The 144179-nt window shown below is 49.7% G+C and overlaps 1 protein-coding gene and 1 non-coding gene across 3 annotated transcripts; both read left to right on the top strand.

Annotated features, from left to right (window-relative positions):
• The first annotated feature begins 4104 nt into the window (after positions 1–4104).
• trnag-ucc (transfer RNA glycine (anticodon UCC)) lies at positions 4105–4176 on the top strand. Its single transcript has one exon. It is a non-coding gene; the product is annotated as a tRNA-Gly (tRNA).
• Positions 4177–27285: 23109 nt separating this feature from the next.
• il34 (interleukin 34) lies at positions 27286–106084 on the top strand. 2 transcript variants are annotated; one of them, XM_072466802.1, is made up of 7 exons: positions 27286–27358; positions 48253–48370; positions 87814–87914; positions 89045–89122; positions 95472–95639; positions 98884–99022; positions 104867–106084. In XM_072466802.1, the coding sequence occupies exons 2-7, from the start codon at positions 48331–48333 to the stop codon at positions 104881–104883; spliced, it is 543 nt and encodes a 180-aa protein (XP_072322903.1). In that variant the 5' UTR covers positions 27286–27358; positions 48253–48330; the 3' UTR covers positions 104884–106084. The 2 variants fall into 2 exon arrangements, with proteins under 2 accessions (XP_072322903.1, XP_072322904.1); XM_072466803.1 differs by lacking the exon at positions 95472–95639.
• Positions 106085–144179: the final 38095 nt, after the last annotated feature.

Here is a 144179-nt window from a genome sequence, read left to right as displayed (position 1 = left end):
GAAGATCCACTACCATGTGTCAAGTCACCCTCCACCCATGCAGGTACGTGCACTTTGCTGAGGCCTCACCCAGTGTTAGAACAGTTGGCACAAGGTAAGCATCATGGGACTTGTGAGCAGAAGCAGGTGATGGAGGCCTTAGAAGCCACAGAAGGCCAGTGCACCTCTGAGAATATTGCCATCCTATCTGTTATCCTGCCTGAAGGCACCTATTAATTATCTAATTAATTACCCTAAATGTCTGTGTGGTGAGTCACGTATGGCTACGTAAGGCTGTTGTATATATGTTCTACTGTTCTAGTACTATCATTATCTCCACTGTTGTATATACTTACTATTATTGCTGTTCTGTTATTGGTTGTTGCTGTTATACTGTTGGAATGTTGTTATTGGTGCTGCTGTTGGCTCTGCCTATGGCTCCGCCCCTCTGAGGAGGTATAAAGCCCGTCGATCTGGGGCAGTCTTGCAGTGCGGGAGGAGCTACAGGTTGGCACACTTTTAGTCTATTAAAGCATCGGTTCACTACTACTCAGCGTCTCGACAGAATTGATGTCCATCAATTTAATAGACTAAAAGTTTTTTTTGATGATGGATGCTGCCCTCAAACCTGAACGTCTCGAACTGGACCCGCAGGTCGTTGAAGCGCCGGCTATCTTTGAGCATTGGCTCAGTTGCTTCGAGGCCTACCTCTATTCCTCGACTGCCGTGGTTTCCCCGGCACTCAAACAGCGTCCAGTTAATCAGGGACGCGGCCTCGTATACGGAGGCTGTAGACGTGCTCAAGGGACAGTTTGTGAGGCTGGTCAACGAGGTCCTCGCTCGACACCTCCTGACCACGTGGCGTCAGCGCCAGGGTCAGTCGCTCGCAGAATATCTTCGTGAGTTGAGGGTGCTTGTAACTGCCGGGCGGTCTCTGCATTGGAGCATTCGGAGCTAATGATTCGGGACACGTATGTGGCTGGAGTCCGGTCCAGCTATGTCCGGCAGCGCCTCCTCGAAAAAGGGGCTCTCGACCTCGAGGCGACAGTGAAGCTGGCTACCTCATTAGAAGTGGCTTTCCAGAGCCTCGAGGCCTTCCCGTCCGACCACGCGGCATCCTCGGGGACGTCAGAGGCGAAGCCATCACCCGACCCAGGCGTACCTCACTCCTGCGACCCGCGGCTGCCGGCCAGCTCCGGAGGACCTTGCTGTTATTTCTGCGGGCAGGGCCAGCATCCCTGGCAGCGCTGTCCAGCACACAGCGCTGTGTGTAATGAGTGCGGCAAGAAAGGTCATTTTGCGAAGGTATGTCTGAGCCGCTCTAAAGCCCCAAAATCAAAAGCCTGTCAGGGCCGGCCTGAGGCTCACAGACCTCGCAACGTGTCATCCACCGCGTGCGACCCGTGGGGGCCACCATCTTGGCCGCCGTCGTCGACGCGGGCCGCCATCTTGGCTGACGTTGTTGACGCCGCCATGTTGTAATCACGCTGCTGCCACAGATAGTCCTCCGCATTACCTCAGCTCGGTCCAGCTTGACCAGTCCCGGCCTTACCATCTGCAAAATTCTATGATGGCCATCAAACTCAACGGGCAGGAGGCGTCCTGTCTCTTCGACTCCGGGAGCACAGATAGTTTTGGCCACCTGGATATGGTAAGGCGCTGCTCCCTCCCCGTCTCGCAGACTATATCCCTCGCCTCCGGTTCGCACTCCGCGCAGATCCGGGGGTATTTTGTTGCAAACCTGTCAATACAAGGCGTGCAGTACACTAACTTTAAGCTCTACGTCCTTCCTCATCTCTGCAGTCCCCCCTGCTCGGTTTATCATAGATTATCATAGAATTTACAGTGCAGAAGGAGGCCACCCGGCCCATCGAGTTTGCACCGGCTCCTGGAAAGAGCACCCTACCCAAGGTCAACACCTCCACTCTATCCCCACAACCCAGCAACCCCACCCAACACTAAGGGCAATTTTGGACACTAAGGGCAATTTATCACGGCCAATCCACCTAACCTGCACATCTTTGGATTTCCAGTGCCACCATAGAACATAGAACATACAGTGCAGAAGGAGGCCATTTGGCCCATCGAGTCTGCACCAACGGACTTAAGCCCTCAATTCCACCCTATCTCCGTAACCCAATAAGCCCTCCTAACCTTTTTGGTCACTAAGGGCAATTTATCATGGCCAATCCACCTAACCTGCACGTCTTTGGACTGTGAGAGGAAACCGGAGCACCCGGAGGAAACCCACGCAGACACGGGGAGAATGTGCAAACTCCGCACAGACAGTGACCCAGTGGGGAATCGAACCTGGGACCCTGGCGCTGTGAAGCCACAGTGCTATCCACTTGTGCTACCGTGCTGCCCTAACTCGAAAATTCGGGGGACCCCTGCCCCCTCTCACGATCTGCAGCCTCGCGACCCTGAAGGTCGCCCCTCCCTCGCCCTTCGCGAACCTCACCCCAGACTGTAAGCCCGTCGCCACACGGAGCAGACGGTACAGTGCTCAGGACAGGACCTTCATCAGGTCAGAAGTTCAGCGGCTCCTGGAGGAAGGGATCATCGAGGCTAGTAACAGCCCCTGGAGAGCGCAAGTGGTGGTCGTCAGGACCGTGGAGAAGAACCGGATGGTAGTCGACTACAGTCAGACGATCAACCGGTACACGCAGCTCGATGCGTACCCCTTCCCACGCATATCTGATATAGTCAATCAGATTGCGCAGTATCGAGTCTTCTCTACGGTAGACTTGAAGTCCGCGTACCACCAGCTCCCTGTCCGGCCGGAAGACCGCCAGTACACTGCCTTCGAGGCAGATGGCCGCCTCTTCCATTTCCTCCGGGTCCCCTTTGGCGTCACCAACGGGGTTTTGGTCTTCCAATGAATAATGGACCGAATGGTGGACCAGTACAGGCTGCGGGCCACGTTCCCGTACTTGGATAATGTCCCCATCTGCGGCCATGACCTGCAGGACCATGACGCGAACCAAGACAAATTCCTCCGCACCGCCCGACTCCTTAATTTAACCTACAATAAGGAGAAATGCGTTTTCCGCACAACCCGGCTAGCCATCCTCGGCTATGTCGTGGAAAACGGTGTCCGAGGGCCTGACCCCGACCGCATGCGCCCCCTTCTCCAGCTCCCCTTTCCCCACTGCCTCAAGGACCTGAAACGATGCCTGGGGTTTTTACTCGTATTATGCCCAGTGGGTTCCCAACTACGCGGACAAGGCCCGCCCACTCATTAAGTCCACCATTTTTCCCTGATGGCTGAGGCCCGCTTGGCTTTCAATTGCATTGGAGCCGACATTGCCAAGACCACGATGCACACTGTGGATGAATCCCTTCCATTCCATGTGGAGAGGACGTGTCTGACTTTGCCCTGGCCGCTACCCTCAACCAGGCAGGAAGGCCTGTCGCCTTTTTTTCCCGTACCCTCCATGCCTCCGAGATTCGACACTCCTCCGTCGAGAAGGAGGCACAAGCCATTGTGGAAGCTGTGCGACACTGGAGGCATTACCTGGCCGGCAGGAGATTCACTCTCCTCACAGACCAACGGTCAGTTGCCTTCATGTTTAATAACGCGCAGCGGGGCAAGATTAAGAACGACAAGATTTTGCGGCGGAGAATCGAACTCTCCACCTATACCTACGACATCTTGTATCGCCCTGGGAAGCTCAACGAGCCCCCAGATGCCCTGTCCCACGGTATATGCGCCAGCGCGCAAACAGACCGGTTACGGGCCATCCACAACGATCTCTGTCACCCGGGGGACAGCTGGCTTCATCACTTCATCAAGGCCCGCAACCTGCCCCACTCCACTGAGGATGTCAGGTCTGTGACCAGGGATTGCCAAATCTGTGCAGAGTGCAAGCCGCACTTCTATCGGCCGGACAAGGCTCACCTGGTGAAGGCCTCCCGCCCTTTTGAACGCCTCAACATGGACTTCAAAGGGCCACACCCCTCCACTAACCGTAATGTGTACTTTCTCAATGTTGTTGATGAGTACTCCCGCTTCCCGTTTGCAATCCCTTGTCCTGATATGTCCTCTGCCACTGTCATCAAGGCCCTGCGCAGCATATTCTCCTTGTTTGGTTTCCCCGCCTATATACATAGCGATCAAAGTGAGCGATGGTGGTATAGTGGTGAGCATAGCTGCCTTCCAAGCAGTTGACCCGGGTTCGATTCCCGTCCATCACAATAACAAATTGGAAATACATAGCGATCGGGGCTCCTCTTTTCTGAGTGATGAGCTGCGTCAGTACCTGCTCAGTAAGGGCGTTGCCTCGAGCAGGACTACCAGCTACAACCCCCGGGGGAACGGGCAGGTGGAGAGGGAGAATGCTACGGTCTGGAAGGCTCCCAGTCTCCCGCTGGCAGGAGGTCCTCCCTGACGCGCTCCACTCCATCCGGTCGCTTCTGTGTACTGCCACAAACAAGACCTCTCACAACCGTTTATTTGTCTTTCCCAGGACGTCGATCTCCGGGGTCTCGCTCCCGGCCTGGTTAACGAAACCTGGGCCGGTCCTCCTACGGAAACACGTGAGGAGCCACAAGCCGGATCCCCTGGTCGAGCGGGTTCAACTTCTCCATGCGAACCCTCAGTACACGTATGTGGCACACCGCGATGGACGACAGGACGCAGTCTCCCTCCGGGACCTGGCTCCCGCGGGTACCCCCGTGCCCATTATCACCGCACCCCTCCCAGCCACCTCCCCACTCACCTCCCCACCCACACCTTCACCAACATCTCCCACAGGGTCCTTTAGCCCTGCCTCTGCGTCGTCACCCTATCCGGGACCCTGTTGTGTGGACGATGTGCTCCCTGAGCCGAAGGTTTCGACGTCAGTGTCCACGCCGCAGCCGGAGCTGAGGCGTTCGCAGCGAACAATTCATCCTCCTATCAGACTGAACTTGTGAGTCCGCTTCACACCCACCGGACTTTTTTCTTACTGGGGGGTGAATGTGGTGAGCCACGTATGGCTTCGTAAGGCTGTTGTTATATGTTCACTATTGTTCTACTGTTCTAGTACTATCATTATCTCCACTGTTGTATATATTTACTGTTATTGCTGTTCTGTTATTGGTTGTTGCTGTTATACTGTTGGAATGTTGTTATTGGTGCTGCTGTTGGCTCCGCCTGTGGCTCCACCCCTCTGAACAGGTATAAAGCCCGTCGATCTGGGGCAGTCTTGCAGTGCGGGTTCACTACTTGTGATGAACGGTTACTGCCTTATCATCATGTAAGGTGATGTCCCCTTTAAGACCAGGCTTGGAACCCTGGGGACTCCGCCTCTGGCTCCGCCCATCTGGGAGCCATACATAAAGGCCTGCCTCATGGTCTGTATAGCAGTCAGCTCTCGTCCAAATCTGTAGCATAGTTATTAGCCTAATAAAGCCTTCTTTACAGTTTAATCTCTAAGCATCATTATTGAGGGTACCTCAATTTATTAGGCTAAACTAGATTCAGGATGGACGCAGGCCTAAAACCAGAGAAGCTCAATCTGGAAGCACGAACGCCGGAGGCAAAGGAAAATTTTAAATACTGGCTGTGTTGCTTCGAGGCCTACCTGGACTCCGCAGAGACTTCCATCCTGGGGCCACGCAAGCTGCGTCTACTCCACGCCCGGGTGAGTCACAGAATCTCCGCCACGCTCAAAAAGGCGACGAGTTATGAGGAAGCGATTGAGTTGCTCCGCAAGTGGTTTGTCAAACCCGTCAATGAGGTGCACGCCCGGCATCTGCTCTCTACCTGCCGGCAGCGCTCGGGGGAATCGCTCGACGAGTTTGTTGAGAAACTCACCGCGCTGGCCAGGGACTGTGACCATCAGGATGTGACAGGGGAAGTCCATATGAACCTGCACATCAGAGACGCTTTCGTGTCCGGCATCCGCTCAACCTACATCCGGCAGCGACTGCTCGAAAACGGGGCAAAAGACCTCCAGGAGACGCTAACGCTCGCCTCCTCGCTGGAGGTGGCCCGACACAACTTGGGTACGTACCCCACGGACTCTGCCAGCCCCCCCCGGACTTCCTCAGACTCGCCCATATTACAGGCCTGCGCCACGTGGCGACCCGCTCACCATGAGGGCATACCTTGCTACTTCTGCGGGCAGGGCCAGCACCCACGCCCACGCTGCCCAGCCCGCTCCGCGATCTGCAGCGACTGCGGGAAGAAAGGGCACTTTGTGAGGGTCTGCCTGGCCAGACCCAGGGGCCAGAAAAACAAAGAACAGCCGGCCCGAAAATCGGGCTCCCAGGCCCGCAGGCCTCGCAATGCTGCTGTGCACCAACCCGACACGTCCTCTTCTGACACGTCATCAGCCTCGTGCGAATCATGGGAGCGGCCATCTTCTCGACCCGAAACGTGCGACCAACGGCAGCGGCCATTTTACGACTCCGACTACCCGCGACTGGGTGCGATCACCCTCGATCAAACTCGGCCAAAACACCTGTAGGACTCCATGATGCAGGTCCAGGTCAACGGTCACGACACTGCATGCCTCTTCGACTCCGGGAGCACGGAGAGCTTTATCCACCCTGAAACGGTAAGGCGCTGCTCCCTACGCACCCCACATCCCAAACCATAGCCCTCGCATCTGGGTCCCACTCGGTACAAATCACGGGGTACTGTATTGTGGATCTCTCGATCCAGGATGCCAAATACACCCGTTTCAAATTTTATATCCTCCCTCACCTCTGTGCCCCCCTGCTGCTCAGACTGGATTTCCAGTGCAGCCACCGAAGCCTGACACTGAAGTTCGGCGGACCCTTGCCCCCCCTTACGGTGTGCTGCCTTGCGACACTGAAAGTCGCACCCCCCTCGCTATTCGCTAACCTCACTCCTGACTGTAAGCCCGTCGCCACCAGGAGCCGGCGCTACAGTGCCCAAGATATGGCTTTTATCAAGTCAGAGGTCCAGCGTTTACTGGGAGAGGGGGTCATCGAGGCTAGCAACAGCCCTTGGAGAGCGCAAGTGGTGGAAGTCCGGTCCGGGGAGAAGAAACGGATGGTCGTGGATTATAGCCAGACCATAAACCGATTCACGCAGCTTGATGCGTACCCCCTTCCTCGCATCGCAGAAATGGTAAATCGGATCGCCCAATACCGAGTCTTTTCCACGGTCGACCTCAAATCTGCCTACCACCAGCTCCCCATCCGACCAAAAGACCGCCCCTATACTGCCTTCGAAGCAGCCGGCCGGCTCTTCCACTTCCTCAGGGTCCCCTTTGGTGTCACAAATGGGGTCTCCGTCTTTCAAAGGGCGATGGACCAAATGGTGGACCAGTACGGTTTGCGGGCTACATACCCGTACTTGGACAATGTCACCATCTGCGGCCAAGATCAGCAGGACCATGACGCTAACCTCAAAAAGTTCCTCCAGACCGCCCGAGCCCTTAACCTGACCTATAACGAGGGCAAATGTGTTTTCCACACCACCTGGCTGGCCATCCTCGGCTATGTCGTGGAAGACGGGGTCCTAGGTCCCGACCCCGACCGCATGCGCCCCCTTAAGGCACTCCCTCTCGCCCGCAGCCTCAAGGCCCTCAAACGGTGCTTGGGGCTTTTCTCCTATTATGCCCAGTGGGTCCCCAAGTATGCGGACAAAGCCCGCCCACTCCTAAAGACCACCACTTTTCCCCTCTCGGCTGAGGCCCAATTGGCCTTCAACTGCATCAAGGCCGACATCATCAAGGCCGCCATGCACGCGGTGAACGAAAGCATCCCTTTCCAGGTAGAGAGCGATGCATCAGACATCGCCCTGGCTGCTACCCTCAATCAAGGAGGCAGACCAGTAGCGTTCTTCTCCCGAACCCTCACCGCCTCCGAGATTCGACACTTTGCAGTCGAAAAGGAGGCACAAGCCATTGTGGAGGCTGTGCGGCGCTGGAGACACTACCTCGCCGGTAGGAGGTTTACCCTCGTCACCGACCAACGGTCGGTCGCCTATATGTTCGATAACACGCAACGGGGCAAAATAAAGAACGATAAAATTTTGAGGTGGAGGATCGAACTCTCCACCTACTCGTACGATATCAAGTATCGTCCAGGGGAGCTCATCGAGCCCCCAGATGCCCTGTCCCGCGGCACATGCGCCAACGCGCAGGAGGACCGCCTGCAAGCCATCCACAATGACCTCTGCCACCCGGGGGTTACCCGGCTCGTCCATTTCATCAAGTCCCGCAACCTACCTTACTCAACCAAGGAGGTCAAGGCCATGGTCAGGGCCTGCCAGGTCTGTGCGGAGTGCAAACCGCACTTCTATCGGCCAGACAAGGTTCGGCTCGTGAAGGCCTCGGGCCCCTTTGAGCGACTGAGCATGGACTTCAAGGGGCCCCTCCCGTCCACCAACCGTTATGCCTATTTCCTCACCGTGATCGATGAGTTCTCCCGTTTCCCATTCGCCATTCCCTGCACCGACATGACCTCAGCCACGGTGATTAAGGCACTGCACAGCATCTTCACCCTGTTCGGTTTCCCTGCTTATATCCACAGCGACCGGGGTACATCGTTCATGAGCGATGAACTGCGTCAGTATCTGCTCAGCAAAGGCATCGCCTCGAGCAGAACAACCAGCTATAACCCACGGGGAAACGGGTAGGTGGAGAGGGAGAACGCAACCGTGTGGAAGGCTGTCCTTCTGGCCCTGCGGTCGAGAAATCTCCCAACCACCTGCTGGCAGGAGGTCCTACCCGATGCCCTACACTCCATTAGGTCACTCCTCTGCACGGCCACAAATGAGACCCCTCATGAGCGATTGTTTCGATTCCCCAGGAAGTCTACCTCCGGGGTCTCGCTTCCACCTTGGCTGACGGCTCCGGGACCTGTTTTTCTCCGGAGGCACGCGAGGAGCCATAAAACGGACCCCCTAGTTGAAAAGTTCCGACTGCTCCACGCCAACCCCAGTTACGCCTACGTGGAGTACTCCGACGGCAGGCAAGATACGGTTTCCCTCCGGGATCTGGCGCCTGCTGGACCCTCCACCACAGACACCCCTTCCCGCGCCGCTCCCCTGCAGGACCCGTCGCCCCCTACAACACACCCCCTTCCGGCCCTACCACCCGTTGGTGAGCTCCTACCCTTGCGCCCCCCCTTTACACACCCCGCCGGCGCCGGTTCCGCTACCCCCGGCCCTGCCTAGTTCCTCTGCCCCGGCTCCACTACCCCCGGCCCTGCCTAGTTCCTCTGCCCCGACCCGGACCGAAGCTCCGACCGCTGTGCTCCCGGATGTGCCCTCAACCGGGACGTCCGTGCCCGCCGCACCACCGCCCGAACTGAGGAGATCGAGGAGGACGATCCGGCCGCCGAGACGGATGGACCTATGATGGCACTTCACCCCCGCCAGACTCCTTTTTAAACAGGGGATGAATGTGATGAACGGTTACTGCCTTATCATCATGTAAGGTGATGTCCCCTTTAAGACCAGGCTTGGAACCCTGGGGACTCCGCCTCTGGCTCCACCCATCTGGGAGCCATACATAAAGGCCTGCCTCATGGTCTGTATAGCAGTCAGCTCTCGTCAAATCTGTAGCATAGTTATTAGCCTAATAAAGCCTTCTTTACAGTTTAATCTCTAAGCATCATTATTGAGGGTACCTCACTACTACTCAGCGTCTCGACAGAATTGATGTCCATCAGTCTGCTCGACACCACTGTGACTGTCCTCCCTAGGAAGCTGCCTCTGGAAACATCGCAGAGGCAGCTACATACTGGGCAAGAGTGCCACCATGCTGCTGCATCAAATTGGCAGCTTGCCCATTCTCTAGCCCAACTCTGCCTCTGTGGTAAAATTCAACTCATAAATACACACAAATAAACACACCCGCACATGTGCATACACACAGACACAAATACACGCATATACACAAACACCTGCAATATTTTGTCCTCTTAGACAGCCCCTCAGGATCGAGGGTGACTTGCTTCCACTCTGGTTCAGGGAGAAATGCACGATCTGCAGACTCTGCCACTTTTGTGGCAGGTTGTGCTTGAAAGGTTGGGTAAATGGGTTGCTTGGAGGCTTGTGCACTCCCTGCGATGGCTCGATTTCACCTTTGCACTTTTACAACAAAGTCTCTCGATGTGTTTGGTGCCTTCCCAAATGAGCCTTCTCCATTTTGATTATTCACAAACCAGGGTCTCCATGGATTAGCAGGTATGTTTTACCTCTTCGGGGATGCTTTGGGGACATACTTAAAGCATTTCTGATGTCCTCCTGGGAGTCTCCTACCACGACTGAGTTCCAAGCAGGTCAGTTGCTTCAGCTATCAGCCATACGGTCTCCATGTTCAGCCCAGCAGAGTTGGTTTTAAGTATAATATACATAAATAATAATATAATGATAGTCGCTTATTGTCACAAGTAGGCTTCTGTGAAGTTACTGTGAAAAGCCCCTAGTCACCACATTCTGGTGCTTTTTCGGGGAGGCCCGTACAGGAAATATACACATAGAACATACAGTGCAGGAGGCCATTCGTCCCATCGAGTCTGTACTGACCCACTTAAGCCCTCACGTCCACCCTATCCCCGTAACCCAATAACCCCTCCTAACCTTTTTGGTCACTAAGGGCGATTTATCATAGCTAATCCACCTAACCCGCATGTCTTTGGACTGTGGGAGGAAACCGGAGCACCCGGAGGAAACCCACGCAAACACGGGGAGAACGTGCAGTCACTGCACAGACAGTGACTCAGTGGGGAATCGAACCTGGGACCCTGGCGCTGTGAAGCCACAGTGCTACCGTGCAGCCCACTTATGTTTTCTTTTTTCTAAATAAGGTCCCGGTCTTCGTGGCCCCCGAAGCAATCCCCAACTTGCCCCCCAGCCCAAATGCACAATGAGAGGGTCCCCAGGCCCCCCTGAGAGCGTTCCCAGTGCCCCCCCCCCAACACCCACTCAGGGCACCCTGACAGATCATGCAAGAGCAAAAAATGGCAACATGGCAGTGCCAATATGGCAGCACCAATGCCAGCTGGCAATGCCACCTGCGGACCTTGCCTGGTTAGCATCTAGGTGGCATTGCCAGGGCACCATCTTACCCAAAGGGCGTGCAGCTAGGGGCCTCCAAACCGATGAGAGACTCCCACGAGTGCCATTCCATCTAGTGCTGAACAGTGCTTGTCCAAGGTCTCTGATGCCGAAACACACACACATATAGATAAACACACTAATGTGTATACATATAGACATTTAACCACAAACACACACATAAGGTTGTGTTTTACGCTGGGACCATTAACTGACTTGAAGTGAACTTTCCATCTCTCTGGGGGGGATGTCTTGCCTCACATAGCAGTTGGCCAATTAAATGGACAGCAGCTTTCTGGTTTCAGCAGTGCCCCTGAAGAAGAGGATCCTAAAGCCTGGATGAAGGTAAGTCCAAGGTCTTGTTGAGCCAAGCTGGTAGCCAAGGGCAGCACGGTAGCATTGTGGATAGCATAATTGCTTTACAGCTCCAGGGTCCCAGATTTGATTCCGACTTGGGTCACTGTCTGTGCAGAGTCTGCACATCCTCCCCGTGTGTGCATGGGTTTCTTCCGGGTGCTCCGGTTTCCTCCCACAGTCCAAAGATGTGCAGGTTAGGTGGATTGGCCATGATAAATTGCCCTTAGTGTCCAACATTGCCCTTAGTGTTGGGTGGGGTTATGGGGATAGGGTGGAGGTGTTGACCTTGGGTGGGGTGCTCTTTCCAAGAGCCGGTGCAGGCTCGATGGGCCGAATGGCCTCCTTCTGCATTGTAAATTCTAAGTCTAAGACCCAATGAGGGGTTTGCGATCTGTGATGGATAATGTGGGGTGGAAAGGGATGCCGGGGGAATAGCATGGACAGGTCCTCCAATGGGCAGATGAAAAGGAGCACTCTGCTCATTTACAAGCCACCTGTAGCATGCTTAGCACGACAAGGAATATCTCAGGAGGAAGCCCTTAAATGGTCATCAATCAGTAAAATTGCAGTGTGGGGACGATAGGTTGGCATCAAGAATGGCGCTGCTGCCATGATGTCCAATTTTTGAACACCCACCCCTTGTCTGCCATTCCATCCCTTGGGGTGGGGAGCTGTAAAGTTCCAGCCGTAAACATTAACATACGTAAAAATAAACACACATAATTACAGGGATCTTTTAACTTCCAATCAGATTGGGCCAAGCAGACGAGCACATGTAAGAATGGTAGTGAATTTCCTCAGTGAGCTCAGATTCTTCTGCAAAAAGAATGTCCTAGAGCCAACATAAGGAAGGCAATATTATATATTATAATTGGTAATTATCTAGCCTAATGATACATGGACATTTATCTAATAATGACCATGATATGAATGAGTTCAACATAGTGTTTGAAAGGGAGAAACATGATGCAGTTGAGATTCTAGATTCAGTTAAAGATAGCTACAATGGGGTGAGAGTGGTTCTCTCCACAGTAAACTGGGAAAATCTAAGGAGTAAAATGAGAGATGATCAGTGGGAGGTGTTCAAGAAAGGGTTTGACGTGATACATGTCATAATATGCGCCCATGCACATCATGGGGTAAAAACAGGCAGTGACAGACACCCAGGTTAGCCAATCAACATACAGGACAGAACACAACCAATCACCAGACAGAACACCAGAGGGGGGCTTCCAACTATAAAACAGGCGAGGCACCAGCACTCCGCCTCTTTCCACTGGTGACAACTGTAGTGACAGTCAGGGTGTATATATCAGTCAGCACCTTCTACACCTGGATCAGAGCTAGCCTGGTCTAGTTAGTTAGAGTTAGTACACTTAGAGTAGTAGAGTGTCAACCCACAGCCAGCTGTGTGCATAGTTACAGAAGTTCAATAAATCATATTGAACCAACGCCTATGTTTGGTGTATACATTACAGTTCATCTGCATCTTGTTGCAGTCCATCTGCATCTTGTTGCAGTCCGTGTTACCCCAGGGTGAATACACAACATGATACCAGGGGTGGCTACTTCATCTAAGTAATTTACCTTGAAGAATTCAGTGACGACCAGTAAGTGCCTTCCAGCGGCATGGAGAAGATCCAGGCCCCTCCACAGCTCCGGATCTCCGGAAATCTTGGCGCCAACTGACGGGTCTTCAAGCAGAAATTCAGTCCATACATTGAGGCCTCGGGCCTCGAGAGTACGTCCGATGCCAGAAATTTCGCGCTGCTCCTATCGACTGCGGGGGACCAGGCCATCCAAATTTTCAATTTGCTCACTTTTGCCGACAGCGAGGACAGGACCAAGTTCCAGACCGTGTTAGCCAAATTCGACAGTCGCTGTGAAGTCGAAACGAACGAGAGCTTTGAGCGCTATATCTTCCAGCAACGCCTTCAGGGTAACGATGAGCCTTTCCAATCCTTTCTCACTCATCTCCGCATTTTAGCACAACCCTGCAGCTACGGTGACACCGTTGATTCCCTCATCAGGGATCAGATCGTGTTCGGGGTCCATTCGACGCCCTGCGAGAGCAGCTCCTAAAAATAAAAAATATGACCCTGCAGTAGCCATCGAGACGTGTAAAGTGCATGAACAGGCGAAAAGTCGCTACTCCCGTCTTAAATCGGCAGAACAGGACCAACTTGCCTCCCACAAGGCAGAGAGTGTACAGGCCATTGCCCGTATGTGGTGCCTTAGCAGCAATGAAGGCGGCCATTTTGCACGCTTTTCCTGGGGTCCCACGCATGCGCACCACGGATAGGAGAACAAAGCAGACGAAGACCACACTGCGCAGGTGCGATCGGTGGCTGACCGCACTGTGCATGTTACGACGTCAACGTCATGACGTGCCCGAACTGCGGCACTGTAGCCACCTGGGTTGGCCACTTCCTGACTTAAAATGGAGATCTGCAAAGACTACAGGGAAATTCAGCCAACACAGGCAAAAACTAGCAAGTGCAAAATCTCCTGTGTATTAGAACTTGCAAAAGCCCAGACAGCACTGAAACTCACAGCCATCTGCATACTAATGAGCGATCCCCGGGTACAATTGAAACATGTAAGGTGAATAAGGCCAAGTTAGACTCCTCGGCGCCAGCAGGAGCCAAGACAAAGGAAGGCCAACGGACACTCAGGGACCGCCCAGCGATCAGGGAACGGCTCCAGTATTGGAGAAATCGATCCAAGTGATCGGAACGTAGTCCAATCACTTGGAACCAGATACGGGGTCCACCCCGAATGCCTCAAAGCCCCTGGGGACTATAAAGTAGAGTCCCCAAGTTCAAATCGGTCTTCTTGGCAGGATCACTCAGCAACGCGAATCAACCCTTGACAGTGAACTGCCCAAGCTGCCGCAACAACCAAGTAAGTCTCCAGTCAACGCTCGCTACGAGATAGGCGCTCCTAGCTACCAGTCCATACCAGCTTTTGAATCCTGCAGACTCAGAATCGAACGAAAGGTAATTTGTTCCCCTGACCTGGTGGGCCAGTTCCTAAGCTACGTTTAGGCCTTTTAGCGATAGAAATAGTCGAGAAACTAGAAAGTAGAGTTATATGCATAAGTAGTGATTTACTGTGTATAATAAATGTGTTTTAATTTGAATCTTACTAATTGGTGTGTTGAGTTATTGATCAGTACTTGAACTTGAACCTCATGGCGGTATCATAAAGATACCTGGCGACTCTAGAGCAAAGGTTATAGAAACAGAGCAAATTAAGTAAAGACACAACGGGCAACAAATTAAGAGCCAACCAAAGTTAGCAACAGCACCGCCCACTTAAAGCGGCAATGCCCTGCAAGAGGCAGGCGATGTTTAAATTGTAGGAAGCCTGGCCATTAAGCAGCCTTGTGCAGGTCTGCACCTCCGATCATGGGCCAGCGATCCCAGTTCCAACGCAAACGCATTTGAAGTGTGCAGCAAGGCTGCTGGATTCGGAACCTGGTACCACCACGGATCTAGAGGACGACTGCCTGGAGTCCCCATATCGTGTGGGCATCATTACCATGTACGATAAGGCCTCCTCAAATTCAGCAACACGCGTACCCATCCTCAACGTGGATTCTGCGGACGAATGGCGTGCTGTCGTACAAGTTAACCAATGCAGCATCCGGTTCAAGCTGGACACTGGTGCTTCAGCCAATCTCATATCTCAAGCAGATCTTGCTCGCATCCAAAGGCAGCCACGAATTATTCCGACGGCCTGCCAGCTGCTTGATTATAATGGCAATGCCATAACTGCATTAGGGTCCTGTCACCTGCATGTCTCCAACAGGGCCATCAAAGCCACATTGCGGTTTGACATCGTCAAGCCTGACAAGGCTTCCCTGCTTAGTGCCCATGCATGCAAACTACTCAATCTCGTCCAGCTCGTACATGCCATGTCCTCTGCCAACATGAATCTGCAGGCTGACATTGACGAAATCCTATCACAATACCCGGACGTATTCAGTGGGATGGGTACGCTGCCGTACCGCGACAGAATCTTACTCAGGCCTGATGCCACGCCTGTGATCTGTGCACCACGCCGAGTACTGGCTCCCCTGAAGGACCGTTTAAAGGCGCAGCTGCAGGAGCTCCAAGATCAGGGAATAATCTCTAAAGTGACGGAACCGACTGACTGGGTCAGCTCGATGGTCTGTGTGAAGAAGCCCTCTGGAGAACTACGCATATGTATAGATCCCAAGGATCTTAACCAAAACATAATGCGGGAACACTACCCAATCCCGAAGCGGGAGGAGTTGACAAGTGAGATGGCACATGCAAAATTCTTCACAAAGCTAGATGCATCGCGTGGCTTCTGGCAGATACAACTGGACGAGTCCAGCAGGAAGATCTGCACGTCTAATACACCTTTCGGAAGGTACTGTTATAACCACATGCCATTTGGTATTGTTTCAGCCTCTGAAATCTTTCACAGGATCATGGAACAGATGCTGTAGGGCATTGAGGGTGTGCAGGTTTATGTTGATGACGTCATTATATGGTCCACGACTCCAGAGGAACACATATCTTGTCTCCAACAAGTCTTTAGACGCATACATGCCAATGGCCTCAAGTTGAACAAGGCCAAATGCTCCTTTGGCATTTCATCAATCAAGTTTTTGGGTGATCAAATATCCCAGCAGGGTGTGCAACCGGACTCAAACAAAGTCAAGGCCATCAACACCATGAAGACCCCGGAAGACAAAAAGGCCGTATTCGCTTCCTGGGTATGGTTAACTTCTAGGGAAAGTTCATTCCCAACCTCGCATCACACACTGCTGAAGAAGACCACCACCTTCCGGTGGCTACCCACGCTCCGGTACTAGTGTTTTTGACCCAGAGCGGGAGACTAAAATCTCCACGGACGCCAGCCAGGACAGCATTGGTGCGGTGCTCCTCCAGAAGGATGACTTCTCATCCTGGGCTCCAGTGGCCTATGCATCAAGGGCCATGACTCCCACTGAGCAAAGGTCTGCTCAGATAGAGAAAGAGTGCCTGGGCCACCTCACCGGTATTCTAAAGTTCCATGATTACGTCTATGGTCTACCAACCTTCACAGTAGAGACTGACCACAGACCCCTAGTCCATATCATTCACAAGGACTTGAATGACATGACGCCCAGGCTTCAGCGCATTCTCCTTCGACTCCGCAGGTATGATTTCGAACTGGTTTACACACCTGGAAAGGAGCTAATCATTGCAGATGCCCTGTCTCGTGCCATCACCTCGCCCTGTGAACAGGTCGACTTCATCCGCCAAATTGAGGCACAGGTGCGACTGTGTGCCAGCAAACTCCCGGCCTCAGACGAACGAGTCCTCAACATTCGAGAAGAGACTGTCAAGGACCCTCTTCTGCAGCGGGTCATACATCACCTTACAAATGGCTGGCAGAAAGGGCAATGCCCCCAGTTCTTCAATATCAAGGATGACCTAACAGTTGTCGAGGGGATCCTCCTCAAGTTAGAGCGCATCGTTATTCCTCGCAGCCTCCAGAGCTTAGTGCTCAAACAGATCCACGAGGGACACCTCGGTATCGAGAAATGCAGGCGCAGAGCCCGACAGGCTGAATATTGGCCTGGCATCAACGAGGACATATCCAACATGGTCCTCATTTGTGCGACTTGGCAGCGTTTCCAGCCTGCTCAGCCCAAAGAAACACTCCAGCAACACGAGATTGTGACCTCTCCGTGGTCTAAGGTGGGAATCGACCTTTCTCACGCCAATGGGCGTGACTACGTGCTTATAATTGACTGCTAAGTGGTGAAACTGTCCGACCTCACATCAAGGACTGTCATCAAGGCCTGCAAGGAGACATTTGCCAACATGGTATTCCGCTCATGGTCATTGGTCTACAGCCAAGAGTGGTCCAACTTCGCGAAGCTATACCAGTTCAAGCACATCACCTCGAGCCCGCATTACCCGTAATCTAACGGAAAGGTCAAAAAAGGGGTCCATATCGTGAAGCAAATGCTCTGCAAGGCTGCGGACTCAGCTTCTGACTTTAACCTTGCGCTCCCGACGTACAGGGCAATCCCTCTATCCACCGGTATGTCTCCGGCACAACTCCTTATGAATCGTGACTTGCGGACGACTGTTCCGGCCATTCAATTACCTGACCTGGATCACCTCCCAGTGGTGCAAAAGGTGCAGCAACTCAGAAACCGGCAAAAGCTGACATACGATGCTCATGCTACTGATTTGCCTGTGCTCTCTCCGGAAGATGCTGTTCGCATCAAGTTGCCTGGTGGCGGCTGGTCAGCTCCAGCTGTTGTTGTTCGACAGGCTGCTCCCAGGTCGTTCGTGGTTCACGTGGCTGATGGATCCATAGTCAGGCGCAACAGAAGGGCACTACGCAAACTTGCCTGCCCACCACTGGATCTCATGTTCCAAGATGTCGTTATGCCTTTTCCAGACACCTTGCTCCACGAGGCCACCAATCTGGCTGCAATCCCGCCTGTCAAGGCGCCATCGTCCCCACCTCCACCTCCCAGATAATCAACAAGGATCCAACGCCAGCCCCAGAGATTGGACTTATAAACATTTCCTTTGTATATATTGATGTGGAGATGCCAGCGTTGGACTGGGGTGAGCACAGTAAGAAGTCTTACAACACCAGGTTAAAGTCCAACAGGTTTGTTTCAAACATTAGCTTTCGACGCTGCTCCTTCCTCAGGTGAATGAAGAGGTATGTTCCAGAAACATAAATATAGACAAATTCAAAGATGCAAGACAATGCATAGAATGCGAGCATACTATGCGAACATACCTCTTCATTCACCTGAGGAAGGAGCAGCGCTCCGAAAGCTAGTGTTTGAAACAAACCTGTTGGACTTTAACCTGGTGTTGTAAGGCTTCATTGTATATATTGTTCTGTATCTGCACTCTAGACACCTAACATGTACATATGCATTCACTCGCCATTTGCTGTAAATAGTTATCTCTGTAAATATGTCGTATATGCTCTAAGCAACCGACCAATTTTTTTTTTAAAAAGGGGGATGTCATAATATGCACCCATGCATATCATGAGGTAAAAACAGGCAGTGACAGACACCCAGGTTAGCCAATCAACATACAGGACAGAACACAACCAATCACCAGGCAGAACACCAGAGAGGGGCTTCCAACTATAAAACACACGAGGCATCAGCACTCCGCCTCTTTCCACTGGTGACAACTGTAGTGACAGTCAGAGTGTATATATCAGTCAACACCTTCTACACCTGGATCAGAGCTAGCCTGGTCTAGTAAGTTAGAGTTAGTACACTTAGAGTAGTGGAGTGTCAACCCACAGCCAGCTGTGTGCATAGTTACAGAAGTTCAATAAATCATATTGAACCAATGCCTATGTTTAGTGTATGCTTTACAGTTCATCTGCATCTTGTTGCAGTCCGTGTTACCCCAGGGTGAATAACACAACAATACAGAACCAGTTTATATCCCTAAAGGGCAAGAGTTCCACTTGCCAAAAAAGACATCAGCATCACTCAGTCAAAATACTGTAACCCCCTTCCTACACAACATGAATTGTGGTGGTTCAAGAAGGTGGTTCAGCACCACTTTCTTAATGGCAGTTAATGATGGGCAATAAATGCTGCCCTTGCCAGCTGCCCTCATATCCCATGAATGAGCAAACACACGTTGTGGAATAGGCTGAGAGCTCTTTGTTATCCTTTCCTTGGTGGCGAACAGGATCCATGTAAAGGAAATTTGGGCCTCCCCTTCCCAGCACTTCCCAGCCTGCGCAATTTTCAACCTCTTCCTGATTTTCTTTCTGGGTAGCAAGTTAGCTGCTCAGATTTACCTGACATGAAAACAAGCTGGGATTTATTCTTCTGGGCACAGGAGAAAAATTAAGTCAGTTGTTGTGTTTCCTGCCAGGAACACAGTCCCCCGGCCTTGTGCTTCTTGTAGGTACTACATTGACAAATTGGATGTGTGAGTTGGGTGGGCTGCAGGTTCAACACATAACCCTCTCTGTCCTGAGACAGAACTGCTACCAGTAGTGTCACTACTGTGAATTTGGGAAGAGCAGCATATTCCAGGACTTTGGTAAGAAAACGTTAAATAAAACTTGCTGGTTGGAAAGAATGGAAGTGTTGACAAAATCATCAAAGATGTGTTTACTGAGGAAGAATATGCCAGCACCTTTCAAGCCCTTGACCTCTATCAGCTGGAAGAACAAGGGCAGCAGATGCATGCGAACACCATCAACTCCAATTTTCACTGACTTGGAACTATATTACCATTCCTTCACTGTTGCTGGGCCAAAATCATGGTACTCCTTCCTTAACAGCACTGTGGGTGTACCTGCATCACATTATTTCCAGCGATTCAAGTTGTCTGCTCACCACCACCTTATCAAGAGCAACGAAGGAGTACCAATAAATATTAGCATTTCTAGCAACACTCATCCCCAGACTGAATAATAGAAAAAGATAACAGTGAAGTGGAAATAGCAGTGAGGAAAAGAGACAGATTGATGATGTAAGCAAGCCTGAGGAAGTGTTGCTGGAAACTGAAGGTGATGTGCTTCATGGCCAACATGGTAAGAAATGGATAACGAATGATGTGGGTCATGGGTTAGATGGAAGGCAGGAGGAGGAACTGGATGTTAGGGTGGGGAGACCTGACAGGTAGTCAAAGGGTGACACGGTAGCACAGTGGGTAGCACTGTTGCTTCACAGTTCCAGGGTCCCAGGTTCGATTCCCGGCTTGGGTCACTGTCTGTGTGGAATTTGCACATTCTCCCTGTGTCTGCGTGGGTTTCCTCCAGGTGCTCCGGTTTGCTCCCACAAGCCCTGAAAGACGTTCTGTTAGGTGAATTGGATATTCTGAATTCTTCCTCTGTGTACCCGAACAGGCACTGGAATGTGGCGACTTAGGGGCTTTTCACAGTAACTTCATTGCAGTGTTAATGTAAGCGTACTTGTGACAATAAAATTATTATTATAAGAGCTCATCAGATAGTCACCATGCCATCATACAGGGTCCCTCACCTGATAAAGCAGGGCTTCCCCTGAATTACAGTAAGCACAGCAACAGGAGCAGTAGTGATGGTGGGTGGTAGAGAACATAAGAGAATAACACATAGGTGAAGGAGAGGCCATCGAGCCATCGAACCTGTTCCGCTATTCAATACAATCCTGACTGATCTTCTACCTCAACTCCAATTCCCTGCCCTCTCCCCATGTCCCTTGCATCCAAGATTAAATATCTATCAATCTCAGCCTTGAATATATAGAGTTGAATGTTTGGTTCTGTTCTCTAATGTCATCAATTAGAGGGGGAAGACTACATCCCAATAAATAAAAAGGTTGTTGGTCCTACTCTGTGAATTTCAACACAGAACCACTAGGATGGTGAGGATGTAAAGGACAAGAAGGTAGAAGAGTTTCATAATGTGTTAAGGAGATTTTTCTTTCTCAATATGTTCCTGGCAAAATGGGGAAGAAAGCATTGCTGGATCTGATTCTAGGGAAGGTGGGTCCAGTAGATAAAATGTCAATCGGGAAATATTTGAGTGACAGTGATCACATGTCATAAGTACGAAGTCTTACAACACCAGGTTAAAGTCCAACAGGTTTGTTTCGATGTCACTAGCTTTCAGAGCGCTGCTCCTTCCTCAGGTGCTCCACAACATGTCATAAGGTTTAGGTTAGCTATGGAAAAGGACAAAGAGAAATCCAGATTAAGAATAATTAATCGGGGTCGGGTCAATTTCAATGGGGATTAGAACAGATCTGTTCCAGGTAAATTGAAATCCAAGATTGGCAGGCCAAACTATAATGGAACAATGGCTGCCTTTAAAAAAGAGATATTTCAGGTGCAGCTGAGATATAATCTCATAAGGAGGGAAGCTAGGGTGACCAAAGCCAGAACTTTCTGGGCGGTGAAAGGGATGGAAAGATTAAGCAGAAAAAGAGGGCGTATGACAGGTGTCAGGTTCATAACACAAAATGAGATCAGGCTGAATATAAAATGTTCAGGGGGGTAGTGATAAAAGAAATAAGACACAAAAAGAATCTGTAAGAATAGACTGGCAACCAGCATAAAAATAAATCCAAACATTTTCGATAGGTATATAAAAGAATACTAAAAGGAAGAATGGGGTGATTATGGCTTGAAAGGTATTCTATACATGGAGGTTGAGGACTCACTGAGATATTAAATGAACACTTTGTATCTGTCTTTAACAAGGAAGAAAACACTGCCAAAATCAAAGCAAAAGAGGAGTTAGTTGAGACACTGGGTGGATTAAAAATTGATCAACGGGAGGTGTTGGGAAGATTTTCCATGCTTCAAATTGATAAATCACCAGGATTAGTTGAATGTATCCAAAGATACTGAAGGAGGTAACGGTAGAAATTGTAGAGGTGCTGACCATAATCCTCCGATCCTGAGACTCAGAGTGGTGCCACAGGATTAGAGATTTGCAAATATTACAACCTCCATTCTAAAGGAGATAGCTGAAGAAATAGTGGAGGCGTTAGTTATGATCTTTCAAAAGTCACTGGAGTCAGGGAAAGTTCCAGAGGATGGGAAAATCACTGTTGTAACAAGTTCAAGAAGGGAACAAGAAAAAAGATGGAAAATTATAGGCCAATTAGCCTAACCTCGGTTGTTGGCAAGATTCTAGAATCCATTGTTAAGGGTGAGATTTCTAAATTCTTGGAAGTGCAGGGTCGGAGTAGGACAAGTCAGCATGGATTTAGTAAGGGGAGGTCATGCCTGACAAACCTGTTAGAATTCTTTGAAGAGATAAAAAATAGGTTAGACCAAGGAGAGCCAATGGATGTTATCTATCTTGACTTCCAAAAGGCCTTTAATAAGGTGCCTCACGGGAGACTGCTGAGTAAAATAAGGGTCCATGGTATTCGAGGCAAGGTACTAACATGGATTGACGATTGGCAGTCAGGCAGAAGGCAGAGAGTTGGGATAAAAGGTTCTTTTTCGGAATGGCAACCGGTGACGAGTGGTGTCCCGCAGGGTTCAGTGTTGGGGCCAGCTGTTCTCTTTATATATTAACGATCTAAATGACGGGACTGGGGGCATTCTGGCTATGTTTGCCGATGATACAAAGATAGGTGGAGGGGCAGGTAGTATTGAAGAGGTGGGGAGGCTGCAGAAAGATTTAGACAGTTTAGGAGAGTGGTCCAAGAAATGGCTGATGAAATTCAACGTGGGCAAGTGCGAGGTCTTGCACTTTGGAAAAAAGAATAGAGGCATGGACTATTTTCTAAACGGTGACAAAATTCATAATGCTGAAGTGCAAAGGGACTTGGGAGTCCTAGTCCAGGATTCTCTAAAGGTAAACTTGCAGGTTGAGTCCGTAATTAAGAAAGCAAATGCAATGTTGTCATTTATCTCAAGAGGCTTAGAATATAAAAGCAGGGATGTACTTCTGAAGCTTTATAAAGCACTAGTTAGGCCCCATTTAGAATACTGTGAGCAATTTTGGGCCGCACACCTCAGGAAGGACATACTGGCACTTTAGCGGGTCCAGCGGAGATTCACACGGATGATCCCAGGAATGGTAGGCCTAACATACGATGAACGTCTGAGGATCCTGGGATTATATTCATTGGAGTTTAGGAGGTTGAGGATAGATCTAATAGAAACTTATAAGACAATGAATGGCTTAGACAGGGTGGACGTAGGGAAGTTGTTTCCATTAGCAGGGGAGACTAGGACCCGGGGGCACAGCCTTAGAATAAAAGGGAGTCACTTTAGAACAGAGATGAGGAGAAATTTCTTCAGCCAGAGAGTGGTGGGTCTGTGGAATTCATTGCCACAGAGGGCGGTGGAGGCTGGGACGTTGAGTGTCTGTAAAACAGAAGTTGATAAATTCTTGATTTCTCGAGGAATTAAGGGCTATGGAGAGAGAGCGGGTAAATGGAGTTGAAATCAGCCATGATTGAATGGTGGAGTGGACTCGATGGGCCGAATGTCCTTACTTCCACTCCTATGTCTTATGGTCTTATGGTCTTATTCAAAAAAAGTGTTTCAGAATAAACCATCAACTATACGTCAGTCAGCGAAATCTCCGTGGTGGGAAGCTTTTTTTTTTAAAGAATAAAAATTTGAAACAGATTTATTCAAAAAACCTTCTGTACTTCCTTCCTAGGTCAAGCATTTGTAGCATTATTAACCGATATAATAATAAAGAAAATGCTGGAAACACTCTACAGGACTGGTAGCTTCTCCATCCTCAAGACACAAAGAAGTGGCTGCAGAGATTGTGGATGCACTAGTTGTGATCTTTCAAAATCCCTTAGTTTCTGGCAGTAGCTCAGAAAACCACAAATGTAATACCTCTGCACTTCCACCATAGAGTAATATTTTACATTGACATTTTTAAATTTTTTCAGAATCTTTAACAATTCGGAAGCTTTTAGATACAATAATTGGGGCAAAATTAACAGTCATTAACAAGTGCGGATAAATTATAGAAAGCCAGCACTGATTCATTAAAGACAAATCTTGTTTAACTAACTTGATTGTGTCTTTTGATGAAGTCGATAAGGTGAATGTGTTTGATGTGCAAAATGCACTTCCAAAAATCATTTGATAACGTGCCACATAATAGACATATATATCTTTGCAGCCACCTCTCTCAAACGGCCACCATTGATGAGGAGATCCAATGCTGGATCAACTGATGTGATCAACTGATGCCCAAAGATGGACAAGTTAGGTGGATTGGCCATGCTAAATTGCCTCTTAGAGGGATTACAGGGAGAGGACGGGGAAGTTGGCCTGGTTGGGGGCTCTTTCAGAGGATCGGTGCAGACTTGATGGGCCAAATGGCCTCCTCCTGCACTGTGGGAATTTTATGACACTCTAACTGTACCTATTCAGCCTTCTACAAACTACAGCAGTGAGTGTTTGATAACAAAGATCACGACAAGTCAACAAAGGTCCTAGTATACCGAGTAGTTGTCACCACCTGTTTTGCACTGAGACTTACACTATATATCAGTGACAGGGCAATCTGTCCCTTAATTTTCTCCATGAGAGTAGGTATTCCTGTTGGTGAGGTACAGAATATATTCATGAGAATGGCTCCAGGAATTGTTCTTCTTCGAGAAGGGGAGATGGACAAAAGTTGTGATTGAGGTATTCAAAATCCTGCAGGGTCTAGACAGGGCAGACAGAGAGAAACTGTACCCAGTAAAGGTAGAGTTAAGAACCAGACAACTGATTTGAAGAACAGACTGATTTAAGGCGATTGGTAAAAGAACCAAAGGAAATCATTATTACATTGTGCAGGATTTTCAAACTCAGAGTTGTGACCCGTGAGTGGATCATTGGGGGGGTCGGTGAAATCGGTCGCGGCGTTCCTGATCACGGGAAGAAGTACCCAACGGCCATGATTGGCTTTTAAGAATGCTGGCTGCGGGTCCCCAGTTGTATGCGGCGTTCGAGGGGGCAGGGTGGTTTGAGGCTGGGTTGTGTGCTGGTCACTGCGTAAGTGTGAGGGGTGGGGAAAAGGGGCTGACGAGCGACAACGTAGGCGCGCGATGCTAGCGGTGGTGGCCCCAGCCTCTGCGCACTGCTCAGGTCGTCCCCGCCACTGATCGGCAGCATGTGACCACAGTTCCATTGTCAAGCTGCTCAACGGCCGGCACAACGTCCACTTGCACTCCCATGATGTGAAGGACGGGTCGGGAAGTGGTCAGCAGTTTGTGATTGGGGTGGATGCAGCTACTGGACAGTGAGAGGGAAGCCAAGCCAGGTTTGTCAGCAAGGAATATCAATCAAATGAGGCCAGTTAATACGGCTGACACATGCCAACACTGGAAGAATCCTATAGTCATCATTTTTGTGTCACCATTCTCTGGAAACCAGGAAGTAAGTGCTTTTAGTGAGAATGGAGATGACTTGGATGTTTGGATAGTGCAATGCAGTGGAACCAGTAACAAATATTGTGTCATTATATCTGTTTGACAAGTTACTTCATCTCGTTTAAAGTCATAGTTTGTAAAGTAGATACACAATTGTACTTTTTTCTACACTTGTTTAAATTTCTAAACAAATGGGATTTTATTTAAAACAATGTTTGTGTGTAAATGTAACGGTGCGAATGTTCAACTGAAATTTCCATAATTTTCAGTAGTAAAAAGTCATAAACTTGGGATAATCAGCTATCGGAAATAAAATTTCAAAGTTTAAAAAAAAGAATGCCGGCTGTGAATGGCCTATAAATACAAATGATGGATCCTTTCCGTCAGAAGCGGCGGCAGAGAAGTCTCGCACCCGCCAAGTCACTAACTTCACATGCCTTGTACATCCAATCTTTGGGCACAAAATCACGGAGGAGAGATTCCTCTATTTTGTAGGTGCCAGCAACAGGATCTATGTGAAGAACTTAAGATGAATTATTTTGTAATAAGCAAGAGAGCACCAGAGGCACAGACAGGCCAGGATCTCACAGCTGAATCTGCTGGAGAGAGCTTCGCAGGAGAGTCCATGGCAGGACAAAGTAGTGCTTGTGCGAGGTGTATACAGAGTTCCAGGAACTCTGTGAACAACCCTGGAAGAATAAATCGTGAACAAAGCAGTCTAAAAATGATTCTTGAGGTATGACTTTAATTGTGCCAATACAAATCAGGATACAAAGCCCATGTGTGTTATATGCAGTAAGAAGTTTACAACACCATGGTTAAAGTCCAACAGAGGGCAGCACGGTGGCGCAGTGGGTTAGCACTGCGGCCTCACGACGATGAGGTCCCAGGTTCGATCCCAGCTCTGGGTCACTGTCCGTGTGGAGTTTGCACATTCTCCCCGTGTTTGCGTGGGTTTCGCCCCCACAACCCAAAAATGTGAAAGCTAGGTGGATTGGCCACGCTAAATTGCCCCTTAATTGGAAAAAATGAATTGGGTACTCAAATTTTTTTTTTAAAAAGTCCAACAGGTTTGTTTCGAATCGCTAGCTTTCGGAGCGCAGCTCTTTCCTCAGGCCAATTCACGATCTGTTTTTCCCTCACCATTGTCCCCCTCTCCCCAACCCACTTGAGACATCAGTTCCCTGTTCCAGTTTGTTCTTTGACACACTGCTTACCTCTGTTCTGCCATTAACACATTCTGGTCTCTTAATGTGCCACTATCAGCACCCTTCTTAGTCATTGTCACCCCCATTTGCATTCCCTTTGTCTCTTTGTCAATCTCCAACTATCGCTGGCCCTGTATCCAGCCCCACTGCTCCACGCCTCCCCCCACAGCAGTATAAATCGGACCCTATTTCCAGTTCTCTCTCGCTTTGACAGAGTCGTCCAGACTCGAAACGATGCTGTCAGACCTGCTGAGATTTTGACCAGCATTTTCTTTTTTTTGTTTCCGATTCCAGCATCCGCAGTAATTTGCTTTAATCTTTGTGTAAAATCGAGGCTCCTGAGGGCGAAGTTAAAACGTCCTCTGGCTCAATTTGAAGGGAAGGGGACTTTTCCTTGATGTCCATATTTATCCCTTGGATATCAAAAGCAGATTATCTGGTCATCATCTCATCACTGTGGGTTCTTGCTGCATGAAAGTTGATTTGTCTATTATATTGGAGGCTGCAACCCAAAAGTACTTCATTGGGATGCAAGGCTTTCTGGAACGTTTCTTTATAACTGAACCCCTACTTATTTTTAGGACAGGAAGAGAGAATAAATGTGAATTAAACAGATCTGACAGCCTGGCATCCAAAATGGCGGCGTCTTTCTCCCTCATGGAGCAAGTTGAAGCTGGAGGGATGGAAGGGAGGGAGGGAAGACTTCGGCGCAGGCGCAGAGCTCCGTCTTGGCCTCTGGACTACAATTCCCGGCGTGCCGGAGATGGCGCATGCCCAATGGTCGGAGGAGGTTTCCCCGGAATGCATGTGACCAGGTGTGCAGCGAGCCAGCAGTTCCAGCAGAGCCGGCAGTGACAGGAGTAGCAGCAGCAGAAGAGAGCTGTCCAGCAACATCTGCAGCTTAAAGCAACAGGCAAAGTAAGTGGACCAATCACTATGCACTGAAGCTGCAAAATTGCAACCTAATTAACAATTTTTCTTTTTCAAAAACCAAGTTGTTTTTTTGAGCAATGATAGCATCTTTGGATGGAGCACTTCTTGAATTGGGTTTGCAGTCTCATTAAGGTAAAAGCGCGATTTTACGATTTAAACAGTCGGGAGGTTTAAGTTGCCTGCCAGAGCAGTATGAAATATTAAACCAGATTGCCGACTGAGAAAGTTTTCGTTCGGGCTGCGCAGGATTTCTTACAAACGTGCATTTCCTTCTGTCTCCAGTCTGCTTGCGTGTGGGTCTGGGGTCTGTTGTGTGTGTGAGGGGCTAGGGTGCGCACCGTGAGGGGCTAGGGTCTGTAATGTATGTGGGTCTGGGGTCTGTTGTGTGGGGCCAGGGTGCGCGTGGGGCTGGGGTCGTGGATGTGTGTGGGGCTGGAGTATGTTGTGTGTGGGGCTGGGGTGTGTGAGGGGCTGGGGCTGGGTGTGTGTGGGGCTGGGGTGTACTGGGATGTGTGTGGGGCTGGGGGGGGGGGGGCTGGGGTGTGTTCGTGTGTGTGTGTGTGTGGGGGGGGTCTGTTCTGTGTGGGGCTGGGTTGTGTTGGTGTGTGGGGGGTCTGTTCTGTCTGGGGCTTTGGGGGGGGGGCGGTCTGGGGTCTATTCTGTCTGGGGCTGGGTCTGTTGATGTGTGTGTGGGGGGGGTCTGTGGGGGTCTGTTCTGTGTGGGGCTGGGTTGTGTTGGTATGTGGGGGGGGGTCTGTGGGGGTCTGTTCTGTGTGGGGCTGGGTTGTGTTGGTATGTGGGGGGGGGGTCTGTGGGGGTCTGTTCTGTGTGGGGCTGGGTTGTGTTGGTATGTGGGGGGGGGGTCTGTTCTGTGTGGGGCTGGGTTGTGTTGGTATGTGGGGGGGAGTCTGGGGTCTGTTCTGTGTGTGGCTGGGGCTGTTGGTGTGTGGGGGTCTGGGGTCTTCTGTGTGGGGCTGGGTCTGTTGGTGTGTGGGGGGTCTGGGGTCTGTTCTGTGTGGGGCTGGGGGCTGTTTTGTGGGGGGGGGTCTGGGGTCTGTTCTGTGTGTGGCTGGGGCTGTTGGTGTGGGTGGGGGGTCTGGGGTCTTCTGTGTGGGGCTGGGGGCTGTTGGTGTGTGGGGATCTGGGGTCTTCTGTGTGGGGCTGGGTCTGTTGGTGTGTGGGGGCTGTTTTGTGGGGGGGGGGGGTCTGGGGTCTGTTCTGTGTGGGGCTGGGTCTGTTGGTGTGTGGGGGGGGGGGCAGGGGTCTGTTCTGTGTGGGGCTGGGGGCTGTTTTGTGTGGGGGTCTGGGGTCTGTTGGTGTGTGTGTCGGGGGGCTGGGGTCTATGTGTCTGGGGCTGGGGTAATTGTGTTGGGGGCTCTTTACAATGACACAGTCTTGGAAAATATTGCAGCGGTGTGGAATTTCTATTTCGTGTCTGCTGTTCGAGTTCAACCTTCTGATTTTAACAATCCAACTGTCACTGTGATCTGCCAGCATGTTTTTCCAATTCAGAAAGTTCGCCTTAAAGTTGGATAAGAATTACATGCGTGGTTAATGTTTTTTCATCAAGCCGGTTCCAGCAAAATAATTAAAATTGCAACATTAGTCTGGAAGGAAAGCGTGTTGGAATGCTGAATGTACCCTTATAGTGTCACTTTTCCCAGATCTGAGAGGCGAGTACAATTTGCACGATATGTTTTTGATAACTTGATTTAGATTTAGAAAGTAAGGAGGAAGTTTACCTGTATTAAAACTGCCGCAGCGTGGCAGCATCGTACCTTCAGGCAAATACTGTCGGAAGTTCCTGGTCCACGCAGTTGCGTTACTCTTGTGCGAGAGAGCCAGTAAACCCACATTGTAAAAATGACCGTCAAAATGTGTTTATTTGGAGAGCCCTTCCCCAGTTGGTGTTAAGCTGGACCAACCACTGGCCTTTCACAATGCTCTTGTTGGATGCTCCAAGCTGAGACATGTGGCGTGATTGATGCCTTCCTTTGAACCTGACTAGCTAACCTATATATTTCGGAACAATATAATAAATTAACTGAAATAAAACCAGGTAGTTCTGGAAAAAGTCTAGCAACATCTGTGGAAAGAGAAAGAGAAGGAAAGAGAATTAAAATTTCAAGCCCAATATGGCTCTTCAGAACTTTGCTGAACTGTTTACTGGACAGAATAGATGGATTTCCATTGGCAGAAGGATAATAATAATCTCTATTGTCACAAGTAGGCTTACATTAACACTGCAATGAAGTTACTGTGAAAAGCCGCTAGTCGCCACACTCCGGCGCCTGGTCAGGTACACCGAGGGAGAATTCAGAATGACCAATTCACCTAACAAGCATGTCCCCATAACCCAGTAACCCCACCCAACACTAAGGGCAATTTTGGACACTAAGGGCAATTTAACATGGCCAATCCACCTAACCTGCACGTCTTTGGACTGTGGGAGGAAACCGGAGCACCCGGAGGAAACCCACGCAGACACAGGGAGAATGTGCAGACTTCGCACAGTGACCCAAGCCGGGAATCAAACCCAGGTCTCTGGCGCTGTGAAGCAACAGTGCTAACCACTGTGCGGCCGTGCCGTGAGAACCAGAGGACACAGATTTAAGATAAAAGAGACAGGAGCTATGTGAAGAGAAGCTTTTTTTTCAAACGAGAGTGGTGAGGGTCGGGAATGCACTGCCTGAGAGTGTGTTTGAGGCAGGTTCAATCAAGGCATTCAAGACGGAATTAGATGTTTGTTTTCTTTTTAAATAACGCGCAGGGTTCTGGGGAGAAGGCAAGGAAATGCTTATTCGGAGAGCCCACACAAATAAGATGGGCTGAATGGTCTCCTCCTGCACTGTAACAATTCTATGATAGTCGTGAGTCTGCAACTAAGGTCAGACCACAATATTGAAAGTAGAAAGTGTAAACTTGAGCGTGTTCTAGATTTCTGAAAAATAACACTTTTTGGATTTTTTTTCCTCGTAACCATATCCCTGGAAAAGTTAATGTTGTCTTAAGTAGCTTTTTCTCCCTAACATGGTTTGGTCAGTGATAACACTTGTTCGCTGAGTTGTGGGTTCTAACCCCATTTCCAGAGACAGGGACTATGTCCTGGTCATTATCTATCCTTCAACCAATGTATGGAAGGTGTAAGACAAGTGCTTTCTAAGGTAATATCTTTATTTGTTCAGGGAGAATTGTGTTTAACCAAATTGTTTTGATGAGGTGGCAGAGCGGAATGTGTTATGTATGGACTTTCAAAAGGCATTTGATAAAATACTGCATAAGAGGCTTATCATAAAGTTCATGAACTAAAAGGCTTGGTGGCATGGATATGAAATTAGATGAGTGATAGGAAGTAGATAATAATACCGAACAGTTGCTGTTTTGGATGGGGGAATGTTTATAGCGGAGCTTCCTGGGGTCAGTACTAGGACTTCTCCTACTTTTCTTGATCTATATTAATTTCAAAATTTGCAGATGAGATAAAACTTGGAAGCATTGTGAACAGGATAGTGATATTTCTATTATTCATCGCTATTGCCCTTCAACTGAATGGCATTTTTTAAAGAATCAACCACATTGCTGTGGAGTTGCATGTAGGCCAGACCAGTTAAGGATGGCAGATTTCCTTCCCTTACCTCAAGGGCATGAATTAACCAGATGTGTCTTTACAACAATTGTTTCATGGTCACATTATTAACCCCAGAATTTTCTTGAATTCTAATTTCACCATCGGGTGGGATTCAAACCCAGGTCCCTATTACCCTGGATCACTAGTCCAGTGACAATGCCACAATGCCACTGCCTCTCCTCAAGTTAAAACTTAAGAGAGGACATGGGCAGGCTGGTGGAATGGGTGGAGAGGCGGTCGATGAAATTTAATGAAGAGATGTGTGATGTGACATATTTTGGTAGGAAGAATGCAGAAAGACAATTTAAAATAAAGGGTACAATTCTAAAGGGATTGCAGGAGCAGAGGGACCTGGATGCATATTTGCATAAATCATTGAAGGTGGCAGGGCCGATTGCGAGTGTGGCTATTAATGCATACGGGGACCTGGGCTTTATAAATCGCGGCGTAGAACGCACAAAGCAAAAGTGTTATGATGGACCCATGTACAACATTGATTTGGCCTCACCTCAGGCCTTGTGTCCAGTTCTGGGCACTAACTTTAAGAAGGGTGTGAGGGCTTCAGAGAAGGTGCAGAAAAGATTTATGAGAATGATTCCAGGAATGAGGAAATTCAGTTGTGTGGCTAGCTTGGAGAAGCTGGAGTTGTTCTCCTTAGAGATGGTTGAGAGAAGATTTGATAGAGGTCTTCCTATCCACTGGGGGTCTAGACACAGATATTCCAGATTTACTAATTGAATTGAAATTTTACCAGCTGGCTTAATGGGACCCACATCCCAAGAGCATTAGCCTGGGCCTCTGGATGACCAGCCCTGTGGCACTACCACTACGTCATCCCCATTTCGGGAAGGATTTGGCCTTGGAGGGAGTGCAGCTTAAATTAAGTAGATGTACACTAGGAATGATTGGGAGGACAATTAGCTAAGGCCAGGCTTTCCCTTGAGTACAGAAGCTTAAGTGGCGATCTGATTGAGGCTTTTAAAATGATCGGATTAGTAGCTAGGGCAAACCATTTCCTTTGCCGGGAGGAGTGGCATAACCTTAAAATTAAAGTTAGGCTGTTCAGGGGTGATGTGATGATGTGAGGAAGCACTTCTTCATACAAATGGTGGTGGAAATCTGAAGCCCCCTCCCCCCCCCCTACCCAAATCTGAGGCTGCAGGGAGGTAAAGAGACAATTTCAAAACTTGAGATCGATAAATGTTCAAGTTATAAAAGTGTTGTAGGACGAAGGAGGGTAGATGGGGTTCCACTGCAGATCAGCAGTCACTGGATGAACAGGCTTGACTGGGTGAATAACTATGGTAAACCACTGTGTTCCTGTATTGAGGCTTGTACGGTAGAACCTGGACTACAGGTTCACCTGGACCCCTGCATGCTAGCTCCGCCCAGGAGCCGGGTTATAAATATGCGTGGCCTTCAGCTCGCAGCCATTTCGTCAGCTGCTGTAGGAGGCGACACTTCAGATACTAATAAAGCCTCAGTTTGAATTCAACTTCGTCTCCAGCCAAATTGATCGTGCCTCAATAACTTACCGCTGTTCCTATAATACCTGAGACTTTTATAACCGGATGATGTACCCTGGGCAATGATTTATCTCCTCGAGACATTTTTCTGTCTGGCAGGAGTGCAGCATGTTGTAATGTTGGCGTAAAGAGCGACGGGTTAACAGCTGCTGGTTTATGGTTGGGGAGGGGGGGGGGGGGGTGGAATCAAGAATGAGGGCACAGATTTCAGGTGATTTGCAAAAGAAGCAAATGTGTTGTGAGAAAAAGCATTTTCACACAGCGAGTGGCTCAGGCCTGGAATGCACTATCTGGAAATGTGGTGGAGGCAGTTTCAATCAACGCATGCAGGAGGACACTAGATGATTATTTGAATAGGGATATGGGAAAATCACAGGGGAATGGCACCAAGTCATGATGCTCGTTTGGAGAGCTGGTGCGGAGACAATGGGCCAAATGGCCTCCTGTGCCGTAATAGTTCTGTGAAGACAAATGCCTTTTTAATAAAGGATTGCTGGTACAGGTGATTTTCATTGTGTTCCACCCAAGGGCACGCCAAGGTTAGACAATGAGCTGTCGAGCCAGGCTAACCATGAAGAGCCCGCATTTAACCCCTGCTCTGTGCTGACCTCAGCCATGAAGGCAGAAGGGCCACAGCAATCGGTCTCAATGTCCCGGAGGGAGCAGCAGGCAAGCAAGCATACCTGGTGGGGGCAGGATCAGGCTCAGTTGCTATGCCTCCCATGGCTGAATAGTCTGCAGAGCTTGCTTGGCTGCTTGTCAGTCCATGGTGGTAAATGTAATGGGGAGTGCGGTAAAAATAAATGAATGGATGTAGAAAATACAGCGTGCATGAACTAGTCTCCAGAAGGTTTCATGTAATATGTAAAGAATCCACTGAAATAAGCAAGCAATTGACAATTGTCTTCCACAAATAACAGTTACCATCGTGATCCAAATCATTGCTGCATTTACTGTTGGCTGTGCATTTGATTGTAATTGGGAAGCAGATACTCTATTGCTGACCTTCAATCCATTACATTTGTACGGGAGCCCCAAACCTATGATTATAAATATAAGATAATCATTAATTTATGTCTTTAATTTACCTGTCTGAAGGCAGATCTTTGCCCCATTGTCTGTTGATGCTTCATCCAGAGTTGTTGTCTTAGCAGTTTTGTTGTCAGTAATGTTTTCCACCATCTTCCACTCACAGGCCAGGAGGCAGGTCCGCAGTCTAGCTCATTCAGAACAGGAATCGAACTTTTGCTGTTGCCATAACTTTGCAGCACATGCTAGCCAACTTCCAATTTCCCAATTCACTGTTACAATTAGCTCCTGCCTGTGTGTCTAAGGGACCACAGTTACTTTTTCTGACCCCCTTCCTTTTTACATCCTCATGAAGGCTCTTGCATTCCCTTTCTATTTCCTGCTAGTTTACCTTTAGTTCATTTCTTCTCTTTCAGCTTCTCTTTTTTATTGGGGTCGCCACATTGCTATGGGTCTTCTCCTTTTTCTGCCTCACCACATTCCTCTCACGGCAACAGATGACCGTACCATTTCAAACTCAACTTGGCTTTGACGCACACGACGCAGTGGTTAACACCGTTGCCTCACAATTCCAGGGACCTGGATTCGACTGGGTGACTGTGTGGAGTTTGCATGTTCTCCCCGTGTCTGCGTTGGTTTCCTCCAGATGCTCCGGTTTCCTCCCACAGACCAAAGATGTGCAGGTTAGGTAGATTGGCCATGCTAAATTGCCCCTTGGTGTACAACAGGTTAATTTGGCGTTGCAGGGTTACGGGGCTGGGGTGGGGGAGTGGGCTTCCTTCTGCACTGTAGGGATTCTAATCTTCATTGTCCCCCTGATGTGCTGTGAATGTTCCTCGCATTGTTTTCTCTTGTCCCTCTACACATCCATCTCAGCATTCACATCTCATCAGTATTCTGTCATTGTTTCTCATAGTAGCACAGTGGTTAGCACTGTTGCTTCACAGCACCAGGGACCCGGGTTCGATTCCCGTGTGGGTCACTGTCTGTGTGGAGTCTGCACATTCTCGCCGTGACTGCGTGGGTTTCCTCCGGGTGCTCCGGTTTCCTCCCACATGTCCCCAAAAGACGCGCTTGTTAGGTAAGTTGGACATTCTGAATTCTCCCTCTGTGTACTCAAACAGGCGCTGGACTGTGGCGACCAGGGAATTTTCACAGTGGGTTCACTGCAGTGTTAGTGTAAGCCTACATGTGACAATAATAAAATTATTATATTTCCCAGGTTTCTGCTGTGTAGAGCAAGGTCTCTCTCTCATCTGTCATGTAGATTCGTCCTTTCAGTTTCACTGATACTTTTCTATCACACAACAATCTGCTGCCCTTCTTCCAATAACTCTGACCTGAGCGTTCTCATTCTGCTGGCTGACTAGCCCAGCCTTGCTGTCTGCAACAGAGCATCCTCTCTGTTCTCCGGCTATCCCTAAGGCTCCAAAGGCCTGATCACTCTCCACCCGACATGCCCTCCTCCTGTATTGGCCTACTCCCTTGCATTGCATGTCTTTGTAAGATTCTTTCACTGGATGTGGCCGTCACTAACTAGGCCAGCATTTTAATTACCTGTTGAGTTGTTCCAGCATTTTCTGTTTTTATTTATTATAAGTAGGCCTGTACCGCCACTTAACCTCTCAACAACTCTGACTGAGGTTCTTGAGATGGAGCTATTTAGTACAGATGTGGTTGTCCAGGATTGTGATGACCCCCACAGACTTCCACGTGCTGCAATTGCTGCATGACCTACACTGTGATCACGACAGGTGGCGGCACCTTTATTCACTGTCCCAAAGTCCGCAATGACCCCAAAAACAGATCCTGCCCTGGAATGCCCATCAGGCACTGCTGTCCGTCACATTCAGGTTACGGAGCAGTGACTCGTTGCTCTTTGGGTCTGGGATTAATGCCAGAACATATTGTTAAACACCACTTTAGCTGGCCGGAACCTGGGAAACTGCAACATTTCTTGACAACATGACAGGATATTCAATTTCCTTTCACTCCCTACCCAGGACCCAAAATACGGAAAACCCTCAAATCTGAAACACGCTCAGTCCCAGGTGTCCTGGACACAGTCTGGTATCCGTCATTTATTTAATTAATTTGTCCATCTATTTAATCAATACCACTGATGGTTTTTAGCTTTTCAACTAATTACTTTACCTGGCTTCGGTTTGTGGGTAGCATGAATCAAAAATTGACCTTCAGCACATACCACTGTGAATATTGAAGATAAGTATAGCACGTGAACATTGAATTCTCACTTGCAATAAATTGCCAACCTTTCTACTTTTGGAGGACTCGTACTGCCAAATACTTGGTCCCTGTTCTGGGAATGTTTGATGGGACAGTGCAGAGGGAGCTTTCTTCAGTATCTAACTTCGTGCTGTACCTGCCCTGGGAGTGTTTGATGGGGACAGTGTAGAGGGAGCTTTACTCTGTATCTAACCCCGTGCTGTACCTTTTCTGGGAATGTTTGATGGGGACAGTGTAGAGGGAGCTTTACTCTGTATCTAACCGCAGGCTGCACCTTTTCTGGGACTGTTTGATGGGGACAGTGTAGAGGGAGCTTTACTCTGAATATAACCCCAGGCTGCACCTTTTCTGGGAATGTTTGATGGGGACAGTGTAGAGGGAGCTTTACTCTGTATCTAACTCTAGGCTACACCTTTTCTGGGAATGTTTGATGGGGACAGCGTAGAGGGAGCTTTACTCTGTGTCTAACCCCGTGCTGTACCTGTCCTGGGAGTGTTTGATGGGTGATGCACTATCAATTACCACAAAGACGAGAGTAGTGGAATAATCAAGGCTTTTTTGATGTTGTGCCTCCTGTAGCTGCCACCAGAATGGCTGCAGCACCGACCAGCACACACATTTATACGCCGCCTACTGGGCGGAGCCATCAGGCAGGGATTTACCCATGTACCTCTATTATATGTGTCTTACCGTAATACATATAATACTGCTAGTGGTGATTACCACATTCACCCCCTGTTTAAAAAAAAGAGTCCGGCGGGGTTGGTGGAAAAAAGAATTACAAGGTTGTCTGTCAGGATGTGGTAAACCACTGTTGCACCTGTATTAGGTGATGTACGGTAGGAACTGTACTACAGGTTCGCCGGTAGTCCCTGCCTGCTGGCTCCGCCCAGGAGGCGGGGTATAAATATGCGTGTCCTCCAGCCAGCAGCCATTTCGCCAGCTGCTGCGGGAGGCCACACATCTTGATAGCAATAAAGCCTCAGTTGGATTCAACTATCGTCTTTTGTCCAATGGATCGTGCCTCAATTTATTGCTATCAGTTCTAAGGATGGACCTCCGTATCAAACCGGATCGCCTGCAGCTGGATCCGCACTCAAGCGACGCCAGAAAGGACTTCCAGCACTGGCTAGCTTGCTTCGAAGTGTATATCAACGCGGCACCAACCCCTGTTCTGGAGCTCAGAAGATTCAGATTTTATATTCCAGGTTGAGCTCCAAAGTCTTTCCGTTAATCCAGGACGCGCCGCACTACGCCGAAGCCAAGGACAACTACGCACAGAAAACAAACACGCTCTTCGCCAGGCATGCACTCGCCACTCGCTCTCAACTCCCTGGTGAGTCCATAGAAGAATTCTGGCGGGCCCTAATCCCAGTAGTCCTTTGATACGGAGGTCCATCCTGTCAGGCCGTTACAGCCACAGAACACTCAGACCTCCTTATGCGGGACGCTTTTTTGACTGGAATTGGGTCAGATCTCATACGCCAGCGTCTCCTAGAAGGGGCCACGCGCGACCTCGCAGAGACTAAAATGCTAGCGCTCTCCATGACGGTCACCCTGCGCAACGTCCAGTCCTACACCCCCAGCCACGCGGCCCACCCCTCCTACGCTTCGTGGACCCCACAGACAGCCGCCCCAGTGGGGGCGCTGCCCACCCAATACGCCTGCGCTGCACGCCAGCCAGTGAACCCGGGGGCCCCTGATGCTATTTTTGCGGCCAACAGAAGCACCCCCGCCAACGCTGCCCGGCCCGCGCTGCCGTTTGTAAAGCCTGCGGGAAGAAGGGCCACTTCGCCGTGGTGTGCCAGGCCTGCTCAGTAGCCGCTATTGCCCCCTCCCCTCTCGGTCATGGACAGTGGGCGCCGCCATCTTCCCCTCCACGCAACACGTGCATTTCATGGGCGCTGCCATCTTGTTCCACCCCGGCAACGTGCATTCCATGGGCGCCGCCATTTTGTAACCCTGAAGATCCTCGGGCGCTGCCATCTTGTCCAGCCCTCAGCACATGGGCACCACCAGCGTTCCAGGACCGGGGCTCACCAGCCGCCCCATTACCCGATGACCAACCAAGACTCGCCTCCATGTCAATCGACCAGTCTCGTCCGCATAACCTGACCAACGCATCCACCAGCGTGAAAGTCGACGGACATGTAACCTCCTGCCTGCTGGACTCCGGGAGCACCGAAAGCTTCATACACCCGGATAAGGTAAGGCGCTGCTCCCTCACGATACACCCCGCCAACCAAAAAATCTCCCTGGCCTCCGGATCCCATTGTGTAGCGATCCGGGGGTACTGTACGGTCACACTCACAGTCCAGGGCGTAGAATTCAGCGGCTTCTGCCTCTACGTCCTCCCTAACCTCTGCGCTGCACTAATCCTCGGCCTGGACGTCCAGTGCAACCTCCAGAGCCTAACTCTGAAATTCGGCGGGCCCTTACCACCCCTTACTTTGTGCGGCCTCGCGACCCTAAAGGTCGACCCACCGTCCCTCTTTGCCAATCTAATTCCAGATTGCAAACCCATTGCCACCAGGAGCAGATGGTACAGCACCCAGGACAAGACCTTCATCAGGTCCGAAGTCCAGCGGCTGCTTCGGGAAGGCATCATCAAGGCCAGCAACAGCCCCTGGAGAGCTCAAGTGGTAGTAGTTAAAACATGGGAGAAACACCGAATGGTTGTGGACTACAGCCAGATCATCAACCGGTACACGCAGCTCGACGCGTACCCCCTCCCACACATATCTGACATGGTTAACTAGCTTGGGCAGTACCGGGTCTTTTCAACAGTAGACCTGAAATCCTACCACCTACCACCTACCGCCTACCACCAGCTCCCCATCCGTAAATCGGACTGTCCATACACCGCCGTCACACATATATTTCTCAGTGTGATCAACGAAGACTCCAGATTCCCCTTTGCCATCCCATGCCCTGACATGATGTCTGCCACCGCCATTAAAGCCCTCAAAACAATCTTCACTCTGTTCGGTTTCCCCACCTACATCCACAGTGACGGGATCCTCATCCATGAGTGATGAGCTGCGTCAGTTCCTGCTCAGCAGGGGTATCGCCTCCAGCAGAACGACAAGCTATAACCCCCGGGGAAACGGACAGGTAGAAAGGGAGAATGGGACGGTATGGAGGGCCGTCCAGCTGGCCCTACGGTCCAGAAATCTCCCGGCCTCCGCTGGCAGGAGGTCCTTCCTGATGCACTCCACTCCATTCGCTCATTATTCTGCACTGCCACTAACAATACGCCCCGTGAACGTCTTTTTGCCTTCCCCAGGAAGTCCACATCCGGGGTGTCGCTCCCGATTTGTCTCACAGCTCCGGAAACCGTGCTTCTCCGTAAGCACGTCCGACTCCACAAGGCGGACCCGTTGGTGGAGAGGGTGCACTTGCTCCATGCAAACCCCCAGGATACTGTCTCCCTCAGGGACCTGGCACCTGCAGTTTCCACCCCCACACCCCCTCAGCCCCCGGCGCCACCCTCCCCTCCCCCGTCCTCCCAACAGCACCCCCCCACAGGACCATCGACCAGATCAGCACCAACATCGCCGACACCACTGCGTCGCTCCCAGAGGAACATCAAGATCCCGGACCGGCTAAACCACTGACCGGTCCACTGGACATCAAAGGACATTTGTTTGCTCAAATGTTGTAAATATTAACTCATTGTTGTATATAGTTATCCACCACCCCCGCCGGACTCAATTTTTAACAGGGGGTGAATGTGGTAAACCACTATTGCACCTGTATTAGGTGATGTACGGTAGGTCGCTGGTAGTCCCTGCCTGCTGGCTCCGCCCAGGAGGCGGGGTATAAATATGCGTAACCTCCAGCCAGCAGCCATTTTGCCAGCTGCTGTGGGAGGCCACACATCTGATAGCAATAAAGCCTCAGTTGGATTCAACTATCGTCTTTTGTCCAATTGATCGTGCCTCACAGGGGTCTTGACCCTCCTCTGCGATCGCCTCAGTCCTGGTGGTGATGTGGGTGCCGACTTGGTCACCTGTGACTCTGGGAGCGTGTTGTCCTCATCTTCGTCACCCCTGAGTGGAACCAATGGGAGGATGGATCCTCCTGGGGTGGGGGCTTCGGTGAAGTTCGCTGGGGTGAGGGTGAGTGGCGCAGGGGTGAATGAGGCAGCCGGGGGGGGGGGCAATGTCAGGTCGGGGGCCGTGGGTGGGGATCCAGCGGGTGCCAGGCCCCGGAGGGAGACTGTGTCCTGGCGCCCGTCGTGGTGTGCCACGGACGTACTGCGGTTTCACGTGTAGGAGGTAGACCCTTTCGACCAAAGGGTCCGACTTATGGTCCGCACATGCTTGCGAAGGAGGACGGGTCCAGGAACTGTCAGCCATGTTGGGAGCGAGACCCAGGAGGTGGACTTCCTGGGGAAGGTCAAGAGACGTTCATGAGGGGTCTCGTTAGTCGCGGTGCAGAGGAGCGATCGGATGAAGTGGAGCGCGTCGGGGAGGACCTCCTGCCAGAGGGAGACTGGGAGATTTTTAGACAGCAGGGCCAGTAGGTCGGCCTTCCAGACCGTCCCGTTCTCCCTCTCCACCTGTCCGTTTCCCCAGAGGTTGTAGCTGGTGGTCCGGCTCGAGGCGATGCCCTTACTGAGCAGGAACTGACGCAGCTCATCACTCATAAAAGAGGATCCCCGATCGATGTGGACGTAGGTGGGCAAACCGAACAGTGTGAAGATGCTGTGGAGGGCATTAATGACCGTGGCAGAAGTCATATTGGGGCATGGGATGGCGAAAGGGAACCGGGAGTACTCATCGACCACGTTCAGGAAGTACGTGTTGCGGTCGGTGGAGGGGAGGGGCCCTTTGAAGTCCTGCTGAGGCGCTCAAAGGGGCGGGAGGCCTTCCCAGGTGCCCGCGATCTGGCCGGTAGAAGTGCGACTTGCACTCCGCGCAGACCTGGCAGTCTCTGGTGACAGTCCTGACCTCCTCAATGGAGTCGGGCAGGTTGCGGGCCTTGATGAAATGGAAGAACCGGGTGACCCCCGGGTGGCAGAGGTCATAGTGGAGAGCCCGGAGTCGGTCCACTTGTGCGCTGGCACATGTATCACGGGGGCTCTTTGAGCTTCCCCGGGCGATACAAAATCTTGTAATTATAGCTGGAGAGCTCGATCCACCACCTCAAGATCTTGTCGTTTTTGATCTTGCCCCGCTGTGTATTATTGAACATGAAGGCAACCGACCGTTGGTCAGTGAGGAGAGTGAATCTCCTGTCAGCCAGGAAATGCCTCCAATATCGCACAGCTTCCACAATGGCTTGGGCCTTCTTTTCGACAGAGGAGTGTCGAATTTCGGAGGCATGGCGGGTGTGGGAAAAGAAGGCCACGGGTCTGCCCGCCTGGTTGAGGGTGGCGGTCAAAGCTACGTCCGATGCATCGCTCTCGACCTGAAAGGGGGGACTCATCGACCGCATGCATCGTGGCCTTGGCGATGTCTGCCTTGATGCGGTTGAAGGCCTGGTGGGCCTCAGCCGTCAGGGGAAAAACTGTGGACTGAATGAGTGGGCATAGTAGGAGAAAAACCCCAGGCATCGTTTCAGGGCCTTGGGGCGGTGGGGGAGGGGGAGTTCCATGAGGGGGCGCATGCAGTCGGGGTCGGGCCCTAGAACTCCATTTTCCACGACATGAACAAGAACAAAGAAGAAAGAAATGTACAGCACAGGAACAGGCCCTTCGGCCCTCCAAGCCCGTGCCGACCATGCTGCCCGACTAAACTACAATCTTCTACACTTCCTGGGTCCGTATCCCTCTATTCCCATCCTATTCATGTATTTGTCAAGATGCCCCTTAAATGTCACTATCGTCCCTGCTTCCACCACCTCCTCCGGTAGCGAGTTCCAGGCACCCACTACCCTCTGCGTAAAAGACTTGCCTCGTACATCTACTCTAAACCTTGCCCCTCTCACCTTAAACCTATGCCCCCTAGTAATTGACCCCTCTACCCTGGGGAAAAGCCTCTGACTATCCACTCTGTCTATGCCCCTCATAATTTTGTATACCTCTATCAGGTCTCCCCTCAACCCCCTTTGTTCCAGTGAGAACAAACCAAGTTTATTCAACCGCTCCTCATAGCTAATGCCCCCCATACCAGGCAACATTCTGGTAAATCTCTTCTGCACCCTCTCTAAAGCCTCCACATCCTTCTGGTAGTGTGGTGACCAGAATTGAACACTATACTCCAAGTGTGGCCTAACTAAGATTCTATACAGCTGCAACATGACTTGCCAATTCTTATACTCAATGCCCCGGCCAATGAAGGGAAGCATGCCGTATGCCTTCTTGACTACCTTCTCCACCTGTGTTGCCCCTTTCAATGACCTGTGGACCTGTACTCCTAGATCTCTTTGACTTTCAATACTCTTGAGGGTTCTACCATTCACTGTATATTCCCTACCTGCATTAGACCTTCCAAAATGCATTACCTCACATTTGTCCGGATTAAACTCCATCTGCCATCTCTCCGCCCAAGTCTCCAAACAATCTAAATCCTGCTGTATCCTCTGACAGTCCTCATCGCTATCCGCAATTCCACCAACCTTTGTGTCGTCTGCAAACTTACTAATCAGACCAGTTACATTTTCCTCCAAATCATTTATATATACTACAAAGAGCAAAGGTCTCAGCACTGATCCCTGTGGAACACCACTGGTCACAGCCCTCCAATTAGAAAAGCATCCTTCCATTGCTACTCTCTGCCTTCTATGACCTAGCCAGTTCTGTATCCACCTTGCCAGCTCACCCCTGATCCCGTGTGACTTCACCTTTTGTACTAGTCTACCATGAGGGACCTTGTCAAAGGCCTTACTGAAGTCCATATAGACAACATCCACTGCCCTACCTGCATCAATCATCTTAGTGACCTCCTCGAAAAACTCTATCAAGTTAGTGAGACACGACCTTCCCTTCACAAAACCGTGCTGCCTCTCACTAATACGTCCATTTGCTTCCAAATGGGAGTAGATCCTGTCTCGAAGAATTCTCTCCAGTAATTTCTCTACCACTGAAGTAAGGCTCACCAGCCTGTAGTTCCCTGGATTATCCTTGCTACCCTTCTTAAACAGAGGAACAACATTGGCTATTCTCCAGTCCTCCGGGACATCCCCTGAAGACAGCGAGGATCCAAAGATTTCTGTCAAGGCCTCAGCAATTTCCTCTCCAGCCTCCTTCAGTATTCTGGGGTAGATCCCATCAGGCCCTGGGGACTTATCTACCTTAATATTTTTTAAGACACCCAACACCTCGTCTTTTTGGATCTCAATGTGACCCAGGCTATCTACACACCCTTCTCCAGACTCAACATCTACCAATTTCCTCTCTTTGGTGAATACTGATGCAAAGTATTCATTTAGTACCTCGCCCATTTCCTCTGGCTGCACACATAGATTCCCTTGCCTATCCTTCAGTGGGCCAACCCTTTCCCTGGCTACCCTCTTGCTTTTGGCCAAGGATGGCTAAGCGGTTGGTGCGGAACACGCGTTTCTCCTTATTGTAGGTGAGATTAAGGAGTTTGGCGGTCTGGAGAAATTTTTGGAGGTTAGCGTTGTGGTCCTGCTGATCGTGGCCACAGATGGTGACGTTATCTAGGTACGGGAAGGTGGCCCGCAGTCTGTACCGGTGAACTATTCGGCCCATCTGACATTGGAAGACTGAGACCCCATTAGTGACGCCGAAGGGAACCCTAAGGAAGTGGTAGAGGTGGCCATCTGCTTCGAACGCAGTGTATTGCCTGTCCTCCGGGCGGATGGGGAGCTGGTGGTACGCGGACTTCAGGTCCACTGTGGAGAAGACTCGATACTGCACAGTCTGATTGACCATGTCAGATATGCGTGGGAGGGGGTACGCGTCCAGCTGCGTGTACCGATTGATGGTCTGACTGTAGTCAATGACCATCCTGTGCTTCTCCCCAGTCTTTACTACTACCACAATGAATGCGGCCCCGCAGGTCAGCTGCCTTTGTACTTCCTGTAAGGGGTGGAGCCATGGGCAAGTCCGTACATGCCCCGACATATCCCCCTGTGGGTGAAGCCGTACAATGGCCCATAGGTGGAGCCCACAGGGTTAAACACATAACGTAACACGATACAGCAGTAACATGATATCACAGTGCACTGGTGAATTAACAGTAGTTCCATTCACCACACAGAGTAAAGCTCCCTCTACGCTGTCCCCATCAAACACTCCCAAAGAAGGTGCAGCATGGGGTTAGATACATAGTACGGATGTGGAAAGAAGGGACACTTTGTTTCTGTTTGCCAGGCCCGGTCGGTCGCTGTTGTTTCCAGGCCCGGCGTTCCTGCACCCTCCACTTGTGACCCAGGGGCGCCGCCATTTTCCTCCTCGCAAGCCACGTGTGGCCCGTGGGCACTGCCATCTTCTTCTCCACAGGCCACACTGTTGAAGGGGCAGTATGTTAAGGAAGTCAACGAGGTGTACGCTAGGCATCTCCTTGCCACGAGGCAACAGCGCCCCGGAGAATTGCAAGCTGAATTTCTGCGCGTCTTGCTGGTACTCAACCGGAACTGCAGCTGTAAGGCGGTATCGGCTGTCAAGCGCACCGAATTGCTGATCCAGGACGCCTGTGTCGCAAGCATAAAATCTAATTACATCCGCCAGCGCCTACTAGAAGGGGGTACACTCGACCTCCAAGATACAGTACAACTCTCAGACTCGTTGGAAGTGGCCTTCCATAACATGGATGCCTACACCTCCGACCATGCGGCACCCTCGTGGATGTCGTGGGCTCCGCCATCACCCGACCCAGGGGCGCCGCAAGCCAACTCTGGAGGCCCGAAATGTTACTTCTGTGGCCAGGGTAAGCACCCAGACAACGCTGCCCAGCGAGGAGCGCGATCTGCAACGGGTGCGGAAAGAAGGGCCACTTCTCTAAAGTCTGCCAGGCCCGACCTGTTTCTAAACCCAGCAGCGCTGCGTGTGGCCTGCGGGGACCGCCCCCATCTTCCACGTCATCCGCCCCGTGGGTGCCGCCATCTTCGAGGCCATCCGCCACGTGCGACCCGTGGGGGCCGCCATCTTAGAATCACCCCGCCGCCTCCCGGAACCCCTAATCACCAGATCGCACGCTGGCCTCCGCTACCCTCGATCAGCCCACCCACCTTCCGAAGCTCGCCTCCATCACCCTCGACCAATCTCGACCTCATCACCTCACTAAATCCATGATGGCCGCCCGGATCGATGGCCACGAGACGACCTGCCTCTTCGACTCCCGGAGCACGGAGAGTTTCATTCACCCAGATACGGTACGGCGCTGCTCCCTCCCAATTTTACCCGCGATCCAGAAAATCTCCCTGGCTTCCGAATCACATTCCGTGGAAGTCCGTGGGTACAGTGTCGCAACCCTTACAGTACGGGGCATCGAGTACATAAATTTCAAGCTCTACGTCCTCCCCCAACTCTGCACTGCCCTACTACTAGATCTAGATTTCCAATGCCACCTCAAAAGTCTTACCTTGGAGTTCGATGGGCCCCTGCCCTCTCTCACCGTCTGTAGCCTCTCGACCATTAAGGTCGCTCCATCCCCGCTCTTTGCTAACCTCACCCCAGACTGTAAGCCCGTTGCCACTAGGAACAGACGATACAGTGCTCGGGACAAGGCCTTTATCAGGTCGGAGTTCCAGTGACTCCTGCGGGAAGGGATCATAGAGGGCAGTACTAGCCCCTGGAGAGCCCAAATAGTGGTCGTCAAAACTGGGGAGAAGCACCGGATGGTCATTGACTACAGTCAGACCATCAACCGGTACACGCAGCTCGATGCATACCCTCTTCCCCGCATATCTGACATGGTCAATCAGATTGCGCAGTACCGAGTCTTCTCCACTATTGACTTGAAGTCCGCGTACCACCAGCTCCCTATCCGCCCGGAGGACCGCCAATACACTGCCTTCGATGCAGATGGCCGCCTCTACCACTTCCTCAGGGTCCCCTTCGGCGTCACCAATGGGGTCTCGGTCTTCCAACGGGAGATGGACCGAATGGTTGACCAGTACGGTCTGCGGGCCACGTTCCTGTATCTGGATAATGTCACCATCTGCGGCCATGACCAGTAGGACCATGACGCTAATCTCCAACATTTCCTCCACACCGCCAAGCTCCTTAACCTCACATACAACAAGGAGAAATGCTTTTTCCGCACAACCCGCCTAGCCATTCTTGGCTAAGTTGTGGAAAATGGAGTCCTAGGGCCCGATCCCGACCGCATGCGCCCCCTCCTGGAACTTCCACTCCCCCACTGCCCCAAAACCCTCAAGAGATGCCTGGGATTCTTTTCCTATTATGCCCAGTGGGTCTCCAATTATGTGGACAAGGCCCACCCACTCATTAAATCCACCATTTTTCCCTTGACGGCTGAGGCCCGCCTGGCCTTCAACCGCATCAAAACAGATATTGCCAAAGCCGCAATGCACGCAGTAGACGAGTCCATCCCGTTCCAGGTGGAGGGCGATGCGTCTGACTTTGCTCTGGCCGCTACCCTCAACCAGGCGGGCAGGCCCATGGCTTTCTTCTCCCGTACCCTCCAGGGCTCCCGAATTCGACACTCCTCCGTCGAAAAGGAAGCACAAGTCATTGTGGAAGCTGTGTGGCATTGGAGGCATTACCTCGCTGGCAGGCGATTCACTCTCCTCACTGACCAACAGTCGGTTGCCTTCATGTTCAGTAACACACAGCGGGGCAAGATCAAGAATGACAAGATCCTAAGGTGGAGGATCGAACTCTCCACCTATAATTATGATATCTTGTATCGACCTAGGAAGCTCAATGAGCCCCCAGATGCCCTATCCCGCGACATGTGCCAGTGCACAAGTAGACTGACTTCAGGCCCTCCACAATGTCCTCTGTCACCCGGGGGTCACCCGTTTTTTTCATTTTATCAAGACCCCCAACCTGCCTTACTCCATCGAGGAGGTCAGGACCATGACCAGGGACTGCCAGGTCTGCGCAGAGTGCAAACCGCACTTCTATCAGCCAGACAAAGCACACCTGGTAAAGGCCTCCCGCGCCTTTGAGCACCTTAGCATCGATTTCAAAGGGCCCCTCCCCTCCACTGACCGTAATGTGTACTTTCTCAACATCATTGATGAGTACTCACGTTTCCCTTTCGCCATCCCGCGCCTTCACATGACCTCTGCCACAGTCATCAAGGCCCTGCACGGCCTCTTCGCCTTGTTCGGTTTCCCCGCTTACGTCCACAGCGATCGGGGTTCCTCCTTCATGAGTGATGAGCTGCGTCAGTTCCTGCTTAGCAAGGGTATCGCCTCAAGCAAGACTACCAGCTACAACCCTCGGGGGAACGGACAGGTGGAGAGGGAGAACGCGATGGGCTCCCTTCTTGCCCTACGGTCTAGAATTCACCCTGCCTCCCGCTGGCATGAGGTCCTTCCCGATGCGCTCCACTCCATCCGGTCGCACCTTTGTACCGCCACCAATGCGACACCTCACGAGAGAATGTTTGTCTTCCCCAGGAAGTCCATCTCAGGGGTCTTGCTCCCATCCTGGCTGACGGTTCCAGGGCCCATCCTCCTCCGGAAGCATGCGAGGAGTCACAAGTCAGATCCCCTGGTCAAACGGGTCCTTCTCCTCCATGCTAACCCCCAATATGCCTACATGGCACACCATGACGGGTGGGAGGACACAGTCTCCCTTCGGGACTTGGCACGCGCAGGTTCCCCAGCGACCATCACCACTACCCCCAACTCTACAATGTCTCCCTCTGTTGCTACTTATCCGGAAGTCGACACGCTCCTGGATACGCAGGTCTCAACACTTCATCCGACACCAGTGTCCGCACCACAGCCGGGACTGAGGCGATCACAGCGGAAGGTCAAAGCCCCCGACAGACTCGATCTCTAATTCAACCCATCCACTTCACCCCCACCGGACTCTTTTTTAACAGGGGGTGAATGTGGTAAACCACTGTATTATATTGTACTTACTGTTCTTACTTATTGTACTTACTGTTTGTTACATGTCTGGGTTTGTCCCTGCTGGCCCGCCCCTCAGGCTCAAGTATAAAGGTGGCTAACCTCCAGCCCTGCCCTCATTCTGGGACCGGCTGCCAGCAGGTGTCTTTTAGCTGATTAAAGCCACAGTTTACTCTTCCGACTCTCGTCTGTCGTCATTGATGGTACATCAAGTGTTTGATGGGGACAGTGTAGAGGGAGATTGACTCTGTATCTAACCCGAGGCTGTACCTGTCCTGGGAGTGTTTGATGGGGACAGTGTGGAGGGAGCTTTACTCCGTATCTAACTCCATGCTGTACCTGTCCTGGGAATGGTTGATGGGGACAGTGTAGAGGGAGTTTTACTCTCTATCTAACCCTGTACTGTACCTATCCTGGGAGTGTTTGATATCCCACAGTATTATAAATGAGCCTGAACTCACTGTTACATTTTTTTCTTCTTGCAGATGGAGGGAAGTTGGCATGAGTGATTGAATGCTGTGTTGACAATGTTGTAACCAAACCTGCCACTGGGAGCTGCACTTATGACACCAAAAATGCTGAGGCACTTCACCGGAGCCATCTGTGAGTGGATTTGGTTTAATTCCCATTGGCTAGTGGTTGTGGTTTGAAGCCTGAATCAGCTTTGGTAATAGTTGGGAACCAGCATCAGTGTTTCAGCCTCGTTTCAAATCCCTCCCTATCACTGCAGTCTCCATTAGCCCTGCAATCCTCCAAGATTTCTGGCTCTGCTAATTCTGCCCTCCTGAGCATACACAAATTTAATTTCTCTGCTATTGACATCCCTGCCATCTAGGGCCTGGGCCTGGTCTGAATTCGATCACTGAACCCTTGGTCTCTCTTTCAGAGGCGCCTTAAAATCAACCCGTCTGACCAAACCGATGGTCATCTGACCATATATCTCCTCATTTTGGCATACGTCCAGATTTGGACTGGTTACTGTCCTGTGAGGTGCTTTGATATATCTTACTCTGGGCTGGATTTTCCTGCCCTGCCCACCGCAAGAACACCACGGCGTGCCGCGTAGAATGGAAAAACCGATTGATCTCAGGCGGGATTCTCCGGTCGCCGGGCGAACGCGGCCGGAGAAACCCGCCCCTCTTTTAAAAGGCACCATACCATTCCAAGTTGTAGGTATTGTTTGATTCTATTCTGCCATGTACACATATCAAGTTAGCAGCACGGTAGCATAGTGGTTAGCACTGTGGCTTCACAGCACCAGGGCGCCAAGTTTCCAGGTTCGATTACCTGCTGGGTCACTGTCTGTGCGGAGTCTACACCTTCTTCCCGTGTGTGCGTGGGTTTCCTCCGGGTGCTCCGGTTTCCTCCCACAGTCCAAAGACGTGCAGGTTAGGTGGATTGGCCACACTAAAATTGCCCTTCGTGTCCAAAAAGGTTAGGAGGTGTTATTGGGTTCGGGCGATAGGATGGAAGAGAGGGCAGACTCGATGGGCCGAATAGCCTCCTTCTGCACTGTATGTTCTATGTTCTATACCAAGTGAAGAAGAGGGCAAAATGATGTTGAATGTGTTTCTAGTACATTTAACACAGTTCTCTCAGTACCCAAAGACAGGCCTGACTCACAGCACCGTGATCACAGACATGTTTCACAGCGCCTCAATGACAGGCCTGTTTCAGTGCTTCGATGACAGGTTGACTGACAGCGCCTCAATGACAGGCCTGACTCAAAGCACCTCGATGACAGGCCTGACTCACAGCGCCTCGATGACAGGCCTGACTCTCAGCACAGCGATAACAGACCTGACTCACAGCACCACGATGACAGGCCTAGCTCACAGCACCTCAATGACAGGCCTAGCTCACAGCACCGCGATAACAGACCTGACTCACAGCACCACGATGACAGGCCTGACTCACAGCACCTCGATGACAGGCCTAGCTCACAGCACCACGATAACAGACCTGACTCACAGCACCACGATGACAGGCCTGACTCACAGCACCTCGATGACAGGCCTAGCTCACAGCACCACGATAACAGACCTGACTCACAGCACCACGATGACAGGCCTGACTCACAGCACCTCGAATACAGGCCTGACTCACAGCACCACGATGACAGGCCTGACTCACAGCACCGCGATAACAGACCTGACTCACAGCACCGCGATAACAGACCTGACTCACAGCACCACGATGACAGGCCTGACTCACAGCACCTCGATGACAGGCCTGACTCACAGCGCCTCGATGACAGGCCTGACTCTCAGCACAGCGATAACAGACCTGACTCACAGCACCACGATGACAGGCCTAGCTCACAGCACCTCAATGACAGGCCTAGCTCACAGCACCGCGATAACAGACCTGACTCACAGCACCACGATGACAGGCCTGACTCACAGCACCACGATGACAGGCCTGACTCACAGCACCTCGATGACAGGCCTAGCTCACAGCACCACGATAACAGGCCTGACTCACAGCACCTCGATGACAGGCCTAGCTCACAGCACCACGATAACAGACCTGACTCACAGCACCACGATGACAGGCCTGACTCACAGCACCTCGAATACAGGCCTGACTCACAGCACCACGATGACAGGCCTGACTCACAGCACCGCGATAACAGACCTGACTCACAGCACCGCAATAACAGACCTGACTCACAGCACCACGATGACAGGCCTGACTCACAGCACCTCGATGACATTCCTGACTCACAGCACCACAATGACAGGCCTGACTCACAGCACCACGATGACAGGCCTGACTCACAGCACCTCGATGACATTCCTGACTCACAGCACCACAATGACAGGCCTGACTCACAGCACCACGACGACAGGCCTGACTCACAGGTCCGTGATGACAGACCTGACTCACAGCGCTTCGATGACAGGCCTGACTCACAGGTCCGTGATGACAAACCTGACTCACAGCACCTTGATGACTGGCCTGACTCACAGGGCCGTGATGACAAACCTGACTCACAGCACCTTGATGACAGGCCTAGCTCACAGCACCGCGATAACAGACCTGACTCACAGCACCACGATGACAGGCCTGACTCACAGCACCTCGATGACAGGCCTGACTCACAGGTCCGTGATGACAAACCTGACTCACAGCACCTTGATGACTGGCCTGACTCACAGGGCCGTGATGACAAACCTGACTCACAGCACCTTGATGACAGGCCTAGCTCACAGCACCGCGATAACAGACCTGACTCACAGCACCACGATGACAGGCCTGACTCACAGCACCACGATAACAGACCTGACTCACAGCACCACGATGACAGGCCTGACTCACAGCACCGCAATAACAGACCTGACTCACAGCACCACGATGATAGGCCTGACTCAGAGCACCTCGATGACAGGCCGAGCTCACAGCACCACAATAACAGACCTGACTCACAGCACCACGATGATAGGCCTGACTCAGAGCACCTCGATGACAGGCCGAGCTCACAGCATCACGATAACAGACCTGACTCACAGCACCACGATGACTGGCCTGACTCACAGGGCCGTGATGACAAACCTGACTCACAGCACCTTGATGACTGGCCTGACTCACAGGGCCGTGATGACAAACCTGACTCACAGCACCTTGATGACTGGCCTGACTCACAGGGCCGTGATGACAAACCTGACTCACAGCACCTTGATGACTGGCCTGACTCACAGGGCCGTGATGACAAACCTGACTCACAGCACCTTGATGACTGGCCTGACTCACAGGGCCGTGATGACAGGCCTGACTCACAGCAACCCAATGACGGGTCTGACCACAGCACCTCAATGACGGGCCTGACTTACAGTACCACGATGACAGGCCTGACTCACAGAACCTTGATGACAGGCCCAACTCTACGCCATGTTGCGTCGGGGCCGGCGCGCTGACGAAGTCTCCCGCTCATGCGCGGGTTGGTGCGGCGCCCATTTACGCCGGGAAGGGAGGTTGGAGCGGCGTGAACTGCTCCAGCGCCATGCTGGCCCCCTGTGGGGGACAGAATCGGTCATCCCCGTGCCCATTTCGTGCCATCGTGAAACGCGACGGCGTTCACGATGGCACAAACACATTGTCTCCATTTTGGAGAATTGCCCCCTAAGTACCTTCTCCAGCAAAGTGTTTACTGTCTGAAGATTGGTGGTTAATTCAGTTTGTCATACAAAATACAAGAGGATCAGCTCCACCGCACATCCCACCCAGCCCCCCAACCCACCCAATGCTTCCCCCACAGACTGTAACTAGAAAGCAGTCATGCCCAGGGTCTGAGGCATATTGAGCGGCGGTTGAACGCTTTTAAGAATATTATAGTTTTAAAGAGCGATAGCCGATTTGAGATTTGGCCTTCTTGTTCCATTAGGGGAATCCATCAGGGAACAAGCTTGGGTCCATCGTCTGGTCAGGTTCAGGTGCTCTGTCCTGGTCGCATTCCCAGTTTGAACGCATGGGGAACAGTGCCACATCTCTGCTCAGGTACAAAGTCCTGAGCCCTGTTTCATAGCTGCCAGCGCTAGCAGTTGCCTGGCAGTAGGTGTCACTGCTGATCGGGCCTGGCACTGCTTCCTTGGCAGGGGGACAAGTGGAGCCTGGCAACATGCAAGCAACAAAAGACTTGCATTTATATAGAGCCTTTCACAACCTCAGCCTGTCCCAAAGCAGCCAATGAAGAACTTTTTTGAAGAACAATCTCTCATGTTATACAGGAAATACCGGTTTTATATCGATGCACTATCAATTATGACAAGACGAGAGTAGAGTGTAATCGAGGCTTTATTACGCAGAGATGTGTAGCCTCCCGCAGCTGCTGCCGAAATGGCTGCAGCTCGGAGAGCCCACACATTTATACTCCGCCTACTGGGTGGAGCCAGCAGGCAAGGATCTACCCCCATTCCTGTCGTACTGGGGCCTTACAGTAATACCCCTCGTATGCGGTATATACAATACAACAGTGGTGACTACCACGTTCACCCCCTGTTAAAAAAGAGTCCAGCGGGGGGGTGGAAAACTATTTACATTCAGGTGTTTAACATTTTACGGAAAAGGTTACAAATTCAGACGAACGGGAGCCTTGATCCGTCGTTGGGTGCGCCGCATTTCTGGTAGCGATTTCGGGGTCGGCTCGGTCGTCGGTCGTCGGTGACTCCGGGAGCGTGTTGACCTCATCTTCATCCCTGTGTGGGACCAAGGGAAGGACAGATCGTCCTGGAGCGGGGGCTGTAGTGGGGTGCGCTGGGGGGAGGGAGGGTGGTGCCAGGGCAGAGGTAGGGGGCCGGGGGAGGGGGACCCAGCTGGTGCCAGGTCCCTGAGGGAGACTGTGTCTTGGCGAGCATCGGGGTACGCTATGTAGGCGTACTGCGGGTTCGCGTGAAGTAGCTGTACCCTCTCAACCAGCGGGTCCGCCTTGTGTAGCCGCACGTGCTTGCGGAGGCGAACGGGTCCTGGAGGTGCCAGCCACATTGGGAGCGAAACCCCGGAGGTGGACTTCCTGGGGAAGGCAAAGAGGTCGCTGTGGACGTAGGCGGGGAAACCGAACAGAGCGAAGATGGTGTTGAGGGCTTTGATGATGGTGGCAGACGTCATATCGGGGCATGGGATGGCGAAGGGGAATCTGGAATATTCGTCGACCACATTAAGAAAGTACGTGTTTCGGTCGGTGGAGGGGAGGGGCTGTTTGAAGTCCACGCTGAGGCGTTCAAAGGGGCGGGAGGCCTTCACCAGGTGCGCTCGATCTGGCCGGTAGAAGTGCGGTTTACACACCGCGCAGACCTGGCAGTCTCTGGTGATAGCCCTGACTTCCTCGATGGAGTAAGGCAGATTGCGGGCCTTTATGAAGTGATAACAGCGGGTGACCCCTGGGTGACAGAGATCGTTGTGCAGGGTCCGGAGTCGGTCCACTTGTGCGCTGGCACAAGTACCTCGGGATAAGGCATCGGGGGGCTCGTTGAGCTTACCGGGGCGATACAAAATCTCGTAATTGCAGGTGGAGAGCTCGATTCTCCACCTCAAGATCTTATCATTTTTGATCTTACCCGGCTGTGTGCTGTTAAACATGAAGGCAACCGGCTGTTGGTCAGTGAGGAGAGTGAATCTCCTGCCGGCCAAGTAATGCCTCCAATGTCGCACAGCTTCAACGATAGCTTGGCCCTCCTTTTCGACGGATGAGTGCCGAATTTCGGAGGCATGGATGGTGTGGGAAAAGAATGCCACGGGCCTGCCTGCCTGGTTGAGGGTGGCGGCTAGAGCGATGTCTGATGCATCGCTCTCGACTTGGAAGGTGTTATAACCTGCCTACTGACGATTGGCTGGGGACTAATGACTATCCCACAATCCTATGGGAGTATGAACATCCCCAATGAGGGGGGCGGAGAAACTCCTACTATAAATAAGCTGGCCAGTCCAGGAACCAGGAGGAAGGAGAAGGTAGCAAGGGAAGTTACTGCTACTGTTGTGTATGTATTGTTATAGTAAATAAACGTTATTATTTTGTATCCTTAAAACTCGTGCTGGATTCTTCGGGGCCCTTACAAAACTGGCGACGAAGGTAAAAATGAATAGCTGTCTACACTGCTGAAGCCACCTCCCTGGATTTTTGTTGGATACAGGTTGGAAGTTGTTTTCTATTATACCATGCCTCTGTACGGATGTTTGGATATTTTTGATGCTGCGCTGGAAAGCTGGAACCAGTACACACAACGGATGCGTTACTATTTCCGGGCAAACTATGTCACTGAAAACGAGCGCCAGGTGGTCATATTGCTCATCGCCTGCGGGCCGCATACGTTTGGGGTGATTAGGAGCCTTACGTACCCAGCTGCGCCGGACACCAAAACGTTTGACGAACTTGTGAATATAGTGGGGCAACACATTAACCCAACCCCGTCCACGATAGTCCAGCGTTACCGGTTTAATACCGCTGAGAGGACCCCTGGAGAATCCCTTGCCGATTTTTTATCCAGGCTACGCGGGATTGCGGAATACTGTGACTATGGTGAGACCTTGTCAGAAATGTTACGCGACCGTTTGGTTTGCGGTATTAACAATGCGGCCACCCAGAGAAAGTTGTTAGCGGAGCCAACATTGACTTTTCAACAGGCAATACAAATAGTCTTGTCCCGAGAGAGCGCAGAGCGAGGAGTACAGGAGCTACAGGGAATGCAAGTGCATGCCTTGGGGCGCAACCCTTTCCGCCCAAAAACGTCCCCCCGCACTCCTGCGGTACCTTGGGCGAGGCAACGACCAGACCGACGCCAGTGGCCATCGGACATTCCTCCCCGAAGGGAGTCTTCTCCAGAGCCAATGGATGAGGAGCCATGTCCGTGTCAGACTTGTAAGCGGCGACCCCTTCGCGGACGGCGGTCCTGGGGACGCCAGAGGCGCCGTCGTTCCGACCGAAACTGGGACCAGCCCAGGGGCCGTAACAGGGACCAGCCCAGAGGCCGTACCTTCCATGTGGATGAACCTGCGGCGACCACTCCTGAGGACGTGGAGACGAAGGACGACTGCCTGCAGCTGCATTGTGTGGCAGCTCCCCGTGTGGCCCCCATTAAGGTGACAGTACGGGTCAATGGCCACCCGCTGGAGATGGAGTTGGATACTGGCGCAGCGGTCTCCGTGATCGCCCAGAGGACATTCGACCGCATCAAGCAGGGTATACAGACCCTTACATTAACTGACTCACAGGCCAGGTTGGCCACCTACACGGGGGAACCACTGGACATTGCAGGAACTACAATGACCCCTGTTGTCTATGGACGCCAGGAGGGGCGTTTCCCACTTATCGTAGTGCGTGGCCATGGGCCCAGCCTGTTGGGGCGGGACTGGTTGCGCCATTTGCGGTTGCAATGGCAGCACATCCTCCAAACAGTTTCTGGAGGGTTGACTGAGGTGCTAGGACGATACCCAGAGGTATTCCAGCCTGGTTTGGGGAAAATAAAAGGGGCCGTAGCCCGTATCCAAGTTGAACCAGGAGCCACGCCGCGCTATTTCCGGGTGCGCCCAGTGCCTTACGCTTTGCTCGAGAAGGTAGAAGGGGAGCTCACTCGTTTGGAGAATTTGGGTATTATCAGGCCCGTCCGTTTTGCTGACTGGGCAGCACCAATTGTACCAGTAATGAAGCCAGATGCCACAGTTCGCTTGTGTGGCGACTATAAACTTACAGTGAATACAGTTTCCCGACTCGACCGATACCCAATGCCTCGCATAGAGGATCTCTACGCGAAACTTGCAGGTGGACTCTCATTCACAAAATTAGATATGAGTCACGCCTACCTGCAGTTGGAGCTGGACCCTGCCTCCCGACCATATGTAACAATTAACACACACCGGGGCCTGTATGAATATACACGGTTGCCCTTTGGAGTATCCTCTGCCTGCGCAATTTTTCAACGTGTTATGGAGGGCATTTCGAGAGGTTTACCACGTGTGGCTGTCTACCTAGATGACGTGTTGATTACAGGGACGTCGGAGCAAGAGCATTTGGAAAATCTGGAGGCTGTCTTTAGACGCCATTCGGAGGCTGGAGTCCGTTTACGTCACACAAAGTGCATATTTCAGGCAAAAGAAGTAGTCTACTTAGGTTATCGGGTGGACCGCGAGGGTCTGCACCCCGTCGCAGAGAAGGTGCGTGCAATTCAACATGCCCCCACCCCGACTGATACTTCGCATCTTCGTTCTTTTCTCGGTCTCGTAAACTATTACGGGAAGTTCCTCCCCAATCTGGCAACTACGCTGGCCCCCTTGCACCTGCTGCTAAAGAAAAATCACACCTGGGTTTGGGGTCAGCCGCAAGAAACCGCTTTCCGGCGGGTAAAGCAACAATTGTCGTCGTCTGGGTTACTAACCCTCTATGATCCGGGAAAGCCTTTGCTCGTCACATGTGATGCATCCCCGTATGGTATTGGGCTGTCCTGTCCCACAAGATGGAGAACGGAGCCGAGCGACCGATAGCTTTCGCCACCCGCACATTGACTGCAGCGGAGAAAAAGTACGCGCAGATCGAGAAGGAGGGCCTGGCAGTGGTTTTCGCGGTGAAACACTTCTACCAGTATGTGTACGGCCGCCATTTCACTATCGTGACTGATCATAAGCCCCTGCTGGGACTCTTCAGAGAGGATAAGCCAATACCGCCCATTGCTTCTGCACGGATCCAGCGCTGGGCTTTGTTGCTTGCGGCATATGAGTATTCTCTGGAGCACAAACCAGGTACGCAGATAGCAAATGCCGACGCACTGAGCCGATTGCCTTTATCGACCGGCCCCATGTCGACCCCCACGACCGGTGAGGTGGTCGCAACCCTAAATTTTATGGACACCTTGCCTGTCACGGCATCACAGATCCGTGAGTGGACCCAGACGGAGCCAGTCTTGTCAAAGGTTCGGCACATAGTCCTGTATGGTGGGCAGCATAGACAGCTCCCAGGCGAGTTGCGGGCATTTTCCTCCAAGCTGTCAGAGTTCAGCGTGGAAGACGGCATCCTCTTGTGGGGGACGCGTGTGATTGTCCCGGAAAAAGGCCAGGAGCTGATATTATCAGACTTGCACAATGGGCATCCAGGTGTGACCAAGATGAAAATGTTGGCCCGGAGTTATGTCTGGTGGCCAGGCCTCGACACCGACATTGAGAAGGTGGCCCAAAACTGCTCCATTTGCCAGGAGCATCAGAAGCTTCCGCCGGCCGCGCCCCTACATCACTGGGAATGGCCAGGGCGGCCTTGGGCACGCTTACATGCAGATTTCGCAGGCCCTTTTCAGGGATCCATGTTCCTTCTGCTAATTGACGCCCAGTCCAAATGGCTGGAGGTGCATAAGATGCAGGGGACAACGTCCTGCGCAACAATTGAAAAAATGCGTTTATCATTTAGTACGCATGGCCTCCCCGAGGTGCTGGTCACGGATAATGGCACTCCATTCACGAGTGAGGAGTTTGCTAGGTTTACAAAGATGAACGGCATCCGCCATATCCGCACTGCCCCTTACCACCCGGCTTCAAATGGGTTGGCAGAGCGTGCAGTGCAAACATTCAAAAGAGGCCTAAAGAAGCAGTCTTCCGGATCAATGGACACGAGACTGGCTCGGTTTTTGTTTACGTACAGGACCACCCCCTATACAGTGACTGGGGTAGCTCCCGCAGAACTCCTAATGGGCCGGAGACTTCGCACCCGCCTTAGTATGGTCTTCCCGGACATTGGCGCAAAAGTACGCCGCACACAAGAACGGCAGGGACCGGGATTGTCTCGGCATCGTCCGATTCGGCAGTTTGCGCCGGGTGACCCAGTATTCGTGCGGAATTTTGCTGGTGGTGCCCAATGGGTTCCTGGTGTAATCTTTCGCCAAACGGGCCCTATATCTTACCAGGTGCAAGCCCAGGGTCGTCTCCAGCGAAAACATGTAGACCACGTCCAGTCCAGAAGATCATCCCCGCAAAAGATTCCCCGCCCCCGGAGCTCAGTTCAACAGTGGCAAAGACCAGAAACAAGGGAAGGTAGTCCTCCAAATCTTCCACTGGTGCCTCACTCGAAGCCTGCGCAGGTCGTGACGGGACCGAATGGGGATAGAGACGCTGACATGACCTGATGAAATGTATCCCAGGATGTTGTGGGAGGCTAGGGAGGAAATTGCGGGTCCCCTAACCGAGATATTTGAATCATCGGCAGCCACAGGTGAGGTGCCTGAAGATTGGAGAGTGGCGAATGTTGTGCCCTTGTTTAAGAAGGGCAGCAGGGAAAAGCCTGGGAACTACAGACCGGTGAGCCTAACGTCTGTAGTAGGTAAGTTGCTAGAAGGTATTCTGAGAGACCGGATCTACAAGCATTTAGAGAGGCAAGGACTGATTCGGGGCAGTCAGCATGGCTTTGTGCGTGGAAAATCATGTCTCACAAATTTGATTGAGTTTTTTGAGGGAGTGACCAAGAAGGTAGATGAGGGTAGTGCAGTAGACGTTGTCTACATGGACTTTAGCAAAGCCTTTGACAAGGTACCGCATGGTAGGTTGTTGCAGAAGGTTAAAGCTCACGGGATCCAGGGTGAGGTTGCCAATTGGATTCAAAATTGGCTGGACGACAGAAGGCAGAGGGTGGTTGTAGAGGGTTGTTTTTCAAACTGGAGGCCTGTGACCAGTGGTGTGCCTCAGGGATCGGTGCTGGGTCCACTGATATTTGTGATTTATATTAATGATTTGGATGAGAATTTAGGAGGCATGGTTAGTAAGTTTGCAGATGACACCAAGATTGGTGGCACAGTGGATAGTGAAGAAGGTTATCTAGGATTGCAACGGGATCTTGATCAATTAGGCCAGTGGGCCGACGAATGGCAGATGGAGTTTAATTTAGATAAATGTGAGGTGATGCATTTTGGCAGATCGAATCAGGCCAGGACCTACTCAGTTAATGGTATGGCGTTGGGGAGAGTTATAGAACAAAGAGATCTAGGAGTACAGGTTCATAGCTCCTTGAAGGTGGAGTCGCAGGTGGACAGGGTGGTGAAGAAGGCATTCGGCATGCTTGGTTTCATTGGTCAGAACATTGAATATAGGAGTTGGGACGTCTTGTTGAAGTTGTACAAGACATTGGTACGGCCACACTTGGAATACTGTGTGCAGTTCTGGTCACCCTATTATAGAAAGGATATTATTAAACTAGAAAGAGTGCAGAAAAGATTTACTAGGATGTTGCCGGGACTTGATGGTTTGAGTTATAAGGAGAGGCTGGATAGACTGGGACTTTTTTCCCTGGAGCGTAGGAGGCTTAGGGGTGATCTTATAGAGGTCTATAAAATAATGAGGGGCATAGATAAGGTAGATAGTCAACATCTTTTCCCAAAGGTAGGGGAGTCTAAAACTAGAGGGCATAGGTTTAAGGTGAGAGGGGAGAGATTCAGAAGGGCCCAGAGGGGCAATTTCTTCACTCAGAGGGTAGTGAGTGTCTGGAATGGGCTGCCAGAGGTAGTAGTAGAAGCGGGTACAATTGTGTCTTTCAAAAAGCATTTAGATGGTTACATGGGTAAGATGGGTATAGGGGGTTATGGGCCAAGTGCGGGCAACTGGGACTAGCTTAATGGTAAAAAACTGGGTGGCATGGACTGGTTGGGCCGAAGGGCCTGTTTCCATGCTGTAAACTTCTATGATTCTATGATTCTATGACGGAGGCAGCAGACTCTGACTCCGAGATGGAGACACAGGATGAATCAGAGGGGGAATCCTCGGGTCCACAGGCCGTGGGTGTACAACCACGCCGTTCATCACGGAAGCGCCGGTCTCCATCTCGTTATACGCCACCAGATCCAGCGCCGCGTTCAAATGGCATCCGGCCTGCGGCCAAACGAGTTCGACGCCTTCCTTCGCCAGGGCCTACGGTGGATTCCTTGGACTTTGGGGGGGAGGGATGTTATAACCTGCCTACTGACGATTGGCTGGGGAAAATGACTATCCCACAATCCTATGGGAGTATGAACATCCCCAATGAGGGGGGCGGAGAAACTCCTACTATAAATCAGCTGGCCAGTCCAGGAACCAGGAGGAAGGAGAAGGTAGCAAGGGAAGTTACTGCTACTGTTGTGTATATATTGTTATAGTAAATAAACGTTATTATTTTGTATCCTTAAAACTCGTGCTGTATTCTTCGGGGCCCTTACAAAAGAAGGGTAGAGTCTCGTCAACTGCATGCATTGCGGCCTTGGCAATGTCGGCCTTGATACGGTTGAAGGCCTGGTGAGTCTCGGCCGTCAGGGGAAAACGGTGGAGTGAATGAGTGGGCGGGCCTTGTCTGCATAGTTAGGGACCCACTGGGCGTAGTACGAGAAAGGATAGCGTCGTGGTCCTGCTGGTCGGGGCAGCAGATGGTGACGTTATCCAGGTACGGGAAGGTAGCCCGCAGTCCGTATCGGTCAAGCATTCGGTCCATCTCCCGTTGGAAGAGCGAGACCCCGTTAGTGACGCCAAAGGGAACCCTAAGGAAGAGGTAAAGGCGGCCGTCCGCTTCAAACGCGGTGTACGGGCGGTCCGCCTTGCGAATGGGAGCTGGTGGTAGGCAGATTTCAGGTCCACTGTCGAGAAGACCCGGTACTGTGCAATCTGATTGACCATGTCAGATATGCGTGGGAGGGGTACGCGTTGAGCTGTGTGTACCGATTGATGGTCTGACTGTAGTCAACAACCATCCTGCTTTTCTCCTCAGTTTTCACAACTACCACTTGGGCTCTCCAGGGGCTGTTGCTGGCCTCGATAATACCTTCCCTTAAGCAGCCGCTGGACCTCAGACCTGATGATGGTCCTGTCCTGGGCGCTGTACCATCTGCTCCTGGTGGCGATGGGTTTGCAATCCGGGGTGAGGTTTACAAACAGCGAAGGCGGGTCGACCTTAAGGGTCGTGAGACTGCAGGCAGTAAGGGGTGGTAGGGGCCCGCCAAATTTCAGTGTTAGGCTCTGGAGGTTGCACTGGAAGTCCAGGCCGAGTAGCAAGGCAGCACAGAGGTCGGGGAGGACGTAGAGCCAGAAGCTGCTGACCTCTACGCCCTGGATGGTGAGGGCGGCGGTGCAGTACCCCCGGATCGCCATGGAGTGGGATCCGGAGGCCAGGGTGATTTTCTGGTTAATGGGGTATACCGCGAGGGAGCAGCGCCTTACCGTATCGGGGTGGATGAAGATCTCAGTGCTCCCGGAGTCCAGAAGGCAGGATAGCTTGTGCCCGTCGACCTTCGCTGTCGCCGACCCGGTCGTGGGGTTGTGCGGTTGCGACTGGTCGATCGTGATGGAGGCGAGACGCGGCTGGTTGGCGGCGGTTGCAAGTGATGAGCGGCTGATGAGGTGGCCGACGAGCAGGGATCCTGAGGCGGGGAAGATGGCGGCGCCCACGGGCCGCACGTGGCTTGAGGCAGGCAAGATGGTGGCGCTCACGGGCCGCACATGTTGTGAGGCGAGCAAGATGGCGGCGGCCACGGGCCGCACGTGATCTGAGGCGAGGAAGATGATGGCGCCCACGGGTCGCACGTGGGGGGTTGGGTGACAATAGCTGTGATAGAGCGGGCCTGGCACACTGCAGCGAAATGTCCCTTCTTGCCGCAGGCCTTGCAGAGCGTGCTCCGTGCCGGGCAGCGCTGCCAGGGGTATTTTGTCTGTCCACAGAAGTAGCACTTGGGTCCCCCGGGGTTGGTTGACTGCCGCGCGGCGCAGGCCTGGGGTTGGCTGGGGGCGGTCGCTGGTGGGGTCCACGATGGGGTGTTCGCTGGCGGAGTCCACGATGCCCGGGAGGGGTGGGCCGTGCGGTCGGGGGCATACACCTGTACATTGCGTGAGGCGACTGTGAATGAGATCGCTAGTTTCTTGGTCGCCGCGAGGTCGAGAGTAGCCCCTTCTAAGAGGCGCTTGCAGATGTAGGCCTACCCGATGCCCCTAACGAACGCGTCTCTAACTAGCAGTTCAGAATGTTCAACGCCAGAAATCTTCCACCGACTCACCGTGGAGTTGATGCCGCGTGGACAGAGGGTGCCTGGCGTAGAGTTTGTTGTCTGCTGAGTGTAGTTCTCCTTTTAAAAAAAAAATATATTTATTAAAGTTTTTTAACACAATTTTTCTCCCTTACAAACAATAACCATCCCCCCTCTCCCCCCCCCCCCTCCCAGGACGTCCCCCCCCCCCCCAAGGTTGCTGCTGCTGCTGACCGACCTTCCCCTAACGCTCCGCGAGATAGTTTAGGAACGGTTGCCACCGCCTGTAGAACCCCTGCGCAGACCCTCTCAAGGCGAACTTAATCCTCTCCAATTTTATGAACCCAGCCATATCATTTATCCAGGCCTCCAGGCTGGGGGGCTTCGCCTCCTTCCACATTAGCAAGATCCTTCGCCGGGCTACTCGGGACGCAAAGGCCAGAATGCCGGACTCTTTCGCCTCCTGCACTCCCGGTTCGTCCACTACTCCAAATATTGCTAGCCCCCAGCTTGGCTTGACCCGGACTTTCACCACCTGAGATATTGCTCCCGCCACTCCTCTCCAGAACCCCTCCAGTGCCGGGCATGACCAAAACATATGGACATGGTTCGCCGGGCTCCCTGAGCACCTTCCACATCTGTCCTCTACCCCAAAGAACCTACTCAACCTCGCCCCCGTCAAGTGCGCTCTGTGGACCACCTTAAATTGTATCAGGCTGAGCCTGGCACACGAGGAGGAGGAATTAACCCTACCTAGAGCATCAGCCCACAGACCTTCCTCGATCTCCTCCCCCAGCTCCTCCTCCCATTTTCCCTTCAACTCTTCTACCAGCACTTCCCCCTCTTCTTTCATCTCTTGGTGTATTGCCGAAACCTTGCCCTCCCTGACCCATACGCCCGAAATCACCCTGTCTTGAACTTCTTGTGCCGGGAGCAACGGGAATTCCCTCACCTGTCGCCTCACAAAAGCCCTCACCTGCATATATCTAAAGGCATTTCCCGGGGGTAACTCGAACTTCTCCTCCAGTGCCCCTAGGCTCGCAAATGTCCCATCGATGAACAGGTCCCCCATTCTTCCAATCCCCGCCCAATGCCAGCTCTGGAACCCCCCATCCATCTTCCCCGGGACAAACCGGTGGTTACCCCTGATCGGGGACCACACCGATGCTCCCATTGCACCCCGGTGCCGTCTCCACTGGCCCCAGATCCTTAGTGTTGCGGCCACCACCGGGCTCGTGGTATACTTTGTCGGCGAGAGCGACAGCGGTGCCATCACCAACGCCCCCAGGCTCGTTCCTTTACAGGACGCCATCTCCATCCTCTTCCATGCCGCCCCCTCTCCCTCCATAACCCACTTGCAGATCATCGCCACATTTGCTGCCCAGTAGTAGCTCCCCAGGTTTGGCAGTGCCAACCCTGCTCTGTGTCCCATCTGTGAACTTGGGAACTGAAATGATCTGTACATCTGTACATACATCTGCACATACACCAGGGACTACAGACAGATGTAACAGCCACAGCATCACTAGAGAGCAGCATCAGAGACGGGTATAAAGGGTCCAGCCCAAGGGAGGATCCGCCTCTTTCAGAAGCACAGGGCTAGTGAGCAGCAGCACACAGAGACAGCTCACCGTAGGCAGTTTACCTTAGCTTCACTGGTCATACCTCTTGACTGTATTGTATCTAGTTAAGCTCTGGAAACAGAACAAACCCATTGAATAAAGTATTTGTGTTGACTGGAAGTCTGCAATCTTTATTCAGACTTAGAGAATAATACCAGGAGTGATTTCAGAAAACTAGCTAGACACCAGCAAGAGAAGAAAAACTTAAACCGGATATTCGACTGTGGAAGACTTTGCAGCAAATGGATCCTTGACGACTAACTGATTCGATGGAACTTGTTGGAACACCATGGCAGCTGGAAACAACCAGTAATTTAAGTTATAACTGGAATATATTTGAACAGCTGTTCCAAATATTTATCACAGCTAGTGATTTAAGCACTGCCTCTAACGCAACGAAAATAGCCCTACTACTCTCAACAGGAGGGCATGAAGCTAGAGAAATCTATAATTGCTTTAATTACTTAGAAGGTGAGGACAACACCAAATTAGACGTTATACTCAAAAAATTTGTTGAACGCTGTAACAGTCGCTGGAAAGATTTAACTCTTGTCAGAGAAACGGAGGGCCCATCTCTGATTTTAGTACAAATCTCAAGTTAATACCACAAGGCTGTGATTATGCTGATTTCAGAGACACTGTGATAATGCATCAATTAATTTCTGGACTATCTGGTAAAAATTTGAGGGAAGAACTTTCACAAAATAAGTATCTAACTCTAGAAATCGCTATACAAAAATTCCTTGCTTATGAAGAAAAACAAAATCAGTACTTTGAGTCTCTACAAACACAGAATCATCATTTAGAAAACAAAATCGGTAAAAATGGCGCGAACACTCACCACGAGGAGGGGGCAGGGTTGAATCGGAGAAAGACTGAGGTTCTGAGCGGCAGCCATCTTGACAAAGGAGATGCACATGCTCAGTTGCGAAAAGAGGGCACAGTACAGGAAACTCGGTGTGCGCATGGGCAATCGAGTCCTACGCATGACGTCACGAGCATCATGATGTCAGAGGACCAGGACCACGCCCACTTAAAAGGGAAATGCACGAAAATGAACAAAAAGAAATTTAAAGCTGCAAAACCCAATTTTCTTGCCTCGAAAGACAGAACAATGCCCGAACTTACACCAGCAGTGAAAATAACTTTCACAACACCCTGGAACAAGCAATTAGCACCGCCCGAGAAGATGATATGGTCCTTGTAGACTACCACTCAGACGAAGATTTCATCTTGGGAGATGGCTACCCCAGTACCAAATCCGAACCGCAACTAGAGGTGTTGGACCGTGAAGACCCCGACAGTGAGTTCTTCGGAATGGGGAATCTGCAGCCCAGCATATATGACATCCCGACTAGTGAGTGCAGGATTATGCTGCGGCCTGATGCCAAGAAACAGAGAGTGATCCACGCACCACAAAGGGTCCAAGCCTTCACACAAGAAGATGATTTGTTCATTGAACATGAAGAGAACGATCACAACTCTGAAACAAAAAGCGATGATTTGTCGAATGAATAATACACACAATACTGCTCAGACATGGATGAGTTATTCGGAGATTCCGATCACAGCATCAGCAACACGGTTGAAAAGCTCAATACGACTCTTCTCATGGTAGATGAATCCAATACCATGGTGCCATGGCAGATCGTCGGTACATTGGATGACAGCAATACCCAAGACGAAGATGACGCCACACAGAGAGCACAGAATGACTCTGTTGAGAGAGAACAGATCGACTCTACAGCGAGAACACTGCACGACTCCACAGAGAGAGCGATGACAGACTCCACAGAGAGAGCGATGACAGACTCCACAGAGAGAGTGATGACAGGCTCCACAGAGAGAGCGATGAAGGACTCCACAGAGAGAGCAATGAAGGACTCCACAACGAGAGCGACACAAGCCTCCACAAAGAGAGCGACGCAAGCCTCCACAGACAGCTTGGTGACAGACTCAAAAATGGAAGCAATCAAATACTCCATAGCGAACGCCATGCCTGTACAAGACCATGAAGATCTATCAAGCTTATTTGAGCCACCAGAAGAAGACACTGAATGTCTACCCACTGTATGTGAGACAAATGACGAAGAAATCACAATTCCCATACAGGATGTGCAGGATCACAGCGAGACTGACATATCTCAGCTCGTCTGCACAGAAGCACTCAATAATCAGAGGACGGCCACCCACGAGTCCAGAGAGACCACGTCAATTGAAATCTTGAAGATTTTGACTCCAGAAGAGGAGCACCAAGAGTCCAGAGAGACCGAGTCAATAGAAATCTTGAAGATTTTGACTCCAGAAAAGGAGCACAAAGAGATCACAGATGATTCAAAAGAACCTGAAATGACTCCAAAAGAGGAGCATCTAGAAATCAATGATGATTCAAGTGAACCAGAAATGACTCTAGAAGAGGAGTACCAAGTAAGCAAAGAAGAGGAATCAAATCCACGACAAATGACTGATGTCACCAACATCAATGCAACATCAGATCATTCTCACAATTCTCAAGAAGAAACGCTCAATGTAGCAGATCCACAAAGGACACGGACACCAATAACTGACACTGACTCAAATCATCTACATGGCACACTCATTGAGCGCAACAAGAACAACAACAGCAACAACAAAAACAACATGCAGCGCAACAAGAACGACAAAAGCAACAAGAAGCATCCCAGAAACAACAAACATGACAAGAAAATAACCAAGAATAAAAGCGAAAACAATGAAAACAGAATCAACAAGCGCGACAAAAAGAACACCAAGAACGACAACGAAAACAACAAAGACAGAAACAACAACAATGAAACAATGACCTGTACAACATGGTACAACTCTGCACGTAAAGGACAAAGCCACAGCACACTGCGAAACAATGACAAGACTACAAACATGCCATGGCATGATAAAGAATCTCACAAATCCACATCTGCTCCAGAACAAACAAGCAAAACAGCTTTTATGAACAATGACATACAGAATCAATCCCACAAACACAGGAAAAAGCCGAGGTCAGACAACGGTGCGACACAGAATCGCTACCCACAATCAAATGGAACTGGGGAAAAAGGTGTCCACATCATTAAATGACTCATCAGCAAGGCAGCCGAGCCACGTTCCGACATCAACCTAGCTCTGTTATCGTACCAAGCAACCCCACTGAGCTTAGGACTGTCGCCAGCGCAAATGCTCTTTGGCAGAGACATCCGGACAACCCTACCGGCAAAGCAATTCCGAGACCCCGGTGTTGCTCTTTTTAGCCTTAGTTTTATTAGCTCTAATTCTGTCACCTTTGCTCACGAGTCGCCAGGTATCTTTCTGATACCGCCACGTGGTTCAAGCTCAAGTAATGATTAATAATGCAGCACACCGCTTAGTAAAAGTTAAATCAACGATCATTTATTATATACAGCAATAAATACTTATACAATAATCCTACTTCTGGACTATTACCTACCACTAAAGGCCAATACTTAACTTTGGTGATGGCCCACCAGGTCAGGGAAACAACTGGTCTATCGAATTGGGTCTGGCCTGCGGGATTCAAAAAGGCTGGTACGAGTCGATAGTCTGGAACACCTATCTGGTAGCGATCGCTGGAGTAACACTTACTTGTTTCTTCGTCGAAGGGTCTTGAAGGTTGCGAGTAGGAGAAGAAGGGTCGATCTGAACTTGGCCCCTATTTTTATAGTCCCTAGGGGCTTCCCGCCTCTCAGGGTGGACCTTGACCCTGGTTCCAAGTGATTGGACTTGGTCCCAATCACTGGGTTCGATATGCTCCAATAATGGGGCGATTCCTTGATCGGGGGGTGGTCGTCCACCTTTCTTTGTCTCAGCCACTGCTGGCGCCGAAAGGTCTGGATCGGCTTTATGTTGCTAATGTGTAGCAATTGTTCCCGGGGATGGCCGATTAAAATGCAGATGGCTGGGTTGATGTGCTGTTAATGGTTGCAGGTATCGGTCTGGGCCGACTTCCCCAGAGCCGAATACACTGTTTTGCCTGCAGCTGTTCGTTTGAGTCCTGTTGGCTGATTTTCCCATCAGCCTCTTTAGTTCGCCATTTTAGATCGGGGTTTGACTATTTTAATCGGGAATCAGCCATTTTAGGTGGCTACACCGGCAACGCACTGGTTCTCGATGACATGTGGGCACTATGCTCCAAACAAAAACTATACTATGATCAACATGCGACCCCACTCAAGCCACTGACAATACGTGACACCATCAGAATCAGGGACCCAGAAGGCGGATGGTCTGAGTCAGCCACGGTGATCAGGCAGGAGGCACCGCGGTCCTACATTGTCAAATCGTCTGCGGGAGTACTTTTTTGCTGTAACCACCGGGATCTATTAGAGATTCGACCTACAACGCCAGAATTCCCCACACTGGACTTGACCGAGTCCATTTGTCCACAGGACGTTCCTCGTCACACAACGCCAGACAGTACTCTTGGTGACATCAAACCATCATCCCTACCACCACCGTTAAGACGCTCCAGCAGATGCCGTAAGGCACCCGACCGGCTAGATTTGTGACGACACTTCAACACACGCGCAAGACGAATATGGACATTTCTCACGATGGACTCAGAACACAGTTAATTGTTTCTGTATTACTTTTATCATTTTCACAGTGTGCAGATTTGCATATTCTCACCACTTGCTATGTACAGTTTTCTTGAGGCCAGTCCAGAAAACATGTCAAATAAAAGGGGGGGGGATGTAGTGATCTGTACATCTGTACATACATCTGCACATACACCAGGCACGACAGTACAGATGTAACAGCCACAGCATCACTAGAGGGCAGCATCAGAGACGGGTATAAAGGGTCCAGCCCAAGGGAGGATCCGCCTCTTTCAGAAGCACAGGGCTAGTGAGCAGCAGCAGACAGAGACAGCTCAGCATAGGCAGCTTACCTTAGCTTCACTGGTCATACCTCTTGACTGTATTATATCTAGTTAATTTCTGGAAACAGAACAAACCCATTGAATAAAGTATTTGTGTTAACTGGAAGTCTACAATCTTTATTCAGATTTAGAGAATAACATAGGAACCTCCTCTCCTGCTGCTCCATTTGGGATACTTCTCGCGGCCAATTCCTGCGAAAACATTAGCAGCAGCTTCCTTCCAATCCGTGTAGCTCCCCTTTATGAGAGACAGTTTGCCTTAACTGGATGCTAGTCAGAACACATGCTAGCCATGCGTGCCTTTGGGTTCCCTGCTAGGAGTATGGTATTCAGCCAGCAGTGCTGGTCACATTTGGCTGAATGTTACAAACATTAAAATAAGGAGTCAGCATGCAGTTTGCCTGGTGTGGGCTAATTGCAAAACATGATTCCCCCTCCCCTGAAAACGAGAACAATCCGATTTTTAGCCCTTTCCAATTCAGCAATTATTTGGCAATAGTGTTGAAGCTCCCAACTAAGTAACTCAGAGAAAACTGGAAGTTTCTCAATCCGATCAATGCCTGGCTGCCATCAGAATGAGGGATAACATTCATTAGGGTTTCAAAAAAAACCCAAACACATATGATCTGTGCTGTAGCTTTGGGAGTCCCGCCTTGAGACTGCGAAGACGAAAGCTCGAAATTCAGTGCGAGCCTTAGGGGTCAGGCTGGGATCTCCCAGACTATCTGGGACGTCCATTCCAATGATGCAGATTTGCTTTCTGATGGTAACCATCACGTTGTGCCTTTTTAATTGCTGAGGGAACCCAGTGAGTTTCAGCACAGTCATTGAGAAAGGTAACCGCAGCAACCAAACATTGAAGGCATTTTAGAATTAAAGCTGTGTTTGAAAACCAAATGGAGGATGTCGCTGGAGAGTTTCCAGAAAACAGCAGGATATCCAAAACTGGGCTGCACTCACTGAACGTAAGTGCCACATTGTCAATCTGCAGACGTGGAGGAAAGCAGTTTTGCCTGCGTATGTGTGTGTGAGAGAGAGAGAGAGAAAGAGAAAGAGAGAGAGATGGACTCATTTTCAAATAAAAGTGCTGCCAGCAAAAATAATGAGCCTTTGCGTTTTCAGCTAAGTGGTCCAATATTAACTTTAAGAAGAGAACTTACTAAGTATTTGAAGGAGGAATGTTTGCAGGGCTCCAGGGAAGGAGCCGGAGAAAGGAACTACTTGGATAGCTCTTTCAAAGACATGATGGAGCGAATGGCCTCCTGTGGTTGATTCCACCATTTTTCAAGACTTGATTCCCTTCTTAGTTTGTTCCTCACTTTTTTCAATAGTAGTTTGTTTCTTTTTAAGTGTGATCATGCACAAAGCTTGAGAGAGAACTAACTAATCTAGGATACTCCAGCTTTGGCTGAGAGACTTTGTGGAGAGTCATGTAAAGTATTGACTGGGATAGATTAAGAGGGGCCCTGGTTCAGACTTGTGAAAGGGAATGCAGGACAGATGTATGAAATGTTTCTCTGGCGAGAGATGATCAGCTTGAACAAACTGCTCGGAAGGTTCGTTGATGCCAGCCACTAACCCAAGAAGCAGATGGTGACAGGGCTGATACCTTGAAAGGGTAAAGATCGAAAGGACTGCTGGGTGCCTTTCGTTGACCCACTCTGAAACATTCAGTTTTCTTGGCTTGGATGTTTAAAAAGATCAGAATCTGGATTGGATGCAGGCAGATGTAGAATTGTACCAGTTCGCTGCTACAATCGCCACCCTGAGCCATTTTCAATTAGGGTGACTCGGGATCATGTTGACTGCCTGATGCTTTCCAATTAAGGGTGATTATTTTCAATTAATGAATCGATTAAGGCCCCTATTCCAGCACTGACTAGAATTCCCAATTGGCAATGCTGGCAGCCCACCGTCGGTATGGAGCATGTCCATGCCAGTGTGGTGGGCACAGGGCAGGGGATGGGAGGGGACAACAATGTATCACCTAAAGGACCCTGCTCCCCATGCTCTCTACCCCAGGACACATAGCAAGGCCACAGCTCTGGCGACTGGCTGCCCCTGGAGGGTTTACCCTTTTGGCCAGGCATTTGTAACTTGCCTTTGCTTCTCCCTCACAGCCTCCAACTTCATATTGGCAGCTTCCCTGTCATGATATCCATATTAACATATCATGGTGCAATCACACACACACACACTGATGGACAGGTCGACGGACCAATCAACACACACGCAATATCACAGCCAATCACAAGTGAGAGCACACGCACTATAAAACAGGGAACACCACAGTTCCCGCTCATTCCACCAGGAGATAGCTCAGAGCACAGAGCTCACAGCGCGCCACTCAGACATACACCATGTGCTGAGTGCCTCTCTAAGATAGTGCTAGGGCTGGGTCCACAGGTTAGCTGGTGAAGTACGAACCACAGCCAGAAGTTAACAGTTGTTATTATACAGAATAATAAAACAGAGTTGTACCATCTACAACCGTGTTGATTCGTTTGTATATCGGAACACCCAACACGACATTCCCCTCAACCGGTAGGATCTCCAATTACTGAATGCTGGAGGGCATCCCATTGGCAAGTTGGGAGCACACCCGCCATCCCTTATTGGAAGGGGTGTTTGTAGGGAGCCCCATCGCCAATGTCAAAAAGGAAAATTCAGTAGTTCTCTGCAGCTGTGGAAACCGGACTTCTTGCAGTTTTAATCCTTTTGTGAGTTTGGGCTATAATTTATTTTTCCTGTTATCTCTTCTGTCGATGCTCCAATGTTCATTTGTGTGCAGGGCTTATACTTTCAGGGTTTGTTTGATTGGCACATAAATATAGTTGTATGAACAGCAGTTTTAAAAAGTGAATTATAAATGGGTCTATTGCTTCGAAGTCGTTTCACAGATGCCATTGTTACTATCATAGAATCATTGAATTTACAGTGCAGATGGAGGCCATTTGGCCCATCAAGTCTGCACCAGCCCTTGGAAAGAGCACCGCACCCAAGCCCACACCTAATCCCCATAACCAACTTCACCTTTTTGGACACTAAGGAGAATTTATCACGTCCAATCCACCTAACACGCAAATTTTGGACTGTGGGAGGAAACTGGAGCACCCGGAGGAAACCCACGCAGTCACGGGGAGAACATGTAGGCTCCGTACAGGCAGTGACCCAAGTCGGGAATAGAACCTGGGACCCTGGAACTGTGAAGCAACTGTGCTAACCACCGTGCTACCGTGCTGTCCAGGGTTCTCGAATCCAGGTTATGGTTGGCGACTCGGCCTGAGGGACCGTGAACCATGTGTCATGGAGCTACTGGCCTGACTCCACAAAAGATGCAGGGGGCTAGGTGGCTACCCCTCAATGGAGCTGGCCAGGTTGGGAGTGCAGGATATAGGATCGCAATCTGCAACATTATCTTGCCCCGGTGAAATGGCGGGGGGGGGGGGAGGGGGGGGTGCCAGGAATGGGGACGGGAATCCTGGAATTGAGCAGCTCCAGAGTCCATCAGGAAACCAAGGGATAAGGGATGTTCTGCCCGCTGGTTCCCATGGACTAGAAATAATTACACTTTAAACCCAAAATGCCGGAGCTTCATTGATTTATATCTTTCGGCTGCTCGTGTGGCTGCTGGTCTGATATATTGTCACTTGGCTCATGACTCCAGTGCAGCAGGAAAACCTGGAATGTACATTCTCATTGCAATTAGTTCCTCGCTCTCTACAAATCACATAAGGGGAGTGGGTGGGAATGTGGGGTTAAGCCAGAAGATCAGCCATGATTGTATTGAAAGGCAGAGCAGGTTTGAGGGGCCGAATGGTCTACTCCTATTTCTTATACCTCTGATAGGGAGATAAAGATCCACAAAGACCAAATGAGACTTTGCATTCCTTTGTTTAAACCGCTTTATTAATTCAGGCATATGTGAGGGAACCCATACCCATCCAAGATGGAGCACGAGTAACCTAAAAAAACTATAAAACCACCAGTTTAATACTGATAGTGATATTTTAAATTTTCACTAATTATCAAGTTACGCAGTGGTGCTTTGCTATCTCAGTCCAATTACGTCTACAAGACTAGATTACTTCATTACATTCTAAGTGAGTAGGGGCGGCAAGGTGGCAATGTGGTTAGCACTGCTGCATCACAGCGCCAGGGACCCGGGTTCAATTCTGGCCTTGGGTGACTGCTTGTGTGGAGTTTTTTTGTTCTCCCCTTGTCTGCGTGGGTTTCCTCCGGGTGCTCCAGTTTCTTCCCACAGTCCAAAGATGTGCAGGTTAGGTGGATTGACCATGACCAATGCATGGGGATATGGGAGGGGAGTGGGCCTACATAGAGTGTTCTTTCAGAGACTCAATGGATTGAATGGCCTCCTTCTGCACTGTAGGGATTCTATGGATTCGATGTGATTATACTATCCAATCACTGTTAATACTGCATTGTACAATCACTACTAAAGTACGTATACATTGTAGCATGTGACTACCTGTGCTTAGGCCTACCCACTCCTCTGTCCTCCTTGCTACTCAGATTTATTTAGTTAGCTTTCAGCTCCCTGTCGACAAGTGTGGGCTTGGGACCCACACTGGGGTCTCGAAACCTGCAGTAACATTTTGGACCGCACCTGGAATACTATGACCAGTTTTGGTCCCCTTATCTAAGAAAAGTTATACTGGCATTGGAGGCAGTCCAGCGAAGGTTCGCTAAGTTGATCTTGGGTAGGGAGGGATTTTCTTATGAAGAGAGGTTGAGCAGGTTAGGCTTGTACTCAGTGGAGTTTAGAAGAATCAGAGGCGACCTTATTGGGACATATAGGATTCTCAGGGAGCTTGGCAGGGTAGATGGTCAGAGGTTGTTTCCTCTTGTGGGAGAAGCTAGGACCTGAGGGCATTGTTGTGTTATGCTGCTTCGGATAACACAGGCTGCTACTTGATGCAATCTTAACTAAAGGATGCTCCAGACTCTGAAATGAGTTCTACATGTTTATTGAACTATTAACACAGTTCTCAAATGAGTTCGACTCTCTGCTAATCTAACTGTAGTAACCCAGTCTAACTGCATCAGCTTGCTCTAAGCCATGTGCTGGGGTGTGATGCTGCTGATCAACCCTGTCTAACTCTCGAGATGTTTGTCTGTGGAAAGAGGCAGGGTCTGAGTGCCTCATCTCTTTTATAGTGTTTATGTCATGCCCCCTTGTGGTGATGCCACCTCTGAGTGTCCTGACTGCCCATTGGTTGTGTCCTATCTGCGTGTTCATTGGTTGCATGTTTGCATATCATTACAGGCGTAATCTCAGGGGTCACCCATTTAAGACCGATTGAGGAAGAATTACTTCTCTGAGGGTGCTGAATTTGTGGAATTGCTTACCGTAGAGGGCTGTGGAGGCTGGGTCATTAAGCAGGTTCAAGATTGAGATAGATTTTTAATCAGTAAGGGAATCGAGGGTCATGGGGATAAGGTGGGAGTTATCATATCAGATCAATCATGATCTCATTGAATTGCGCAGGAGGCTCGATGGGCCGAATGACCTAATTCTACGCCTACGCTCCATGGTCGTAAAATCCAGGCCCGTGTTGATGAGAAGATAATGGTGAGGTGGTTGCTTGAACCGTTCACTGTGGTTACAGGCTGCTGTGAGGGCAGGTTAAGAGTCAAAAAACTGTATCTAGCTGATCGTTCATCTAGATACAGTGATGCCAAATGGCTCCTGCATTTACCCACACAAACCACATACGTTCAATGTGGTAATTCATTATATGTAAAGCATTGTGGAGCATTTATGAGCAATGCACTCAGGCACCTTATAAGTTCAAGCTGTTCCTTAATCAGCTGCCAATTGCAAGCAGTCTCCTTCCACTCACTGTCGAAGGATACAGTGTTATGGATGGAGCACAGGTCCCAGTGTTGGATTACAGAATCCTGGTAGAATGCGACTTCCCTCTGAACCTAATTCATGAGCAGTCCAGTCAGAATGTAATCTTAAAACAGAACCAGGAAAGAAACAGATGTCAGCAAATGGTGTGGAGAGGATGCTTGTTTGGCTGTAGAAATGTTACTCATGGGATATTGATCACCAGCAGGGCTGTCTTAAAGGGGCATTAATTCTGCCTACCACTCTGCTCTCAATGTCTGATGCTGCTGGGAAGCCAAATTTCTAAAAGCGACTCCGATGCCTGCATCGGGTGGGGTGGGTGGAAGGAGTCAATATCTCCTTCATGTTGTGGGAGGTGAAAATCGCAAAGTTACCAACTCTGCTTGGAGGTATGCCTGAAGTTTGACATCTATCCCAGCCTCCACTTCAACCCAGCACCCTCACCCTCGACCCATCTCCCGATTTGCCTCTCCACTATATGGAGCCATTTCCAGTCCTCTCCCTACTCCCTCCCCCCTCCCCCTCACTCAGATTGATGACCTACCACCCCTGTGGGGGTGGGGATATCCAAAATGCTGAATGCTGTTGAAACAGACTTTCCCTCATTGTCAGAAGTGGAGCTTGGAAGGTGAATCACTAAGTTTATACAAACTCTTGCTGAAACCAAGAGGGTTGATAACCCTCCTCAAAGGCTGAGTACGTTGCTTTCTGAACTCCTGAGTCACTGCCTGCATGAATGCTATGCAGACCTGGTCACAAATACAGTGACCATCATCCACGTCAGAAAAGGTAGGGGCTTCCGTACTCTCTGGAATTATCCTTGGCTGGTCCTCCCTTGGTCTCGTACTCTGGGTCCTGCCTCCTTCTTGTAACATTTGATAGGGGCAATCCTGGCCTCCATCGTAGTACTGACAACTCCCCATTAAAACTTCAGTGCCTAGTGATAAAGGTAACTAGGTGAGCTTTGGAAATGGCAGGTTGAGATTCATAGAATCGCTACAGTGGGGAGGCTGTTTGGCCCGACTCCCCCGCTCTATCCCTGTAACCCCATTGATCATGGTCCATCGACCTAACCTTCAGATCCCTGGACACTAAAGGGCAATTGATCATGGCCAATCCACCTAATCTACACATCTTTGGATTGAGGAGGAAATTGGAACACCCAGAGAAACTCCACGTAGACATTGGGAGAACATGCAAATTTTACAGAGACAGTCACGCAAGGCCGGAATTGAACCCAGATCCCAGGTGCTGTGAGGCAGCAGTGCTAACCACCATGCCACCCAATGGATTGGGGGGGGGGGGGAGATAGTAAAGCCCAATGTGGATTTGTATAACAGACAGCATTGTAGGAATATGGGGAAGGAGTTGGCGATGTGAGGGGCAGTGAGACTAGCTATATTGCCCTTTAGCACAGACTCAATGGCCTCCGTCCATACTCTGTTATTTTGTGATTGTACAGCCGCAAAATTAGGTTCTGTGGCGCCGCATGTTTCAATACTACGGGAATTGGAAGAAGGAAAAGCTGATGAGAGAGCCACTGCTAACTGTTTCTGGAGCAGCCTATGTTGATTGCCATGCTTTTGAAGAGTGATAACATGGCTATCCCCCATTGAAGTGCATGGAGTGGACAGATCGCGATCAAGGGAAGATCTGGCTAAGAGTTTTAGGAGAGCATTCTAAAGAGCAGGGGTTAGTGACAGAGGCCCTGGAATGGGGGATGGGATTGACGGTTTGGACATGTGGATGGAGCTGATCAATGACGACAGCCAGTGCATTTTAATGGAGGGAATATGAGTATCTTGGAGGTCAGGAAGCTGGGATGGGTTTGGAGAAGGGAGGAAACCAAGGGAAGCACAAAACAAAGCACGGGGACAAAGGGAGGAGGGGAAGGCCACGCAGCAACCCCCCCCCCACCCAACAATAAAAACTAAAAGCCCAGCAGAAAGAAGCGGAGCACAATACGGGGTTCCCGGGGCAGATGGCAACACTAAGAGGGGAACTAAACTACCAACGAGGGAAGGGGGAGAGTGGGAGGGGGGACCTCATGAAAAAACCATTGTAAATAAGACACAAACTTGTTCGTAAATACCAGATACACTTGAGCTGTTACTCTGTAAAAACTGGAAAATACCAATAAAAATATATTTTTAACAAATGCTAGAGGGTATCAGGCTGCTGTTAGAGCAAGGAACATAGCACCATTCAATAAAGATGGCAAGGCAAGTACTTGGTCACAAATGTTACTACTGCAAGACAAAGCAGCTTTATGTAGGCTGAACTTTGTGGCAACTGTTAATTGTAACAGCTCTAAATTCCTATATTTAGAAGTAAACTGAAACTATGGTTGTTGGAGTAGGAGGTTTGTAATGTGTATCTCCATAAATAAAAGTATTTAAAAGTGAAAAAAAAAGGGTTTGGAGAGGGAACCATTGAGGCCATTGAGGGCAGGGCAATTGCGTGCTTTAGGAGTGTGTTTGTGTGTATGTATTGAGCAAAGGCAGCCCCTGAGGAGCGACAACCATCACCCTTTCCTTCCCGCCATTGACAACATGACTTGAAAAATTGGGCTTACTGCTCCCACTCAGTTACCCATGCAACCGTTTTATGGGGCGAAATTCTCCCCAAACGGCGCGATGTCCGCCGACTGGCGCCAAAACGGGGCCAATCAGACGGGCATCGCGCCGGCCCAGAGGTGCGGATGCTCCGCATCTTTGGGGGCTGAGCCCCAACATTGAGGGGCTAGGCCGACCGGCGGAGGGATTTCCGCCCCGCCAGCTGGCGGAAATGGCATTTGTTGCCCCGCCAGCTGGCGCAGAAATGCGGCACATGCGCGGGAGCGTCAGCGGCCGCTGTCAGTTTCCCGGCGCATGCGCAGTGGGGAGAGTCTCTTCCGCCTCCCGCCACGGTGGAGGCTGTGGCGGAGGCGGAAGGGAAAGAGTGCCCCCACGGCACAGGCCCGCCCGCGGATCGGTGGGCCCCCCCGGGGTCAGATCGCCCCGTGCCCCCCCCCCAGGACCTGGAGCCCGCCCACGCCGCCTGGTCCCGCCGGTAAATACCAGATTTGATTTACAGCCGGTGGGACAGGCAATTTCTGGGCGGGACTTCGGCCCATCCAGGCAGGAGGATCCAGCGGGGGGGGCCCGCCAACCGGCGCGACCTGATTCCCCGCCCCCACCCAATCTCCGGTACCGGAGACTTCGGTGGGGGCGGGATTCACGGCGGCCAACGGCCCATTCTCCGACCCGGCGGGGGGTCGGAGAATGACGCCCCATGGATGTGGGGCGTGGATTATCGGGATCATTTGATAATGAACCTAATTGACCCTAAATTATTTGTTTAAATATGGCGGGCGGGCTGCCGATACTATGGCGTTGAGCTCAGATGGGAAGGAAAATGGTTGGATAGGTGTTCACCCCATTTTGCGTGCCATTCCACCCCCCCCCCCCCCCCCCCCCAACCCCCCTGCCGGAAACACGCTCGCTCAGAGCATGTTCAAACTCAGCCCCACACATCTACTGCCCCTGCCTCTGAAAGCTTGGTAATCCTCCATCATATTCTGTTGATTCCAGCAAGGTCCAACGAAAGATCGATTCCTTGGAGGAAGATCCAAGTTTCCTTGTTTTATAAATTAAGCTCTCAATGTAAATTATTGGTCTAACTAATGCTTCTTTTCTGATGTAACCCAGGTGTCAATAAGATAAATTGCAACCCTCCCCAATAAGTTACATAAAGACTGACAAGAATATTCACAACAGATGTCGGGCCCTGTTGCGAGCGAGGAGCTAGTGACAGACCAAAATGGTTCAATGTAAATGAAGCCTTTGGATCTTGATGATAACCACATTCAGAAGGCACTGTATTATCTGGAAATGGTACACTGGGTTCAGCTCCAGATCAAGGATTTGCCTTGTTTGTTGCAACTCTTTGTCATTGGAACTAAAAATAGCGAGGCAGAGCGTTGTAACACATCAGTTTTTGACCACATTCTGGATGCCAATGCTGTCCACAGACAATTAAATCTCACCTCTTGCTCGTTATCGTCCAGCAAGGCACTGTTTGGGAACTGGCTAAATTCCCTGACAAGAACTGCTGTGTGGAAGCAGAAATTCAGAGCACTGCCTCATCAACCAAGCAACTAAAAATATAACCTTAAACATAATTTAGGTCTCTGTTTGTACTGTTGGTTCAGCCCTGGAGCTGGGTCTACTTTCTCCTGTGGGGGGGGTCACTGGATATAAGAGTTGGACTCTCAGCTACTATGACTATATTTGCAAAATTTGTTATAACCTCACAGAAATTAGAGGAGCTCGAGGTTTGATGCCGTTTGAAATCTTGCGCGAGCGAAAGCACCAGACTTAACAGTCAGTGGACAGCTTGAAGCCTCAGTGATACAAAGATCAAGAGAGTCGGGCCAGTGAGCCAACATGGAAAGAAGGCAGAAATAAAACAAGCACTCATATCGCCTTTCATGATCTCGGACGGAAACTTTACAGGCAGTGTACAGCCAGTGAAATGCTTTATTTCCAAGTCTAGTCAATCTTGCATTGTAGGAACCACAGCAGACAATTTGCGCACAGCAAGACCCCACAAGGAGCCATGCAATAATGACCAGTGTAACATTTGTGTAACGCGTAATGTAATGGTTGCAAGCACATGATTCTGTTATGGTCGAACAGTCATTTAGCACAACTTGCAACCACGCCCGCGCACCCCCCCCCCCCCCCCCCTTCCCCCCCAACCCTCTCCTCCCGTCACCTCTCCTTCAGTACTGTGACCTTAACATGTCACTGTCAGGAAGAGCAGGGGGAGGCGGTGACGCAGTGTATTGTGCCTGGACTAGTTATCCAGAGAACCAGGGTAATGCTGTGGGGACCCCGGGATCAAATCCCACCACAGCAGATGGGAAATTTGAATTTGATAAAAATCTGGAATTAAAAGTGTAATAACCAACTGTGAAACTGTTGCAAAAACCCATCTAAGGGAAGGAAATTGGCCAACTTTACCTGGTCTGGCGCAAAATGTGGTTGTTTCTTAACTGCCCTCTGAAATGACCCAGCAAGCAAGCAAGCCACCACTCAGTTCAAGGGCAATTAGGGATGGACAACAAATGCTGGCCCAGCCAGTGACATCCACAATCCATGGATACAATTAAAAGAAAAGTAAAGGTGGAGTAGGAGAGGTGTGGGTGGAGAGACCACACGATAACATTTTTAAAACAGTTTTTGTTCTTTTGTGAATTTATTTGTGGAAATCCCATCTTTTCTAACTGAAAGGTACAGCTGAATCCCTACCATGTACTGGATGAACTTGTGGGATCATAGAATGTGCAGCATTGTAGGAGCTATTCAGCCTGAACACACTGGCTGACATGTAATCATCCACTCTGGTCCCACTCCCAATTCCTGGTCATCGCCTTGTAGAATACTGCACTTCCAATGCATATCTGTATACTTTTAAATGTGATGAGGGTACCTACCACCCTCTCAGGCAATTTGTTTCATATCCCCACCACCCTCTGGGTGAAAATATTTTTCCTTGAATTCCCTCTAAGCATGTTACCTTAATCTATGCCCCCCTGGCTATGGCCGAGAGGAATAGGGGCCTTCACACTATTCTCAGAATCTGCCCAGCAGTGTGTCTTGAGCAAGGTCTTTTACAGGTCATTTAGAGAGGGTGCAGAAGAGATTTACCAGATGTTGCCTGGTATGAGGGCATTAGCTATGAGGAGCGGTTGAATAAAGTCAGTTTGTTCTCACTGGAACGACGGAGGTTGAGGCTGGGCGACCTGATAGAGGTCTACAAAATTATGAGGGGCATAGGCAGAGTGGATAGACAGAGGCTTTTCCCAGGGTAGAGGGGTCAATTACTAGGGGGCATAGGTTTAAGGTGCGAGGGGCAAGGTTTAGAGTAGATGTACGAGGCAAGTTTTTTACACAGAGGGTAGTGGGTGCCTGGAACTCGCTGCCGGAGGAGGTGTGGAAGCAGGGACAATAGTGACATTTAAGGGACACCTTGACAAATACATGAATAAGATGGGAATAGAGGGATACGGACCCAGGAAGTGTAGAAGATTGTAGTTTAGTCGGGCAGCATGGTCGGCACGGGCTTGGAGGGCCGAAGGGTCTGTTCCTGTGCTGTACTTTTCTTTGTTCTTTGTCTTTGTTCTTTGTTAGCTTGCCAGAGGTAATTGCGAAAGATCAGATGGACTTTGTTAAGGGCAGGCAGCTAATAGTGAACATCAGGTCCCTGCTGAACGTGATCATGATCCCATCCGGAGGGAGAACACCAGAAGTGATCATCTCCCTGGATGTAGGAAATGCATTCGACAGGGTTGAATGGAAGTAGCTCATTGAGGTACTGGAACAGTTGGGTTGGGCCAGGGTTCACCTCCTGGGTTGAACTACTGTACAGCGCCCCCTGACGAGCATATGGACAAACACCACCAGCTCTGGGTACTTCTGACTGCACAGTGAACGAGGCAGGGATGCCCACTGTCCCCCGCTGCTGTTTTGCCCTGGCGATCGAGCCACTGGCGATCACCCTTAGAGCGGAGAAGGGGTGGGGAAGTAGCCAAAGAGGAGACAGAGCATAGAGACTCACTCAACCGGGATGACCTGCTCCTCTACATCTCGAACCCCCTGGCCAGCATGGAAGGAATAATAAAACTCCTGAAAGATTTCGGAACCTTCTCAGGCGACAAACCTAACCTGAGTAAGAGCAAAATCTTCCCTGTAAACCCTCAGGGGGAGGAGCAGAGCTGGAGGGACTGTTGTTCAAACTGACCCAGACCAAATTCCGCTACCTAGGGATCCAAATAGGCCATGACTGCACACAGATCCACAAGTGGAACCTGACGAGACTTCTGGAGGAAGTTAAAAAGGACCTGCAGAGGTGGGGCTCACTCCCAGTGCTGCCCTGGTAGGGAGAGCGCAGACGATCAAGATGAATGTGCTGCCCAGGTTCCTCTTTCTGTTCAGATCCATCCTGATCTACATCACCAAGGCCTTTTCAACACAATTGATAAACTGATCATGGCGTACTATTTGCCCTTACAGTAGAGCCGTTGGCCATAGCACTGAGGGCTTCAAAGAACTGGCAGGGCATGGTTCGGTGGGGAGGAGCATCGGGTCTCGCTCTATGCGGATGATCTGCTCTTGTATATTTCGGACCCACTGGAGGGGATGGGGGGGTCATGCAGATTCTGAGGGACTTCGGTAACTTTTCGGGGTACAAATGAAATGAGGGGAAAAGCGAGATGTTTGTGATCCAAGTTAAAGGGCAGGAGTAGAGACTGGGAGAGCTTCCGCTTAAGATGGTAGAGAAGAGCTTTCAGTACCTAGGCATACAGGTGGCTCGAAACTCGGATACTCTGCATAAGCTTAACTTATCCCGGCTGGTAGAGCAGATGGAGGGGGACTTTAAAAGGTGGGACATGCTCCCGCTTTCTCTAGCGGGGAGGGTGCAGACCGTTAAGATGACAGTCCTCACCAGATTTTTGTTTGTCTTCCAGTGCCTTCCCATCTTCATCCCTAAGACCTTTTTAAGCGGGTGAACAAGATCATTTCGGGATTTCTTTGGGCAAATAAGACCCCGGAAGTAAAGAGACTGTTAATAGAGCGCAGTTGGCGGGGGGGGGGGGGGGGGGGGGGGGGGGGGGGGTGCGGGGCCTGGCGCTGCCGAATTTCTGCAGCTACTACTGGACGGCTAATATAGCCATGATTAGGAAGTGGGAATTGGGGGAGGGGTCGACGTTAGCAGTTAGAGGCGGCGTCATGCAAAGGCACCAGCTTAGGGGCACTCGTAACGGCACCTCTGTCGTTCCCGCCGGCGCGCTACTCCTCAAGTCCAGTGGTGGCGGTGGCACTAGGGATCTGGGGTCAGTGGAGAAGGCACAGGAAGGTGGAAGGAGCCTCAGTGTGGACCCCGATACGCAACAATCACAGATTTGTTCTGGGCAAGATAGACGGAGGTTTCAAAGCTGGCATAGGGCGGGTATTAAAAGGATGTGGGACCTGTTCATAGATGGGACTTTTCCCAGCTTGAAGGCGCTGGAGGAGAAATTTAATCTGCCCCCTGGAAATGCCTTCAGATACCTTCAGGTACGCGCCTTTCTAAAAAAACAGGTGGTGGCATTTCCGTTGCTACCGCCACGTAGAATACAGGATAGGGTTGTCTCTAGCACCTGGGTAGGGGAGGGGAAGGTGTCGGACATCTACCAAGAACTACAGGAGACGGAGGAAGCCCCAGTGGTGGAACTTAAGGGCAAGTGTGAGGAGGAGCTAGGTGGGGAGCTGGATGCGGGCCTGTGGGCTGATGCCCTAAGCAGGGTTAATTCCTCCTCATCATGTGCCAGGCTTAGCTTAATTCAGTTTAAGGTGGTCCATCGGGCACACATGACGGCAGCGAGAATGAGCAAGTTCTTTGGGGTTGAGGATAGATGTGCGAGATGTGCAGGAAACCCAGCGAACCATGTCTATATGTTCTGGGCATGTCCGGCTCTCAAAGGATTCTGGCAGGGATTCGCGAAGGCAATGTCCAAGATCCTAAACACACGAGGGGTGCCGAGTCCAGAGATAGCGAACTTTGGTATGTCAGACGAACTGGGAGTGCAGGAAGCGAAAGAGGCCGAGGTTTTGGTCTTTGCCTCCCTGGTAGCCTGGAGATGGATCCTTTTAATGTGGAGAGACTCGAAACCCCCGAGTGTGGAGACCTGGGTTAGTGACATGGCTGGGTTTCTCAGTCTTGAGAAAATAAAGTTTGCCTTGAGAGGGTCCACGATGGGGTTCTCTCGGAGATGGCAGCCGTTCCTCGACTTTCTCGGAGAGCATTAAAATGTCAGCAGCAGCAATCCAGGGGGGGGGGGAGGTGTGGAAATGTTTACTTACTGCATATTTTTAAAAAAATATATAATGTTAACATTCACCTTGTTTTGTTAAATGTTGTTAATAGTTATGTAAAAATTTTGTTTCAATAAAAACCTGAATAAAAATAATTTTAAAAAAAACTAATCATGGCGTTAGTTTTGCGGGGGGAAAGAGCCCGAGGATTAGGAAGAAGGCCCTGTAAAGGATGAGGAATGTGGGAGGTCTGGCCCTCCCAAATCTCCAGTTCTAACATTGGGTGGCCACCGCAGAAAGAGTGCGGGGAGGGGCAAGGAACCGGGAGTGGAGTGGGCGAGGATGGAGGAAAGTTGCTGTGTAGGGACATCCCTCCGTACGCTAGCCACAACCGTACTCCCACCACGCCCCCACTCCCCCCCACTTCCCGGCCAGATACTCGAAAAGCTCCTGAGAGGGAACGACCTAAGGTACATACAGGCCAAAAACTTCCTCCACAAGGAAACAACAATGTACCCGCAGATTCCAGGACATTCACTGTTAGAAAGACTATTGAAAGAAGGTGACCTTGGGAAGGGAAACTGTATGGACATGTATGAAGAGGTGCGCTCAACCCTGGACAAGGCAAAGAAAACGTGGGCGGAAGAACTAGGTGGGAGATAGGGGGTGAACTCTAGATCGAAGCATTGCACAGGGCAAAATTCACCTCCACGTGTGCAGGACTGAGCCTATCGCAGCTAAAGGTGGTGCACAGAGCACACCCAACTAGAACACAAAAGAGTGGGTTCTGTCCGGAGGTGGAGCAGAAATGCGAGACACAGCCAACCACAGCATTATGTTTTGGATGTGCCCCAGATTTGTCGTGTACTGGACATCCTTCCTTTGAGGCCATGTCCAGGGTTGTGGGAGTGAGGATGGAGCTGTGCTCACTAGTGGCAGTTTTCAGGGTCTCGGAGCAGCCAGAGCTCTTCATGGGAGGGTGACTGACGCCCCATTCTTTGCCTCCCTGATCACCCTTTGGAGACTCCTGCTCGGCTGGCGATTGGCAACGCCACCCACAGCTGCAGACTGGCTATCCGATCTAGCAGACTTTCTCAGGCTGGAGAGATAAAGTTCACCATCCCTGGGTTGGAAGAAGGATTTTACAGGGCATGGAAGCCATTCACCAACTTGTTTCAAGACCTGTTCGTGACCAGCACCCACTAAAGTAGCGAGGGGGGGGGGGGGGGTGGATACAGAGCAAGTCACGGAACAAGGAAGAGAAAGAAAGAGTGGGATAGGGGGACGAATGCACCCAAAAGAAACACAGGAGACAGGCAGAAGGGAGGGAATCTGTAAGAGACCGGTTTGCTGCCAAATGAATGCCTGAACTACAATGTACATAAACCACTGTAAATACATGCTTTGGCCAAGTCTGCCAATGTAAAATCTGAAAGAGAAATATTTTCCTTAAGGGGGAGTATTGTTACAGTTGTCGGTTGGAACATCTTTTGTTGAAATATGTGTTGGTCTTGTTTGGCCCTGTGAATTTGTGATATAAAATGTTGAAAGCTCAATAAAAATAAATTTTTCAAAAATCTCCAACAATCCAAGCATTCATTGTCCGCTCCCTTGCCTTGCGCGCACTCCCCATTTGTATTGCCTCACACTTCTCGGGATTGAACTCCATTTGCCATGGTTCTGCTCACCTGATCAGTTCATTGATATCAGTTGTTCGGCTGAACTTTAGGGCGGGTCCATAAAATTCTTTCTTCTTCCACTATCAATCACATGGCCAATTTTTGAATGGTCAAAAAATTCACTTTGCAATCATTTCCATCATTGTTCCTGGAGAGATGTGTTTCTAAATTGTCTGCAGAATAATCAGGCTGAAACCTGAAACAAAGCGGCAATGCCCTTCACGCACCAAAGTCACTTAAAATAAAGGGCACATTTAAGTCCAGTAACTTAATAATCTATATAACGCAGCCACATCACATGGGTGAATGGAACGTCATGGTGACAGGATTTTCATCAAAGACTCCTGAGGGAACGTGTGATTAGGAAATCTCTAACAAGCTTCAAGAGGTTGAAAAGTCTTGTGGGTTACACTTAGTATTCCAATTTAGATTGGAAAAACAACATTATTCACAGAAACCTGTTATTGCGACCCCTTTGGGGGCCAAGGATTGTGCTCTAAACAATTCTCCCCCTACACAGCTGAGTAAGAACTCCCCCGGTATTTGGGGTGGGGTTTCCTCTTAACAAGGGGAAACAGCTCTCTATAAAAACCCTGACCTGGGTGCAGGTCAGGGAGCGTGGCCCTTCAGAGAGCAGAGTTGTAGATGTTTTATTTGTGTATTGAGTAATAGAACATAGAACATAGAACATAGAACAATACAGGGCAGTACAGGCCCTTCGGCCCACGATGTTGCACCGAAACAAAAGCCATCTAACCTACACTATGCCATTATCATCCATATGTTTATCCAATAAACTTTTAAATGCCCTCAATGTTGGCGAGTTCACTACTGTAGCAGGTAGGGCATTCCACGGCCTCACTACTCTTTGCGTAAAGAACCTACCTCTGACCTCTGTCCTGTATCTATTACCCCTCAGTTTAAAGTTATGTCCCCTCGTGCCAGCCATATCCATCCGCGGGAGAAGGCTCTCACTGTCCACCCTATCCAACCCCCTGATCATTTTGTATGCCTCTATTAAGTCTCCTCTTAACCTTCTTCTCTCCAACGAAAACAACCTCAAGTCCATCAGCCTTTCCTCATAAGATTTTCCCTCCATACCAGGCAACATCCTGGTAAATCTCCTCTGCACCCGCTCCAAAGCCTCCACGTCCTTCCTATAATGCGGTGACCAGAACTGTACACAATACTCCAAATGCGGCCGTACCAGAGTTCTGCACAGCTGCAACATGACCTCCCGACTCCGGAACTCAATCCCTCTACCAATAAAGGCCAACACTCCATAGGCCTTCTTCACAACCCTATCAACCTGGGTGGCAACTTTCAGGGATCTATGTACATGGACACCTAGATCCTTCTGCTCATCCACACTTTCAAGAACTTTACCATTAGCCAGATATTCCGCATTCCTGTTATTCCTTCCAAAGTAAATCACCTCACACTTCTCTACATTAAACTCCATTTGCCACCTCTCAGCCCAGCTCTGCAGCTTATCTATATCCCTCTGTAACCTGCTACATCCTTCCACACTATCGACAACACCACCGACTTTAGTATCGTCTGCAAATTTACTCACCCACCCTTCTGCGCCTTCCTCTCGGTCATTGATAAAAATGACAAACAGCAACGGCCCCAGAACAGATCCTTGTGGTACTCCACTTGTGACTGTGCTCCATTCTGAACATTTCCCATCAACCACCACCCTCTGTCTTCTTTCAGCTAGCCAATTTCTGATCCACATCTCTAAATCACCCTCAATCCCCAGCCTCCATATTTTTTGCAATAGCCTACCGTGGGGAACCTTATCAAACGCTTTGCTGAAATCCATATACACCACATCAACTGCTCTACCCTCGTCTACCTGTTCAGTCACCTTCTCAAAGAACTCAATAAGGTTTGTGAGGCATGACCTACCCTTCACAAAGCCATGCTGACTATCCCTGATCATATTATTCCTATCTAGATGATTATAAATCTTGTCTCTTATAATCCCCTCCAAGACTTTACCCACTACAGACGTGAGGCTCACCTGTCTATAGTTGCCGGGGTTGTCTCTGCTCCCCTTTTTGAACAAAGGGACCACATTTGCTGTCCTCCAGTCCTCTGGCACTATTCCTGTAGCCAATGATGACATGAAAATCAAAGCCAAAGGTCCAGCAATCTCTTCCCTGGCCTCCCAGAGAATCCTAGGATAAATCCCATCAGGTCCCGGGGACCTATCTATTTTCAGCCTGAAATAAACCAGTAATAAACCAGTTGTTCCTTTCTACCCAACTGTGTTCTCCTGTTGTCTCTCCCGTCGGGTTCTACACCTGTGCTGACTTGTCTTGCTCTGCTGGCTGCTATTGGGAAAGACCCCCACTGTGTCCCAGAACAACTCCATAGGAGACAGCTGAGACCTTCAACAGCCGGCAATCGAACCTGAGACCCTGTCGCTGTGAAGCCATAGTGCTAACCACTATGCTAACGTGCTGCCCTGGTTATTCACACTACAACTAGGCATCAGAGTGAGAGAGTCCGAAGACCAGCAGGCTTCAGTCGGGTTAAAGCAGAATGCGCTGATTCAGTCAATTGGGTTCAAGCAGTTGGGTCAGTTACATTACCAATGTTTGATCATGGGTTTCCACCGAGTCGGTGTGACTTCACATTGTTTCTCTCCTTTTTTTTCCTGCAGATTTCAGCCTTCTTGGAGTACTCGCCACTGCGGACTCTCTGTGTGTCCATTTGGAGGAGCTACATAGTAAACTGCAGTACAGACAGCGGGTCAGATATATGGTAAGTGGTGCTTTGCACACCCTTGCATGCACACTGCCGAGACTTCCAAAGACTAGCTTCTAAATTCCCCAGCTGAGGAGACGTTCAAATCCATAGGCCTCCCATGGAATTACATCCCCTTTGCTTCACCCCTTCCTAACCTGTTCCTCATTTTGATGGCTCCGATTCTCGCAAGGTACAGTTCTCTGGTTTCTAACAGCCTTCCCCTACCTACTATGGTGTCCACCATTCTCTCAATGTTGGCAGGCCATTTGAACATGGGGTAGGGAGGGGGGTCATCGAAGTTGAACTTGGGGGTGGGCGGTGGCACGGTGGCACAGTGGTGCAGTGGTTAGCATTGCTGCCTCATGACGCTGAGGACCCGGGTTCGATCCCGGCCCTGGGTCACTGTCCGTGTAGAGTTTGCACATTCTCCCCGTGTCTGCGAGGGTCTCACCCCTACAATCCAAAGATGCGCAGGGTAATCGGATTGGCCATGCTAAATTGCCCCTTAATTAGAAAAAAAAGAATTCGGTACTCTAGATTTATTTTTTAAAAAATCAAAGTTGAACTTGGTCCTGAACTCCCGATATCTGGACAAGCCTACTTTCCAGCTGAGATAGATTGGGGGGTGAGGGACACTTCATCTTTACCTGTCTGCCATGTTAGGGTGAGAGCGAAAGAATTTGTTTCCCTGGACTGACACTTATTGGTAGTTTTGGGGGTTGAAAGCAGGCATATTTCTGCTGGCCAGCATTCTCGCTTCTATGAGGCAGGAGGTTCAGGGATCCGGTTTGTTTTCTGTTCAGCGAAAGGCAGGTTTTAAGCGGATGTAAGTTGGGTGTTTGAGATTCCACAGTTTTGGGATGAATTCTGAGCATTGGATCCCAGCTAATGACAGGGAATTCACACTAATGGCCTAGGACGAGGAAATGCACTAGGAGACAGTCGCCCAGAGCAAGTGTTAGTTGGGCACAAATGGATGTTGGTGTAAAACAACTGGGAACTCAGGTACCCAGTTGGAGGATTGAGGTTTCTCTGTGGTGATAGATCTCGGGCTCGGGATGACAACAGTTCTGTACCGAGAAGAATTGGAAAATGAAAGCAAGGACTTGCATGCAGGTTTATGGCTTATTGTGTTTTTTTAACAGAAGGATTACTTTCCAGTTAACTATGCTGTGAAGGTCCACTATGAAGATATTTATAGAACAATAAATGTTACTCGCATGGTAAGTTTGAATGCAACAAGTTCATTTTTTGTCTCTCCCATATCCTGCTTTCCAAGGGTATCTCTGGGGCATGAGTCCTTGACTGCTGAAGAGGAGGCTAACCAGTCCGTCTGTTCCTGAAGGGCACACAAGTTGTGTCCGGGATGGCTCCCTTTTCTTCCCTTTATCAACTAACCTCCACGCACATAGACAACTCCACTATTATTTCTTGTGAAAAAGTTTAATTCTGTGGCACAGAATGTGTGGAGAGACAGTGGTAGTGTAATGTCACTGGGTTTGTAATCTAGAGGTCTAGGCTAATGCTCTGTAGGGATACGGGTTCAAATCAGGCTGCTGGTGCAATTTAAATTCTATTAATGAAATAAAAAGCTCTGGAATTGAAAGCTAGTCGCCGTAATGGTCACCCTGCAGGACAACCGTCATTGATTATTGTAAACAAACATCTGGTTCACTAATTTCATTTTTAGGAAAGGAAATCTGCCGTTCTTACCTGGTCTGGCCTACATGTGACTCCAGGGGCGTCATTCTCCGACCCCCCGCCGGGTTGGAGAATCGCCGGGGGCTGCCGTGGGGCGTCATTCTCCGCCGGCGGGAGTCTCCGTTTTGCCGGCACCGGGGGGTTTCCCGACGGCGTGGGGCTGCCCCACAATGGGAAACCCCATTGACCGGCCAATGTTACGGAGACTCCCGCCGGCCGGTCGACGCAGAAATGTGGCGGGGCGGGTAGGAGAATTTCGCCCCAGAATCCTGCCCCCGCCGGTTGCCGAAGTCTCCGGCACCGGATATTCGGCGGGGGCGGGAATCGGGCCGCGCCGGTTGGCGGGGCCCCCCCCGCTCGATTCTCCGGCCCGAATGGGCCGAAGTCCCGGTGATAAATTGCCTGTCCCACCGGCGTGGATTAAACCACCTTTTGAACGGCGGGACAAGGCGGCGTGGGCGGGCTCCGGGGTCCTGGGGGGGGGCGATCTGGCCCCGGGGGGTGCCCCCACGGTGGCCTGGCCCGCGATCGGGGCCCACCGATCCGCGGGCGGGCCTGTGCCGTGGGGGCACTCTTTCCCTTCCGCCTCCGCCACGGTCTCCACCATGGCGGAGGCGGAAGAGACTCCCTCCACTGCGCATGCGTGGGAAACTGTCAGCGGCCGCTGATGCTCCCGCGCATGCGCCGCCCGGTGATGTCATTTCCGCGCCAGCTGGCGGGGCAACAAAGGCCGTTTCCGCCAGCTGGCGGGGCAGAAATTCCTCCGACGTCGGCCTAGCCCCTCATTCAGCACCTTTGGGGCAGCGCAATGCCCGTCTGATTGGCGCCGTTTTGGGCACCAGTCGGCGGGCTTCGCGCCGTTTCGGGAGAATTTCGCCCCAGATCCACAGCAACGTGGCTGATTCTTAACTGCTCGCTGAAATGGGCGGGCAAATCACTCAGTTCCTGGGCAGCTGAGGATGGGCAGCAAATACTGACCTTGCCAGGGATGCCTACATCCGATAAAAGCATAAAGTATTGTATCGCTCCATTCTCTTCCAAAGACTATTGTCGTGAGAGTGGGGAGCTGACAGTTTGGGGATTGGGTATAGAATGAAGAGATACTGGGATTTATCAAACTCAGCACAGCGCAAAGCCAATGAAGTGTTGTCACTGCTATAAATGCAGGAACACTGCGGCCAATTTGCACACAGTGTGGTTTGCTTTTTTAAAGTATAGAAATACTTAACCTACAGGACTGTTCCGTGAATCCTACTAGCTGAAGGTTTTGCAGGGAAGTCTGACCAGTTTAGGCTGCATCCAGCCAGTTTCTTGAACTTCAACATTGATATGCCCCTTCCCAGTGTTCAGGAAACATTACTAAATTCCTGAACAGATCCACACCTCCCAACACTGGGGTTAATTAACTTGGCGTTGACCAGGACTGGCACTCAAGTCACTGAGAGCATCATAGATCTGAGTGACAAGCAGAAAATACACAGTAGGTTAGTCATTACGGTGGCCTGGCCCGCGATCGGGGCCCACCGATCCGCGGGCGGGCCTGTGTCGTGGGGGCACTCTTTCCCTCCGCACCGGCTGCTGTGGACCTCCACCATGGCCGGTGCAGAGACGAAACCCCCTGCGCATGCGCTGGGATGACGTCAGCACACGCTGGCTCTCCCGCGCATGCTCCAACTCGGCCGGCCGGCGGAGGCCCTTCGACGCCGGTTGGCGAGGCGCCAACCTCGGCCTAACCCCTGAAGGTGCGGAGGATTCTGCACCTTCCGGGCGGCCCGACGCCCGAGTGGTTCACACCACTCCTCGGCGCTGGGACCGCCCGCCTCGCCGGGAAGGGGAGAATCCCACCCAGTGAAACTACACAGAGCAGGGCAACACATAAATCTTGGTTTGCTTTTCATATTCCTTCTCTTCCTTTTCAAAAAGAGAAACAATTCTTTCTCAAATATAGTCTGGGGTACAAATTCATCTGCTGAGGAGTATGCAGAGACATTGTAAATCGGTAGCAGAATGATATTGTTATTGAACTCGTAATCCAGCGGCCCGGACTAATGTTCCAGCGACTTGAGTTCAAATCCATCTGCAGCAGCTGGGGTTTAACTATTACATTTGGAATAAAATATTGGACTCATGAATAACCACCATAAAACTAGCAGATTGTTGTAAAACGAAAAAGCCAAATGGTTCACTAATGTTCATTAGGGAAGGAAATCTGCCATCCTTAACCAGTCTGGCCTACATGTAACTTCCAATCCACAACAATATTAACTACCCTCTGAAATGGCGCTCAATTCAAGGGCAATTAGGGATGGACAATGAATGCGGGACTTTCCAGCGATGCCCACATCAGGAAAATGAATATGTTTTTTAAAAATTACATCACTTAGCACTGCTGCCTCACAGCGCCAGGGACCAGGGTTCGGTTCTGGCCTTGGGTGACTGTCTGTGTGGAATATGCACGTTTTCCCCGTGTCTGTGAGGGCCTTACCCCCACAACCAAAAGATGTGCAGAGTAGGTGGATTGGCCAAGCTAAATTGCCACTTAATTGGAAATTTAAAAAAAAAATAATACCACTTTAAGGTGCATTTAGAGTGAGGAAAGAGTCGATCTGCCACTCTGGGTTCGATCCACTTTAGCGACTTTACCCATTATGGCCCTTGGCCCTGCCTATGAAATTTTAATCAGTGCTTCGTCCTCGGATATTCTCTGGCTGCTCCAGCCCCAGCAGAATAATCCGCCTCCTGTCACTACCGAGGTGGAGTGATTTGAAACAAACCTGTTGGACTTTCACCTGGTGTTGTAAGACTTCTTACCAGGTGGAGTCTGGGGGAGAGGGAGTGAGAGGGAGCGTCTGAGCTCAGATCACGAGAGTTAAAGAGTAGTTTTACACCACTCCCCTCCCAGCTTCAACCGGCAGAGCTACCGGGATGTGGCATCCTTGCCCACCTTTGACCAGGAGCAGCCAGGAGGTGAGAGAGCTCCCAAAGTACCAGCCCACGCCAGTGCCACTGGCTGCCATCTCCTTCTCCCTCGTGTTTCTTGGCTGGGATGAACATTGCACGTGACCTTTGATCCTCTACACGTGACCTTTGATCCTCGACAAGAGATTGAACATCTATGTCAGGGGGCCTCCATGCTATTACTGCCATAGCAATAATCATTAGAATGAATTCAATTAACTAAATTAATTAATTCAGTGATCAATATCTGAAGTGCTCTTGAGGGGTTTTGACATGATACGGTGTGATTATCAATACAGGCATCAGCCGTCAAACTCCATTGCCAGACTCTCAAGTGTTTAAGGCAATAACCTATTGGGAATTCATTAAGCCCAGGCTGTTGGATCACTGCATTCTTGGGAAATACACACAAAATACACTATAGTTCTGAGGAGGGACTGAGGTGGTCAAGTCTGGTGAAGCCCCTTCAGCCAGGCACTGCAATATGCTGCATCCCTGAATCAGGGTCTGACTAGAGAGCAGGATCCCTCCTCCGCGCTGTGGGAACTGTGAGCTTAGCCCATGGATCCCTCCTCAAATCACCTCTGTTTAATCCTTTAAACTGGTCCCTCTTTGATTGCTAAATTGTACCTGAAATGGAAGTGAGGGATCCCTCTCTTGTTGCTTGTCATTTTCATGCACATGTTTTTGCCCCTCGGGGGATAGTTGGAGGGACTGACTATCAACCTGTTTGAACCACTTTGGGAGCTCTCCTGTAGCAAACAGGTCCTGAAGTGGGACTCAAACCTGCCTCGGGGGGTGGGGGGGGGGTGGGGGGGGGGTGGGGGGGGGGGGGGGGCGGTGCGCACAAGACCTCCCCATTGCTCCGGACCCTGGATTTGTAGTGTAGAGGCAAGGAATGGTGAGGGTGTTAATTCCACAGCTTGGCATTTGGGATACAAAATAAACCCATTGGACTCCATTTTCCAGCCAGTAATGAGGTGCTTTTCCTAATGTACCCTGGAATGAAGAACTTGTCGCATGAGGAACGGTAAACATGGCCATCCTAGGCCTATCTTCCAACCTGAGGGCCGAATGGCCTCCTCCTCCTATTTTCTATGATTCTATGTTTTATGAGAGCGATATTTGAGTCCTGGGAGCAAGAAGATAACCAATTTTGCTGCTTTACATCCCAATAGAATCATAATCGCTGCCAGCAGCAGGAAGTGTGGCGGGTGGGGGAACTCAATTGGGTTTGAAGCCCAAAATCAGCATCCAGATGTTGGGATGAACCTTTGGAATTCAGTTCTCTGGAGCTTTAAAGGAAGATTGAGTTTCCCCAAAATATCAATGTCAGGAAGCCATTTTGCACGCATGAGCCATGCAATCTCATTAGAAGGATACCCAGCCGGAATTGCCCCCCCACCAAACTAAATTCCCTGTATATAAGTGGCGTACACCAGACGAGGTAGATCTCCCACGATTAATGCTGAGTTGCCACTGCATTGGCTTCTTTGGTGACTGTCCATAAGACATAGGAGCAGAATTAGACCATTCGGCCCACTGAGTCTGCTCCGCCATTCAATCATGGCTGATATGTTTCTCTTCTCCATTCTCCTACCTTCTCCCCATAACTCCTGATCCCCTGATTGATCAAAAACCTATCTATCTCTGCTTAAAGACACTCAGTGATTTAGTCTCCACAGCCTTCTGCAGCAAAGAGTTCCACAGATTCACCACCCTCTGGCTGAAGAAATTCCTCCTCATCTCTGTTTTAAAGGATCAGCCTGAGGCTGTTGCCTCGGGTTCTAGTTTCTCCTATGAGTGGAAATATCCACTCCACGCCCACTCTATTTAGGCTTCTCAGTAACCTGTAAGTGTCAATAAGATCCCCTTCTTCTAAACTCCAACGAGTACAGACCCAGAGTCATCAACCGTTCCTCATGCGACAAGTTCTTAATTCCAGGGATCAGACTTGTTAACCTTCTCTGGACCCTTTCGAAGGCCAGCACATCTTTCCTTAGATATGGGGCTCAAAACTGCTCACAATACTCCAAATGAAGTCTGACCAGGGCCTTATATAGCCTCAGAAGTACATCCCTGCTCTTGTATTCTAGCCCTCTCGACATAAATGCGAACATTGCATTTGCCTTCCTAACTGCCGACTGATCCTGCATGTTAACCTTAAGAGAATCTTGAACTAGGACTCCTAAGTCCCTTCCTACCAAAGTGCATAACCTCACACTTCTCATTATTGTATTCCATCTGCCACTACTTTTCCCACTCTCCTAGCCTATCCAAGTCCTTCTGAAGCCTGCCTGCTTCCTCAATACTACCTATCTGTACGTGCCGGGCCTAGGATTGAGAGCAGGTGGTGGCAGAGCAAATCACGCAGAGGATGATCAAGCAAGGACTAGTGGGGTAAGGTGGAGCAGTGTCTGGGCAAAGGTGGAAGGGGTAATAAAGGTTGCCAGGCACTCTTCGAAGGTCTGGGAGGTACCAGTGGGGACAGCGACTTCCTGCCCCCCCCCCCCCCACCCCCCAGCTGCAAGAATTAGCGAGCTTCAACATTTAATGAATAGTACAGCGCAAGATCATGCATGGTCAGGTTCCCCACCACCCCCAACCAGTGGGAATCACTCCCACTTCCGCACCCGTCACTGAACTGAGTGGAAGATTTCACCCATGGAATCGTTGCAGCACTGAAGGAAACCATTTGTCCCATTATGTCTGCGCAAGGAAACTTTGGGCTTTTCTATTTCCTCCCTGGCTGTCCTAAACATTTCACTTATTCTGTTGGACACAAAACATCCCAGTAAACTAAGCCACGAGGTGCGTGCATGGGTGAGGTAGTTGGGAAATTCGAATGAATTTTCAGGTCTGGATATACATCACTTGATTTACATCCAAACTTTCTTTTTTCATTTTGCACAGCAAAACCGAAATTTTACTGAAATGAACCTGAAATTGTTATGGGTTTATATCAATTCTCAAGTCCTAGAGACAGTCCTCGAAGTCCTCCCAAAAAGACACCCATCCAGAACTTACGTGGAGGATATTTCCACACTCTTCAGTTATTTGAGGATGAATGTGGAAGAAATGGTAAGTTTTGCTTAGGTAAAAAGGCGTCCTGTGATAGGCTGTAATATATGAACAAAAACAGCAAAATGATACTTGGATGAGGGGTACAGCGTCTTGTACACTCTCTAAACCTGAACTTGTTTTGGACAGGTTCAGGTTTAGAGAGGGTACAAGATGCTCCATCTGTCATGTAAGGGTATAACCTCACTTTTCCACATTGTATTCCAACTGCCACTTCTTTTCCCACTCGCAATCCTACGCCAGGTAAGAGAGAGCACAAGATGTGCAAACTGGGTGATGAATGTGGCAATTGTTATATATTATATTTCATATTTGTGGCAGTAATGTTACTAAAAACCCTGGTTTAAAATACATGCAGTGCGTCTACTAAAACTATAATTAAAGAATTGTAAAAGGTGAGGTAATGATTGATTCTAACCACTTGGTTATAGATAAAGGGCTAATGGAATCGTGTTTTGATTGCTGGAGATTCCCTGGAGTGTAGATAATTTATGAGGGAGTGGTGGAACTGTGTGGGATACAGATAATGTAATTAATGGGAGGAGCCAAGTCTGTGTGTGGTTTTGCAGTTTGTTATCGGATTTTATGTTGGACAGCAGGTTTTGCTAAATGTGTTAGATTGAACAGAAGTGTCTGACACGAAGAAGTTTACTGGATCTGCTCTTGAAAGGGCCTCTCTTGAAAAGTATCTACATAGAAGACCGCAAGTAAGCCGGTTGTGTTAACTTTATTCATGAGTGGTATTTGAACTATCTTGGATTGCTTAATTGGAATTAGTGGCAGATGTCGTTCAAGTTTCTCCTTTCATTTAAAAACTGTTTAACTGTGTAAAGCTATTTATTTGATGTTAATGTGGTTAATTCTGTGTTGGATTAGAGTTTGTTTTAACATAAAAGATACCTACTGGTCAGAGTCATCACTCCTGGGGTGAAAGGGACTTGAGGGGGGGGAGGGATATTATGACACCCACGAAGATCACAGGGAAGCATCGATTGAATTTTGTATTTGCCTACAATGTGGCTAGTCCAGTACAGTTTCTGGTCAATGGTAACCCCTAGGATGTTGATAGTGGAGGATTCAGTAAAGGTAGTACCATTAAATGTCATGGGGAGATGGTTAGATTCTCTTGTGTGTAGATGTTCATTGCCTGCACAGCACTTGTATTGGGTGAATGTTACTTGCCACTTGTTAGCCCAAGCCCTAATGTTGCCAGATCGAGCTGCATATGGACTGGTTCAGCATCTGGAGAGTTGTGAATGGTACTGAACATTGTCCAATCATTAGCTAACATCCCCATTGCTAGCCTTATGATATTGGCCACTCAGCCACTGGCTTTCAACCTCCAGTCCCTCCATCAACAGCGTACCATGTACTACCTATAAAATGCACCGTATTAACTTGCCAAGGCTTCTTCAGTTGCATGTCCAAAACACGCATGACAATAAACAATGTTTAGTTTATACGGACCATAATTTGCTTGTGCTTATAGAAAAGTTATATCCCGGAACGCAAGATTATTTCATTGGAGTTTATTATTACAATAGTTCAATGGTAAAAGTGTACAAATCCCCAGAAAGGATAATGTGATAGCGCATGCTTTGCATGGGTTTAAGGACTGTCTTGTTACCAATGTAGAGACTGGGACGGGAACTTGTATAATGGGGATGGATGAATTATATATGTGTTTGTGATTTATGTCTTGCATACCTCATCATGTAATGTCCACACCTTGATGTTTTATTCCTTCAGGGAGAGAGGTATGTTAGGGCCCTTCCTGTTGACTCTCCTTTTGCTGTTACCATTTTGATCCACTGTTGCTTAATGGATATATATATCTTTAAGTAGGACAGGAAAAGAAAGGAACTTAAAAATTACAAAAGAGAACACTGTGCTAGCTTTCGAACAGCAGACTTTTCGGTACCCGAGAGATTGGTGGGACTTGGTTCAATTGGTTGGCTGGTGGCCAATAAATTGGCCGTATTCTGCCAGTAAGAGGCGGTGATTGGATCCTGCCCATGTGGGATGATTTTTCAGAGAACCAAGGAAGGCCAGTTGAGTCCTGGACCCTCGGAGGAAAGGATCTGCTCTCTTTTCTCTCTCTCATTTCTCCAGAAAAGCTACATAGCTGCACAGAGACCTACATGAATCTACGGTGAAAATCATTACAGATTGAAAGCAGAAATCTCAAACTGATAGCCTTTATTGAAGGAAGGTGTGCTAGAAGACCACCATCCGAAACAAAGACTTATCCTTTTACTTATTATTTTGCACCCTTCTTTTCCCCTCTCTGTATGTCTGTCTTGTGTGTGCGTGTAGAGGGTGGGGCGAGTTAAAATAGGGGTTAGGAATTAGATAATAGTTTAACCTGTTTAACCTGCTGCATATTTCATCATAGTTATTGTTATTAATAAAATTAATTGTTTAACTCTTCAAACCTGGTGACTGCAGTTATTGGGCTGCCAAGGGCCAAAGACTTTGGTTGTTTTTCTAAGAAATATTTATTAACTTCAATTGTGTTGCGACTCCAAGTCAAGTGAGGCTGGAATTGATCTTACACTAGCCCAGGGGCATTAACAAGATGTATTTCAACTTTGTGCATTTGCTGGCAAAGCAGTAAGAATGGATGAGTGTTTTAAGATACTGAGTATTTTACATCTTTGATTGCTAAATTTTTTGGTGATAAATGTGTCTTAAGTAAATACACATGTGTGAAGCATATTTATCTGTATTGTGGACAAGACGCTTTCCACTGTACTAAAATGTTTGGCTGCAACCATATGCCCGTGGGTTGTCAGCAATTTCTGTTGGACAGCACTAGTCTAGATCACATCGGGGCCACATTTTAGGGGGTCTCTGCTGGTGCCTGTGTGAAATCCAAATGCAACGTTGAATAAGGCTATTTGTTTGGAAATCTAGGGCGTCATTCTCCGCCGGCGGGAGTCTCCGTTTTGCCAGCGCCCGGGGGTTTCCCGACGGCGTGGGGCTGCCCCACAATGGGAAACCCCATTGACCGGCCGGTGTTACGGAGACTCCCGCCGGCCGGTCGGGGCAGAAATGTGGCGGGGCGGGTAGGAGAATTTCGCCCCTGGTATTCAACCACCCAGTTGATTAGCTAAAACCGATTGGAACTCCTACCCGAGAAACAAAATTAACTAGAAACCCGTACCTTGACTGTGCCCAAATTCTTAATTTTCCTTGTTGCGGTTTGATAAATTCTTCCTTCTCTTTTCTCTTGAATGTTCAGGTTGATGATATTGAAGATGATCGAGTGGAGGAAATTCTATCTCATGTTAGTAACATAGATGAAGAAAGCAAGAGGAAGTCCATCAGGCCCAAGGCTTTATTCGATAACTGCTACCGGGTCATGAAACAACTCTTTCAATGTAAGTATAACGGTAGAATTGTCCAACCCAAGCTAATTAATTTGCTAAACTGGTTCTTCAAAGGTCTGAAAAAGGTCATGTGTGCAGAATTGAATTAAAAAGCAGCCAAGTTGTGCAGAACCTTGATTAGACTACACTTGTAATCATAGAATCCCTACAGTGCAGAAGTAGGCCATTCAGCCCATCGAGTCTGCACCAGCCATCGAAAGAGCACTCCACCTAGGCCTGCCCTGTAACCCTACCTAACCTGCACATCTTTGAAATGTGTGAGGAAACCAGAGCACCCAGAGGCACTGGGAGAACATGCAAACTTTCCACAGTCACCCAAGATTGGAATCGAACCCGGGTTCCCAGCAATGTGAGGTAGAAATGCTGTGCGCTGTGCAACTGTGCCGAACTTGGAGTTCTGCATACGGCTCTGGTTTCCATATTAGCAAAAGGTACTGGAGTCTGGGTGAAAAGGATTCATAAGGATGACACCAGAACTGAGGGGTAATAACTACCGGGAAAGATTGAACAAGCTGGTGCACTTTTCTCCAGAAAGGGGAGTGCTGATGAGGGGTGACCTGATTGAGGTCTTTAAAATTCTGAAGGAGTTTGATAAGATGAATGTTAGAGGTGAAAATATTCACACGAAGGCCTGAGTATAAGTTAAAAAAGCAGTTTATTATATCAGAATTCTGGGAGAAAAGGCCTGAGGCTTCACAGCCTATTGACGGCACCCTTTCTCACTTGAGCTAAGGCTCACACGGGTTAATATACAGATTCAAAAGCGAAATCATTTTGTAATCTCATTTACATACAGCCAATCACCTTTATTCGCGTCACAATTCATTACATGCAACTAATTAGTCCTCCATTATCTCAGTCCATGCCATAAATGGTTATTAGTTTGTAATCTACAGCCTTTTCCTGTTGTTGCTAATCCTTTAGCTTGTAGCTAGCCGGGCCAAGCAGGGTTATCTTAAGGCATTTAGACCTTGGGCAAAGATTGTGAATAGTCCATTGTCTCTGGGTCAGCACCTGGCGATGAGCCATTTGTTTTCCACGCAGGGCTGTCTTCAGTAGCAGACACAGAAAGCACATCGAGCTGCAAAGTTAGCTACAATTTGCAACATAGTTAAGAATTAGTTGTATAATGCAAAAAGCAGGATTTCCCACCAACATGTCCCACAGTCATATAATGTGAGAGACAAATTGAATATAATGTGAGAGACAGAATTGAATATAATGTGAGAGACATAATTTTCTCACCTACAATGAACAAAGAGAAGATGATTTTACTTGTGGGGTAGGCCAGAATTAAGACATAGACATAGAACAGTAGAGCACAGTACAGGCCTTTCGGCCCACAATGTTGTGCCGACCACCTATCCTAATCTAAGATCAACCTAACCTACACCCCTTCAATTTACTGCTGTCCATGTACCTGTCCAAGAGTCGTTTAAATGTCCCTAATGATTCTGACTCCACCACCTCTGCTGGCAGCGCATTCCACGCAACCAGCACTCTCTGTATAAAGAACCTACCTCTGACATCTCCCCTGTACCTTCCTCCAATCACCTTAAAATTATGGCCCCTGTGACAGCCATTTCCACCCTGGGGAAAGGTTTCTGGCTATTCACTCTATCCATGCCTCTCATCACCTTGTACACCTCTATCAAGTCACCTCTCTTCCTTCTTTGCTCCAGTGAGAAAAGCCCTAGCTCCATCAATCTTTCTTCATAAGTCATGCCCTCCAGTCCAGGCAGCATCCTGGTAAATCTCCTCTGCACCCTCTCCAAAGCATCCACATGGAATGAAAAAAATCCAGCCTATAATGAGGCGACCAGAACTGGACACAATATTCCAAGTGTGGCCTTATCAGGGTTTTATAAAGCTGCAACAAAACCTCGCGGCTCTTAAACTCAATCCCCCTGTTAATGAAAGCCAACACACCATATGCCTTTCTTAACAACCCTATCAACCTGGGTGGCAACTTTGAGGGATCCATGTACGTGGACCCCAAGATCCCTCTGTTCCTCCACACTTCCACAAATCCTGCCTTTTACCCTGTATTCAGCATTCAAATTTGACCTTCAAAAATGAATCACTTCACATTTATCTAATGATGTGATTTAACGAATCGCCAAATTCACAAATCTCTGCAAGTCGCTTGGGGGTTGCGACATAAATGTGGAATACTTTCCCCTTCTGATTCTTTTGATGAAATCAAACCTTTCCGCAATAAATAATGGTGCATAACATTTTATCCAATTCTTGATACGTCTTATCCCCAGGTTTCTCGGGCTGAACCAAGATTCTTAACAAATTAAAAGTCTTGCTTCCAATTGTACTTAGGAATGCAGGGACCGTAAAATCTTCCAAAGCTTTATTGGCTAAAATATTGGAATCTTTCGGAGTTATGTGAGTCTTCATCAAATGAGTCCATCGCACCAAAATTTGCCACCATTTGTAACGGTGTCGGAATGTCCTCCACAACTCTCCTCAAATTAAGTTATGTAAAGTTGAATTACCAATTTGTAACAGCTTTAATTTGCATTGCAAGCTGTGAGGATCCTTTATTCGCTGCCCAGTGCCTTACTGTACTGCACGTGGCAAGATCAGCAGCCTGAATTCCTTTCCATTCCTGCCCCAAAACCCTTACTGGTTCCAGTGACAGGTGCAATGTCTGACCTTCTGTTAATCTGCTTAATAAATTGACCTGTTGAAGCTGCTCCACTCTTCTACATCAACTCTACAGCAATAGTCGAAGTTTGGATTTTCTTTCTTCTGAAAATATTTTGTTTTCCAGATCTATACCTTGGTGGCAGTTTTTACACTGTTGTATCTTTGAGACTAACAGATTAACAGAACAAAATAAATAGATTGCAGTTGCATTAAGGTTGAATGCAACATTAACTGCCGCTTGACAAAGTAGCCTACTTGATTGCTACCCCATCCATGACCTTCAATATATACTCCCTCTACCACTGACACAGTGCAGCAGTGTGTACCATCTACAAGATGCACTGGAGCAACTCAACAGGATTCTTGGACAGCACCTTCCAAAGCTGTGACCCCTACCACCTAAAAAGGACAAGGGCAGCAGAAGAAGGGAAACCCCATCACCTTCACTGTCGCTGGTTAAATATCCTGGAACTTTAAGGGGTTATAGAATGAAGATCTTGCTGAAAAAATGACATGGGGCGTAATTTTCCACTCTGCAAAGAGTGCTGGCTGAGGCAAGAAGACTAGCATGTAACTCTAAAGCTTCACAGCAAGTTTTCCCCCTGGATAATCTGGCATTCAGTGTCATAATATGCACCCATGCACATCATGAGGTAAAAACAGGCAGTGACAGACTTAGCCAATCAACATACAGGACAGAACACAACCAATCACCAGACAGAACACCAGAGGGGGGTTTCCGACTATAAAACATATGAGGCATCAGCACTCCGCGTCTTTCCACTGGTGACAACTGTAGTGACAGTCAAGGTGTGTATATCAGTCAGCACCTTCTACACGTGGATCAGAGCTAGTCTGTTCTAGTAAGTTAGAGTTAGTACACTTAGAGTAGTAGAGTGTCAATCTACAGTGTCCAGCTTGAACCGGATGCTGCATTGGTTGATTTGTACGACAGCACGCCATTCATCCGCAGAATCCACGTTGAGGAGGGTAGGCATGTTGCTGAATTTGAAGAGGCTTTGTCATACGTGGTAATGATGCCCACACGATATGGAGACACCAGGCAGTTGTCCTCTGGATCCGTGGTGTTACTAGGTTCTGAATCTAGCAGCTCTTGTTGCACACTTCAAACTCGTTTGCATTGGAACTGGGATCGCTGGCCCACGATCGGAGGCACAGACCTGCACAAGGCTGCATAATGGCCGGGCTTCCCACAATTTAAACATCGCCTGCCTCTTGCAGGGCATTGTCGCTTTACGTGGGCGGTGCCGCAGTTCGGGCACGTCATGACGTTGACGTCGTAACACTCCGTGCGTCGTCGCACATGCGCAGTGCAGTCATCCGCCGCTCGCTCCTGCTCAGTGTGGTCTTCGGCCGCTTCGTTCTCCCGTCCATGGTGCGCATGCGTGGGACTCCGGGAAAAGTGCGCAAAATGGCCACTAGACACCTTACATGTACATATGCATTCACTCGCCATTTGCTGTAAATAGTTATATCTGTAAATATGTCGTATATGCTCTAAGCAACCGACAAATTTTTTTTTAAAAAGGGGGATGTCATAATATGCACCCATGCATATCTTGAGGTAAAAACAGGCAGTGACAGACACTCAGGTTAGCCAAACAACATACAGGACAGAGCACAACCAATCACCAGACAGAACACCAGAGGGGGTGCTTCCAACTATAAAACACATGAGGCATCAGCACTCCGCCTCTTTCCACTGGTGACAACTTTAATGACAGTCAGGGTATATATATCAGTCAGCACCTTCTACACGTGGATCAGAGCTAGCCTGGTCTAGTAAGTTAGAATTAGTACATTTAGAGTCGTGGAGTGTCAACCCACAGCCAGCTGTGTGCATTGTTACGGAAGTTCAATAAAGTGTATTGAACCAATGCCTACGTTTGGTGTATACTTTACCATTCATCTGCATCCTGTTGCAGTCCGTGTTACCCCAGGGTGAATAACACGACATTCAGTGCACAGGAAATCTGGAGGTGATGCCCAGGCATTACTCTGGCAGGGTGGGCCCTGATCACAGAGTTCAGGCACCATTTTAAAGGGTGCCTCATCTATACTTAAAAAATGCATCCCCCACTCCCTCACACCAGGACCCCCCCCCCCCGCCTGACAGATGAGGGAACCCACTCTCACATGCACCGAGGTAACCCCCACCCTCCCAAGGATATGGTGAACCCCCATATGGCACTCCCCAGAAGGCTTGTCCCTGGACACGTATCTCAACAAATATGTTGGCCTTCATAACGAGGATTCGAGAAAAGGAGTCGGGATAACTGCAATTATACAGGGTCTTGATAAGACTACGCTTGGGATATTGCAGTTCTCGTATCCTTAACTGAGGAAGGGTGTTCTTGCATTAGAGTGAGTGCAGCGAAGTTTTACCAGACTTTCTTGGGATGGTGGAACTGACATTTATGGGAAGATTGAGTCGGTAGGAGAGATTGCTGGACGTCAGAAGAATGAGGGGAAATTTCATAGAAACCTATAAAATTCTAACAAGACTAGACTCGGTTGGTATAGAAAGGATTTCCTGATGGCGAGGGAGTCCAGGGCCAGGGCTCACAGTCTGAGGATACAGTGTTAACCTTTAGGGCTGAAATTAGGAGAACTTTCTTCAGAGGATGGTGAGCCTGTGGAATTCAATTACAGAAAGAAGTTGAGGCCAAAACATTGTGGCCGTGATTTTATGACTGCGTTATGTTTAAGCGAGAGCGCGACGAGGCTGTTAAAAATTGTGGGAGAACCAAAAAACAAGAAGCGCGCTGGGTGCCAATCTGTGTGCGATCTAACCTGTCTTGTCCCGTTGGCAAACAGCCTCATCTGAAAGATGGCACCCCTTGACAATGCAGCATTCCCTCAGTGCTGCTGTTGACCTAGATTGTTCTCTAGCCTCTAGAGTGGTTTTCAGACTCACCGCCTTCTGTCTCAGAGGTGTGAGTGCGAAAACTGAACCAGGGCCCACACTTAGCTAACAGAGGAAAGAGGCAGCCTTCACCTGCACTGTGAATCCAAGGAGTTTACCTCTGTTACCTTGATCAGTAGGTTATTTTGTTTATTTGAGAACATTGGGACCTTGACATCATCCCTAGTTTGAATTGGTTTGTTGCTGCCTGGTGATCAGATTATCTTAGTTATGGTACTTTGTTACAGGTGACTGGGATCCTTAACCACCAGCAAATGCAGGGTGAATGACTTCGATCATCGTTGCCTGCTGCTGCTCCTGGGAAAAAAAACGCTTCTCTGTGTGCATGCACCTCCCTCATCGCGGTCGGAAGCATCTGGAACAGTATCACCCACTCTCACCCAGCTCCTTGTGCGTAGAGATGCAGGATGGACTTGCCATTGGCTGGAAGGTCAGAATGGACTTCTGTTGAAGCATACCTGCAGACAACGGCCACTGGCTTGCTATTTATTCACTTCTCTCTGAACATAATCGTGGGTGTTGTGATTGGCTTCAGTGAGGCCTTATTTGCACTTGTCTCCCTCGCCACCCCTTACCGTTTGGTTGCTTTCCTTTTGCCTGAGTTTTGGACCTGGGCAAGGCCCAGGCGACTTTCCATCCATCACCCTGAGACGGAATCACCCCTGCACCCCCCACACCCATCGATGGCCACCTCGCCCCTCAGCCAAGAAAAATTAACCAGAAAAAAAAATCTAGCTGCTGGAGTCTTTGCAGAGCACAATACGAGGAAGAGAGCAATGAGGGCATGAGGTGTCTCCAAGGAAGGAATAATATTGTAAACTGGATCTGGCAAGTGTGTGACAACCTATGTGCTGTTCAGCAAGAAGGACCTATCTGCCCAGTCAGGTATTGGGAGAAAAGTCACACCGTGGAGGAAATGATCAACCCTTTGAAGCAACTATCCCCAACGAATCGGTACAAAAACACCTGAGACAATACATTTGAAGTTCTTATTTATTTATTCAACCCCAGCACTGAACCAACGAGTTAAATTTACAACCAGGGGTTTCCATGGAAACTGTTTGATCTTTCAATGCCAGAGTATCAAATGTTTAGCACGCTTGCCTCATTTTTACTTCTACTGTAATGGATTGGTCTGTGGTATCAGAGGCTAGGAGATATTGGCCGGAATTCTCTGACCGTCGGGATTCTATGTTCCCGCAGGCAGCGCACCCCCTGCCTGTGGGTTTTCTGTGGGAATTCCCACTGACAAGCGGCAGGAGTAGAGAATCCCGCCGCCAGCGAATGACGCCCCGCCGTGAAAACGCGGCTGGGGGAACCGGAGAATCCCACCCATTGTGTACATGTCTAACTGTCCTGAAAATGCTTGTCCATTTCTTTTTTCTCCCAGCTTGTTTAGGGTGATCAGGCGATATATTGAATAATAAATGTCTGAATACTTTTAATCGGTTTGATTCTGTGTTGAGCTTCAGTCTGTGATGTACAGGAGCCATGTACAGCGCACATCTGGGGAATATAGTTAGGGCTAGATACCATCTTACCCAGACTCTTGTCCATAAGAGTCCCTTTCCTTTTTAAAATAAATTTAGAGTACCCAATTATTTTTCTCCAATTAAGGGGCAATTTGGCATGGCCAATCCACCTACCCTGCACATTTTTTTGTGTTGTGGGGGTGAGACCCACGCAGACGTGCCAAAAATGTGCAAACTCTACACGGACAGCGACCCGGGGCAAGGATCGAACCCGGGTCCTCGGCACCGTGAGGCAGCAGTGCTAACCACTGTGCCGCCCCAAGAGTCCCTTTCCAATGGGGTACTGACACCTGTGGAACCACTGGATGGACACTTGCTCATCACACCACCACTGAAGCTTGCCTGCGAGGTTACAGGATGGACACTCAACCCAGGTCTTTGCCCAGGGATGGCGACTTGCTTGCATGGTCACTGGATGGCCATTGGCCCTTAGGGTTATTTGATGGACATTTACCCATAAGGTAACTGGATGGGCATTCGCCTAAAGGGTCACTGGATGGGCAGTTGCCCATTGGGTCATTTGATCGATAGCTAACCTGTGGATGGTATAGACCCCGGAGAGGGTAACATCTTCTACTTCCCACCCTTCAGCCAGTGCCTCAGTGGCCTTCCACCTCTTGTGGCCACATCAATTTGACCTGGGACTACATGGAGCCCACATCCAGCTGCAACCTCCAATCCACAGGATAATGCAGCCAGTTGCCATGGCATCCACAGTGAACCTTCTCCATCATTAATGATCCAGTGCTGTTCCTCAATGTCAGGTCTTTGCCCAGGCATGAACTCAGCTTTACTGGTTATACCTTTTGAAATAATATGTGTGCTATGATCCCAGTTGATATAATTAGATGGGAAGATTCCAGAATGGAACTCTGGCTCAAAGACCAACTTTTACTTTTCGTAAAACGTGGAGGAACAAAGTCACAGGACCACTAGTTAGTTTTCACAACAAGAATTTTTTAAAATATTGAACATGGAAAAATTGTATTTTGATACAGTACTCCTTTATTCCCCCCTTGTTCAATAATTACACAAAGATTTTAAGATTAACACCGATTACAGCGTACATCTTAAGCTACAATGGTCTCATTAACACAAAGTCTCTTTGTGCACACAGATTAGCTGTGGTCGAATACACTCACTCCACTCTGAACCCAAGTTAGTGCCCATGGATTTCTCCTCAGAATCCCCCCCCCCCACCACAGATGATTTTCACGTGAATTTCCAAATTCCTCTCCCAAAAAACTCACTTTAAAATCTTTGTTCACAATAATGCTCTCCATTCGCACGGTAGCATTGTGGATAGCCTAATTGCTTCACAGCTCCAGGGTCCCAGGTTCAATTCCGGCTTGGGCACTGTCTGTGCGGAGTCTGCACATCCTCTCCGTGTGTGCGTGGGTTTCCTCTGGGTGCTCCGGTTTCCTCCCAAAGTCCAAAGATATGCAGGTTAGGTGGATTGGCCATGATAAATTGCCCTTAGTGTTGGGTTGGGTTACTGGGTTATGGGGATAGGGTGGAGGTGTTGACCTTGGGTAGGGTGCTCTTTCCAAGAGCCGGTGCAGACTCGATGGGCCGAATGGCCTCCTTCTGCACTGTAAATTCTATGATTAAAAAAAATTCTACGATTCGCGGTTTGCATTCTGAAATCCAGTCCAGGTTTTTCAAATGACTTTTAATAAAAGCTTCCATTACACTTTTAACAGTGAATCCAGTCCAAGCTTTACACCACCCCTTGAGGATATCTTTGTTTGACTGCTGTACAAGCTGTTCGCAATAGCTTTAACTCTTGATTTCCAGACTCTATTAAGATGGTATCAACCCATTGATTTACCTATGAAGTCTGCTGTCCTACTTTAAATCTGGTTACTGCAATTGTCTCTTATAACTTAGAACACCTTGGGTAGCATGGTTGCACAGTGATTAGCACTGCTGCCTACGCCGCTAAGGACCCGGGTTCGATCCCGGCCTCGGGTTCGATCCCTGTCCCGGGTCACTATCTGTATGGAGTTTGCACATTCTCCACGTGTCTGCATGGGTTTCACCCCCACAACTCAAAGATGTGCAGGGTAGGTGGATTGGCCATGCTAAATTGCACTTTAATTGGGGAAAAAATAATTGGATACTCGAAATTTATTTTTTAAAACTTAGAACACCTTGTTTACTCTTCCTTGAATTAATCTGAACAATACCTTGGTCAAAGGGTCATCTGGACTCGAATTGTGAGCTCTTTTCTCTCCATACAGATTCTGCCAGACTTGCTGAGATTTTCCAGCATTTTCTTCTTGGTCTGTGTTCTATTCAGACGTCTTAAGACATTCTTTCTGTCCCAATTCATTGGATATCTTCTCTGGCTCTTTAGGAAGCCTGCCTCTTTGCAGCTCCTGTCCTGTCCAGCCTGTCTTCTGGTAGGTTTGAGAAATGTTCACTCACTGGTGTCCTGTCTTCAACTGCAATCAAGTTCAGCTAAAGCTAAGAACAGAAAGCCTTCCTACCTCAAAAGGGCCTCCAGTTGCTAAGCAACGCCCACACGCTTATGCCTTTTATTTATTCTTCACATTGTAACCCTCTCTAAGTACAATAGAAACACAGTTGGAATTGAAACCAACCCCCACACATACAAATGTCGTGGTCCAACAATGAATCTAACTCTAGGTTTTACCTCTCCTTCCACAGAAACATGAAATGAAACCCACTTAAAACAATACCTTATTTCTAATGTTTACCAATACAAATATAAATCCTTTAAAACTACCTTTTGTTTTCCAAACAATCTGTAAGCGAGTCTCCTCATTGAATGGCTGCACGCTGTACAATCTGAGCTGCTGAAGGAATCTTTAATTTATAAGGATCTTAACCTGTCGAACTACGCCAAGTTTGGGGGAAACTTAGTTGATGAATCAAGTCCTGGCGCAATACGACAAGTTGTAAGATTTGTAATATTTCTAGACTGTGTTAAGTTGTTTGATTCCTTGTATTATTCGACTGTGTATAGTTGAAGGAATTTATATAATCTCTGCTATTCGGTTATCAGTAGCACTTTGCGAATACTGGAACTCAGCAGAAATTTGCAGTATGAACTTCTCAGGTGCCAAAAAGAATTGTTTTATTTGTAGTCGCTTGATTACAATTTGAAAGTCATTTAAAAGGCAATTCGTAGACAATTCGAAGCTTTCAGAGAATTACAGACATTATCTTTCTTTGCTTAGGCAGACAGCTCGAAAGTAACTTTTAAAAGGTCAAAGTCTGGCAATGAAACATGAAGAGAGAGAGAAAGCTAATTTTCAGCTAAACTCAAAGTCAAAAGTGGACTAACATCACTGACACAGATTGTTAGGCTGACAGAACTCCCAAAGACAATTACCTAGAAACTAAACACTAAAACAAAACCTACAAAGACAATGCTCACAAAGACAACAAAACCCAAAATGGCGGGGAGAAACCTTTTAGTTATACACTTTCATATCTGTCTTAAGTCGTCTAATTACACCCCAATATAATCCTAATTGGTTTGGGTTAGACTCAAACACATTTGATTTGATGGCAAGCCGTCCATCTTCAATGTGCAACATCTGCTTTTCTGACCCAGCTGTTATCTGCATGGAGAACAATGTTGCTGTGTATTCAGTCCCTGTCCTTGACAATTAGCACAAGCAGTGTCAAATTATCTTGCTGTTTTAATGTCACACTGTCTTTGAAAATATGCATTTGCCAGAACAACGGACTTCAGTAAAAGTGAATTATGCTGTATAAATGGCTATTAAAAACTGGGGCTCAACATTTATGCTTAAACAGCTATCTTTTACCTATACTAGTTGTATTTGAAATACTTGGCTTCTACAGCTGCTGAGGTCCGATACAGTGTGGGTTACGTATGTCTCTCCTGTCATTGGACTAGTAATCGAAAGGCCCTGCTTAATGCTCCCGAGATGTGGGTTCACATCCCACCATGGTAGCTGGTGGAATTTAGAAATTCAATTAATAAAATTTGGAATCGAAAGCTAGTCTCCATAATGGTCACCATGATAACTATCATCTATTGTCGTACAAACCCAAATGGTTCACCAGGCTTTTTTAAGGGGAGGAAATCTGTTGTTCTTACCCAGTCTGGCCTACATGTGACCTAGACCCACAGCAATGTGGTTGATTCTTGGCCCTCTGAAATGGCCGAGCAAGTCACTCAGTTCCAGGGCAATTAGGGATGGACAGTAAATGCTGGCCTTGCCAGTGCCCCCATCCCATGAAAAAATAAAGGAAAAGAAAAAAGAAATAGCTCCTTAACAGTCCTAAATGGCGGTGCGCCATGCTGGCGCAGTTGTTAGCACTCTATCCCAGCCCCAGGTCACAGTCCATGTGTAGTTTGCGCATTCTCACCCCCTCAACCCAAAGATGTGCAGGGTAGGTGGATTGGCCACGTTAAATTGCCCCTTAATTGGAAAAAAATAATTGGGTACTCTAAATTTATGAAACCTGGGCGGTTTGCATCAACACTGCTAGTCACAGAATCACACAGTGAAGAAGAGGCCGTTCAGCCCATCGAGTCTGCACCAACACGTGAAAAAACACTGACCTGCCTACCTAATCCCATTTACCAGCACTTGGCCCATAGCCTTGAATGAATATTATGACGTGCCAAGTGCTCATCTAGGTACTTTTGAAAGGAGGCATCTCGTCTCTACCACCCTCCCAGGCAGCTCATTCCAGACTGTCACCATCCTCTGGGTAAAAAGGCATTTCCTCAAATCCCGCTAAACCACCTACCCCTCACCTTGGACTTGTGTCCCGTTGTGACTGACCCTTCAACCAAGGGGAATAGGTGCTCACTATCCACCCTGTCCATGCCCCTCATAATCTTGTACACCTCGATCAGGTCGCCCCTCAGTCTTCTCTGCTCCAACAAAAACAACCCAAGCCTATCCAACCTCTCTTCATAACTTAAATGTTCCATCCTGGGCAACATCCTGGTGAAACGCCTCTGCACCCGCTCCAGTGCAATCACATCCTTCCTATAATGTGGCACCTGAACTACACACAGTACTCCAGCTGTGGCCTCACCAAAGTTCTATACAACTCCAACATGACCTCCCTGCTTTTGTAATCTATGCCTCGATTGATAAAGGCAAGTGTCCCATATGCCTTTTTCACCACCCTATTAACCTGCACTTCCACCTTCAGAGATCTGTGGGCACGTCAAGGTCCCTTTGTCCTTGGAACTTCCCAGTGTCAGGCCGTTTATTGAATATTTCCTTGTCACATTACAACTTCCAAAGTGCATCACCTCACACTTTTCAGGTTTAACTGCCATCTGCCACTTACCTGCCCATTTGACCATTACATCTATATCTTCCTGTAACCCAAGATACTCAACCTTACTGTTAACCACCTGCCAATCTTTCTGTCATCTAAAAACTTACTGATCCTACCCCCACACATAGGGCTGGATTCTCCGATCTGTGGCTATGTCTGCAGGATCCATCTGGTCTTACGACCAGAAAATCGGTGGCGCCCACACACCGATCCTCCGCCCGGTGGACGTATACGGACGCAGAATGGCTGGATCCGTGGCCACGAATGCACAGGGTGCCGACCTACGGTAGCCGCATTGTGCAACCTGGCCTGCCAAAAACTACCCCCCTGTAACCCTCTCGCCTCCCGGACCACCCCCCACCAGTTCCCCCAGCCTCCGCCTCCGCCCCCCCCCCCCCCCCACGCCAGCTGAATGGCTCCCCCTGACTGTGCTGGACACAGTCCGCAGCCGCCACGCGAGGTCCCCGAACTGTGTGGGCACACGCAAGCGACGCCGTCGGGGACTCAGCCGATCGGGTGAGGAGCATCGTGGGAGGGCCTCAGGTGACGTCCTGAGGCCATCCATAGGGCGTGCGCCGGGTAGTACGCCGTTTCTGAGGGGGCGGAGCATCGCAAAAGCGGTGCCGCACCTGATTCCGGCGTAAAAGTGGATTCTCCGGCTGGTCACCGAATGTGATTTCGGCGATCAGAGAATCCAGCCCATAATCTTTCATGTTGTTTATATAATTGACAAATAATAGGGACCCAGCACAGATCCCTGTGGTATGCCACTGGACACTGGATTCCAGTCACTGAAGCAGCCGTCTGTCATCACCCTGTGTCTCCTACAACAAAAACAATTTTGAATCCTTCTCATCGTACCCTGAATATCTATGGTTATCAATGGGCCTGTTACTCCTTCCTATCACAATAGAGGGAACATGTTGGGCCTTTACCCTCCCTATTTCCTTTTTGAACACCTCCCCACTGCTCTTCTATAGATTTCCTCACAACTAGCTGTTCTCAGTCTAACTTGGCCAGATCCTGCCTTATTTTACTAAAATCCTTTCTCCTCCAGTCCAACACATTAGGTGGAATTCAAGGCAGGCCGGGTCCATTATCTGCCCCCCTGTAACCAGCCTCATCACCACCATGGTTTTTGGCAGGCTGTGTCCATGCGTGGCCGGCGCCATGTTGTACAGCATAGCCGCCGCAGGCTGCCGCCGTGCGCACGCACGGCCACGGACCTGGCCATTCTGCGTCCGTATCGCCAGGGAAAGCCGGGGCTTTACGTGGCACGGCTGCTAGCCCCCCACCAGACGCAGCATCAGTGCGGGAGCACCGCCAACTTTTTAATTGTAAGACCAGACGCATCCTCCGGACATAGCTGCAGAATCGGAGAATTAAGCCCTAGGTTCTCCCGCCAGAGCTGAATTGCACCAGTTTTACGATCCTCTTGCGATCATAAAGCGGGATGTAATTCAGTGTTCCATGCCATGCATATGTATGCACAGCGTGGAATAGGAGGGATTCCCCGGGAATTCCGCTATCGGGCCACCATTCCGCGGCTGGCCATCCCTCCCCCCGCCCCCCCCCCCCCATCCACCGCAATCGGCCCCACCCCCACCATAATTTGGCCCTGAACCCTCCGCCCCCAGCGCAGAGCAGCCCCCCACCCATGGATTGCTTGGGTGCCTCCTCTACCCCGAAGCACAGGGGTGACCTGCTCCGCCACCCCCCCCCCCCATAGGGACCCCTGCAATAGGGGGATCCACCCAAGGACCCCTGTAATAGGCTCAACCCCACAGGGACCCCTGTAACAAGAGGATTGCCTCACAGGCACCCCCTGCGTAAAGGAACCCCCTCTACAGACTCCCCCCCCCCACAGATTTCCCCACCCCCTCAGAAAAGGGATCACTGTCTGGAAGCTAGAAAGCAGTCCAGACAGGGGCAGTGGAAGCATTATAGCTGTAATAGTTACCTTGCAGCTCCAGATGTCCATTCCTCGAAGGAGAGCAGCTGTGCCTGTGTCTGGTTCCCACAATCCACTATCTGCAAGCCATTCTTCGCATTGGAGTTGTGGTCTGTGACTAACAGCTTGTAAAAACTGTAAAAACACCTTGTAAAATCTGCAGCTTTGATCCATTCATATCCCTTCACACTTCAGTGGCCTAAGTGGTGAAACCCCAATGTTTGTAAACATTGACCACATCATTCAGGGTGTCGGGGGACAGAGAATCCCTTTCTTTTTGCAACTTGTCTATTTCTTTGTCCGTAACAAGCTTAAATTGTACCATGTTGTGGTCGCTAGCAATAAAATGCTGCCCCATCAACACCTCAACCATCTGTCCGGCTTCATTCCCAGAATTGGGTCCAGCATTGTACTGTCTCTTGTTGAACCCTCTACATATTGACCTAAAAAGTTCTCCATCTAAGCCCTTAACACAGTGACTATTAATGTTGGGAAAGTTGAAATCACCCTATTATTATTTTTACACACCTCTGCGAATTGTGCTCATTTTTGTTCCTCAGTTTTCCGCTGACTTTCTGCGGGGGTCTATAGTAAACACCGAGCAATTTATTTATTCCTAAGCTCTACCCACAGAGCTTCATTCAATGCCCCTCCAAGATATATCAGTAACTGATTCCTTAACTAATAATGTAATGCCTCCTCCTCATTTGCCCCCCTGCCTCAAGATGTTGAACTGCCAATCCTGCCCCTCCCTCAACCATGTCTCTGTGATGGCTACTATATTACAATTCTATGTATCAATCCTCATCCTTAACTCATCCGTTTTACCTGTAATACTCCTGGCATTAAAGTAGAGGCCATCCAGCCTTGCCTTACTCCCTTGAAACTTAATACAGCTGTACTCCCTCTGACTTGACTGCTTTACTGCATTATGCTATGTTCCAATTCCACTAACTCTGTGTCCCCTCCCCCTGCTGAGTTAGTTTAAACTCCTCCCAAGAGCACAAGCTGCATCACACGATTACGGAAACCCATTGGGCATCTGGCCCTGCACGCTTAGTTCAAATTCTTTCTGGACTGTCCATGTCTAAAGGCCCCACCACGGAGCTGAGACAACGCAATATATCCTCTCCCCCCTCAACCAAGTCCTCTGATCAGGCAATCAGTAACTTGAGGTCAGTTTTAAATTGTCACTATGGGTGAGGGGAATAGTCATAGATTCATAGGCATAGTTTTACAGTACCTCATGTCTGCGCCGGTCATCAAGCACCTATATATTTTAATCCCATTTTCCAGCACTTGGTCTGTAGCCTTGTCTGCTCTGGCATTTCAAGTGCTCATCTAAATGCTTCTTAAATGTTGGGAGGGTTCATGCCTTGACCACCCTTTCAGACAATGAGCTCCAGATTCCCACCACCGTCTGGGTGAAAAAGTGTTTCCTCAAATATCCTCTAAATCTTCTGAGCCAAACCTTATGGGCGGGATTCTCCGAACCCGTGCCGGGTCGGAGAATCGCCGGGGGGCCGTGCGAATCGCGCCCCGACGCCAGGACGCAATTCTCCGCAGAGTGGAGAATTGCCGCCATTGGGGCCGGCGTGGTTGGCACAGCGCTGGTCGGGGGCCACTCTATGCGGCCCCCTGCGATTCTCTGGCCAAAGAAACCCTGAGTCCTGCCGGCGCCGTTCTAACATGCTCCGAGCCGGCGGGACCTCGGCATTGAAGGGTCCGGGGTGGCCTGTGGGAGGGAAGAGGGGGGTCCGACCCTGGGGGGGTGGTCTCCAATGTGGCCTGGCCTGCGATCGGGACCCACCGCTCGGCGGGACGGCCTCTCTGTCTCCTGGCCTCTTTTCTTCCGCGCCGGCGCCTGTACTCCTGCGCCATGTTGGGTCGGGGCCGGCGTGGACAAGCGAGACACCGTACATGCGCAGAAATCAAGCCGGACCCACTTTGTATGCGCGCACCCCCCCGCTGCCCATTCCATGGCCGGATCAGCAGCTGGTGCGGCGTGAACCCTCCCAACATTAGGGGTCAGAATTGCTGGACCTGGGGCCATGTTCACGCCATCGAGAAACGTGACGGCGTTTCCGACGGCGTCAACACTTAGCCTCAGGATCAGAGAATCCCGCCCTGAATCTATGTCCTGTTATTGACCCGCGATTGAGGGGAAAGGTTTCTCCCTATCTCCGCCTATCTATAACCCTTGTAATTTTGGGACATTTTGATGAGATCTCCTCTTAGCCTTCTCTGCTCTAAGTAAAACAACCCCAGCCTAACCAGCCTCTCCTCATAGCTGAAACGTTCCAGCCCAGGCAACATAGAGTCCCTGTAGTGCCGACGGAGGCCGTTCGACCCATTGAGTCTGCACTGATCCTTGACTGAGTACTCTACCCATGCCCATTCCCGCCTATCCTCATAACCCCATAACCTAACTTGCACCTCACTGGACACTAAGGGGCAATTTAGCATGGTCAATCCACCTAACCTGCACATCTTTGGAGTGTGTGAGGAAACTGGAGCACCCGGAGGAAACCCACACAGACACGGGGCGAATGTACAAATTCCACACAGCCAGTGACCCAAGGTCGGAATTCAACCCAGGTTCCTGACACTGTGTGGCAGCAGTGCTGACCACTGTGCCACCGTGCCGTATCCTGGTGAATCTCCTCTGCACTCTCTCCTGTGCAATCGCAGTCAGAACTGCACACAGTACTCTAGCTGTGACCTTACAATTAATTTATGCAGCTCCATCATAGCCTCCGTGCTCTTATATTCTATTGTGAGATTATTTTGGAGTGTAGAATGTTTCACCACAGATGGAGCGACCATTGTGTTGTTTTAAGAGAAAATTGAATAAATACGTGAAGCTGAGGAAGATAAAGGGCTGTGGGGAAAGCACCGGGCAGTGGGATTGGCTTTTGGTATTGCTCTAGCAAAGGGCTAGAACAGACAGGATGAGCCAAATGGCCTCCTCCCGTGCCAGATGCTTTTGGAACCATTAACTCTGCATCATGTCCAATTTGGAAGCCAATGAGGAGAGGGCACCGAGAGGTGACAGTAATGAGGATGTTTTAGTTGGAGATACCAAACACTCTTGAGGTGAGTTCAGAATTTTTAAATATCAGGAAGCTAGTGCAGGATTACAGAACTGTCAATTTGGATGGTGTCTGCGCATTCCCCCCCCCCCCCCCCCCCCGCCCCCCCATCACATACACACACACTGCCACCTCACAAAGCCGAGGACACAGTATTGACAAAGGCTGCAGACCTTGTGTTCAAAATGCAAAGAGGCGTCGAGACAATGGCAATTTAATTGCGGGTGCAGAATCTCCAATGTCTAAAGTTATTGAAACCAAATGGATTGATTTTTATTTTTCGTGATGAATTCCTGGTGTGTAGATTAGCCCGAGAACACTGATTAATGCCTTTCAGCTGTTACTCCAGATTCAGGCTTAGCGCAATCAACTTGAACATGCAATCTGCAAAATGAAGCCTGCTTTTCAACCCTTTAGAGGCTGGAGCAGTCTCTCCCTCCCTTGTCTGCTTCAAAGTTGGTGACTCACGTTCGGGTACACCTAGCTCAGCCGCAATGACAAGGTGCATCAGTATAGCGCATTTAGCCAAACACTGCAAATTGTAATCAGACAAACGTTAACATGGCAGCTCGGTGGTTAGCACTGTTGCCTCACGGTGCCGAGGTCCCAGGTGCGATCCCGGCTCTGGGTCACTGTCCGTGTGGAGTTTGCACACTCTCCCCGTGTTTGCGTGGGTTTCGCCCCCAAAGATGTGTAGGGTAGGTGGATTGGCCATGCTAAATTGCCCCTTAATTGGAAAAAATGAATTGGACATATAAATTTTTTTTAAAAGACAAACATTGACGAGAGTCATAGAAGTATTTAGGATGCGTGACTAAAAGCTTGGTGAATAAGGGAGAGTCATAGAAGTATTTACGATGCGTGACTAAAAGCTTGGTGAATAAGGGAGGTTTTAAGGAGGGAAGGAATGCATTGAGGGAGATCAGGAGGTTAGGAGATGGACAACAGGGTCACAAATGATGGATGGACTTTGTGTGAGAGTACAGTTGAAGGTAGCGGGTATGTCTCATTTGACCAGGTCTAGGATGAGTGGAGGATAAGTGTGAGCGTTGTGGGACTGACTAACCACGTGCACATGTCGTGTCCTAAGCTCGTGAGGTACTGGATCTCCTTTGGCGTACCATGGTACCATGTCGGCGATTCTGCAAATTGAATTTGAGCCCTGTCCCTTAGTGGCCAAATTGGGGTGTCAGACCCGCCAGAGCTGCAGACGGGGGTGGGGCTGATGTTCTGGCCTTCGCCTCATTGATTGCCTGAAGGTGGATGGAGGTTAGCTTCTCCATCCATTGCCTCAGTTATACCTCGAGACAGTCAAGTACACCGTGAGGACGGCAATTGAGGGGTTCTACTGCAGATGCCAGCTCTTTATGCTGTACTTTAAAGAGCTGGCCACCGTTCGTTGCTAGGGGGGGGGGGGGGGGGGGGGAAGAGTTAAGGGAGAAGGGCGTTGTGGATGCTTTTTTGTTGGAGTTTTTTTGTTTGGAGAGGTATAGAGGTGGGGTGATGGTTTTGGGTTGTTTGCTACTGTTCTATTATGTATAAAATTGAAAATGATGAATAAAAATAGTTTTTGTAAGAACAAATGGCAGATAGAAGGCGAATGTAGTGTGCACAAGTTGGAAGAGCACCGAGATCTTGGAGGCTGCATGAGGTTACAGAGATCGGGAGGGATGAAACTGTGGAGGGATTTAAAAAATATATTTTTTCATTTGGTTTTTAACATTTTAGCATTTTATACATAAAACACAACGCAAAACATAAAAATCAACAGAATTACCCCCACACCAGCAATTAATATCCCAATAACTCAAAGAAAAGAAGCTCCCCATCCTCACCGCCCCCCCCCCCCCCCAATCAATCCCCTCCCCTTAGCAGCTGATGGTAACCAACTCTTTAAAGTGTAGAATAAACAGACCCCATCTCTTGTGGAATCCTTATTTCGCCCCCCCTCAAAGCAAATTTAACATTCTCCAAATGCAGGAACTCCATCAAGTCCCCCAGCCACACTGAGGGACAGGGTGGCGAAGCTGACCTCCATCCCAACAGGACCTGTCTGCGAGCTATCAGCGAGGCAAAGACTAAAACATCTGCCCCCGCTCCAGTCTTCAACACCGGCAAGTCCAACACCCCAAATATGGCCCCTAGGGGTCTGGACTCCAAATCCACGTGCAAGAATACCGACATGGTGCTGAAAAACAACCCCCAAAACTTCTCCAACTTCAGGCAGGACCACTACATATGTACATGATCGGCCTGACCTCTCTCACACTGCTCGCAAGTATCCTCCACCCCCTCAAACAGCCGGCTGATCCTCAATCTTGTCAGGTGTGCCCTGTGCTCCACTTTTAACTGTATTAACCCCAGCCTTGCACACAAGGTTGAAGCATTCATCCTCTGCAAAACCTCACACCACAACCCCTCCCCTAGTTCCACCCCCAGCTCCTCCTCCCACTTAGCTTTAACCCCCTCCAGTGATACCATATCCTCCTCCACAATCCTCCCAGAAATTGCCGAGATGACCCCCCCTTCCAACTCCATCACCGACAGCACCCCCCTCCAACAAATAGGAGGGTGGTGTCACCAGAAACATTGGGAAAATCTTTTGTGCAAAATCCCGCAACTGCATAAACCTAAAGGCTTCACCCCGCTGGAATCCTAAACCTCTCCCCCAGCTCCTTCAAACTCGCAACACGCTTCCAAAAATATGTCCTTCATTTCCTTCACCCCTGCTCCTCCCAGCCCCAAAATCTAGCATCCAGCCTCGCTGGCTCAAACACGTGATTGGCTCGGACCGGCATCAATTTTGACCGCATCCCCAACTTAAGGTGCTGCTGAAATTGCCTCCATATCTTCAGCGTGCCCACCACTACCGAACTATCCAAGTAATTCCTTGGGGCAAATGGGAGTGGCACCATTACCAGCATCCTCGAACCCCGACCTCCTGCAAGAGCCTGCCTCCATCCTCACCCACATCGTCTCCGGCTCCCTACTCCAGCCCCACACATTCTCGGCGTTCGCTGCCCAATAGTAATCCATAAAATTCGGAAGAGCCAAACCCCCTGACTGTCGCCCTCTCTGAAGCAATGTCTTCTGAATCCTCGCGACATCATCTGCCCAGACAAACAACAAAATCAACCGTTCCCCCCCCCTTAAAAAACACCCTCGGCAAAAAGACTGGTAAACACTGGAATAAAAATCAAAACCACGGCAAGATATATATATTTTTTGTTCATGGGACGTGGGCATCGCAGGCTGTGCCAGCATTTATTGCCCATCCACTACACCACTGCCTTCCCACAGGAACTTTGTTTACAAGAATATGTACACAGGGTCAGTTGTTCACGACTTGTTTCCTCTCTAGCCGGTACCGCACTGGCCAGCTGTATTTATACAGCGGCACTGCTAATGATTGCCCCACCACCCACTCATTGGGGGAGCTCATATTCTCCAACTAACATGGGTAACCAATTTTCCCCAGACAATAGGATCTGGGCAGGTTATAACAAAAACCAAACATGATAAACCCCAAACAAAAGGGGGAAAAACTCCAACACATTACCCCAACGTCCCCAAATCATCCCCTCCCAACCACAACATACAAAAAACAATCGAAGTCCAAACTCAGTTCAGTCCCAGTCCTTCAGCCTTCACGAACACCTCCGCCTCCTGTGCCGTCTCAACGTAATAGTCCTTTGAGTTATGCGTGACTCTCAACCCCGCCGGTAGAGCACCCCGAACTGCACAGTGCTCTTGTAAAGGCTGTCGGCTGTCTTGCCAGTTCCACCGTGACGTCCTGGTATATATATGAATACCACTGCCTTCCCACCTCACCTCCCGATTCTCAGCACCTTCTCCATCTGTGAAAACAGACTACCAAAGCTCTTGGTGGATCATTCGCCTTCAGGTTCGGCCGGAGCGACCAATGAGCCCTGTCCAGTCCAAAGAGGGAGGCATCCTCCTCCTCCCCAACAACTTGGCGAACATCGCCAAAAAGTACTCCGTCGGCCTCCGACCTCCAACCCCTTGGGCAGTCCAACGATTCGAAGATTCTGCCGCGGTGACCTGGGAATGGGGAATGCCACACTATTGCCTCACCGTACTTTTCCTCACTGGCCCTTACAGCTTCCAATGTTCCTCTCCCGAGAATAACAACTCCTTCTCTCTCCCTCCCTGATTCAGTTCCATGGGCCCAAGTGGTCACTATTCACGTGTGAACTGGCCAGCTCTCCAACTGTGGAAGACCTTTTGTTGAACCCGACTTTTGTAAGGGCCACGAAGAATCCAGCACGAGTTTTAAGGATACAAAATAATAACGTTTATTTACTATAACAATATAGACATAACAGTAGCAGTACCTTCCCTTGCTACCTTCTCCTTCCTGCTGGTTCCTGAACTGGCCAGCTTATTTATACTAGGAGTTTCTCCGCCCCCCTCATTGGGGAAGTTCATACTCCCATAGGATTGTGGGATAGTCATTAGTCCCCAGCCAATCGTAAGTAGGCAGGTTATAACATCCCTCCCCCCCAAAGTCCAAGGAATCCACCGAAGACCCTGGCGAAGGAAGGCGTCGAACTCGTTTGGCCGCAGGCCGGACGCCATTTGCACGCGGCGCTGGATCAGGCGGCATGTAACGAGACGGAGACCGGCGCTTCCGTGATGAACGGCGCGGTTGTACATCCACGGCCTGTGGACCCGAGGATTCCCCCTCTGATGTATCCTGTGTCTCCATCTCGGAGTCAGAGTCTGCTGCCTCCGTCATGTCAGCGTCTCTATCTCCATTCGGTTCCGTAACGACCTGCGCAGGCTTCGAGTGAGGCACCAGTGGAAGATTTTGAGGACTACCTTCCCTTGTCTCTGGTCTTTGCGGCTGTTGAAATGAGCTCCGGGGGCGGGGAATCTTTTGAGGGGATGATCTTCTGGACTGGACGTGGTCTACATGTTTTCGCTGGAGACGACCCTGGGCTTGCACTTGGTAAGATATAGGGCCCGTTTGGCGAAAGATTACACCAGGAACCCATTGGGCACCACCAGCAAAATTCCGCATGAATACTGGGTCACCGGGCGCAAACTGCCGAATCGGACGATGCCGAGACAATCCCTGTCCCTGCCGTTCTTGTGTGCGGCGTACTTTTGCGCCAATGTCCGGGAAGACCATACTAAGGCGGGTGCGAAGTCTTCGGCCCATTAGGAGTTCTGCGGGAGCTACCCCAGTCACTGCATGGGGGGTGGTCCTGTACGTAAACAAAAAGCGAGCCAGTCTCGTGTCCATTGATCTGGAAGACTGCTTCTTTAGGCCTCTTTTGAATGTTTGCACTGCACGCTCTGCCAACCCATTTGAAGCCGGGTGGTAAGGGGCAGTGCGGATATGGCGGATGCCGTTCACCTTTGTAAACCTAGCAAACTTCTCACTCGTGAATGGAGTGCCATTATCCGTGACCAGCACCTCGGGAAGGCCATGCGTACTAAATGATAAACGCATCTTTTCAATTGTTGCGCAGGACGTTGTCCCCTGCATCTTATGCACCTCCAGCCATTTGGACTGGGCGTCAATTAGTAGAAGGAACATGGATCCCTGAAAAGGGCCTGCGAAATCTGCAAGTAAGCGTGCCCAAGGCTGCCCTGGCCATTCCCAGTGATGTAGGGGCGCGGCCGGCGGAAGCTTCTGATGCTCCTGGCAAATGGAGCAGTTTTGGGCCACCTTCTCAATGTCGGTGTCGAGGCCTGGCCACCAGACATAACTCCGGGCCAACATTTTCATCTTGGTCACGCCCGGATGCCCATTGTGCAAGTCTGATAATATCAGCTCCTGGCCTTTTTCCGGGACAATCACACGCGTCCCCCACAAGAGGATGCCGTCTTCCACGCTGAACTCTGACAGCTTGGAGGAAAATGCCCGCAACTCACCTGGGAGCTGTCTATGCTGCCCACCATACAGGACTATGTGCCGAACCTTTGACAAGACTGGCTCCGTCTGGGTCCACTCACGGATCTGTGATGCCGTGACAGGCAAGGTGTCCATAAAATTTAGGGTTGCAACCACCTCACTGGTCGTGGGGGTCGACATGGGGCCGGTCGATAAAGGCAATCGGCTCAGTGCGTCGGCATTTGCTATCTGTGTACCTGGTTTGAGCTCCAGAGAATACTCATATGCAGCAAGCAACAAAGCCCAGCGCTGGATCCGTGCAGAAGCAATGGGCGGTATTGGCTTATCCTCTCTGAAGAGTCCCAGCAGGGGCTTATGATCAGTCACGATAGTGAAATGGTGGCCGTACACATACTGGTGGAAGCGTTTCACCGCGAAAACCACTGCCAGGCCCTCCTTCTCGATCTGCGCGTACTTTTTCTCCGCTGCAGTCAATGTGCGGGAGGCGAAAGCTATCGGTCGCTCGGCCCCGTTCTCCATCTTGTGGGACAGGACAGCCCCAATACCATACGGGGATGCATCACATGTGACGAGCAAAGGCTTTCCCGGATCATAGTGGGTTAGTAACCCAGACGACGACAATTGTTGCTTTATCCGCCGGAAAGCGGTTTCTTACGGCTGACCCCAAACCCAGGTGTGATTTTTCTTTAGCAGCAGGTGCAAGGGGGCCAGCGTAGTTGCCAGATTGGGGAGGAACTTCCCGTAATAGTTTACGAGACCGAGAAAAGAACAAAGATGCGAAGTGTCAGTCGGGGTGGGGGCATGTTGAATTGCACGCACCTTCTCTGCGACGGGGTGCAGACCCTCGCGGTCCACCCGATAACCTAGGTAGACTACTTCTTTTGCCTGAAATACGCACTTTGTGTGACGTAAACGGACTCCAGCCTCCGAAAGGCGTCTAAGGACAGCCTCCAGATTTTCCAAATGCTCTTGCTCCGACGTCCCTGTAATCAACACGTCATCTAGGTAGACAGCCACACGTGGTAAACCTCTCAAAATGCCCTCCATATCACGTTGAAAAATTGCGCAGGCAGAGGATACTCCAAAGGGCAACCGTGTATATTCATACAGGCCCCGGTGTGTGTTAATTGTTACATATGGTCGGGAGGCAGGGTCCAGCTCCAACTGCAGGTAGGCGTGACTCATATCTAATTTTGTGAATGAGAGTCCACCTGCAAGTTTCGCGTAGAGATCCTCTATGCGAGGCATTGGGTATCGGTCGAGTCGGGAAACTGTATTCACTGTAAGTTTATAGTCGCCACACAAGCGAACTGTGGCATCTGGCTTCATTACTGGTACAAATGATGCTGCCCAGTCAGCAAAACGGACGGGCTTGATAATACCCAAACTCTCCAAACGAGTGAGCTCCCCTTCTACCTTCTCGAGCAAAGCGTAAGGCACTGGGCGCGCCCGGAAATAGCGCGGCGTGGCTCCTGGTTCAACTTGGATACGGGCTACGGCCCCTTTTATTTTCCCCAAACCAGGCTGGAATACCTCTGGGTATCGTCCTAGCACCTCAGTCAACCCTCCAGAAACTGTTTGGAGGATGTGCTGCCATTGCAACCGCAAATGGCGCAACCAGTCCCGACCCAACAGGCTGGGCCCATGGCCACGCACTACGATAAGTGGGAAACGCCCCTCCTGGCGTCCATAGACAACAGGGGTCATTGTAGTTCCTGCAATGTCCAGTGGTTCCCCCGTGTAGGTGGCCAACCTGGCCTGTGAGTCAGTTAATGTAAGGGTCTGTATACCCTGCTTGATGCGGTCGAATGTCCTCTGGGCGATCACGGAGACCGTTGCGCCAGTATCCAACTCCATCTCCAGCGGGTGGCCATTGACCCGTACTGTCACCTTAATGGGGGCCACACGGGGAGCTGCCACACAATGCAGCTGCAGGCAGTCGTCCTCCGTCTCCACGTCCTCAGGAGTGGTCACCGCAGGTTCATCCACATGGAAGGTACGGCCTCTGGGCTGGTCCCCGTTACGGCCCCTGGGCTGGTCCCAGTTTCGGTCGGAACGACGGCGCCTCTGGCGTCCCCAGGACCACCGTCCGCGACGGGGTCGGCGCCTACAAGTCTGACACGGACATGGCTCCTCATCCATTGGCTCTGGAGAAGGCTCCCTTCGGGGAGGAATGTCCGATGGCCACTGGCGTCGGTCCGGTCGTTGCCTCGCCCAAGGTACCGCAGGAGTGCGGGGGGAAGTTTTTGGGCGGAAAGGGTCGCGCCCCAAGGCATGCACTTCCATTCCCTGTAGCTCCTGTACTCCTCGCTCTGCGCTCTCTCGGGACAAGACTATTTGTATTGCCTGTTGAAAAGTCAATGTTGGCTCCGCTAACAACTTTCTCTGGGTTGCTGCATTGTTAATACCGCAAACCAAACGGTCGCGTAACATTTCTGACAAGGTCTCACCATAGTCACAGTATTCCGCAATCCCGCGTAGCCTGGATAAAAAATCATCAAGGGATTGTCCAGGGGTCCTCTCAGCGGTATTAAACCGGTAACGCTGGACTATCGTGGACGGGGTTGGGTTAAAGTGTTGCCCCACTATATTCACAAGTTCGTCAAACGTTTTGGTGTCCGGCGCAGCTGGGTACGTCAGGCTCCTAATCACCCCAAACGTATGCGGCCCGCAGGCGGTGAGCAATATGACCACCTGGCGCTCGTTTTCAGTGATATTGTTTGCCCGGAAATAGTAACGCATCCGTTGTGTGTACTGGTTCCAGCTTTACGGCGCAGCATCAAAAACATCCAAACGTCCGAACAGAGGCATGGTATAATAGAAAACAACTTCCAACCTGTATCCAACAAAAATCCAGGGAGGTGGCTTCAGCAGTGTAGACAGCTATTCACTTTTACCTTCGTCGCCAGTTTTGTAAGGGCCACGAAGAATCCAGCACGAGTTTTAAGAATACAAAATAATAACGTTTATTTACGAGAACAATATATACATAACAGTAGCAGTAACTTCCCTTGCTACCTTCTCCTTCCTGCTGGTTCCTGAACTGGCCAGCTTATTTATACTAGGAGTTTCTCCGCCCCCCTCATTGGGGATGTTCATACTCCCATAGGATTGTGGGATAGTCATTAGTCCCCAGCCAATCGTAAGTAGGCAGGTTATAATACCGACCATATCATAATCAACCTTGCGCAAAGAAAAAGAGCTTGCCTGGTCATTCTCACATTGTTGTTTGTGGGAGCTTGCTGTGCATACATTTGGCAGCCATGTTTCCTGTATAACAACAGTGACTACACTTCAAAAGCATTTCATTGGCTCCAAAGCTCTTTAAGATGACCAATTGTCATAAAGAGTGCTATATGTAAATGCAAGTCTGTCTTTATCTGATATCCAGGGTCTCAGCAAGAGTCATTAGGTAGTTTGGGGGTATTGGAAATATGCTTAATTTTACCTCATTGATAGGGGAGTCATCTCATTGTCCACGCTGGAGTCTAGATATATGTCAGTGTAACATGGTGATGGGAACTGAGATTGTTCTGGCCTGTATGGATCACAGATGCAAAAATGTCTTTTGAATTCAGGGTGTCCTTGGTCCAATTCCAATGCTGAACTCAAATAAACCTTTTTCGCCTGTGTGAAAGCTCTCAGCGATGGGGTCCTGTCTACGGTCACACCAACCAAGAGCAGAAGAATGCTAACTGCATATCTGGAAACATTCCACGGCTGAACTGTAAACTTGGAACAACGCCAGTAAATGGAAAGTGGTGTGGATTTTGGAATTCTATGCCTGGATCAAAGTTATTATTAAATGAAAATTGACTGGACTGCAAAATGGAATTGGGGGTGGGGCTGTCTGAGTTAAAGCATTGAAATAAAAGCAAATGACTGCAGATGCTGGAATCGGAATCAAAAACAGAAAATACTGGACAGCTCAGCAGGTTTAACAGCATCTGTGGAGAAAAAATGGGGCTCACATTTCGAGTCGGGATGGCTCTTTGTCAAAGCTTTGAACGTGGATTCAAATTAGGCCCAAATGATGAGGTGGACATCTGGGGCGCAATTTAACGACTGCTTTGCGCCTGACGAGGATCCGTGCAAGCCGGTAAGATCGCGGGAGAGGCCCAAACGTAACCACTCCTGGCTGCAAGCGGTTTGTGATCTAACTGGCTCGCTCCTGTTGGCGGGATCCAGATCCCACCTCGGTGCAAAAAGAAACCAATAATCACCAACTAATGCCAATCTTCACCTCATTAACAGATGCCCTGTTTTTTTAAAAAATGTATTCTCCTTTTTCACATTTTCTCCCACATTTACATCCATCAACAATAAACAATAATCAGCAAGATATGTCAGTCCCCATAATAACAACGATCCCATCCGCCCACCAACCCCCAAACCTCAGCCCACATGTTGACATAAACAAATGACAAAAAGGAATCAGGGATTATCCATAGTCACCCTTAATCTACACAGCATCCCCCCCCCCCCCCCCCCCCCCCACCCCAGGTCTCCAGCTCCTCCCGTCCACTGCCTCTTGTAAAACTCCTTCCAACCTCTGTTCCCTCCCCCCAACTTTCCACCCCGGCTAGACCACTTGGACCCTGTTCTGCCAGGCTCCGATGGCCGCAGCCCCTCCCCCCACCTCACTCCCGTTCACTGGCCGGCTTAAACTGGCCAGCGTGGAGGCCCCCGTCCGGGTCCCTTTCCCACTTGCCCGGCTCTAGGAAAGCCCAAAGATCCCCTTTTAGCACACAAACCCCGCATATCCACCTACACCCCAAAGAACTCTCATTTCGAGTGAAAGTCCCGTCCCTTCCCTTGTCCACATATGTACCACATTGGCTCCTTTAATCTCTACACCCACGCGCAGTGATACAAAAAAGAAGAAAATACAGTCATGAGGTTACATCAGCACATGACCACTCCTCAATTTGTCAGTTCTGCCACAGTCCTTCTGCTTTCGCAAACTCCTCCGCTGCTTCCGCCGTTCCAAAATAAAAGTCCCTGAGCTTGTAAGTCACCCTCAGCTTCGCTGGATGTACAATGCCGCACCGCACCTTGCCAATGTACAGTGCCCTCTTCACCCGGTTGAAGGCAGCCCGCCTCCTTGCCAGCTCCACCGTAAAGTCCTGGTATACACGTATACCAGCTCCAGCCCACTGCACCACCCACTTCTGCTTGGCCCAGCTCAGGACCTTCTCCTTCACCCTGTACCTACGGAAGCAGAGTCACTGCCCTTGGTGGCTCACTAGCCTTTGGTACAGGCCTCCACGACCGATGAGCCCGATCCAGTTCATATCGGGAGGGATCCTCCCCCTCCCCCAATAGTTTTGCCAGCATCGCGGCAAAATACTCAATCGGCTTCGGTCCTTCAACTCCTTCGGGCAGCCCCACAATCCTCAAATTCTGTCGCCTGGATCTGTTTTCCAGGTCTTCCATTTTTCCTCGCAGATCCTTGTTCGTATCCATCGCCTTCCGCATCTCTTTCCCCATCGAGGCAAGTTGATCACCGTGCTGCAATAACGTCTCATCCACTTCCTTCAGCGCCTCCCCTTGCTCTCGCACCTCCGCCACTGCGCTCGCCACCTCCGTCCTCACCAGGGAAACCGCCTCCTCCACCAGCACACTCAAAACCTCCCTCATCTCCTTCCTCACCGTCTCCATGCATTTCGCAATCTGCGCCAACTGCTTTTCAAATTCCGCAGCCATCACCTTAGTTAGTTCTTCAGCCGTAAGCAGTGCGGCCTTCCCTGGTGCTCCAGCCTCCATTTTTCCTGGTGACCCCGCGGTGACCTTTCCACTCCCCGACGGACCTCCAGCTGTTTTTTTTCCGGCCGTTTTCTTGCTCACCCTTGACATTTTTCTTTGTTCTTTTTTTCCTCCTGTGTCTTCACTGTGCCTCCTCCGTGCCTTCTCCCTGCTTCTGCCGCCTCCGCGGACCCTGGGACCGGGCCTAAAGCCCCGAAAATGCCGTTCCCGAACGGGAGCCCTCCATTGTGCGGCTGCCTCCCGCCTGCCGTCACCAGAAGGCGTAGTTGCCCTGTTTAATGGCCTCCTAGAATCTAATCATCTCACCAGCGAGAGGTCACGCGAGTACCCAATTAATATTCCTTTTTGAAAAGGGGAACCTAGCGCATTGGCTGTTGAGGGGACTGGTGGAGGTGAGTAGCCATCTTTGTTTTCAGGCACGTAGCCCAGCGACAACGGAGCTGCCGCCCCAGTGCTCAGGGGGGATGTTGGAGAGCCCCAGTGCCTGGTCATGGCGCAGGTTGACAATAGTCGGGAGTCCCCCCTAGGCTGGGAAGGGGGTCTCAGCACCTGCGCGTCCCACAGGCCCCCAGAAATGTTCAAACCCATAAGAGAGGCAACTACAGCTGCTGCCGGTCTGTCCCACTAAACTCTTCCAGGCCAGAGCCCTGTTTCTGGTGATATGCTAAAGGTCACTTCAGCCCCCTCTGTCTGTGAGCAGCCTCTGAGCTCCACAACTGAAGGTCACCACCAATAAGGAATTGGGGAGATTTACCATGTCCCAGATGATCACTGCATTGCATGCTGATCGTACCATGAGGCCTGGACACTTGGCCAGAACCCTGGAGGCATCATCACCACAGGGACAGCAGCTAACAGTCGAACACACAGAATCTAGGCCTCGGTTCCGTGGATTACTCTGTAAATGACCAGAGGGGCATGTATGAATTGGGGTCGGCGGGGGGGGGGTTCCTGAGTACAGCCTCCTTATTGTTCCTGGCAGGGGTCTGGGGCCTAAAGGCTTCTGTTATGTAGAGCAGGGTTCCCCAACACAACTGGCTTGGTGGACGGCACCCTGCGAGAAAGCGGGACATGTAAGGGTGGGGGAGGTTTGGGGGTGTTGTAGGTCCCAGTGTGGAAGCCCTGATTGATTGTTGGTTTCTCGCCTTCTCCAAGATGGATGGTGTTGTTGACCCCTCAGCAGCAGCCCTCTTGGTGCTGGTGGCAACAAGGGAAGGCGGCGGCAGCAGCATCAACACAGGCTTGAGATGGCACGTCATGTGCAGAGGGCCGCCGCACAGCCCACAGACCTGTACGCTCATCTGGCCAGGGAGGGGCCCAAAGGGGAACTGTGGCGACGGCCAAAGGCACACAGGCTTCGGTGGTCATTTCATAGAATTTACAGTGCAGAATGAGGCCACTCAACCCATCAAGTCTGCTCGGGCCCCTGGAAAGAGCACCCCACCCAAGCCCACACCTCCACCCTGTCCCCGTAACCCAGTATCCCCACCTAAACTTTTGGACACGAAGGGCAATTTAACATGGCCAATCTACCTAACCTGCATATTTTTGGACAGTTGGAGGAAACCAGAGCACCCGGAGGAAACCCACGTAGACACAGGGAGAAAATGCAAACTCCACTCAGTCACCCGAGGCTGGAATTGAATCTGGGTCCTGGAGCCATGAGGCAGCACTGCTAACCACTGTGCCACCCCACAATTGTGTCGGACAGCATGTGCTGCAGGAGGATCCGTCTCAGCAAGGAGGCAGTGTGGCACCTGTGCCATGTCCTCGTGGACATGGCACCCCGTGGAGGAGGAGGGTACCCGCTCCTGGTGGCTGTGAATGTCTCTGCAATCCTGAACACCAATGCTATGGGTTCATTCCAGGGCTCGAGTGGGGACCTGTGTGGCATTTCCCAAGCCATAGCCCACAAGTGGATTTGTGAAGTCACAGATGCCGTGTATTTGTTTTAAATGTTTTTATTGGGTTTTTGGTTTACAAAACAAATGTAAGTAAGAACAGACAGTGAGAGTTACGCAAGAGGGTACATAAGGGGTAGTACTAGAGTTATTTACATCAAGATTGGTTTTAACTATTTGCATATATACATCCCAGTTTCCCGTTCCCCTTCTCCTATCCCTTCCTCACAGTGTCTGCCATAGCAGTTGTGGTCTCCTACTTTTTTGTTCCTTGCCGGTTTTCCGTTCGCTTTTCTCCACTCTGGTTCCTGTTGTTACCCCTGCCCTCCCTCCACCGTCTTTTGTATTCCTTGGCTCCCCTGTTGGGCTTGGTTGAGTTCTTCCTCATCTCCCTGACCCCCACTCTTCCCCCCCTTACCCCCACTCTTCCCCCCCTTATCCCCCCTCACCCCCCCCCTTCCTTCCCTTCTGTGTCGTGGCTACCTCCTCTTGATCTTTGTCTTCCTAGTTGTTGGCCACAAACTGGTCCTGGAACAGTCGGGTGGATGGCTCCCACGTTTTGTGGAAGCCCTCTTCTGACCCACGGATGGCGAATTTGATTTTCTCCATTTGGAGAAATTCCGACAAGTCGGACAGCCAGTCTGCAGCTTTGGGTGGTGCTACTGATCGTCAGCCGAGCAGGATTCTCTGGCGGGCGATCAGGGAGGCAAAGGCAAGGACATCGGCCCTCCTCCCCACACAGAGATCTGGCTGGTCTGATAACCCGAAGACTGCCACTATCGGGCATGGCTCCACCCTCATCCCCACCACCTTGAACATTGCCTCAAAGAAGGCTGCCCAGAACCCAACATCTGGGGCAAGACCAGAACATGTGGATGTGGTTAGCCAGGCCTCCTTGGCACCGTTCGCATCTGTCCTCCACCTCCGGGAAGAACCTGTTCATTCGGGTTCTGGTTAAGTTAGCTCTGCGTACCACATTCAGCTGCATTAGCCTTGCGCATGTGGAGGTACCCTGTGCAGTGCTTCGCTTTTATATAGTCCCCACCCTATTTCAAACCCCAAGTCTTCCTCCCACTTTTCCCTTGTCTCATCCAGCAGTCACCCGTACATGTCACCACAGTTCCCTTTCCCTAGGATGTCCCGTCCAGAAGGTCCTCTAGCAGTAACTGTCATGGTTTCTTTTTATAGGAAGTTTTTGAGTTGTAGGAATCTGAGTTTGTTATCCCCTGTTAGTGGGAATCTTTCTGTCAGCTCTTTGAGCGTTGTCAGCCTGTTGCTGGTGTACAAGTCCCTAACTGTCAGCGTCCCCCTATCCTGTTTCCACCTTTTGAAGGAGGCGTCTACGAGCGTCGGCTCGAACCTTTCTTGTTGCAGGTGGGAGCTTTGTCTGACATTTCGGTTAGGCCAAAATGCTGTCGCAGTTGATTCCATGAGTGGAGTGTTGCCGCCACCACTCGACTCGTTAAATGCTTCTTTGTTGTGGATGGGAACGCCGCCATGGCTAGGGCCCAGAGGGATGTGCCCCTGTAGGAGCCCTCCACCATGAGCACCCACTCGGCTTCTGGCTCCTTTATCCGCCCCTTTATTCTTTCTGCTCTCGCTGCCCAGTGGTAATATTGTAGGTTTGGGAGGGCTAGTCCCCCACGTGGATCTTGTTCTCTGCAGTACTTTCTTTGGGATCCTTGCATTCGCGCCCCCCCCCCCCCCCCCACCACCCACCCACCACCCACACGAACGCCGTAATCAGTTTGTCCAATGAGTTGAAAAAGGCCTTATGTATGTAGATCGGGATGGATCTAAACAGGAAGAGGTACCTAGGCAGTATGTTCACTTTGATCATTTGTACCCGCCCCGCCAGAGAGAGTGGCAGTGTGTTCCATCTCTGCAGGTCATTTTTTACTTCCTCCGTCAGGCTGGTCAGGTTCCATTTGTGGATCCCTGTCCAGTCATGAGTGAGTTGGACCCCCAGGTAGTGGAATTTGAGCTGGGCCTGTTTAAATGGCAGTCCCCTCAGCACTGTCCCTCCCCCTTGCAGGTTCACCAGGAAGATCTTGCTTTTGCTCAGGTTAAGTTTGTAGCCCGAGAAGGTTCCAAACTCTTTCAAGAGTGCCATGATTCCTTTCATGCTGCTCCGCGGGTCCGAGATGTAGCGGAGCAGGTCATCTGCATAGAACGAGATTCTGTGCTCTCTGCCTCCTACCTGGATCCCTTTCCAGTTCTTTGCCGCCCTGAGCGCGATTGCTCATGGCTTGATCGCTAGGGCGAACAGCAGCAGCGATAGCGGGCATCCCTGCCTTGTGCCCCTGTGCAGCTGGAAGTACTGGGAGCTTGTGTTGCCTGTACGCTCACTGTGAGAGCGTTATACAGGAGTTTCACCCAGGCACCTGTTCCAATCATTTAATGAAGGAGCATCTACTGCTTCACTGGGCAAGGAATTCCATAGATTCACAACCCTTTGGGTGAAGAAGTTCCTCCTAAACTCAGTCCTAAATCTACTTCCCCTTATTTTGAGGCTATGCCCCCTAGTTCTGCTTTCACCCACCAGTGGAAACAACCTGCCCGCGTCTATCCTATCTATTCCCTTCATAATCTTATATGTTTCTATAAGATCCCCCCTCATCCTTCTAAATTCCAACGAGTACAGTCCCAGTCTACTCAACCTCTCCTCGTAATCCAACCCCTTCAGCTCTGGGATTAACCTAGTGAATCTCCTCTGCACACCCTCCAGTGCCAGTACGTCCTTTCTCAAGTAAGGAGACCAAAACTGAACACAATACTCCAGGTGTGGCCTCACTAACACTTTATACAATTGCAGCAGAACCTCCCTATTCTTAAACTCCATCCCTCTAGCAATGAAGGACAAAATTCCATTTGCCTTCTTAATCACCTGTTGCACTTGAAAACCAACTTTTTGCGACTCATGCACTAGCACACCCAGGTCTCTCTGCACAGCAGCATGTTTTAATATTTTATCATTTAAATAATAATCCCTTTTGCTGTTATTCCTACCAAAATGGATAACCTCACATTTGTCAACATTGTATTCCATCTGCCAGACCCTAGCCCATTCACATAGCCTATCCAAATCCCTCTGCAGACTTCCAGTATCCTCTGCACTTTTTGCTTTACCACTTATCTTAGGTGTCGTCTGCAAACTTGGACACATTGCCCTTGGTCCCCAACTCCAAATCATCTATGTAAATTGTGAACAGTTGTGGGCCCAACTCTGATCCCTGAGGGACACCACTAGCCACTGATTGCCAACCAGAGAAACACCCATTAATCCCCACTCTTTGCTTTCTATTAATTAACCAATCCTCTATCCATGCTACTACTTTTCCCTTAATGCCATGCATCTTTATCTCATGCAACAACCTTTTGTGTGGCACCTTGTCAAAGGCTTTCTGGAAATCCAGATATACCACATCCATTGGCTCCCCGTTATCTACCGCACTGTTAATGTCCTCAAAAAATTCCACTAAATTAGTTAGGCACGACCTGCCCTTTATGAACCCATGCTGCATCTGTCCAATGGGACAATTTCCATCCAGATGCCTCGCTATTTCTTCCTTGATGATAGATTCCAGCATCTTCCCTACTACCGAAGTTAAGCTCACTGGCCTATAATTACCCGCTTTCTGCCTTCCTCCTTTTTTAAACAGTGGTGTCACGTTTGCTAATTTCCAATCCGCCGGGACCACCCCAGAGTCTAGTGAATTTTGGTAAATTATCACTAGTGCATTTGCAATTTCCCTAGCCATCTCTTTTAGCACTCTGGGATGCATTCCATCAGGTCCAGGAGACTTGTCTACCTTTAGCCCATTAGCTTGCCCATCACTACCTCCTTGGTGATAACAATCCTCTCAAGGTCCTCACCTGTCATAGCCTCATTTCCATCAGTCACTGGCATGTTATTTGTGTCTTCCACTGTGAAGACCGGCCCAAAAAACCTGTTCAGTTCCTCAGCCATTTCCTCATCTCCCATTACTAAATCTCCCGTCTCATCCTCTAAAGGACCAATATTTACCTTAGCCACTCTTTTTTGTTTTATGTATTTGTAGAAACTTTTACTATCTGTTTTTATATTCTGAGCAAGTTTACTCTCATAATCTATCTTACTCTTCTTTATAGCTTTTTTAGTAGCTTTCTGTTGACCCCTAAAGATTTCCCAGTCCTCTAGTCTCCCACTGATCTTTGCTACTTTGTATGTTTTTTCCTTCAATTTGATACTCTCCCTTATTTCCTTAGATATCCACGGTCGATTTTCCCTCTTTTTACTGCCCTTCCTTTTTGTTGGTATAAACCTTTGCTGAGCACCATGAAAAATCACTTGGAAGGTTCTCCACTGTTTCACTATAAAGTCTTTGCTCCCAGTCTACCTTAGCTAGTTCTTCTCTCATCCCATTGTAATCTCCTTTGTTTAAGCACAAAACTCTAGTGCTTGATTTTACCTTCTCACCCTCCATCTGTATTTTAAATTCCACCATATTGTGATCGCTCCTTCCGAGAGGATCCCTAACTATGAGATCCTGAATCAATCCTGTCTCATTACACAGGACCAGAACTAGGACCGCTTGTTCCCTCGTAGGTTCCATTACATACTGTTCTCGGAAACTATCACGGATACATTCTATAAACTCCTCCTCAAGGCTGCCTTGACCGGCCTGGTTAAACCAATCGACATGTAGATTAAAATCCCCCATGATAACTGCTGTACCATTTCTACATGCATCCGTTATTTCTTTGTTTATTGCCTGCCCCACCATAATGTTACTATTTGGTGGCCTATAGATTACTCCTATCAGTGACTTTTTCGCCTTACTATTCCTGATTTCCACCCAAATGGATTCAACCTTATCCTCCATAGCACCGATGTCATCCCTTACTGTTGCCCGGATGTCATCCTTAAATAACAGAGCTACACCACCTCCCTTACCATCCACTCGGTTCTTCCGAAAGGTTTGATACCCTCGGATATTTAACTCCCAGTCGTGACCATCCTTTAACCATGTTTCAGTAATGGCCACTAAATCATAGTCATTCACGATGATTTGCGCCATCAACTCATTTACCTTATTCCGAATACTACGAGCATTCAGGTAAAGTACACTTATGTTGGCTTTTTTACCTCTGTTCTGAATCTTAACACCTCGATCAGTAACCTCTCCTGAGTTATATTTCCTCTTAACCTTTCTCCTAATTTTCCTTGTCGTCGAACCCATATCTTCCTGTAACAACCTGCCGCGTCGCTTACCATTAATGTTTTCACTTCCCGTTTTATTTCTTTTAGTATTCCTGGTCCTATTCACTGAGCTCCCCTCAGTCACTGTACCTTGTACTGTCGCCCTTTTTGATTTTTGACTATGGCTTCTCTGCCTTACACTTTCCCCCTTACTGCCTTTTATTTCTGTCCCTGTTTTACTACCTTCCAACTTCCTGCATTGGTTCCCACCCCCCTGCCACATTAGTTTAAACTCTCCCCAACAGCTCTAGCAAACACCCCCCCCCCCCCCCCCGAGGACATCGGTTCCAGTCCTGCCCAGGTACAGACCGTCCGGTTTGTACTGGTCCCACCTTCCCCAGAACCGGTTCCAATGTCCCAGGAATTTGAATCCCTCCCTCTTGCACCATCTCTCGAGCCACGTATTCATCCTCTCTATCCTGACATTCCTACTCTGATTAGCTCGTGGCACTGGTAGCAATCCTGAGATTACTACCTTGGAGGTCCTACTTTTTAGTTTAACTCCTAGCTCCCTAAATTCAGCTTGTAGGACCTCGTCCCGTTTGTTACCTATATCGTTGGTGCCTATGTGCACCACGACAGCTGGCTGTTCACCCTCCCCCCCAGAATGTCCTGCAGCCGCTCCAAGACATCCTTGCCTTGCACCAGGGAGGCAACATACCATCCTGGAGTCTCGATTGCGTCCGCAGAACCGCCTGTCTATTCCCCTTACAATTGAGTCCCCTATCACTCTAGCCCTGCCATTCTTCTTCCTGCCCAGCTGCGCAGCAGAGCCAGCCACAGTGCCATGAACCTGGCTGCTGCTGCCTTCCCCTGGTGAGCCATCTCCCTCAACAGCATCCAAAGTGGCATTTCTGTTTTGCAGGGAGATGACCGCAGAGGACACCTGCACTGCCTTCCTACTCTTGCTCTGTCTTTTGGTCACCCATTTACTATCTCTCTCAGTACCTTTCACCTGCGGTGTGACCAACTCGCTAAACGTGCTATCCACGACGTCCTCAGCATCGCGGACGCTCCAAAGTGAGTCCATCCGCAGCTCCAGAGCCGTCAAGCGGTCTAACAGGAGCTGCAACTGGACACACTTCTTGCACGTGAAGGAGCCAGGGTCAGTGGAGGTGTCCCTGAGCTCCCACATCGCACACGAGGAGCATGACACGGGTCTGAGATCTCCTGCCATGTCTTAAACCTTCGGTTAACTTCAACAATTTCAATTTCCCCCAAAGAAATTTTAATAAAAAGATAAACAACGAAGAAAAAAATAAATAAATATACCAATGAAAAGAAACAGAAAAACAGAAACACTACTTACCAGTCACAAAAAGCACTTCCTCCCCACCCAGCTTCGAATTCCCACCTCGATTCAAATTCCCAAACACACTCTTAGCTGTGTCTCACTCTGGCTGTGTCTTCTCTGGCTCACTGGGAGTGAGTTACAAGTTGCTCTTTTTAAACTGTCCTGAATTTACTCCCCTCCCCCACCTGCTTTTAGATCAAAGTAGATTAAAGTGACTGACACTTAACTGCCAACCAGTTATGTGAGTGGGTGGGGCAGCCCTTGTTAACCTACACTGCACAATACTAGCTTAATTTAAATTAATTTAAACTCCTGAAATTTAAAAGGAGCTGCCTTACTGATTCAATTCAATTCAATTCCCACCTCGATTCAAATTCCCAAACTCACTCACTCCTGGCTCTGTCTTCTCTCTGGCTCACTGGGAGAACTCACCAGGAAGACAACCGCCTCAGGTGTTCTCTCCCCAGATGGGGTCACGATCACGTTCAGCTGGCAGCTGATGTTCGAAGTTAGCTGTCGACTTTTGACAAAGTCCGTCTGGTCCTCTGCAACCACCTCCAGCATGCAGTCCTCCAGGCTTTTGGCTTGGATCTTGGTTAGTATTTTTGAGTCTACGTTGAGTAGCGAGATGTCTGTAGGAACCGCATTCTGTTGGGTCTTTGTCTTTTTAGGTATTAGCGAGATTGAGGCTTGTGCCAGCCTAGGCAGCAATGTGCCCCTCGCCAGCAAGTCTGTGAACATCTTCTGCAGCTGCAGGGCCAGTGTCATTGCAAACGTTTTGTAGAGGTCCGCCAGGAACCCGTCTGGACCCGGCGCCTTCCCCGCCTGCATGGAGCTAATATTTTCCATGATCTCTCCCCGTTCTAGAGGTGCTTCCAGGCCCCGTTTCCTGTCCTCCCCCAAGACCGGCATGTCCAGCCCATCAAGGAACTTTTTCATCCCCAAGTCCTCTGCTGAGGCTTCGAGGTGTACAACCACTGGTAGAAGGTCTCAAAGGCCTTGTTGACCTTGTCCGGATCTACTAGTAATTTGCCTCTACTCACCTTAATTTGGGCAATCTCCCTTGTGGCTGCCTGCTTGCTCCGTGCCTTGCGGAGTTGGTGCACCACTTTCCTCATGGCGAGCAGATCAAAGTCCATCTGTCGCTTTTTCCTCTCCGCCAGGAGCTGTACGGTCGGGGCCTCGGAGCATTACGGTATCATCCAGTATGGAGTCGACCAGCTGCTGCCTAGCCGCTCTCTCCTTGCTATCCGTTTGAGCTTTAAATGCGATAATTTCTCCCCTGATCACAGCCTTCAGCGCCTCCCAGAAGGTGGAGGGTGAGACCTCCCCATTCTGGTTGTTAGTAATATATTTGTCTATGGCCTGTGATATTTTCTTGCAAAAAGCCTTTTCGGCCAGTAGGGCTGTGTCCCAACTGACGAATGTTATATAAAATAGTTACTTTAGAGATATTAGTTAATGTAATGTAGAAATAAGCCACTTTGATTCTGGCAAGTAGAGACAAAGGATTTTAGACCGCATGGAAAAAGCAGGAAGAGGTGTGTCTATGAGAGTGATGCTGAATTGATAGGGGCTGGAGAAAGGGATTGGAAGTGAGCCAATCAGAATAGATCAAACAGGTCAGGAGGGACATAGGATGACCTATGGGCGTCGAGTATGTGAAACTTGATGCCATTTGAATGTATCAGTACGGAGCTCTTTGTCTGGGACACGCCACTTAGTCCCGGAGCTGCAGAGAGCAACATGTTATCTGTATCACTGTGGACTAGGTTTAGCTTGCAAGCTGAATAAAATAACTAATGTTATATCTGCAAATCCATCTCGACTTTTATTGAGGCCAGACTGACGGGTAAAGAAATTTGGGATTCAACATTTGGTGCCAAAACCCTGGATTTCTCAGGGCGATCCTGATCCAACTGCAAAATCAGAATTAGACTGATTATGAACAGGAGGATGGGGAACAAAGGGCCCTCAATGTAGAACTGGAAATTGACTGCGCATTGATTGTTCCCCTCTTCTTATCGTCTGATTAGTCTGGTCACTCGCGGTTGGCACAGAAAGACCGCCTCGACGAAATCACAGGTCAGTCTGGGGATTAGCATTTTAATTGATGGGATTTCATATTGTTAATTTGGCTGGGGTAGGCTATGTTGTTGATGCGACATTTAAAACTGTAAATGGTTCAACTTCATTTGTGAGTTAATTCGGCTGGGGTAGGCTATGTTGTTGATGCGACATTTAAAACTGTAAATGGTTCAACTTCATTTGTGAGTTAATTCGGTTGGGTTAGGTTATGGGAGGTCGATGCGACATTTGAAATTGAAAATGGTTCACCTCCATGTGTGAGTGTGTTAAAAATATAGTTGATTAAGCTAAAATTGTACCCTTGGACTGTAGTGGCGAAAAACGCGGTTCCGAGGACTAGTTGAGATTATGGGGAATTCCTTGGATAGCACAAATGATCCAGGCGTGCCACTGCAAATATTATGTGATAAGTATCCGGACAAAGCGAAGGATTTTAGAAAATTGTCAGCACAGTTAAGAACTAAAATGGGAGATGAATGGCCACTAGGGGGCACCAAAGACCTAGAAATAGTTAAGAAAATCCAGGGACAAATTTGGAGAAAAAGTCAAAGTATGAAAGCAAAAGAATTAATTGGATTATGGAGGCAATATTGTCAAGAGGAAAGAGATAAGATTATGTCGTCTAGCTGGCAGGACAATGCCCTTAAAATGGGAATTCCAATTAGTGAACAGGGTAACCTAAAAACATTACAGATCTTGAAAAAGGAATGTGCATTTAAAAAAAGCGCAAGTAGAGTCAGGAAAGACGCGGGTCAAACAAGAGATGAGCTACGTAGTTCAATGGCTGGCCTTGAACTGACAGAAAAAGAAAAATTCAATAATTTGGAAAAGTCACTAAAAGTTCCGTCTGCACCTGTAGCATGGTCTGCACTCATTCCAGAACCACCAGAGTATAATAATATATACCCAGTCATTGCTCCCCAGATTCCAAATATGCCAGTAACTCAAGCCCTTTTGGGTGATAGTGTGGGTCCTGATTTACCAACTTCACGACCAGAAGAACAAAAGGAGCTCTGTCCCACAAGCCCAGTTAGCTCTAGGACAAGATCTCGGACAGCGAGAGAGGGGCTTGACCCTCACCAGAAACAATTAAGCATATCACCTAAGTCTCTCCAAACTAAGGAGAAACCACAAGGTTCGGGAATAAAGGAAGCTGAAACAAATTCTTTTGAAGAGAAAGAACTCCCCCGAGTGACAGGGAGAGATGTTGAAGTCCTGGAACAACCAGGGGAAATAGCTAGAGTGCCCCCTGGTGACATTCGGAGACAGTTACCGATTAGGAAGATGCGAAACCCTGACGCAGTGACTGCGGGAGCGAACCCCACAATAGACGTTTACTTCCCATGGACACCCAGTGAGATGATGGCTATTATGTCTACAATCCCAGATAGAAAAAAATCTCCTGCTGCCTTCGTGGATTCCTTGAGAACTACCATCTCAATTTATCAAGCTGATTCAAGGGACCTCTGGGCCCTAGTCCAGCAGATTTTAACCCCAGCAGAGTACCGCAATCATCTTAACCACCTGAATTATGCTAGTCATGCCGCACTTCAGCAGGCCAATGCGTTAGACGACGATAGAAGGACACAGATCCTGAATGCGTTGAATAGCACATTTCAAAGGCCCATAAATCTTTCTGTTATCTTAGACCTAAAACCTAAGAAGATTGAAGAGCCAGAGGAATTTCTGGAACGTTTTAATGAAATCTACCGTGGGCAGTCAGGCGACTTGCTGTATCAAAATGGTCAGAATTCCCCTCAATATTGTGCTATGTTGATGCATTGCCTACCACCTTCTGTGGTTACTGCTGTGAAATGTAATAACATGAATTGGACAGAGAACGACCCTTCCCAGATGGCAAGGGCAGTCAGATTTTATTGGAAGGAGGGTGTAGGCCAAGAAGGAGGCTCAGTTACAAAGGTTAAGACTGAGTATGTAATGAAAAAGGATGATTGGCGATCCCAACAAGCGGCAGAAATGGTAGTTTACCAGCAGGAGCCCCAATATTGTGACTTTGGGTGGGTGGATCAGCGAAGAGGAGGATACCAAACCCACCCAAAGGGACCCTCACCCCCTTTTTATGGCCCACCGAACGCATCAACAGCTTTACAACCGCAGCCCCCTCTGAGGGGCCATTGGTCTACTGGAAGAAGAGGACGAGGCAGAAATAGAGGGAGCAATGCATGTTTTAATTGCGGCCGTGTAGATCACTGGCAACAGGAATGCCCCTTTAAAAGACAGGCAGTAGAAGGAGATTATCCAACCCAAAGGAGAGGGTACCCACCAAGGGGAGGACAGACGAGATACACTGACTTCTCCCAGGAAAACCCTTTCCCAACACAGGATTGACTAGCTAATTTAGCCATAAGGACTCTCCAATCGGACAGGGAACCTATTATCTCTCTGCAGATAGGAGATCAACATCACTCATTTGTAATCGACACTGGGGCAGCCATGTCTTCTGTGCAATCAGCACTTAAATTACCATTATCCGACCACACGCAGCAATTGTCAGGGTTCCAAGGACAGGTGTGTGAGTATCCTATTTCTGAACCTGTGACAGTCACTTACGAGAATAAGTCTGCAGAGCATCAGTTTGTGGTGACTACTGGATTGGACTGTAACTTGTTGGCCCGAGATTTACTGTGTATCTTCCAGCTACAGCTAGAGTGCGGAGATGAGGGGGTAACGGTTACATCATGGAGGATGAGACAACAGTGCTATATTTCTATCACCCCCCAGTGGTGGACGTTAGGCGTTGAACAGTCACTGCATCACGTTACCCTGGCCTATGACAGAACTGGACGAAACTGGGAGTTGGAGGACAAATACCGGCCATTACTTGAGACCGAATGGCCAGTCAAGGTTACAGCCACAGTCATGGGAAAAGAAGGTACAGCCGATTTTGTTACAATATCACCACAGTTATGGCCACAGTCAGCTTCAGTAAGCCCTCATATTACACATCAGGTCCATGACCAGTACCATGCCAGGGATATGGGGCGAATGGTCAGGAGGGCAGTGGATCATTCGGATCCAACAGAGTACGCACTTCAAGTCATGCCGGATGGAACTACCATAAAATATTTTGAGGTCCCTGAAACGATTAACACTCGACTGCAGCATCACAGGGGACATGATGTGTTGGAATATGTCAATCCACAGGTCTGGGCGGAATACCCATCACAAGTGGGAAAGACAAATGTTACACCTATTAAGGTGATGATTAAGGATCATGTAAAGCTACCTTCCATTCGACAATACCCCCTGAAATCTCAAGCTGCTCCATCAATAGATAAATTAATTCAAGAGCTGTTGAAACAGGGTATTTTGGTCCCTTGCCAATCAGAATGTAACACCCTCATACTTGCTGTGCCTAAATCAGCCAAACCAGACCAGTACCGATTAGTACAGGATTTACGTTCAATTAATGCCATCGCACAGCCGTTACATGCTCTCGTCCCTAACCCTGCCCACATACTGGCTCAAATTCCAGCTCAAGCCCGGGTCTTCGCCGTAATTGACCTTCAGCACGCCTTCTTTGCCCTCCCACTTGCGACTGAAAGTCAATATTTGTTTGCCTTCACTTACAATGGACAGCAGTATACCTGGACCCGACTGCCACAGGGGTTCGTCAACTCACCTACACTCTTCTCCAGATGTCTGCAGACCCAACTCCAGGCCTTGACATTGGAGCATGGTTCCACTCTAGTGCAGTATGTAGATGACATATTGGTGGCAAGTCCTGACGAGCCCAGTAATAGGGATGATGTGATCCAATTATTGAACCACCTATCCTCGCTGGGTTATGTTGTTTCTTGGTGGCTCAGAGAAAAGTTAAGTTCTTAGGAGTTTTACTTACAGCCACAGAAAGAAGTCTCGAACCCAGTAGGATTGAACCAATATGCCAATTCCCCGCCCCTACAATAGCCAAGGAGGTTCGTCATTGGCTGGGTATGATGAATTATTGTCGGCAGTGGATACCAAACATCGCTGTCTATACGAAGCTGCTGACGCCTTACACTAGTAAAGAGGGGAACTTTATTCTCACCACCGAGGCACTCGAGGCCTTCCGTTGCCTGAAGCAGGCCTTGCTACAAGCACCGGCCCTCGGTAGGCCCCTATACGACCGACCATTCCAGATATACTGTACTGTTCTGGAAGGATGTTCAACAGCGGTACTCACCCAGCAACATGGGGACAAGCACCGGCCCGTAGCATATTACTCTTCCAAACTCGACCCAGTGGCGTTGGGCCACCCTGTTTGCACCCAGATCTTGGCAGCGATATACAATAGTTTGCAGGCTGCTGCCAACATCACTCTCCAACAGGATATTACGGTGTATAGCTCCCACTCGGTAATCGCACTATTGGGGCAACTGCAGACTCAGCATCTTACCGCAGCTCGTCAGAATAGGTATGAGATATACCTTTTGAACAATCCACGTCTGACATTTAAATACTGTACCACTATCAATCCAGCCTGTTTTCTTAGCGGTCCCCCTGTCAATGAGGACGCGCCTGGTCACGACTGTTTAGCCTTGATTCAGGAAACTACAACAATAAGGGACGATCTGAGTGATATTCCGGTAGGACAACCTGACATGATTATGTATGTTGATGGCAGTGCATTAGTAAGCCCCACTGGCCGGAGACTGTCCGGTTATGCAATCGTAGATCAGGATGGTTTGATTCTAGAAGCGGCAGCTTTCCAGACCCCTTACTCAGCACAACAAGCCAAACATTTTGCCCTCACCCGTGCATGTATACTTGGGGGAGATCGCCGGGTAAATATCTACACTGACTCCCGATACTTTCGGGGTAGTTCATGACTTCGGACAACTCTGGAAGAATAGGGGATTCCTTACCTCGGCAGGCACAGAAATATCCAACCGGGGTTTAGTTAATGACTTACTGCAGGCCCTCCTTATGCCCGCGCAGATTTCCGTTATTAAATGCGCTGCCCACACGAATGGTACAACCCCAGTTGACGTTGGTAATGAACGAGCAGATTGTGCAGCGCGAACAGCCGCGCAAATTCAGCAAGTGATGGTGCCTAAGATGTTAAGTCAGACTAAACGATCTACTATAAATATGTCTGCTTCTGACAAGTCAATGCCAACCATCCAAGACGTCATAAGATTACAGGAGGACGCTCCTGAGAGTAATAAACAAATGTGGAAACGGTTAGGTTGTACATATGATTCTGTTTCCTCTTTATGGACCACGCCTGCACATCAGACTTGTATGTCTGATGTGCTGGCTTTATGGGTCATTGAATGTGTACACTTTGCAACTCATTGTGGGGCTCGAGGGACTAGTGATTTGTTGCTGGACACTTGGTGGCACCCTAAAATGCAGGGGTTGGCCCAAAGTATCAGTAATCGGTGTTTGATTTGTCAGCAATATAACACCGGAAAAGGTATCCCTTGTGGGATGGGGCAAACCCCGTTGCCCAGTGGTCCCTTTGAGACGCTCCAAATGGA

Source organism: Scyliorhinus torazame, chromosome 10 (assembly GCF_047496885.1).
Source record: "Scyliorhinus torazame isolate Kashiwa2021f chromosome 10, sScyTor2.1, whole genome shotgun sequence".
In the NCBI taxonomy this organism is placed as follows: Eukaryota; Metazoa; Chordata; class Chondrichthyes; order Carcharhiniformes; family Scyliorhinidae; genus Scyliorhinus; species Scyliorhinus torazame.
Note: the sequence above shows the minus strand (reverse complement) of the source record. Positions and strands in the feature narration are given on the sequence as shown.

Coding starts and splice junctions, on each gene's coding strand:
- il34 (XM_072466802.1), top strand. CDS start 48,331: ATGACACCAAAAATGCTGAGGCACTTCACCGGAGCCATCT. Junction 87,915..89,044: donor GACAGCGGGTCAGATATATG/GTAAGTGGTGCT, acceptor TTTTTTTAACAG/AAGGATTACTTTCCAGTTAA. Junction 89,123..95,471: donor CAATAAATGTTACTCGCATG/GTAAGTTTGAAT, acceptor CATTTTGCACAG/CAAAACCGAAATTTTACTGA.